Source organism: Ambystoma mexicanum, chromosome 14 (genome assembly GCF_040938575.1).
Source record: "Ambystoma mexicanum isolate Mex_15411 chromosome 14, UKY_AmexF1_1, whole genome shotgun sequence".
Lineage (NCBI taxonomy): Eukaryota > Metazoa > Chordata > Amphibia > Caudata > Ambystomatidae > Ambystoma > Ambystoma mexicanum.
The window spans coordinates 259,768,356-259,912,534 of NC_090940.1; positions in this window are offsets into that span (position 1 = coordinate 259,768,356).

The following is a 144,179-nucleotide window of genomic DNA, read 5'->3' on the forward strand; positions in this document are numbered from 1 at the left end:
GAGGGATTCAGTTACGCCCATGGTGATTTATTTCCTTTATTTCTCTATCTTTTCTATGATTCATTTCTGTTTTATCACTTGTTGCTTCTTAGCTATGAATAAAGAAGTTATTGCACCGTCTACCTGCGTTCAAAGTATTTGCTCTGCTCTGCAAATGTACTGGTGATAAATAACTGTCCATGCACTTTTGGCAAACAATACAAGGCACTAACCAAACAAGCGGTTGGCCGTGTTCTGCATTCAGGAAATTTACTCAGGACCAGGTATTCATGCATGCAGGCATTGACTACTTTCACTGCCTGGTGCCTCTCAGCTGGACAGAGTTGAACTCCATGGACTGAGGCCTTTATGTGTAAGCAAAATGACTTGGGGTGTTTAAGAGAGATGTATCTGTGCCCTGCAAAGATTGGTTCAAAATGAGTTAATGTGTCGCATAGGAAGTGGCCTGAGAGTAGACCCCCGCTCCAAACATTCGTAGAAAAATATGATTACCACTTCTCAAATTGTGCCATATAAATGTATTAGTAGTTATGTCCAACTGTTTACACGTGTTTCAGCCCTTGGCCTTTTTTCAAAACCGGACATGAGCTCAATGGTTTGTATTATGTTTCTTGCAGTGAATTAGAGGCAATATTTAGACTTTAAATAAAAAAAATAAAGGAGTTAAGTTTCCATCACAGTCACCAACTTACTTCTTACTTCCGGGATTGAACCGGAATTTAAGCAATTTTGGAAATATTGCCACAAATCAGGGAGGCCTCTGCTCTGTGGGAAAGGTATAGAGAAATGTAGAATGTGGCTCTGCTCTGTAAGAGAGTCAACATATGTATTGGATGGCTCTTGCAAGTTGGAAACGCTGCACATCTTTGATAAGTGTGATTTTGATTGTGACAAGAGTGGAATCAAAACAGGACTGGTACTAGAGACAATTGCTGTTGTCATCTGCACGTCTGCAACTAGTCAGAGCCCCGAAGTCACTACTAGAGCTGTTTCTAAACAACATGCACCAAAAACAGTGCTGCTCCACTTTCAGTGTCTGGCATGCACCAGGTAACAAGACACCATGGTCATCAGACCTGATGTCTTGGCTATGACGAGGTGCCATTTCATAGTCTTCCACAATGAAGTGAGTTTTTGTGTAGGAACAAATTGTCTAACGTGGAACTAAGAGGCTTTTCCTGCCAAGAGACAATCGCCCCATATTCACCTAAAATTCTCCCATACTGCACACTTCTGCAGGGCTGGCTTAACAATTCAATCAAAAATGCCATAAGTGCAGCTGGCAATGCCACCTCTTCGCTAGCAGTACTGTACTGTCTCATCGCCCCTTCCCAAAAGTGAAGTGTCTAGTAGACATCAAGTATCTGAGCAGATGACAGTTCTCTGTCTGTTCCTGCTTGATTTAAGATGCCTGAATCACTGAATCCCACTGCATGACCTCCCTAAACTAGGTGCTTGCACAGCTCAAAAAGCTTTCAAAGGGTGATGCACTGCCTGTTGATGCCCTCAAGTTAATGTTGCAAGTTCCACAGCAAACCATATTTAGACATTGATACAGTTTTTCCTCCATTGACGTTTTCTGTCTGCCCTACTCTCCCATAATTGACAAATTACATGAAAAGGGACCACTTTTACGTTGTACAGTGGGCCCATATGCAAAGCCAACAGGCACTCAATGTTTCCTTTAAACCCAACCATGCAAGGTTCAAAGTGGCTCCCTTCAAAGCTGTGCCGCACGCATTCCATCACCTTCCAAGACATGGTTCTCACTATGCTCAACAAGTTCAGCAGAAGCAGGTACTCCAGTGGGAAACATCACTGAGGGATGCATTGTCGTGAGTAAGCCACTCCGTAGTATCTTTTAAAGGCTGAAGCATAGATCAGAAATTAGACAGAAGTAGCTATTTAATCAACATCATAATAGTCCCATTAGAGCGTTGCTGTGAATGTTGCACTTATCTGGTCTGGCATTGCACTCCACACAAAGCCAGTTCAACATTTGAAAAAACAGAAATCCAGCCGGTGGTCACAGAAGTTTTCAGGTGGTGCAGTGGCAAAATATGACGCACATTCAATAAGTTCAGGGCATGGCTGTCCATTTTGGATAAAGCATGTGTTGTCCCAGGGAACAACTACATGCACAAAGCAGGCTGTGAGCCTTGCCAATTCATACGCGTTAATGACATTCAATCCATTGCCTTAGGGAGCAAAGCTCAAATTCAAATTACAATGTCTATGCTTCTGTGCCTCCAGCTGTTCTCCCTTCTTCCAGATGAAAACCTCCTGTGGCATCTGACCCAAAGTAATAGCTTGAGTGGTGCTGACCTGGATTCACCTGCTGTTGTTTTAATCTAGAATAATTCCTGGCTTACACAGGAAGGGAAAGTCACTTAGTGGAGTTTCATGGCTTGTGCAAATGTCCATGGTGCAATGATTTCATTCAGAACTTGTACTACTGAGGTTCCTGCCACAGTGTAGTCATAACTTTGCCATAGAATACCTGTTCCATCTGTGAGAGATAAAACAGGGTACGGGAAGTTTTCAATGGTGATCTGTTTTTCCAATAACACTCCGAAATCGAGGGTTTTCAATAAAAGAGTAGTGTAAGGGATCAGGTGCTGTCTGTCCAGTGAGCCATGACATTTGTGACCATGTTCAAATGCTTCCTCAAGTTAGATATGACAAAATGTGGGTCCCTACTTTCACTCAGCACACCGTTTTCCAGCAGTGTGTGCAAGTGGCCAGATGGATGTGCTGTTTAACATGTGGCAAGTACTGTCACACTTTTAATTTCATTTAGGCTACCAACATGGTGTACTAATCTTTGTGCAATAGTAAGGGCTGTGACAGTGGTGGTATTGTTGATGCCATGTAATGATGTATTTTTTTTCTACTCTGACAAAAAGGTTGTTTCTTTAAAGAACAGTTCACAGGTGGGGGTGAGCCTCAACCACAGCTCCTGCATCTCTGGTGTTATTTTTCTCCTCGGTATCACTGAATTCTTGCAGAAATGCATGTTCCCGACTGTATTCAGAACGATCGTAATATTTATCTTGATTGTCATCCATGTATTTGTTAACATTAATATTTGAATTATCAGTGATTATCGGCAGTGGTGAAGGAAAGATGGGTTTGTCAATATTTGCAGGTATAATACAGTCTTTATAACGAAAATGTTATGTAGACATGCACATATACTGAAACCTTTATGACAAAACAGAACGAACATGTATGTGGGATGGGGCAAAGGGTTAGATCTTGTGAGGAAACGGTTGGGGTTTGTTTTTAGGGGTGGGGAAACTGGAGTTTGGGGGGACCCCCCAAAATAAATACATAATGTGTTATGTTTTTCGTTGTAACATTTTCGGTATAAGTGCATTCTATATAGAATGTGTTGTTATAAAGACATATGAACAGATTTGCAACCTCCTTCTTCTGCATCCGGACCAGTGGATGGAACTGAAAGTGAAAGATCCCCTTTTGGTGTTGGTGAATATTCTTTAGTGTAGTGCAATACTCGTTCATGTAATTGTACTGTTGCATATATTTTAGAGCAAATTGTTATGAGGTTGACGGAGAATGTGAGTTGGATGATGCCTACAATTGACGATGTGTGATTTTGGGATACCCATTGCATGCAGATGTGGATGTGAAAAGGCAGCACATCTCCCCCTTGCTTCTGCCAGTTGGGTGCTCTATACTTGTTTAAATATGCTGCTTGCTCACTGAATGGTATCTCCACCCTCATTAAATCTCTGCTACTTTCCCCCGCAAAAATGCAGAGATGCACGATTTGTTACTCAGAAAGTTGGATCTCTTGCACCAATAGCACCTCTAAGGCCCAACGATGAAATTGAGGCTGGAGAAGAGATCATTTTCTCACAGGTAGACATTAGATCACAACTAAAAACGTCATAAAAGAGCAAGGCAACAGGGCCAGATGGGTTAATTCCCACAATATATGGGTAGGCGAGGGAATGGGGGATGCCTGTGTTTTGCCAGGTTTTTAACTCATGCAAGCATATTTCCATCCTCATGGAAAAAGGTTGTGTAGTCCTCCTAATCATAAACGAGACCTGATTGACACCATTGCTACCAGACAATTTCCCTAATTGATGTCTCTAATAGGACCTCTGCAGGCTGTTTAGCCGCCCGACTGGATGGATGGGTGTCAGAGAACTCAGTTCTCCTGGAAACACAGGTCGGATTTAGCAAAGGCTTCTCCACTATCAATCAGTGCTGTATCCTGAATTTGGTCATGGAAATATATACAAAAAGGAGGAAGAACACCCTGTTTACTGCTTTTCACGATCTGACCAAAGCGTTCGATTCCATGTTGCACGCTGTTATGGGATAAGCTCAACAGAATTGGGGTCCCCATAGGGCTGTTGTGATTAATAAAGTGTCTTTACAATGATACATTGACAGTGGTTAGATGTGATTAGAATCATGGGTATATTCAAGTCTTTTTGAGAAATAGGCGGTAAAGCAAAGATGTCCGATTGCTTAACTACTGTTCTCTGTATTTTTATGTGACCTTAACCTTCACAATGCCACAGCAGTGGAGATGGAATTAATTTTAACACCCATTATATGCTGTTGATACAGTCCTTATGTATCTGACAGCCAGAAGATGTCAGCGGTCTTTAGAGTATGCAAGCAATTATTTCCAAGCACATGATTTTAAGTTGAATTTGTCAAAAACAAAAATCCTGTTATTTGGTAGGATTAAGAAGTGTTTTTGGGCTCTTGACAACTCGACAATATAAATTGTAAATTCATTTAGCTATTTGCAACTGCTTTTTACAAATAGTGGTACATGGCGAAGCCACGTAAACACAACTGTAAATCAGACAACCGTGGGTTTTAGAGGGCTCATTGGTGGGAAACGGCTAGACAAATGCATCCAGGTGATGAAATCAAAAATGTATATGGCAGTCCTTCATGGCGCAGAGTTGTGGGGTGCGTGAACAAGAGGGCGCCTGGAAAGTTATCAATATCCTGGTTACGCAGGCTTTTGAGCCTGTCGTGCAACACCACTGGGGACACGATGCGACATGCACTGGGGTTTGTCAACATCACATGGTTTCGGAGTTCTTTTTGAAGCTTTGATTTATTACCCCCACAAATAAAAATCTTGCTACTGCATCACGGGACACACATCATACGTCAAGTAAAGATCGCAACAGTTGGTACAACAGAGGTATTAGTTTAATGAAACAGTGGAAGCTGGTCGATACGGCAGCTTTGGGTGCACTTACAAACTCACTGCACAAGCTATATCTTTAAAGATAAAAATGGCTGAGTTGGAATTGCCTGAATTTTTATGGTAAATCATGGTAGAATCATGAAGTTGTCTTCATTTAAACAGTATATGCTGCCCCGGTGTATTTACAGAGTCCAGTGCCGGTCGCTACGTTAGCTAAGATGATTGCTGCCAATATGTGATGATGGCTTGATTAAATATGTTATGACTGAGGGAATGGGGAAGTCCTGTGGTTTGGAATGTAAAGAAGAGCGTATCCATTTTTGTACGGTCCACCAATTTTTTATTAAGTTAATGAAGCAGTGTCTTCAGCCTCACTTTGTCAGGAATAACATGAGGACATGTGAGGGGGCTATGACTTTATTATGTATAACGACGATGCAAAATTTGTACTAGATGCAGGCCTTTTCATCAAGGATGCTTTTATAGAAATTTGCAAAAAAAGGAATGCGGTAATGTAACTGACAAATCTTTTAGAGAGTATGTTAAACTGAGCGATGTGCAGTGATTTTAATGTTTTGTAATAATGGTTTCCCATTGGGATGTATCTCGTTCATTTGGTTCAAGATGCCGAAACACTGAATGGTTTCTCCCACCTCCCCAAATATTTGGCACTTTTGCCTACAAAAATCATGTGAGTGTGAGTCTCACACAAGATACGCTCAGGAACTCTCCACTCCTCCTGGTCATTTTTTTAGTGTCATCCAATGGCACAGATCTAATTCTTTAACTTCTAAGAGAAATATTATGAATGGTATCTCCCACCTCCCTGAATCTCTACTGCTTTCCACTGACAACAATCATGAAAGTGTGACTTTTAATCAAGCAAACTTCAGGCACTCTCGGTTCCTTCTACAGCCCCTCACAAATGTCACCTGATGATAAGTGTCTTGTTCACTCACTTCACGAGTCAAACACTGAATGGAATCTCCCGATTCCCTGAGCCTTTGTTACATATCTCCACAAATATCAGAAGACCGTGAGCACAACCAATACATGTCTCCCTAGCACCCACTCTATTTCCTACCACATTCTGGTACTACAGCAGATTCAGACATGATCGTTTGGTTCACCCCCTCAGTACAAAAACAGACAGCATTACATTGCCTTGATGGCTTCCTCTACCGACAAAATGCACATGGAGCTGACATGCTTTGGCATTCTCCTTGGCCTACAAGCATGTACGTTGGTTCCTCACGCCCCTAGTGCTGTTCCAACCTACACAATGCATGTATGCATAACACTACCTTTTCATTCTCCTCTCCCTATAGAAAGCATATGTGCCTGCGCTGCCTTGAAATTTCCTCTGTCTGCAAAATGCAAGTGTGCCTAACATTGCCGGATGTCCTCCTCATGCAAAATGCAAGCATGCATAACAATGCCTTGGCCATTTTATCCATCTATAAAACACACACATGCCTAATACATCTTTGACTTTGTTGGCATTAACCCATGCTCACAAAATGCATGCAGGCCTCTCACTAGATCAGCCTATGCTTTACATTACAAATGACCCCTGCTGAGCTCCGTCAATGAGTTGCATGCCCACCTCAATACTCCAGATTATTCTTCCCAATCTCTTTTTTCCCATCTCCATCGCCTGTAACTTACTTAGCCCAGTATACGCAGAGTTTAAACTTGCCAGTATTACTGCCCAATTTGAGATTTACCCTATATCAAAGTATGCTAAGTTTGTTTTTCAAATTCATCAGTACCAACATAGCAATCTCCCTTGGGACGGGTCCTGAGCAAGGTAGGGATTCTCATTACATCCACCAACTGTCCTACTCAACATCCTAAGAGACTCCACACCCGCTATCCATCCACCCTCCTGATCTCTGGGCCAGAAACCCCCCAATCTGCATAACATCTTGCGGTCAACCTCATGTATTACCAGTAATAATGGAAATCATCAAGGAACATTCCATGTCCATTCTGAAACACTAACCACTGATACTTAACATTGTGTAAAGTTATGAAAACCTACTGTCTGCCTTCTCTTTTTCTCAAGATATGCTCCAACCTGAAACATGACTTGCTTCAAATCACATTATGATCCAGTAAAGGCACAAGAATGTATTTGGTTGAACAGTCTAGATGTTTCCTCATCTAAAAGCCACCTCTTACATAAATGGGATAGTTTTGATCCATGCAGAAAGATGACACTTCGACACTTCACATAAGATGTCACAGAACTACCAAAAAGACCATGGTGCTTTTTAGTTCCCACTTCCCTTGTGCTAGCTCACTGCCTGACTACTCCAATGTGTGCCAACTCAAACCAGGTGACACAACTCTATCATTCCACAAGATCCTAAGAAACTAAGCCATTGCCCACATGCTAAAGTACCATTGACCTTCAATTACCAACCTTGTTACACCATATATAACACCCCACACATAAACTATAGTTAAACTCATGGTCGCGGCCTTAAAGGTTTGTTCTCAGCAACATCATATAACAGCGTGGTCCTCTTGGCCCTGCAATCTCAGATACCCACTATTGGTATCCCTGACCATACACCTTGGACTGTCCTCTCTCCATACTAGACAATGGTATTTCAGCCTGTGACACATCACAGGCCTGGAAAGGAAGACTGGAACCCACAAAACCATCTAATCACCTGACAAATAACAACATCCGCAGTAGACTGATCAATTAAAATCAGCCATAACAATGGCAGCGACATGTTGAAAACAATCAAATATAACTGGCGGGAATGGATAGCCATCACCAAAACTGGTGGTCTTTCCCTAAATGATGTGACACGTCTGGACAGTCTAGTCCCAGCAGGCTACAAACATGTTTTAATGTTATAGCATGATTTTCTTTCATTATCAAAATGTACTTAAAACATGAACACCTAATTGACCAACACTCCCAGTGTAACCTCTAGGATCACTGTGATCATAGCCTTCAGACCCATAGGCTATAAACACCAATTCTTCTCTGAATGACTTGACTCCCTAGTTGCAAACTGAAACTCCACTAAACACATTTGTTGGGAGATCCCAACATTTAGACTGCATCCATTACCAACAAACTAGCAATCAACTTATTTGCAGCTCTGACCAAACTGGTGTGCTCTCAAGTCGTAAAGGCCTCGAAACTCTGATGTGTCTGCATAAATAATAGTTGTAGCCACCCTACCAACTACTGTTCTCCTGATCTGTGGAACTCTAAACATTCCTCCTAATCACTATCACGAATGCAACTTACCTTTACAATTCACAATGTTCTTTAGACCAGAGAGAAACATATCAAGGGAATTCATCAACTGACTTGCTTTGCAGTAAAGCACATTTGACAAGATTGATGAACCTGAATCAATTATTGAGTCATTGTTATGAATAGATCATTACCACTTTGTATTACTTTGCACTCCTTAATCCAAGAAGACCAACATCTGCCACAGAGGCCAAGAAAAAATTATCTGACCACCAACTTCCATACCAAAAGAGACATGGTTGTGGGCCTAAATGCATATGTTATGTTATGTTATGTTATGTTATGTTAAATGTTCTTATACCATGCACTGTTGCCACCTGTGTGGTTTCTTGGCAAATTTGGTGGATCTGAAAGGCAAGGAGGGAGGCGGAAGATAACAGGACTGAGTGGGAAAAAAGAGAGCTGTCATGTTCAATATTCACTTGCTAAAACCATTAATAATGAATCTCCAAATGTATGTTCTTAACGAGACCTTAATGTTATTTTACTCATACAAATGATATTCGCTGACCCTACCCCTTCTGCCCACCTTCTCCCCCATCCCCTATTCCCGTGAGCCCCACGTCGTCAAAAGATGTTTGCTAGTGTTACACCACACCAAATTAATACATATACATATATTAAAATAATGATGTCTCAAGTCTCCACTATAGCTATATGCCATTGCGTCCTATACCAACATGTTAGTACCATTATTCTACTTGAAACCATTGTGGGACATTACTTCAAACGCCACAGAGCCTCCTAATGTCTTGTGACATCATACAATGTAGTCTAAACCTGACACACTTTAAATTAGGGAACGCAAAGCTTTGGCTCTCAATATGAACTATGTTAAATTCCAGTATTCTGATGTTACTGTCATTTCTAGCACCCAAGTCAGATGGACTTGCCCGACCTACCACAATGAACTGGTGGTCTACTAGCAATAGAGCTAGGTGGATCTTCCGATACTTAGTCCAGAAATGTCTGCAAATCACCTTAGAACACTTGAAGGTATTTCTAAGTTGTAAGTATTTATGGGCTGGTGTTGGACTCTAGAACCAACCCACATATGTTGTGGGGGATTTCCGGAGTACTCACACATTTGGATTTATTTCTTCAGATCCCAAGTCTTGTGACGTCTTGTAAAGTTCCTTCTTATCCTGTTATGTTCATCTTAGGTCCTCTTAGAAAAGCATTGAATCAACATAAATCAACTACTTTTCATTCATTTCGACATGTGGACAAACACACATAGAAGAACAGATGTTAATAACGTGAGCAGGTGTGAGCCCACATACTGACAAAATACAACTGTACCTTATACACTAAGGCCATGTTATTTATCCAATTCTTGTTTTGCAATACCCACCAGAAATACATCCCAACAAAAAAGGAATTAATATACATATCAAAGAGCACCAACCAGTCCCACATACAAGTAAGGCACTATGACATAAACATGTATGTTTTGATGCTGTACATCATGACCTGTGTGGTAAGTGAAAATCAGGAGATTCTTTATTTCAATACCCCAAACCAATGCTGTGCCTACGTTTGTCCACCCTACTCTAAAGAAAATAAAGCTGTAAAAATAGGTGTTCCTCAGGATGTCCTACGAAGAAAACAAAATCTGGTGTCCAGAAAACCTACTCCAACCTGATAGCTGTCCCTACCACTGTGAATAAACAGTATATGACTTTAACAAAGGTAGAATATGGGCTGCTGTCCAAAAGGAAAGCATGGTGGCTGGTTTCCACCCCCGCCATAATGTTTTGTTATCAAAACAGAGGGGCTCCTTGCCATGTGCTATAGTTCAAACAGGAGACAAAAAATATCTTCAAATTTCCCCTACTCGGGGTGCCTGTCTGTCTTTGATTAGTTGCTTTCTCCTTTTTTTCAGGCACTTTGTCTCCATTTCTGGTTTTCTTCTGCCATTGGGAACTGCCTGGTTCCTAAATCCACATCTAGGTGTTCTCCTTGATCTCACCACAAAGGCTTTTTTAAAGTACTCTCTCCAGTGAGTTATCTCCCAGATGTTCCTCCTCCCTGGGGCCTTGAGACTCACACCCTGCCTTGGGGTCTTATTTCTCTCACCACCACGTTGGGGTCAGATTTCTCTCCCCATGCATTGGGGTCTGGTTTTTCTCATGGTTTTTCTCACCCAGCCTTGGGTGTCCAGTTTCTCTCACCCCAACTTGGGGTCTGGATTCTCAACCCTGCCTTGTGGTCTGGCTTCTGTCACCAAGCATTGGGGTCTGGTTTCTCTCATACTGTCTTGGGGTCTGGTTCTGCCTTTCCACTCTCCTCCCATTTCCCTGGAGCAACTGCATACCTTCTGTCTCCATTAAGCACTCCTCCAGGCTGGTGTTCTGGTAGGCTGATGCAGCGTTTCTCTTTGGCTTCTTCCTTGTGCGTTATATTACATTGAGCTGGAACTCCCTTCCCACTGTCCTCCAGTCGGGTTTTGGCATTGGCTTCTCATCATGCTGATTGTTCCCCTCTTAGGTGTTCTCCACTGGGACTCTTGTGTGCTAAGTTACTCCAGTGAGTATCTCGAGAGTGTGGTCAAGTGTTCTGCAGGCTTGACCGTGATTCGATCCACCATGCCTGGCATGTGCTGACTTCTCCTTGCCACACCTCTAAAGAGGTCTGTCCACCTCTGCAGCTCTGTGGGCTCCTCTACTCCTGACCCAATGCTGATTGTATCATTACCCTTCACACAACCCACGGGTGGCCCTATGATGCACCCTCTCTCTTCTGAGGTGTGGACAGTGCCTTAAAAGTTTCAGAAACCTCACCAGCCATGTGTGGAAGAAGTTGCAAGTTATTATACAGTTTAACTCACATATAACAAACAAAACTATCAGTTTCCTGAGACAAGGGAGGATAACATATATCCCTGTTTAGGAATTGTGTGTCTTCCAAGGGGGTGTCAGCCCTAGTGGGATAACACTTGTGCTGTACTCTAGGGGCTGTTAATCTTAGCAGGTTCACCGCCTTAGTCCCAAGATGGGTAGTTTCCCCTCTTGGAAAGGGGGCTAATTTCCTGGATTCTACACACCTGTGACATGTTTCTCTGCTGCAACATTCATATAAACCATTTCTTAAACAATGTTTCAACGAGATAACCGAGATGGCATGCCATTGCCTCTCTTTAGTCCATTACACAAGCCTTTAATTACCAGTCTGAGAAACCTGTGCATTTATTTGTATATCTGTATAGCCGGTCAAGTGGCACAGTGAGTAGAACACTCGCTTGGTCATCTGTGCAGAGCTTGCTAACGCAGGTTTGAATCCCGGCAGGGCCAAACACGGCCTTTCATCCTTCCGAGGTAATAATAAGCAGCGCTCAGATACCTGAGGGTTAGTAGCGCTATATAAATGCCAAATTATTATTATTTATTATTAGATGCTGCTAATGATTTACTTGACTTCACTATGCCACCTTTACTTTGACCAACCCACAGATTCAACAAAAAAAACGGATTCTGTTGAAGACATGCTACTTCGTATATAAAGTTAATTGGTTCAAACAATCCATAAATACTACACCTAGAAGATGATCTGTCCATCTGTGATCTTGAAAGCTACACCTCTAACTCACAAAATGCAAGAAAGAAAGAATCTGCAGGCAAGTCTTTTCACTCAATGGTCAGAGGAAAGGGAATAATCCTCAATTCACATTTGAATTGCCATGCCCCTGGCAAACGGATGACATGCAGAGTTCCACTGTGTATCACATTCAGACATGTACAGTGACCACTTTGCTTGGGGCATGCCCTTAGGCTATGATCCGATCACCTCAGCAAGTCCCAACATCTCCAATAGGCATGGACTGAGGCCTTCCCTAATGAACATTTTTCCTGGGGTATGGATTCCCGCAAGTTGCATTTTCAGTGCAATATTTCAAATGTATTTTTTCCTCCCATCTACAGGACAAAATGCTGGAAAGATCTACTCCAGTCCTGTATGAGAAGCTGGGATCTAGCTCCTCTTGTGATCTTCACTTAGTCTGACAATTAAGGTCAACATTGAGGTGGAGATATTTCAAGCTTGAGGACCAGTCAGTTGAACCACATAACAACATTCTAGAACTTGATTGGTTGATTATGTGGGCATATTGGGTCTCCATGAAAGGTAATTGGAGCCTAAAATGACTGCTGCTTTCCACAAATGAACTTCCAATTTATTATAACTGTTACCTTTCACAGACGGGTCCATGCACATATTTCAGCTTAATGAGTACATGAGCCACTGCACAACTTTAACCTTGGTCACATCCTAGTTACCTTAAAGAGACCCACTGTGCCCACATGGCCCACAGCATGACAGAAAGGGACCCAGTGTGGTAACTGCACATGGCTTCTGGCCCTTGTTGCAAAGTACTTTGTTGAAGGCTAGATGATGGAACTGTGGTGGCGACTTAGAGCCTCAGTAGGACTTGTGTTCTACTGAGAAATCTCCTTATCCATCCATGCCAGGTTTACTGTCCTCACTAAAAGGATGTCTATAGTACTGGTAATTGAGCAAATTGTGAGTTTCACTGGGAGGAATGCCACCTGCATCAGGCATAGAGGACTTCCTAATAAAATGCAAGAGAAACACATGTGTCTGTTTATTAAACATGGAACTATCAACTGATCTAGGCAAGCATGAGCACAACATAGATCAAATATTAGTAATAACATTTCAAACAACAACATACATAACATATAATAAAAGGAATGGGCCACACAGAACACATTTGGATCATTTGCCCACTGATCCCCTATCCTTCATTTTCAGGAATATGTGCTGGTAGCACAGCAAAGCAGTAGGTAGGAGAGCAGCATGATGGGTAAATGCAGAGGCTTTACCTGCTTTGGTTTGGGATCAGTGGGGAAGGTCTAATGCCAATGATGAGCAGTTATCACGAGCATAACTTACAGACTTCAACAGCTGGTGTCAATCAATGGCATCCCTTTAACCTAAAGGAGGATGATTGCAACAAAAAGAACATGTTAGAACAGAACAGCTGCATATGTAGATCTGATCCACACCTCATGCACGTGGTTATTAACCATAGTGCCACAGCTTTTAATACAGGAAGATGCCTGTGTGTGTTCATGAGATTTACTGAAAGGTCAAACACACAGTCATCATTGGATTTGGGGAAGAGATGCTCATACGATTTGACATTAAAATATGCCAGATAGGAGAGTATAAGACTTAATTCTTGAAATTTTGTAATATTCTTCTATCTACCACCAACACACATACCACATGTGGCAATAGAAGTATCTTAGTCTATCAACCATTCACTTGACACAATGAGACACTGCAAAACCCAGGAATTAGCATATTATAGCTTTCACACCACAGCAAGGGGGAAGGCATGGCAGTAATGACCCACCAGCTGCTTGTGCCTTGGTGAGGGCTGTGGGCCATTACCAGCCCTGTCCGCCCACCACCCACTAGGGTTCATCCGGGGTACAAATTACTTTCCTTTTACCCACTCGGATTCTGAGAGGGAAAACAAATGAAAGAAATTGCCAGCACTATAGGGAAAAGTCTCTTTTCCATTTCTATGCTGGAGGCGGAGCGAGAGTTGCAGCGGAGCAGAGCTCAAAACTCTAGTCCAGCAGGTAATTGTGGAGGGAGGGAGGCGGTGGGTCAGAGGTTTTCTTTGATTTGATGAGTTGGGGGGGTTACAGGGAGAGGTTCCCTGTTGGCGCCCCACATAAAAAAGAAAATGGCACAGCCCGGGGAAAGGCCTTGGGTGGCTGAACAGCAAGCAAAGAATGCATTTTCTAGCCCACTGTACCAGCCACCTGATTGCCCAATATCCCTTTCCTGGTTGTGAATCATTGTTTTTCCTATTGAAATCAAGAAAGCAAAGGGAAAGATTGTAATGTGAGCTGACCATCAAGTAATCAAAGTGCATTTAAGGTTTACAGCAACAATCATTTACAATCACATACTGCACAACATAACAGCCTTAGGCCATCTTTAGCAATTAAAACAATGGAAAACAGTGAATGGTTGTAATACCATTTATCAATGGTAAACCTTAGAGTTTACATGTGAAGTACTTCAATATCAACAGAACATGTTCTTAACATGTGTTTAGCAACTCAATCATGTATGGTTTGAAAATATGGTGTTCCTGTGTGATTGGGACTTTGGGTACTGGGATTCTGAGGTCAACACCATTAAGAAAGTGGTGGGCTGTACCTTAAGGCTACAGTTGACAAAAGAGGATCTGAGGTGAGAGAAAGCACTTGGTTTGCCTTATCCCCTCCAAGATTTGTAGTGAGGGTAGGTGACCATCCAATGAGACCACTGATGCTAAGGATCAAAACAACTGGCTGGGGATTAATGCTCTTGGTCCAAAAACTAAATAAATGTTTCTCCCTTCTTCACAGTAGTTTTCACAGTCATTGTCCTACAGGTCACCTCGTCATCAGCTAGTTGGAAGAGAGTGTCCCTCCTCCTCCTATAGATCCTTTCCCCTTCTCTTTCTCCTCATCTTCATCAGTCAACGCAGCAACACGATACCTGCTGCCTTAGGCATTCTGGGGAAGTGTACTTGTATCTCACTTTTTGGCCTTTATGTTGTGCTGTTGGTTGGGATTGGTGTGGCATGTGTGCTTCTTTGGTCAGATAGGTCACTTGCCCTGTTTTCTGGGTAACCTTCCCCACTTTCAAATGGAGCAAATGTTGGTGGGCAATTTTTGGAGCAAATGTGGCCTCGGTTTGTGAATCAAATGTTAGTGCATCTTTGCTCACTCTCTGTGGCCACTCCCCATTTGCACATTTAATTGGTTTATTTGCATGCTTTTCACCCACGTATTGCATATTTTGCTCCTTTTCAAACGTGGTGCATCTCTGAGATGCGCACGTCTGTGAATTAGACACATTTATTTCTGGCGCATTTGTGGTGCTTCTCATATTTGCCAACTTTTATATTGCTGAGAATATGGCCCTCAGACTTCACCTAAGGCAGATGACTTTGGAAAGTCATCTCTCCCAACAGACACCCAATGCATTCTTCCTCAGTGTTTATTGAAGTGTGAATCAAAGAAGGAATGTGAGACTTCCTTTGTTATAGGCACATGCCCACAGGATTAGACTGAAGCAAGCCTCCTTTAAGGGGTCCAATAGCTGTCCTATGAACAAGTGGTCTTTGCCTTTTGACATCATACTGAAGGTGCTTTTTGCTAAAGTAAGTGGAGGGGACAGAAAAGGAATAGAGATATAGAGAAAAACAAGATGGTGGAGTCTTCCTCCAACTATGCTGAGCTCCCCTGTGCACGCTAACTCTGTATCCCTTCCTTTTAACTTACATTGTCAATAGCATCAAAGGGCCTTTTGGCATGCAGCACCCTGCTGCGAGATGGGTACTTTTGGGATGGGTGTGCCCTTTGATTCCTGGTTCCCAGGCTTTCTTCTGCTGTTGGGTTGTGCAATTGGATACAGGTGCTACGAGACCTCACAAAGGATCAAAAGGAGTGGCCCAGCCATTCAGTCTCCTACCCTGCAATTGATAGGGCCATGCTGTCTGACCAGAATACATTCAACCTTTCACAGCTGGCCTGATCTAACCGTGCTGACACATGTATAACATCAATCTGTTGTGGCTTCTTATAGTTATGTGAATTACTATCCACCATACACAAAAGCTCAGGCATGGTATTATGTTTAAAGATTAAATTGCACCAGAAAAGTAATTCCTCGTGACTATGTGTTCTTGGAACAGAGGTGCAGACTTTAAAGGCTACCTCTTTGCTGAAGTGGCCTGACTCAAACAGCAGCTGTCAAATTGGCACCTGTGACTCCTGCACCTGCCCTGTGCCGCAGGAGTGCTGTTACTGCAGATCAGGATACCGACTCAGCAGGGCACTGGTGTAAACTATGCTTTTGGCGTGGAGCTCATGAAATGGAGATCTGGATAACAGATCACCCTTTTTAAGATGGAATGAACTGCATCATTTCAACACCCTTGCCAGATGGCAATCCTCCCCAGCAATCACAACCTTGTAATAAGTATACCTCGCATGGCTCTGTCCCCAGATGTTCATCGTTGCAACATATTTTTCAGAGAAATCCTGATGTTAGTCTAAACAACCAAATTAAAATGAACCGCGGCTTGACTACTCTAAATGGAAAGAAATAAAAACTGTACACAAAAAAACGAAAACAATATGAGCTATGTGTATGTATGCGGTGCTCACATAAGGATGTTCTATTGCAAATGCATGTCTTCGTAGATCCACAGACGTCTGACTGAATGTGAACCCCCGTGTGCTGTGCTGCATTTCAGCGACTTCAAGACTTTTAACTGCAAGAGGGTAAACAAAAAAAGAGAACTGCTGAACAGATATTTGCCAGGACAGGAAAATCTATAGAGGTTGATTGGCAGACCAGGGTGAACATGATTTATGAATGCAATCTATACTGAAGTGCAGACAGGTGCTCTGATCTAGGGCCCCATTACAGAGAAGTGTCAGTCCTACATTATCTAAATTACTCTCAGATCCATGCTCGATGACAGTGGATTAGCCAGCAGTAGCTGCCTTCATAAACTGATGAGTTTTATACCTGCAGCAGTAGTCAGGGCTCTTGCAGTAACGTAGGCCTTATTGCAATAGACAGTGATTCCGGCATTTTAATGTACCTCAGAAACGGACAGGCAAAAGGACACACAGTTAATGGAGCCTGACTCCTATTTTATCTGTCAAGTTTCGTTTTTTAAAAAATATTTATTCTGTATATTGATTCCCTATCACAACTTGTTCAGGTGGCAAATCTGACTCTATCTCATATATGTTCTATCAGCTTAATACTGCAGTTTGCACTGACCATAGATACAGACTGAGGGAAGGGTAGAGTGAAAGGATGCTTTCCCTAAAGTATTCAGCTCTTTCCTAGCAGAAGCCTAACTGAGCCCCATTGATCTTCCTTAATCACTCTGAGACGTGCTCAATAAACGCCATTCCTCGTCTTTACTTAAGTTCTGTCAGTTCTTTTAATTAGAAAACATTGTTATCGTCCAAGTGTTATTTACCAAGCCACCTGCCTGCTCTGATTTGAACACCTGTTCAACCCGGATTGATTTCACCTTTCGTCGCAGGAAACAGTGGAAACACGCTAGGCATGCACGGCTGTGCGACCATCAAGTTCACCTCAAGGTCCGTTTTTCCAGCGTGACTTAATTATTTATATATGAGGGCGGATTTCCACCAAAAAAAGAAGCAAGTTGGGCAGGAAGTGTTGCAGATATATCTTTTTTTTAGTTTCCTGCAAAGCTGTCGAGTAGTTTTAAAAGTCATTCAATGGAGAATGGTGCGTCACCGTCCAAAACACGTCGAATAGCTCCCATACTGGATTGAAGCCAGGAGTCTTTTCAGGAATGAAAAGCTAATATGTTGTTATTGGCTTGATGTGAGCGATTAAAATAAGAATCTCTTAGGAAGCTGAAAAATTAAAGTGCTCAAAATGAGATCTGGAGGGAGGAAAGGGGTAGTTTTACAATAAGATAGCGGTGGAGAGCAGGGAAGAGAACCACCTGCCTAGTTGGAACGTTTGGGGTGGGCTAGATGTCCCATTTTGTGGCAGAATGTTTTCATTTTCATCACAAGAATGACCCCGGATTCAATTGGGTTCATGAAAGAAGAAATGTCACAGCAACCTCCAAGTGAAATGGATAAAAGGAGAGAGTCCGAGAGGATGTACACAGAGTGGGACAGATGGGGGGACCTCGAAAGAGTAAGCGGTGCACATGGAGAGTGGCAGTGGAGATAGGGGAGACATTTAAACTGCGAATAAAGCATTCCCGCAGGACGGAATGATTACCACAGTAATAGAAAGCTGCATCCAGTGACCCCAGGATGTTATTGCCCGATTTTCCCAGAGAACTAAAAAGAGATGGCATAGGTATAGTGGTTTTACTGGGAGAGGGAGGGTGGCAACCTTAGTTTGGTGACCTATGGTCTGCGTCTCTGAGTGAGCTTTATCTGTGAACGGAAATGTAATCATACGCTATTTCCTGAACAATAGGAATATTGGAACTGTGCATATGTCTGTCAGGGTGTTGTTCCAATGTGGCGGAGCATAACATGAGTATCTCCATCATCAAGTCACCTCTTTATAACCATGCCACCAATAACATATGTGACATTTATTCTAACTTACAACCTTTTCCAGCCACTCCTACAAACACACATGGTGATCGGGGAGGCATATATATACCTTCTACAGCCACTTCTACAAACACACATGGTGATCGGGGAGGCATATATATACATTCTGCAGCCACTTCTACAAACACACATGGTGATCGGGGAGGCATATATATACCTTCTGCAGCCACTTCTACAAACACACATGGTGATCGGGGAGGCATATATATACCTTCTGCAGCCACTTCTACAAACACACATGGTGATCGGGGAGGCATATATATACCTTCTGCAGCCACTTCTACAAACACACATGGTGATCGGGGAGGGATATATATACCTTCTGCAGCCACTTCTAGAAACACACATGGTGATCGGGGAGGCATATATATACCTTCTGCAGCCACTTCTACAAACACACATGGTGATCGGGGAGAATCATGGAAGGGTACAAACGATCTCCCTTTGCTTGGCAGATACTTTTCAGTCCCACACTCTAGAGTATTAGTAGGTGTATATGTAACTGACAAGGGAAAACACAATCTCACACTTTCTTTCATAGTCATGGGAGTGATTGATAACTTTCTGTAATGACTATGCACCTGCTTTCTACCACTCGGTGGAAAAAGGATGATCTTATGAGAACAAATGCTGCATGCCCTGGTGGAAAACATGTATAATGTTCAGGGGGCCTTAATGACAATAAAGGAAGACAGCACTATTTATTAAAAACACCAAACTAGGAAAAAGCCATTAATATCTGTACACACACGAGTCTGAAGGCCATCATAACTGTTAACATAAACACACCTTTTCCTGGAGCCGTTGCTACTCAAGGCCAGTTTGAGCCTTTTCAAGTGCACTGATTGCAATCGCTATAATACATTAATGGAATTTGAATGTCTAGCATTTCTTCTCTCTTCGAAGACTCGTCGTATTCCTATTCTTTCCACTCTGCTCGTAATCCAATTAATGTGTTCCCACTGTAGTTATCATGCTAACCATGTTCATCATGATGTTTCATCAAACATTTTCCCATCTTTTGTCACTGCACTCTGAAATGCATGTTACTTGGGCAATTAAAGGTCTTCTTCTTTGGACCTTCACTTTTATCTCAAGCTCTGATTTCTCTTCTCGACAGACTAGTAATACCACAACTCCTGAAGCCATTTCTACTCCCCAAACTATGTTCATCCACTCCCCTCGGCCTAGAGACATCGGAGGCTTTTGGGAGGGAGATGTCTTATTCCACCCCCCTCACCACTCGTGCAGGCACAGATCTCACGTGTGCTGAGGGTGGGAGACGTCCCCCCTTCTGCCCAACTGTAATCTGTGTTCATTACTTATTAATTACAAACAAGGAACTCATGCAATTAGGCCTTACTAACGCACAAAGACCCCATTTCGGGTAACTCACAAGACACCATCTTTTACTAGGCCTGAAAATGATATCTAAAAGCATGTCTCTCGTTTGGTCTCACACTGCACACTACCACCGCACTGCTTCCGGCCAGCTTCGCACAAACCCTGATCTCACAGAAGTTTATGTCTTTTATTGTTGCAACCTTTAGTGCCGTCCCAGAAAAGATGAGCTCACTGCACTGTGTGAGACCAGAACAAACCCCTGCCGGAGAGCCCATCCGTCTCCACTAACCTGCTGGGCTTATTCCACCCCATCTCCACTCCCACATGCACGGATCTCACTTGTGCTGAGGGTGGAAGACGGCCCCTCTTCTGCCCAACTGTAATCTGTGTTCATTACTTATTAATTACTAACAAGAAAATCATGCAATTAGGCCTTACTAATGCACAAAGACCCAATTTTGGGTAACTCAAAAGATGCCATCTTTTATTAGGCCCGAAAACGATCTCTAAAAGCCTGTCTCTCCCTTGGTCCGATGCCGCACACCACCAGCCCAGGCCACCACTCCACTGCTTCCGGCCAGCTTCGCACAAACCCTGATCTCACAGAAGTTTATGTCTTTTATTGTTGCAACCTTTAGTGCCGTCCCAGAAAAGATGAGCTCACTGCACTGTGTGAGACCAGAACAAACCCCTGCCGGAGAGCCCATCCGTCTCCACTAACCTGCTGGGCTTATTCCACCCCATCTCCACTCCCACATGCACGGATCTCACTTGTGCTGAGGGTGGAAGACGGCCCCTCTTCTGCCCAACTGTAATCTGTGTTCATTACTTATTAATTACTAACAAGAAAATCATGCAATTAGGCCTTACTAATGCACAAAGACCCAATTTTGGGTAACTCAAAAGATGCCATCTTTTATTAGGCCCGAAAACGATCTCTAAAAGCCTGTCTCTCCCTTGGTCCGATGCCGCACACCACCAGCCAGGCCACCACTCCACTGCCTCCTGCCAGCTTCGCACAAACCCTGTCCTCACGGAAGGTCAGATATTTCATTGTTGCAACCTTTATTGCCATCCCAGAAAAGATGAGCTCACTGCACTGTGTGAGACCAGAACAGGCCCCGCCTGAGAGCCCATCCGTCTCCACTAACCTGCTCATGCCCCTTTCAACCCCCACCCTGTTAAGCTGTAAACTACCAGGCCCATGCCCCTCTGCCCTTTGATACAGATACACATCTGGCCCCCTGTAGTGACCTAACAAAGACACTCTCAAGAGCCCCGACCCCAGACCCACATATATTTCTTTCTAACCATAACATTTGTCTATTTGTACCATGAGGCATTAGGTAGATCAAATCCTCCAGAGTGTGCATCTGGGACGGGGATTCTAGGTTTATGGGTACCGGGGTGCAGAGGTACAATGCCTGCCTATAACTTGTATATGAACACTGAGAAGCACCCACATTCCTACCTGACTTTACAAGTGTCATTTGTCTCATGCTTTCAAATACTGTTTTGCAAGATCAGTTAGTCAGGGAAAGTGTAATTTTGACGGCCTGACCATCACCTCGCAAATATGAGCCCAGCTGACCCACGTGCTGCAGTAGTGGCATCTAAGTACCCACCAATCCCATGAGGTCAATGAGGTCAACACGTATGGATCCATACTGTGCCGATGATTTGACCCAACGGAGTTGCGGTATTGCATACTGTAATGTGATGTCATTTATGACGCTAGATACCTTTTTAATGTGCTGCCTGTGCATCTGTTGGCAGAGCGCTCTCCGGGCACAATTTATCTTATATAAACTTTGTTCTACTTGCAATCTCTCTCATGGTCTCATTCCCTACTGGGGTGTGTCCATTATTCTGATTCTGGGATATTGTGTCGGGGAGTGGGCACCTTCATTTGGTGACCATCCGCCGTCATATTCCCTGATGTTTCCGTATTGCAGCGAGATCCAGGGCTTCCCCGGAAAGGCTGACCCCCACCTATGGCTGACCAGATTAAACAAAAAATGCATGCGCAACGAGGCAGGTTTTGTGGGTCCTGGCCTTGCTAATACCCAACTGCTCGCTGGAGCCGGTGTCATGCAGCAGCCCTGGCGCTTGTGGCATTCTTGGAGGATGCACTGTGTCAACAGTCCTACAGCAGGTCCTGGAGACAGCGTTCTGGGGAAGACTACATGCGGTGTAGTTCTCTCCCAACATGGCCATAGAAGGGTTGCTATAACAACGTGCCGTAGCCACGGCTGGGCGCATAGTATCATTCTTCCTGGTAAGGTCTCCTAGCTGTTTTTTCCCACTCCTGAGTGCCTTTGCCCCCTTCATTTCCTTACACTTTCCTCCGCCACTCGTTGCTCTCTGTGGCTTCGGTTTCACACAAGTTTTCATCTCGTCTGGTACCCATCCTACTGGTACGCCCTTTTGCCTTACCTTCACCGGTTCTTCTGCTATTCTTCTCGCTGATACTACATGGAAGGAGTTCTTGTCCTTGTCCGTGTCTGTGCCTGCCTTTCCCTGGTGCCTCTGCACCCTCTTCAGCCTCTCTGCCATTTCTTTTCCTTATATCAACGTTCCATGCTATTCCTTATATCAACGTTCCATGCTATCACTTTAGTCCACTACTTTATCAGACCTTAGACCAAAACAACATGCTGCAATCAGTCTCCATTGCCTAATCTCTCTGGTATGAATCCGTTGGAGCTGCCGACTTTGGTACTCTGTATTTTCTGTAGTACCAAGGTTATCCTACAAGTCATAACAAGGACATACAACCACAGGGTTTTTTGGTGCCAAGTGCTTTTTCCCTGTTCCGGAGGCGAGCTCTCTGGGGTTCCCTTTGGTCAGGGGTTCATATCCTGCCGAGGTGGCCTTCGGAGGAGCCCGTCCTTATTTCCGTGAGAAGAAGAGCAAGTCCCCTAAACGTCAAGAAGAAAGGAACCGAAGAAGAGAGCACCAGACCAACTCATCGGACGAAAGAGGTGAGCAGGGGTCACGGGAGAGTTCACCAGTGGTGTCCAGGCGTGACAGTCGGGCATGTGCCATGACGGGGAGGCCCTCGCTTGTGGATAGCCCATGAAAGGAGGCTCTCAGAATACCATGGTCACGTGACTATTAATTACAAGGGGAAGTAAATGAGGGAAAGGGAAGTTGTGGAACAGATAAATTAAGGGGAACACGCAAAAATTGGTTTTAGTGTGACTGAATGGACTGATTGTTGAGAATGAAGCGTTCTTTTTCTTTTTTCATGACCATTAGGTTTTTATATAAAGGAGTACAGTGAGAAAATAAGAGGAGAAACAGTAACCTAGCTCCCAAAGGAGGTGGAAGGCGGCGCCACGTTGCACTGTCCCAACCAGTAAAGGAAGTAAGTGAGGAAATGGAATAAATTAGGATCCTCGTATATTTAGTAGGCTCAGGAATTCGTATTTAGTAGCTATGCTGTTCTATAATGCTGGTAGAGGCAAGCCCAGGAGGGGCAGAGGGTGATGTGAGTGTTGGGTGTGGGGAAGGGAAACTCAAGGTTGCGTTAAAAGGGGGACTAACAGCATATGGGTTTATGGTAGAGTGTTTTATGTTCTTTGTTCGATGTCGGTGAAATTGTTGGTTTGCCCTGATAAAATGTTTATTGTTTATACGTAACTGATATGAAAATGCATAACTAATGTTTTTTAAAAGTTAACAATTGAAGAATAAGGTGGATATATTAGAGGTTGAGGTGTTACAAAACACAGAAAATAGAGGAGAGGGAGAAGAACGATTTTGATAAACATGGCTTTAGATACACCACTTACACACATTTTTAAACATCTCCCCTTGTATAGTGAAAAATAAAGAAGTACCATGGCCAATAGGTAACTGAAATAAAAGGGGAGGCGTCACCTCATATCTGGCCAGAAGGAGGGTCTTTAGATAAAAGGATATTGAACCATGTAGCAACCTATTTAATGGCAAAATACAAAGGGAAGCAGCTTCAAAATAGATGAGAAGTGTTAGATTTGTGGAGGATGTTCGAGGAAACGCTGCCTACAAATAATAAAGAAAATGAAGTAGAGCCCCCAACAGTGTCAAATAATGAGATATGAGAGAAAGGCAAAGAAAAAGAAGAACCAAAGAAACTACCCACTGCTAACAAGGCCCACCGAGGGGTATTGTGACCCTATATACCTGCCAGAGATGAGTTCACCAACCAAACCTGTAACAGCACCACCTCCCCCATATGTTCCATCAAATACAAATGTTGCCCCTGTGGGCCAGACGACACAAGATCTAGAAATATTGATGACAAATACCCAGTCACAGTTATCCAGATTGAGAACAATGTGTGAAACAACACTACCACTACAGGGGGCAGGGAAGTCACTGTTACCACCCCCATTACAGAGTTCTTCCTTGCTACCAGAGGATGAATGGAAATCTGGAGACTTACTCTTTCTAATCGATAGTGCCCCAGTTTTAACAGTTTGAATAGAGCGAGAGGGAGAAGGAGCGAGTGTGGGGTATGACACAGTAGCCTCAGAAAGGGAAGAGGAATGTTGGAGCGACTTTGATGAGTCAGACGAAGGAGCTGTAGGATGGATTCAGCAAATGAAGTGGGCAACTCCACAAGTGACAGAAGTAGAGGAGGAAGGGTGGAAAAAAAAACCTCTGTAATAGACAAGGGCGAATGGCATTGGCCAAGAAGAAAGGAGTGCAGGTAAGAAGAGGAAAGGTGAGGTCAGAATTACAGATGCCGCTTATTCACAAGGGAGCAGGATGACCCCATCATGTCCCTTGGGCGCTGATGGACAAAAACAACGTATTAAAGACCCTCCCAGCACACTCCGGGGGTACGGGACATGGATATATGCCTTAGAGAAAAACACAGCGGGAGTGCCCTTAGCAATAAAGGACATCAAAAGCCTTTTGGTGCCAGTAGTAGGTGACCAGGCTGACTAAGTTTGGGTGAAGGGGGGGTTCCCAGCAGTGACCATGGGTAACAATAGACATGACAGGGCACGTTTTAGCAATGTGAGAGCACAGGTATGGGATGCACTGCAGAGGACCTTCCCTGACATCTCTGTGATGCAATGCACTATGAGGGCTGAGGAAGAGGCTCTGCAGTTCATTCTTTGGGTGCAAGAGTTGTGGCGGGTGGAGACAGGTACGGTGTGGGACCAATCTACCTCCCTGTTCCATTTCATTATCAAAAAAGGCCTCCCAAAGGAGCTAAAGAAGGCCCTTGATAACATTTCTGGGATAGACGCCAAAGGATGGCCAGAAATACAAAGCATCATAGTACACCATTGCAGGAGGATCTAAGAAAGGGAAAAAGAAATAGCACAGAGAAGATTAGCGGACAAAGCAAAACTGGTACAGAGCAAGCTAGTGAAGGTCACAGCGGTAACTGCTGCACGTCCCTCAGAATGGCAAGAAGAAAGGGAGGGACCACTAGCACTACAGGCCAGAATGTCAGCTGCTTGGGTAGAAAATGGACAAGAGCACTGGGGTAGAGAGGAACGGTACACAGGACCGCAATTGCAGGGAAGACTGGCAAGAGGACGAGGTGGGTATCGAGGACCACGGGGTGGATATGCATACAGAGGGCAAGGACCAGGGGGGGTGGCACTGGACCATGCTGGCCATGCGGGAGGTGTGGACACTTTGCCAGGGAATGTTGTATCCGGCCTGTAACAAATTATCAGAACATACAGAGGTACAACAGTGAACACCAATATGGGCACCCACACCCAGGTAGCCCGTATGGACTCCCTATGGGACTCTTCACACAGGGTGGGCAGCCCAACAATAGGCCCGCACAAGGGCACCCTGCACAAACCAGTCCAATGCAGCAACATCATATTGTACACAAACATACAAACCCATTCACCACCACAGCCAACGGAGCTCCCGCACCCTATCAAGAAATGTGTGTGCTAGGTGAAAATGTTTACTCTTGGCCAGGAACAAACACCCACCCAGACTAGGACAGCCCACAGAGAACCCTTGCATGTACAGTTATATCCACTACCTTACGTCCAGACGAGGAACCACTGGTGGGGGCAGAGATAGGAAACAAACAGTATATCTTTATGGTGGACTCAGATGCAGAGAAATCATGTTTACGTGAAGGTGATTTTCTGTTATCTGGCAAGAATCTCGAGATGCAGGGATTTTCTGGGGCAGTAATCACAGTTCCGTATACAGAAGAGCTGGATGTTAAAATAGGAGGAAAAACGGTACAAGCACCCCTAGTGTATCATGAGGACTCACCCGTGAATTTACTGCGACAAGACTTATTGAGTAGGTTGAAGATGACCATTGCATTTACAGACAGAGGGGTGGTATGCTCCACCCCGGGTAAGTGCCCCCTGCCCCTTTGCTTCTCATACAGACAATAGTAAATGAGACAGATGTCCGAGTGGTACCAACCAACGCAGACATGTTTGTCTATGGTATACAGGTGTTAGCATGGGTTCTGCCAGTGATTACACGAGAGGATTGGAGAGTGCCCTCTGATTTTGTTTTTTGCCCAGAACTAACCCCCGAAATAGTGCCCAGCACTATTTTGTCTCTTGATCTGCAAGGGGTTCAGGTTTCTGCAAAACATATAGTGGCAATTGGACTGTACAGGCATGGTTGTGAGTGGAGCACAGTATTGTGTATTGCCCCAACCATAGCACTGCATGAGTTAACTGAAATAATATTAGAAGTGTGCATGCCTTGTGACATAATGGTGCAAAACAGACAAGTGTTTAACCCATCGTCAGTGCACCACCGTCTTTCTGCAACAAAGATTTACACTTAGTGCCACCCAATTTATGGACTATTCACCCCCATGATGTAGGGTTATTGTAGGAAGTGACCACAATAAAAATAAAGATTAAACCATGAGCAGTTTTGCCCAGAGTGAGACAGTACCCCCTGTCCAAAGCATCAGAGGAGGGCATCAAAGACACTATATATGCACTATAACAACAGGGCATCATTGGACCCTCAAATTCCCCATGCAACACTGCAATTTATCTGATTAAAAAAGCAAAAGGGGGGTCGTGAAGGATGGTGCAGGACCTCTGCCTTCTTAATGATATTGTTCAAAAAGAGTCCCTCTTCTCCCGAACCCTGCATCCATCTTATGCAGTATTCCAAAACAGGCCACCCATTTCACTGTGGTGGACTTGAAAAATTCCTTTTTCTCGGTGCCCCTTGACACAGGTTCTCAATACCTGACAGCATTCACCCTGGGAGGGAAAAGATACAAGCATTGTCCACTGCCCCAGCGGTACTGTGGAAGCCCAAGCAACAGAATATTGCACAATATTGCACGAAGACCTCCGCAACATTTCTGTTCAAAGTACCATCATTCAAAACGTTGATGACCTCCTAGTGTGCAGTGAAGGAGAGGAAATATTCAGAAAAGATTCAGTAACTTTGTTAACGTTATTGGCCCACAAGGGGTATAAGGTGGATAAGAACAAACTTCAATACTGTTTTTGCAGAAGTACTGTACCTGGGCCAATTAATATCTAAAGATGGCAAGAGAATAATTCCTTACAGAGCAGCAACTGTACGAGTGACAGCCAAATGTCACACAGTGAAGAACATGCAAATATTTCTCGCCTTATGTAATTATTGCAGGGCATGGATCATAGACCATGCCGCGTACACAGAACCACTACTGCAAGCTTTATAGGAAGCACAAAAAGAAAACACAGCCATAACATGGACATCTGAAATGCATACTGCTTTCACAACGATAAAAGACCTAACATGCACAGCACCCGTTCTTGCCACTCCTGATTATGAATGCAAATTTTTCTTGTTCTCTTGTTCTCACACTTAAATGGAACACTGATGACGGCAGTATTGACACAAAAAACATCACTGGGCCATAAACCACTAGCTTATTACAGTGGTACCCTTAATTCAGTGATGCAAGGCCACTTTGCGTGAAAACAGGCTCTTGTTGCAGTGGCCTTCACAATTGAGAAGAGCTCCACGATTGTGATGGGGTGCTCAGTAACATTGTTTGTTGAACATTCTCTTTTTTCCATACTTGAGCGATCGAAATCCACACTCACCACACAGAGGGCCACTGCTTATGAGATCACCATCTCAAGCCCAAACGTTCATGTGATATGTTGCAAAACAGTGAACCCAGCCACATTCCTCACAGAGCCATGCACATTGGAAGACATGCAAACACATGATTGTGCCTCCTATGAAGGATAATGAGATGACATTCTCAAAGCAAGTGAAATTCCTTTGAGTGAAGGTGAAGTATATTTTGTAGATGGGTCAGCATCCATTTGCCCCGAGACTGGTGAAAAGCATGTTGGTGCGGCAGTAGTGATATTGGAAGAAGGGGAATATGAGGTGTTAATACAGAAGAGATTGCCAATGCATTATTCAGCTCAAACAGTTGAATTGGTAGTGTTAGCAGAAGCACTCCGTACAGCAAAAGGGTGTGAAGTGACGATATACACATATTCAGCATATGTAACAACCACAGTACATGCTAGACTCTCTAGATGGAGGAGAAGGGGGTTCAGGAGCAGTGCAATATGCAGGGCTAATAAATGAGTTAAAAGAGGCACTCGTAGAACCATCAATAGTAGTCCTGGTAAAATGCCAGCCCATACTAACAACAAAGATGAAATATAACTAGGAAATGTGACAGCGGCCGCTGCCGCCAAACACGCAGCCTACTTCCAGAAAGACTTAGCAACAGAATGTGTGATGATGGAATGCATAGGGGAACACAAGGATAGCAGCTATAATTCCCTTCCCCACAGCGCAAATATTAGAGCTGTATAAGAAAGGACCCCAAAATGAATAAGAACTATGGGCAAGAAGGGGTTGCACACAATCCCCGACAGACCTCCTCTGGAGGCAGGACATGACAGGGAAGGTAGTAATGCCTGTAGAAGTATTGCTAATAGCTTTTGCACAGCTACATTTTACAACCCATACGTCAAAACAAAACATTGCGGCAGACATCCAGGAGGATTGGTTCATCCCAAACCTACCCTGGGATTCCTCTACCCTAGCACTTGTGGCATCCTTCCTGGCACCAGGAGGCACTTCCCTCCTGGGCAGTACTTGCCAATACATTGCTCCCTCCCCCTCCCTGCATAGCACTTGCTCATGAAAAATGCCATAGATCCTAGTTGGACCACAATTGTATAAATACTGTTTTGCAATTGTTATTTTACCCCCTGCCCCCTCCCCACTTTGCCTTGTGGTGCATCAAAACACTATTTTGTTGTATAGGAGCATAAAAAATGCTAAATACATAAATACATAAAATAAAATAAAATAAAATCTCTTGGAAGAGAAAAGTTAAACTTTAAGATAGGTTTAAAAAGAAGCTGGAGTGGGAGCAGACACGCAGGAATTGAAGAGCATTTCAAAGTGTAGGCACAAGGATTGAAAAGGAACACAAGTGGGACTGGATAAAAGGGGGATATGGAACAGTCAGAAGAACTACGGAGGAAGAACATTGTGAGCATGTAGGAGAGTCTACTGAAATAAGAGTAGAGAAAATGTATAAGAAGGAACCAATCTGTTAAGACAACTAAAGGCGTTACAAAGGAAACACAACTTAATATATGCAGAAAAAGAAATCCAGTAAAGAGAGGTGAAAGTTAAAGAAATAGAGGAATGGGGAGAATTCTGAAAAAGTAGGCACAAAGCAGAATTGAATTTAGGTGAGAAAGAATGTGGTCCTGAGTTTCAAGAAGGAGAGAAGAATGAAAGCCATGAAGAGAGAATGTAAGAATAAGAAAAGTAGTCTTTAAAGCTGAGAAAGTGAGAAATTGAAGTATCTCACCGATATTGTGAAGTTGATAAGGAGGGCCATGCATTGAAAGAAATATGAAGACAAAATCAGAGACGAATTAAAGATCACACCACAGATATCTGTCAAGGACAAGAAGGAGAGAAAATCAAGATGGAAAAGAATATAAGTTGGAGGAAAGGGATGAGAAGAATGTGAATTAAGATGAAGTGTAAATGCAACCATACAGAACCTTATGGAAGAAGGTCAAACAGAGGTAGAAGAGTGGAGCTGGTCAATAAAAGAATAGAAGCAAACACAGAGCTTGAAATAATCAGCATAAACATGCCTATCGAGACCAAAATAATGAATAATATGAGGCAAGGGAATAGTACAAAGTTTAAGTAGAAGGGACACCAAAAATAACCTTGGCCAAACTCATAACATAAGGGAAACTTAGAAGAGTGAGTGCCAGCAAGAGTGTGAGGACACAGAGCAAGAATGACTAGATAGATTGGAATAAAACCAACAAAGAGCAATAGCAGAGATTCCAAGATAAGACAGAGAAAACAAAGAGGCTCAAACCCACCCTACCGTTACCAGTGCCCGATATACTGGTATTATCGGGATATTATGGGTGCCAGCAACAGTGGTAAGTTCCCATTCCATGGAGTCCAATGGGACTCCATGCAATGGGTTTTCCGCAATCACTGGCACCAGTAATACTGGTGCTGATTATTGTGGCAATTATTTACAGGTAGGGGTCTGAACCACCTGTAGGTTAGACCTGCTGGTGGATCAAAGCCCCTAACGGCAAACTTGGAGTATGCCGGTCCAATAAAAATGCCAGAGCCACTATTAGAGGTATTTTTCCTGCATTTCTTTTTCTGGACCGGCAAACACTCAAACTGAGCGCCAAATGAGGCGCACTGAGAATGTCATGAAGAAGTAGAAATTTGGTGTCATGAAGAAGAGGCATTCCGTCTATAGAGATGGATGAAAGCCAGATTAAAGAAGAGGTAGAAGAAGGTTAGAATCTAGGTAAAAAGAGAGCTGAGAGTTGCCTACATGTTCATATGTTGGGAAAGACATGGAAGAAGAGAAATAGGAAAGAAATTAGAAGGAAAGGAAAGATAAAGAGTATTATTTTTGGAAGCAGCAGAATAGTTTCATGTTTGAAAGAGAGCGGCTGAACACCAGAGGGAAGAGAGGATTAACAGCACAGGTAAATTCAGTAGAATATTAGGATACATCAAAGGAACAAGTGTGGAAGGCACATAATCTAATCTATAAGGGCAGTTGAAAGGCTAACACATTTCTATCTAAGCTGAACAGAGACTTTAAAAGAAGGAGGAGAAAGAAGGAAAGAAATAGAAAGAAGACATAGGAGCAGAATCATAGATGAAGAGGAAGTAGCTGTAGAAAAAGAGCAGCACAGATTCTACATTGTAAAAGTAAAATATACCGAAAAGTCACAAGAGGGACTGAGAGCTTGATAGGTAAATAAGGTACTAAGCAACAAAAAATGGAGCAAAGGGATGAGCATCTGCAGAAAGGGGAGGGATAAGAGATTGATATTACTATTTTTTTTAGCATGAAATAGATTATGATCATAGGAAGAGTAGAGACAAAAAAGAACGAAGCAAGTTGAATTTCTGCCTGCAACATTCAAGCACATGAAGAGGGTGGTGGTCTGATTAGAAGGAGACAGACAAAAAGAGACGTCTATGAAGGATGACGTGAAAATAAGGATTGACTATATCAGTAAATGGCAACAAAACAGCAGAGCGAAGCCTAAAATTCAGGCAAGGGCAGAAAAGTGGAGGAAGAGAATGAAAAACATCAGTGAGGAATAAAGAAGTATCAAAGTGATGGAGATCACAGGCAAACAGAGGGTCAGGGCAAGGAAGCAGTGTACAATATAGGAGGAAGCAAATAAAAGGAGACTAGAAATAATGAACAACTGCAAGAAAAAGAAAGGCAGAGATAGCAGTGACTGGAAAGGAAATAGAAAATATCATATCATCAGTTCAATTGAAGAGCAGGCATTATTCTCTGGGGAGTGAGAACATGGGTGAAAACAATCCAAACAAGAGAAGTAGGAGTGGTAAGAAGATGACTATTGAAATCCCCAAGATAGACAAATGGGTTGTCAATGGGAAGACATAGGGGCAGCAATGAGTCAATATAATCACAAAAAGAAAACAGGAGGCTAGGGGGAGGATACATAACAAGAAAAGAAAGAGGATAGGGTTTATAATAATACATGAAATTATACATAGTAGAATAATAAACAGGAAAAAGGTGGTGGGAGGGAGAAAAGTTGAAGAGGAATGATATATAATAGCTGTACATTGAAGGTGCCCACTCCCCAACACAATATCCCAAAATCAGAATACTGGACACACCCCAGTAGGGAATGAGACCAGGAGAGAGATTGCAAGTAGAACCAAGTTTATATAAGATAAATTGTGCATGCAGAGAACTCTGCTGCCCGGAGAGTGCTCTGCCAACAGATACACAGGCAGCACATTAAAAAGGCATTCAGTGTCATAAATGACATCGCATTACAGTATACAATCCTGCAACTCCATTGGGTCAAATCATCGGCGCACTATGGATCCATACGTGTTGACCTCATGGGATTGGTGGGTGCTTAGACGTCACTCCTGCAGCAGTGGGTCAGCTGGGCTCATCTTTGTGAGGTGAAGGTTAGGCCGACAAAATGACACTTTCCCTGACTAAGTGATCTTGCAAAACAGTATTTGAGAGCATGAGACAAATGACACTCGTAAAGTCAAGTAGGAATGTGGGTGCTTTTCAGAGTTCATACACAAGTTATAGGCAGGCATTGTACCCTCTGCACCCTGGTGCCCATAAACCTAGAATCCCTGTCCCAGGTGCCCACCCTGGAGGTTTTGATCTACCAAATGCCTCATGGTATGAATAGACACATGTTATGGTTAGAAAGAAATATATGTGGGTCTGGGGTCAAGGCTCTCAAGGGTGTCTTTGTTAGGTTACTACAGGGGGCCAGATGTGAACTGTATCAAAGAGCAAAGGGGCATGAGCCTGGTAGTTTACAGCTTAACAGGGTGGGGGCTGAAAGGGGCATGAGCAGGTTAGTGGAGACGGATGGGCTCTCAGGCGGGGCCTGTTCTGGTCTCACACAGTGCAGTGAGCTCATCTTTTCTGGGATGGCAATAAAGGTTGCAACAATGAAATAGCTGACCTTCCGTGAGGACAGGGTTTGTGCGAAGCTGGCAGGAGGCAATGGAGTGGTGGCCTGGGCTGGTGGTGTGCGGCATCGGACCAAGGGAGAGACAAGCTTTTAGAGATCGTTTTCGGGCCTAATAAAAGATGGCATCTTTTGAGTTACCCAAAGTTGGGTCTTTGTGCATTAGTAAGGCCTAATTGCATGATTTTCTTGTTAGTAATTAATAAGTAATGAACACAGATTACAGTTGGGCAGAAGAGGGGCCGTCTCCCACCCTCAGCACAAGTGAGATCCGTGCATGTGGGAGTGGAGATGGGGTGGAATAAGCCATCTCCCTCACAACTCTTCCCCCCTTTTGTTACTCCTCAAGTAACGGATAACCTCCTGCGGCACTTCTACATTCCTCTGCCCATTTTACCGCTTCATCCCATGCAGGTGTACCCATTATTGGCATCTAGGCGTCACACGCTTCTTAAACTTTACTCACACTGCACATACTCTTCAGGGGTACACGTCATATAAATGCACCCTCCAACCCACGCCACGTCAACCCTCACCTCCTTATAGTTCTCCAAATCTTGGGGTTGTTTGACGGTTGAGTGCCATAGAGTGATATTTATGTTTGTCAATTTCCCCTGTTTGTACATGGCCTTCCCTAGAATCATGAGCTATTTGTCTGTCACTATTTAGATTGATCACAGTCACCATCATCATTACTCTATTAGGAATTGCCTCTGCACAACATGATACTCCCAGTTGGCACACACAGAAGATCAGCAGGAGGAAGACAATCATAGGAACCAGTAGCTTAATTGCCGTCCCGAGCCACGATGGTACCCAGTCGAATGCCACGCTAAACCAGTCACTTGCTTGAACGCCACCTTCTTCCCTCATCTGCTGTCCAAGTTCATGCAATGCTGATGTCACATGCAAAAGTATTCAATTTTCAGCATCTGAAGAAGGCACGAAAGTGCAACATGCACTCCCGATATTTTGGCAAACACTGCCTTCCATAGCCGTGAACAGGTCGAGTACAACATGGTAGGGTGCACAACCGCCTGGCGGGGGCCCGCATGAGCAGCGATGCGGATCCTGCAATGGCAGTGCTGAGGGTTTGGGAGGGGGCTGGTGTAGTCTGGAAAGAGGACCTGGTAACCTGTGACATTCATGAAGGACCAGACCGCCAGTCTCAGTGAAAGTAGGGTGATTAGCAGGGAAGGAAAAGAGGGAAAAGCAGAGTTTTGAAGAGTTTCTGAAACTTAAGGAGTTTTGGTTCAAGTTTGAGAGGAGCAGAGAGGCTGTTACAAAGAGAGGCACCAGCCAAAGAGAGAGATCTGCCTCCAACCCTCTGTTTAGAGAAGTGTTTGATGTGCAGACAGTTGGAGTTAGAAGAGCAGAGGGCTCTAGCAGGACAGTATTTAGGGAGAGCAAGTTGGAGATATCATGGCCCCTGTCCCAGAAAGCCTTGTGGATGATGCACAGGGTCTTGGATTTGGACCTTGCAGCCACAGAGAGCAAGTCGAGAGATTTTCGGGCTGGAGAGATATGGTCCCTGGGTTTGAGACCAAAGATAAGTCTTGCAGCCCTGTTCTGTAATAGTTGAAGGGGGCGTATGGAGGAGATGGGGAGATTGAGGAAGAAGCTGTGCAGTAGTCCACCCCAGAGAGGACCAGAGTTCTGGATATTGAGTTTCTGAGGAAAGGTGAGGAAAGGGAGAATGTCTCTAAGAAGGTGAAGCTGGAAGTGGTCCTTCTTGGCAAGGTCCAAGATGTGAGGGGTGAAGGCGAGAGATGAGTCAAAGATGACCCCAAGGTTTTTGGCCTCACAGGATGGTGAGGGTAGAGGGCCAAGGGAGGGCAGCAAGAGGGTAAGAGGGAAACTGGGGATAGGTGTCCCGATAAAAAAATATCTCTGTCTTACTAGCATTAAGGCAGAAAACATTAGTGCACACCATGCCTGGATGGTGGTCAGACAGTCGGGGATGAGAGACGAGCAAGAAGAGTTAGTGGAGGGAAGTTTAAAGGAAAGCTGTGCATCATCAGTATAACAGTGGAAATGAGGAGAGAAGGAGGATATCAGGTGGGTCACAGGGGCAAGATAGATATTGAAGAGCCATCGTGAGAGGATAGAGCCCTGGGGGACACCGCAGGTAGAGAGTGAGATGGCGGAGGAGAAAGGGTCCGATTGCAGCTGGGAAGGGCAGTTAGTGAGGATAGAAGTTATCCAGTCCAGTGCCTGGTCCGTGATGCCAAGGGTGTCATGGAGCTGTTTTATGAGGATGGAATTGTTGACTGTGTCAAAGTCAGAGGAGAGATCAAGGAGGATGAGCACAGCAGGTGAGTTAGAGTCAATATTTGTGAGCATGTCTTCACGGCTGTTCAGGAGAGCAGTTTCTGTGCCTATGGATGCTGGGAATCCAGATTGATGGTCATGGAGTCAACCAGCAAGTTCAATATGTATGATTAAATGGGGGAGAACCAACTTCACCAGGAAGGGGGTGGTGGAAAGAGGGTGATAGCCAGGAAGGAGGGGTCAGCAGTGTTTTATGAGAGGGTGCACAAGGGAGTGCTTATGGGGTAGAGGGAAAGAGTCAGTGGTAAATAAGTGATCACAGATGCTGGCAACAGCAGGGAGTGAGAGAGAAGATGTTGTTCTTAATGGTTCTAGAAGAGCAGGGAAGCACCTGCTTGGATGAGACCTTCATAAGGTGGACATGTTTAGAGAACTCGTCAGGTGTTATGGGCAGGAGGGAGGAGAGTGGGGGAGGTGGAGGGAGAGGGGCAAGTGAGGCAGGGGGCAGGCGAGGGAGTGGAGATGGGATGGTGGAGAGTGAGGTCAGGATTTGAAAAGTTCAGCCATGTTGTTAGTGGGTCCAGAAATGCAGGCTTTGATGTAGGGCCACTTCTTGGAGCAGATAGAAAAACAATATTGACTTTGTAGCAGGCGACAGGTCATTTTGTCAGAGGATCAACCTGAGGTTTGCCACTTCCGTTCGGCAAGTCTGCACTTAGGTTTCAGAGAAGCTAGATCAGAGTCATACCAGCCGTTGCACTTGGAGGAATGCTTCAGGCAGATCCTCATGACAAGAACAAGCATGTCAAGGGTGTTGGAGATGGAGAGGTGAAGGATAGCAACGGCAGAGTGAGAAGGCGCGTCAGGTAAGGCTTGGGAGGGTGGATGAAAGTGGAGGTAAATGCAGTGACTGACACTCACTTCATCAGTCAAATGACGGCAAAGGAGGCTGGCAGTGCCTGGGGAGGCTCGGAAAGAGGGCCACAGTAATATAGAGTCTCTGGGGGAAGGTGAGGAAAGGTTGAACTCTTTTCAGAACAAAATCTGAAAGTGGAACTTCTTGGCAGTGTCTTGAGTATGAGGGCGGAAGAGGAGAGAGGAGTCAAAGATGACTCTGAGGTTTCTGGCTTCTGAAGAGGGAGAGGGGGAGGGCTCATGAAAGAAGGCCAAAGTAAAGGGAAGAAGTTGGGTGCCAGGGTCCCAATAGGGAGGATCTCTGTTTTATGGCATTGAGGCAAGATCATAGAAGTACACCAGGCCTGAATGGCTGAGAGGCAGTGAGGGATTACGGAGGGTGCTAGGGCATCTGTAGGAAGTTTGAATAAGAGTTGTGTATCATCAGCATAGCACTGGAAGTTGGGGGAGAAGGAGGTAATGAAGCATGCCAGCAGAGTAATGTCACTGTTAAAGAGCCAAGGTGAAAAAATGCAGCCATGGGGGATGCCAAAGGAGGAGAAGGAAGTAGGGGAGGAGAAGGTGCCCAGTATGACTTTGAAAGAGAGGTTATTTAGGAAGGAGGTAAGCCAGTCCAGTGCCCACTCTGAGATACCAAGGGTGTCATGGAGCCTTTTAATGAGGATGGAATGGTTCACTGCGTCACAATCAGGAGAGAGATCAAGGGGGATGAGGTCAGCCTGGGAGCTGGAATGAAGGGATGCAAGCAGTTCTTCACGGGTGTTCAGAAGAGCAATTTCCGTGCCTCTGGCTGCTGGGAATCCAGACTGATGGTCGTGAAGACCGCCAACAAGTTCAAATTCAGTGTGGGAGTTAAGTTGGGGGAGGGCCAACTTCTCAAGCAGTTTCCCTAGGAAACGGGTGATGGAGATGGGGTGATAGTTGGCTGGGCAGGACGGGTTTGCTGACATTGTTTTAAGGATGAGGCACACAAGGGAGTGCTTGAGGGAGGATGGAAAAGAACCAGTAGCAAAGGAGTGGTTACAAAGATCAGCAAGAGCAGGGGCGAGAGAGGAGATGTCCTTGATTGTTCTGGGTGAGCAAGGAGCAACCTGTTTGGAAGAGACCTTCATGGAGTTGACAACTCTGCTGACTTCTTCCGGAGACACAGAGGCGAAAGAGGAAAAGGAGGAAGGAGGAGGGTGAGTGGTCAGGGGAGGCAAGGGGAGGAAGGATGGGTTGAAAAAGTGCATGACAAGGCTGCTCAGGATGTCTTGGGTTTGGGAGGTGACTTGAGTGGCAAGTGCATTGCAAAGGACCTGGGAAGGAGTAGGGGCAGTAGATCCTGTGGAGGGGTTAACAAGTTACCTGCAGATTTTGAAGAGTTCAGCAATGTTTTTGGATGCACCAGATACTCGTGCCTGAATGTGGGCCCTTTTTTGGCATGGATAGAGAGTCTTTAATGCCTTTAGAGCAGGCGGCAGGTCAGTTTTTCAGAGGGTGAGCCTGAAGTTTGCCACTTCCGTCCTGCAGCCCTGCACTTCATTTTTGGTCTGCAAGTTCAGAGTCGTACCCAGTGTTACTCTTGGAGGCAGGTTTCAGGTGGATCCTCATGACTGGGGCAAGGATGTCAAGGGTATTGGTAATGGATAGATAGAGGTTGCTGAGAGCAGATTTAGAAGAAGAGTCTGAGTTGGGTGGTAAGGGGGAACGAATATGGAGGTGAAGGTAGCAGCTGACACTTGTTCCATCTGGCGTATATAGGTGAATAAGGCTGGCAGGGCTTTGTGAGGTGTTGTCACGGGGCCAGAGGGACCCAGGTGGGAGGAAAGAAGAGAGTGGTTAGACCAAGAGAGACAGGTGACCAGAGGAGAAGAGAGAGGAAGGTAGGAATGGAGGATGGCATCCAGTGTGTGTCTGGTAGAATGGGTTTGACCAGAAGGAAGAATAGAGAGGGATAGGGAGGAGCAAATGTCAATGAAGAGGTTGGATGCACCACATGGGAGTCCAAATGGATGTTAAAGTTACCCAGGAGTAACATGTTGGAGGTGGTAGAGCATAAGGAGGACAAACATTCAGGGCAATTAATTATTTTCTACATACACCTCTTATGGGGATGCAGACCTTCCTGTTATATCTACATTACATTATCACACAAAACAGGAACACGTCCATGGTCATTATGTTTCAGGAGTTCTTCAAAAGCTGTTGTGTTCCCTAATCCTCACTCTCACTGCAGAACACCCTATCCCTCTGTGGTGTTCGTATCCTAGATTACTATGGTGTGCCGCCTATCTAACAGGATAGCAAGAGATGTAAACTCACCCCAGCACTACAATGAGAACAGTATTTTTACTAAAAAACAATCTGGGAACCAGTCCCATGACTGAAGTGATGGTGGAGCAGTTCACGTAGGAGTATTCAGTAAATTGTATACTGCCATGTAATTTATTCACTCTTCATGAGGTGTGCTCGACTTACCTTTAAAAAGGGTTTTTACTTAAAAGAAAGGAGAAAGTGGTAACACTGTCGTCTAAGAATGTCCTTCGTGTTTGATACGTGGACTGCTTTTTTACTTTAACCTAATATTTTCTGCAATGTTTATTATTGTATTTTAACAACAGTTTACAATGAAGACAAGTAACACTAAAACCAATCCTGTGTCATTCTCAAGCATATATGTCACGTGACTCAGAGTCACGTCTCTGGTCGACCGGTTTCAATGACATATTGTTGCAGTCATCTTCTTCAGGACCAATTTCTTTATTATTTATGCAGTTAGTCATCCACCTATCAGGTACGATGGGGCACCCAGCCCAAGCTAGGGAGTGAAGTCGAAAAATGACCGGTTTTTAGCTGGGATTTTTTCAAGGGAACACATTTCTGCTATATGCACAATTGCTGATATCGATATATTGTTCAATGCCATTTTCTTTTATGCCCCTCTCCCACATATACTAGGTACACACCACATCCTGGTATCCTTTTATCCTGCCACTGGCATACAAAGGAGGACTCCACTTTTATAAGGAACAACCCAATTTTTCACATGCTTACTTGCCTTAACCCCGTTGGTCAATGACCTTGTAAGCGCCTTGTCCATACATAGCTCTCAACCTTTTTTGTCAGCAAGGCGGGTGAAAACACCCGATTTTCTTTTTGGCGGGTGAGAGGCCCATAGAAGTGAATGGGCGTATGAGGGACTTGGCGGGTGATTCATCTGCTTTCAAGGCGGGTGACACCCGCCAAAAGCGGGTGAGTTGAGAGCTATGTCCATATATGTGCACAACATTATTCAGAAATTACGTGCATCTGTCTCCGTCTGGTTGGTTAGGTGTCCAGTTCTATCCAACTGGAACTGTAGAGAATCATAACCCATCTTCATTAGTTTTCAATCAATGTATCACTTGTGTCTGTTTGGCATATATTGCCTACTAAGATGCCACTTCTATATGTGTAAGTGAGCCATTTCATGGGGTATCCCATTATGTTTTTGTGTTTTAGAGTTCCATCAAAACATATCAGGACACATTTTCCTTGTGTCCCATGTTATGTCCTAGTACGTTTTCTACAAAGCACACAAGTCCGCTCACTCCGTTGTTGTTCTTCCAAACAATGCAGAGCGGAGTGTTAATTCCCCGAAGTATTCTATTTCATGAGTGCGACCGTTCGCAAAGCCATAATTGCTCATTCTAACATTGTAAGCGATGTAGTCATGTCCGCAAAATGTGTTTGTTAATTGTCTATGTCAACGCAGAAGTTCTTACCTGACCGCATCTGTATCGGTGCAAGCTATGCAGCGAGGCTTCAAACAGGAATCTTGTGCGGCAATTCATGTCAGAGGGGTTACCATGGCAACTGACCCTTCCTTTTATATGCGACTCCACCACTCGTCCCTGTTCTTTATTTGGCCTCTGCGGCGGCCATCTTTGTCATGTTTTTGGTATTGTATTTATTAAGGTGTTTACCATGTTTTCCAGCTCGGTTTTTACAAAAAGTCATTGGACTGTGTTTCTGAAATTGATATTTTGGGAGAGACGTGTTCATTTTGATTGTTTAAACACGTAATTCTGCACTCTGAATTGGAGCTGTAATTCCAGTATATAAAGGATCGCCTGGGTGATCAAATGTTCATTGAATAAGATTGTGTTACCAAATTGACATTGCTCCTGCAAGTATAGTGTTTGGAACACAACATTGCACCATCAAACCATCTCAGTAGGATTTTAAACAATTGAGTTGCATACAATGTATTTGATTAATCAGTGGTTTTAGCTATTCTATGTCCTCCTATATTCATCGTGTTCTTGAGCTCTGACAATTACCGAGTATCCACCAGATTTGTTTTTCAGGTTTATTAATAATGGCCACCAGGCTCATCCCTACTACTTGCCCTAATGATTCTGGCAAATGGATAGAGCTGAACTGCCCACAACAATGTTTATGGTATGAGTCTAACCTGCCTTATTGTGGTTTATTTTTGAATGTTTATTTCATTAGGGCCAACTCATTCCACCGGATTTCCTCATGCAGTCCATTCTTTACAGTGTCCAAAAGGAAAATCCAGTGTTGTTCTGTTTTCAGCAATAGGTTGTAGTAGTTGCCCCCCCTCTGCTAGACAGAGCAGATTACTCAAGGGTTGTCCATTCAAATTGTTCTGCTGTGTGCTTTTACAGTTTGTAATGGGCTGCCAGGGGTGCAGTGATTATTTGTATCCTAATACAGAACTTGTGTTCGAAGAGCGTCATCTTAACCACTCTGCAGGTCATCCCCACGTATTTTAGATTACACTGACATGTAATCAGGTAGATGACTCCCTTACTGTTGCAGTTGCTAAATTTTCTTTGCTGCCAAGGGGTCTTCCATATTAGGTCGACACTCTTCCTTCTGGTTGTCTCTGCGCACATAATGCAACTTCCACATGGGGTATAGCCACTTGGTGCATTGACACCCCAAATGGTGTTAGGATGATATTTGTCGGTTGGTTCTAGTGTGTGGATCAATCTGGCGCGGATGTTTTGTCTCTGCTTTATGGCGAGAGATGACTGAGTTAATACAGTTTTGCCTGTATTTAAAATCGGCCATCATTTCTTGATTTCTCTCTTAAGATTGTTGAATAGTGGTGAGTAGCTCAGCGCTGCTGTAATATAGTCCAATGGCGTCTTCTTCCCATGTTGTTGTAGTGTGAAATCATAAGGAATTTTTCTCGCCCGTTTGCGTGTGTCCTTTACTATATTCCTTGGATAGCCTCTGTACAATAGTTGGTTTTTGACTACAGATGCCTGTGTATTGACATCCGAGGTGTTCGTGCAAGTTTGTCTATATCAAAGAAATTGCCCAAAAGGCTGATTGTCCTGCAGTGCACGTAGATGGTAGCTTGTCTAAGTAAACAAGGCATTGCGATCAGTATTCTTCTTGTAGAGTTTCGAGGTCAACATACCTTCTTGAACTGTAAGGTGGATGTCCAGGAAATGTGTCTCCTTTTTATCAAAATCTATTGTACATTTTAGATAAGGGCTGCATCCTTTAATCCATTGATGGAATTTTTCAAGATCTCCGCTGGTGCCTTCAAATATCATAAATATAGCATTGATATATCTGCACCATACTTTTATCCGATCACGAGGGGGATTTGTGGCGGGATATATGTTCTCAATTTTGAAATGCTCCAGATAGAGGTTTGCGAGCGGAAGGGCGAATGTAGCACCGATTGCCATGCCTGATATTTGCTGGTAATAGTCATTTTCACATGCAAAAAAAATTGTATTCATTCTAAATTAAAAGAGTTATTCTCGAACCAGCCAGCAACCCCTGGAAATCAAGAACTGCAGATTTTGGCGGGACAAGCAAAGTAAGATGACCTTCTTTGTTCTGCCCAGTCTGGGGAAGATTGGAAGTAAGGGTGGCAAGTTACAGAGATTTTAACCTACCCATATACTCCCCTTATGAGTCAATGGGTTTATAATAATCCTATTTCTAATATTATTGGGTTTGCCAATGTTTGCCTTTGCAAGACTGTTGGGGATAATTTTGGGCACAAGTCTAGACTGAACTCTGACTCTAAGAACCCTTCAATGGACCCCAGAAACCCTATCTGCATTTTTTCCTACATCCTAAATTCTGTGGAATTGTATCCTGAACAATAATGCACAAGGCCCCTGGCAACTTAGGGCCGGACAATTTTAGGTACGGATCATCTCTGTGGTCCTTTTGGTGTATAATACTCACCTATAAATTCCTTTGCATGAGTATTTGATTGTATTGTGCATTTATAACCAACTGAATGCATATATGTGTTGAGTTTGACAGTGTTGTGTAATAAATCTACCTGCTTGTATTCATTTTCTTATAGTGTGTTTTGGCCATAATTAAATAACTGTATTTGTATCTGTCTAAGTGCAATTTGTGACCCCCCTTGTGTCACCTTATTGTGGACCCTTTACAAGATCACTACCTCTGAAGAATGTAGCATAGACCGCCTGTCACTGCTACCTAAAGTGGTTTGGCTAAAGCTTCCCATCCCAGAGTTGTCCCTGTCACAATATAGGTTGGCCTTCTATACATCTGTCCACCAGGCTATAGTATAGAAAATCAGTCCTAACAAATTGGTGTACAGTGGTGGGAGGACCCTATCCACAAAACATCTGGGTGCTTTGTGAAAAGGATCTGCATTGGGTACCACAGTGTAGATCACTGGTGGTGTGTCCAGATTATACTTAAACAAGACAATATGTGATTGTCCTGTAGATACAAGTCACCTACTATACTGAATATCATGGAAACAATCACTTTCACCACTTTGAGTGCCTCAGAAGTGGATCAGTTGAGAAAGTGGTGTACTGAGAGAGGCTTGGCAGTCTCTGACACAAAAGCAGAGTTCATTGTAAAAATGTTGGTTTTTGAAAGAAACACAGTTGTGTCTAACTTAACAAATGGTCCTGATAGTGGAGCTGGGGCTAGAGCCAATACCAGTAATGACATTACTGTGACTCCAGTGACTGATGTTGAGGATGAGGAGGTAGAAAGTGAATCATCTGGACTTCTGGTTGAGGCCTCCTCTAATGCTGAGGCATTGCTCAATTTGAAAAGAGACACCCTCAGGTTCAAAGAGAAGGAACTTGAGTTTGCTATGGCCAAATTGGAAATTGAGAGGGTTGAGAAGCAGAAAGACAGGGATCAGGAGCTGGAGCTTGCCAAGATTCAGGCTTCACAAGGTTCTTCCAGAGGATGTGGATATGGTTCTGGGTCCTCTTCACATCCTAGGTTTCCTAAAGATCTCCTGAGTATGTATGAGGAAAAGAATGCTATAATTCACTGACTTGTGACATTTGAATATGCATTTGAGGTACAAGGAGTGAGTGGTGCTGACAGGATGCATGGTTGATCAGCAGACTGTCCCATTCTAGCTGTGGTGCCATTATGGAAATGGCAAAGGCTGATAGATTAGACTTTGTAAAATTGAAGCAATCTCTGATCCTCAAGTGTGGGAAGACTCCTGCCAAATACTTGAGGTGGTTTAGAGAATACAAAAAGAACAAATGTAGGGCTGAAGCAAGTTTACACACAGATATTACTGATACATATGGTGATCCATTCTTGTGTGAAATGTATATCACATTAGTGAAATCATAACCATATTTTTCATAGTGTACTTAGGAACAATACTATTTGATGCCACTTCCTGTTTTGTCAAGGGGTGAAAGGTTGTGTTTCATTGCTTCCTGGGATGTCACTTTGGGGCGGGGTCAAACTTCCAGTGATGTCATCAGAGTTCAAGGGTCGTGAGGTGATGGGTGAGACACTTTTTTGAAGCAAGGGGTGGGACACTTTTGTCTTGGGTGTCTGGGCCTATTTCTTGTCCCAGTCCAACCCTGGCCCCCACCCTTGGCTGTGAACACTGTGTATGTGCTTTGTGATGCATGGACGGCACTTCTCCATCCATGTATTTGAGGCCTTTGGTTTCATTTGTATTCCCTATAGTCATTCTATGGTTTGCCTATGTGTTCTAATATCTTCTTGGAGGTTAGTCACGATAGAGCCCTGTATGATCCTTAAGTGTCCCTGTAGCTCTTCATGATTAGTTGCGATAAAGAGGTTGCAAGCATGGTCCACGTATGTTGGGCTTTCTTGCATTTCTGCATTTCGCTATAGAACAGGAAAATCTGTTGACAGTATGAACATGTATCTGTCCTCTATCTATAGAAAGTGTAAGCATGTTTTTCGTGTATACGTGTGTGTGTCTGCATATACACATGCAGGGATACAAATTTGCTTTGTGACAAACAATATCATGTTGTCTTGTCACCAGTGACATCATCAAGGCTGGACTTTGTCATCAGTCGATCTTATACATCAATGAGGAACCTTTCTCCTTGAAGCACTCAACTGGATATGGTTTAAAAAGGTAATCTGAGAGAATATCTCTTTGCATATGTGGGCGCGCACTCGTTATCAAGTACTTGTTGTAAGTATGCTTGGCCGCTTAGCCGTGAAGCCACGGAGGCACCGCTGTGTTTGGTTTTACTGGTTTTACCGGTTGATATTATATATTAAGGTTTTTGTTATATTATTGGGGACCAGGTGCTCAAAGCCGGTGAGTGTGTAATTCTGCTTTGTTTGTTGCCTATGTGCTATATCCACATTCCCTAACAATCCATTGCGATTTATATGATGGCATTTGCAGCGTACAAACTTACCACAAATATGCCAACTATTGAACCGTCAATGCTGCCAATGCTACCTATCCCTGTCCCTACAATGGAAGACAATCCTTGTTCTGCTACAAATCCCCAAAACGTTTTCTCTGCATCCTCATTCGCGGCAGATGCCTGTACGGCCAGTACACAAACCAGATTTCCATTCAATGCACAAATAAATAGGGCGGCTCTGACCTCCTCGTCCCTGCTTCCCGCTTCTTCATCTCGTCGGTGCACTCCCTCCCCGCTGACTATTGGGAAAGTGCATGTTTCTTATTGTACGCCACTAGGGATTGTAAACCCCCAGCCTGTCTCAGATGTTATGATGTTAGCCTCCCTGAAAAACAGTTAGGCTCGGCGGAAGTTGGATATGCTTGTTTCGTCCATTGAATTCCCGCATTTGTATCCAGACCACTCAGTCATCTCCCTTCATGCGAGTCAGCGCAAGTCCCCCATCTCCCCGAGGGGGGCTGATGGCTCGCTTAGCTCGCAATCAATCTCTCGATTGTCTCCAATGTCCTTTCACTTTTCAACTATGCACCCCAATCCTATGCTACAGTCGTTTGCTCTCCCTGCTCCTCGTCCAAACAAACCACTCACGACCGATAGCTCCCTACATCATCTACTTATGATTCAACCAGCCCTTACAGCTATCAACACTGCTATTTATAGTTTGTGTAAACTATTTGAATCTTTAGACTCCGAATTGGCTTACCAAACAACCCAATTTGAGGAACTAACAAAATGGCTATCCTCTCAAAATTTAACAAAAAAGGATAATGGGGGCCCTGACCAGTCCATATCTGTGGTGCGTAGCCCCTCGGTTGTGTGTATAGAGGAGCAAAATGTTGTTGATCTTACTATTCAGGCACCGGTAGCTGTGGCCACACCGGCCATGGCACCATGCCCAATACCACCAATCACTGGCATTATTTGCAATCCAGACCACCTGCCTGCTGAGCTGCCTTTCACGAAACCAAGTGAAAATCAGTTGACTCTCAGTGGCACGGAACCCATTTTGGCTTCCCCGGATGACAAGAGAGCAAATGATTTACCGCGTTCAGGACAAGGTCATTTACAGCGGCTAAATTCTCGGAATTCAAAATTTACTAAAAAGATATCGCTAACTCTTATAAAAAAAACTAAGAACATGGCTGGTTTGAAGCATTCTAAAACAACACATACATGGTAATTCATAGAATTTCGCACAAAAGTGGCGCACGCAGCTGGCGCACAGTGCTCCTGTGCGAAACACTGCGCCAGCCGCGTGCGATAAAATCCATTTCATCGCACAGCGAATTCATGGATTTTAGCTTCCAAAACCAGCCATGGCGCAGAGTGGCACAGCGACCCTGCAGCAGCCCCAGTTACGCCCCCAAGAACGCCCATGCCCACGCGCAAGGAAAAGCCATCAAAATCCACAATTCATCGCAAAGCGGGGAACGTGTATTTCAGGGGTTCGCAGGAAGTTTCACACGCGATTGTCCTGAGTACGTGTATTTCAGGGGTGCGCGTGAAGTTTCACATGCGATTCCATCAGGGCACGTGTATTTCAGGGGTGCGCGGGAAATTCCACACGCAATTGTCCTGGGTGCGTGTATTTCTGGGTGCGCGTGAAGTTTCACACGCGAATCCTGCAGGGTATGTGTATTTCGGGGTGCGCGGGAAGTTTCACACGCGAATTCAGCAGGGTACGTGTATTTCAGGGGTGCGCGGGAAGTTCCACACGCGATTGTCCTGGGTAAGTGTATTCCAGGGGTGCGCATCAAGTTTCACATGCGATTCCATCAGGGCACGTGTATTTCAGGGGTGCGCGGGAAGTTCCACACGCGATTCTCCTGGGTACGTGTATTTCTGGGTGCAAGTGAAGTTTCACACGCAAATCCTGCAGGGTACGTGTATTTTGGGGTGCGCGAGAAGTTTCACATGTATATTCAGCAGGGTACGTGTATTTCAGGGGTGCGCGGGAAGTTCCACACGCGATTGTCCTGGGTACGTGGATTCCAGGGGTGCACGTGAAGTTTCACACACGATTCCATCAGGGCACATGTATTTCAGGGGTGCGCGGGAAGTTCCACACGCGATTCTCCTGGGTACGTGTATTTCGGGGTGCGCGTGAAGTTTCACACGCAAATCCTGCAAGGTACGTGTATTTCAGGGGGCGCGGGAAGTTTCACACGCGAATTCAGCAGGGTGCATGTATTTCAGGGGTGCGCGGGAAGTTCCACACGCGATTCTCCTGGGTACGTGTATTTCGGGGTGCGAGTGAAGTTTCACACGCAAATCCTGCAGGGTACGTGTATTTCGGGGTGTGCGGGAAGTCTCACACGCGATTTCAGCAGGGTAATTGTATTTCAGGCGTTCCGGGGAGTAGTACATGTGAATTGGCCGTGCAGGTCCTCCCAGGTGTTCCCTCTACACCCTCCACGGCCCCTGCAGGCAGCCCACACCACAGGGGACTACCCTGCACCCCTGCTCATGTGCCGCAGGCAGCCCATCCACCATGGGCATGCCCCCCAGCCACGCCACATGTCACCTTGCACTACTGATCAACAATGCATGTCTCCCACCCCCCCCACCCCCCAGCACTGTGGGGCACCTGCCAGCAGGCCCCCGCTCATGTCCAACTCATGTCCCCCTGCACCCCCACCCCCCAGCAGTCAGGGGCACCTTCAACCAGGCCCCCACACATGTCTCCCTTCACCCCCACCCCCCAGCAGTGCAGGGCACCCTCCACCAGGCCCCCACTCATGTCTCCCAGCACCCCCAACCCCAGCATTGTGGGGCACCTGCCAGCAGGCCCCCACTCATGTCCAACTCATGTCCCCCTGCACCCCCACCCCCCAGCAGTACAGGGCACCCTCCACCAGGCCCCCACACATGTCTCCCTTCACCCCCACCCCCCAGCAGTGCAGGGCACCCTCCACCAGGCCCCCACACATGTCTCCCAGCACCCCGACCCCCCAGCAGTGCAGGGCACCCTCCACCAGGCCCCCACACATGTCTCCCAGCTCCCCCACCCCCCAGCATCCAGGGGCACCCTCCACCAGGCCCCCACTCATGTCCAACTCATGTCCCCCTGCACCCCCACCCCCCAGCAGTCAGGGGCACCCTCCACTAGGCCTCTACTCATGTCTCCCAGCACCCCCACCCCCCAGCATCCAGGGGCACCCTCCACCAGGCCCCCACCCATGTCCTACTCTTGTCCCCCTGCACCCCCACCCCCAGCAGTCAGGGGCGCCCACAACCAGGCCACCATACATGTCTCCCTGCACCCCCACCCCCCAGCAGTGCAGGGCACCCTCCACCAGGCCCCCACTCATGTCTCCCAGCACCCCCACCCCCCAGCACTGTGGGGCACCTGCCAGCAGGCCCCCACTCATGTCCAACTCATGTCCCCCTGCACCCCCACCCCCCAGCAGTCAGGGGCACCTTCAACCAGGCCCCCACACATGTCTCCCTTCACCCCCAACCCCCAGCAGTGCAGGGCACCCTCCACCAGGCCACCACTCATGTCTCCCAGCACCCTCAACCCCAGCACTGTGGGGCACCTGCCAGCAGGCTCCCACTCATCTCCAACTCATGTCCCCCTGCACCCCCACCCCCCAGCAGTACAGGGCACCCTCCACCAGGCCCCACACATGTCTCCCTGCACCCCCACCCCCCAGCAGTGCAGGGCACCCTCCACCAGGCCCCCACACATGTCTCCCAGCACCCCCACCCCTCCGCATTGCAGGGCACCCTCCACCAGGCCCCCACACATGTCTCCCAGCACCCCCACCCCCCAGCATCCAGGGGAACCCTCCACCAGGCCTCCACTTATGTCTCCCAGCACCCCCACCCCCCAGCATCCAGGGGCACCCTCCACCAGGCCCCCACCCATGTCCTACTCATGTCCCCCTGCAACCCCACCCCCAGCAGTCAGGTGCACCCACAACCAGGCCTCCATACATGTCTCCCTGCACCCCCACCCCCCAGCAGTGCAGGGCACCCTTCACCAGGCCCCCACTCATGTCTCCCAGCACCCCCACCCCCCAGCACTGTGGGGCACCTGCCAGCAGGCCCCCACTCATGTCCAACTCATGTCCCCCTGCACCCCCACTCCCCAGCAGTCAGGGGCACCCTCCACCAGGCCTCCACTCATGTCTCCCAGCACCCCCACCCCCCAGCATCCAGGGGCACCCTCCACCAGGCCCCCACCCATGTCCTACTCATGTCCCCCTGCAACCCCACCCCCAGCAGTCAGGGGCACCCACAACCAGGCCTCCATACATGTCTCCCTGCACCCCCACCCCCCAGAAGTGCAGGGCACCCTCCACCAGGCCCCCACTCATGTCTCCCAGCACCCCCACCCCCCAGCACTGTGGGGCACCTGCCAGCAGGCCCCCACTCATGTCCAACTCATGTCCCCCTGCACCCCCACCCCCCAGCAGTGCAGGGCACCCTCCACCAGGCCCCCACACATGTCTCCCTGCACCCGCACACCCCAGCATCCAGGGCACCCTCCACCAGGCCTCCACTCATGTCTCCCAGCACCCCCACCCCCCAGCATCCAGGGGCACCCTCCACCAGGCCCCCACCCATGTCCTGCTCATGTCCCCCTGCACCCCCATCCCCAGCAGTCAGGGGCACCCTCAACCAGGCCCCCATACATGTCTCCCTGCACCCCCACCCCCCAGCAGTGCAGGGCACCCTCCACCAGGCCCCCACTCATGTTTCCCAGCACCCCCACCCCCCAGCATTGCGGGGCACCTGCCAGCAGGCCCCCACTCATGTCCCACTCATGTCCCCCTGCACCCCCACCCCCCAGCATTGCGGGGCACCTGCCAGCAGGCCCCCACTCATGTCCCCCAGCCAACACGTCACAATCTAGATCCCTGGCCCTTATGGGCAGGCTCCACATGCCAAACACCCACCCAAGTATTGCATCCACCCACTTAGAAATGCCAATTACATGATACAACCCCAATGGCAAGTATGTAAATGAACACATGTCCCTCACATACACACAATGGGTGTCAGTGAATGTCAAAACCCATATCATTATATGCATGAAACCAATAAGATGATACTACACATTGATGTTTGATGAAAAAAATGTATTAAAAGCAACATAAATGGAATCAAAAATAAACAAACGACAATGGGAATTAAAAACCAAAAGAAGCATGTCTGTAAAATAATGAAAAACCACAAATCATAATCCAAAAGAAAGGTGTCCAAAGTCACAGTTCAAAAAAGTAAATCCAATGGAAAAACAAAACCGAAAACCATTGCTCCATGGGTAAATTCCAAATAAAAAAATAAAATCCAACAGTCAACTATATACAAATAAACAATCCAGGGTCCATGATCCCAACGGAAGAAATGAAACCTATCTAATAATACTACCTAATAAAAAAACTATATACAAAAATGTGGTCCATTGTCCAAAAGGTCCAAAAAAAAATAAAAAAGCAAAGGAAACCTAACACTAACTACATAACTATTTACAAGGGCAGCGGGCTAGTCTGACGGCTCACTTGTTGTTGTCATGGGCCAGGGCATCATCGAACTCCTGTTCAATGGCTTGGAGGCGGGCATGTTTCCTGGCCCCAAGGTCTCGCAGGGATAATGCAGTGTCCAGCTCCAACTCCCTGCGAATACCCTTGAGGCACTCAGCCCGCCTCACCGCCCTCCGCATGGAGTTCTCCGCACTGACCATTGTGAGCCGTTCCTCCTCTGCCCGCTGCCGCTCCGCACCTATCTGCTCGCCCAACTGCTCCCACACGGAAGACACTCCCATTCCAGGGTTCTCCTGCCCTCCGGCCGATGCCTGCCCCCAGGATGTTGATGGCCCCGAGGCATGATGCCTCCCACGTCGAGCCTGCAGCTGCCTCCGACGCAACTGCCTGTGCCAGCACGGCGGCATCCAGGCTGATGGAATCCACCGACGCCGTCGTGCATGTGCCCTGCCCGATGATGCCGTCACATCCTCCATCTGCTGGGGTCCAGTTGCTGGTGTGTCCACCCCTGCTAGACCTCCGACTCCCGACTGTGGCAGGGATGGGATCCCCACTGAGTTGGCTGCGTTGGTCAGGGCAGGTCCACAGGGGGCCCTGGTGGCATCTGGGCCGGAAGACGGCATGGAGAACGACTGGCGCATAGCCTCCACAGAGGAGGAGAGGGTCGCCAGAGTGCCCGACACATGTACGAAACCCCCGACCATGGCCACTCCCAACTGGGCCACGTTGGCACGGTGCTCTTCGTGATGACGTGCGTGCTCCCCCCGGGAAGCACGCACCTCATCACGAATGACACCCGTGCGCAACGCAACACCAATCAGGACCTTCTCCATACGGCCAGGGGTCCCCTCATCCGCAGGTGGAGGGGAGTCAGATGACATGGACATCCCCCTACCTGCGGACGGGCCTGGGATGGGGCATCCCTGCTGGTGCATGGTGGTGCAGTCACAGTGTCAGGGACAGTGACATGCACAGGCACCTCCACGGCGACCTGTGCTGCCTCCTTCCCCTGCCCCTGGACTACACCACTTGCACCAGCAGGGATTCCCCCACCAGGCCCCATGTGCGGCTCAGTAGCGGCCTCCTCCTCCTCTATGGAAACCACCAACCTGGATGGCTCCACCCCGTCTTCCGCCGTTGCAAGCCCCTGTGAGGGCTCACCCACCCCTTCCGCTGCAGCCATGGGGGCATCCCCGCCGCTTTACTCCACAGCGCCGTCTCCACCCTCTTCTTCACTTTGCGCTGTGTAGAGGGAGACAAAGAACACAAGCATCAGGGTACTGTACAATGGTCCCCTAGACAGGAAGCAATAGCAGATGAGTGGCACTGTCAAAGATCACTTCCATCATGTCCCTCCACAACACATGGGTCATTGCAGGCAAAACACATGCAGTAACAGACATGGCGCATGCTATGGACATTAGCAAACATGTCCAAGGGACTCTTGAAACATACAATGTTGTTTTTGAACTCACATGCATCATGGGTCATGCCTATCACATGCACATACTTCACCGTACTTTCATCCATCTGGACTCGTACACCCCAGACACAGTGGATGCAAGGATAACTAGGCTGCATCAGTGATTCTGAATATTGTCACAGACATATGTCATGCATCCATGGCATTCACAAGTCACAGACACGCAGGTCAGACACACAGACATGGACACCATACATGTACATGGCATCAGCACCCATCCCTCACCCCTACCCATGTCCAGGAACAGAGACTGGCATGCTCTCATGTGTCCATTGCGCATAGGGCTCCCCATGTTGCATTTAAACACATACACCAACCTTGTGCTTCACACATTACTGGTCTCACATGCATGACCATGATGTCCCTGCACACACACACGCGTACATGGCATATGTCACACATACAGGCAAGTATCAGACAACCAGCACACTGCAACATGTCCTGTCTCACACAGCAATGCTTGGCCACTTACCGCTCGACTCTAGACGGGTCTGCCTCTCAAGGACCTGGGCATGGAGCGCTGGGCGTACGCGTTCCAGGACCCTCAGCTGGATGGTACTCATGCTGCCCCGGCCCCCCTCCACGAGGTGCCGGTCCTTCATGATGGTCCTGGACCTCAAGTCCTCCCAGCGCTTCTTGACTTGCTTGATGTTGCGGGTTGCCACCCCCTCTGCGTTGATGGCAACCACAAAGTCGTCCCAGATCCTGTCCTGTCCTTCCTTGTCGGCGCCTGATGATCCGAAGAGGGCATCATAATGCCCCAGGACAAGCTCCACCAGGACACCAACTTCCTTCTGACTGAAGCTGGTGGCCCTCTGCCCCTCTGGCTGGGGGTCGCCAGTGGTCTCGGATGGTGTTTGCCCCGACATGGCGACCCCGAGGCAGTCGTGGGTGGGCAACTGGGTCCTGGGGCTGGGCTGTGGAGCGATGGTATCCCAGTCGGGTGTCTTCTGTTCCAGCAGGGGTGGACACAGCAACTGGACCCCTGCAGATGGCTGATGTGCAGGCACCAAATGGCATGGCACGGTGGCAGCAGGCAGGCAGGCATACAGCAGCAGATGGCTCGTGGGAGGCTGCTCAGGGGTCTGGGGGGCAGTAATTCGGCCTTTTGGGCAGGAGCGTGGTCTTCCATGTGCTTACGCGTGGCCAGCTTGATACAGAGTGATTTGGCACATGAAAATTCTGCACGTCAGCGTGTAATTCGAGGAAAGGCCCTTAGCGCGTAAGCACGTCAGCACGCATACGCAATTCCATTGGACCAAAGGCCCTTAGCGCGTAAGTGCGTCTGTGACGTATCGCGCACAGGCGTTGCCCTGGCAGGGCTTGAAGATCCCACTTGGATTTCCATTGCTCTGTACGTGCTTTTCGTGGGGTGCGGTGCGTGTGTTCTGCAGGCGTTGGGGTTCACACGCTATTACTTCACAGCGGGTGGGTGTTGGCTACGCGTTCTTCTACACGCAAGGCAGACGGTGAGTGGTACCCTGCTCCCCCAGGCCCGATCGCGTGTTAAACTACCCGCAAGCCCCTGAATTACACGTACCCCGCTCCCCCAGGCCCGATCGCGTGTTAAACTTCCGCAAGCCCCTGGAATACACCTACCCCGCTCCCCGAGGCGCGATCGCGTGTTAAACTTCCCGCGAGCCCCTGAAATACACGTACCCCGCTCCCCCAGGCCCGATCGCGTGTTAAACTTCCCGCGCACCCATGAAATACACGCACACGCTATTATTCACACAGCGGGTGTCCGTGTTTGTCGCGTACCCCTTTGCACGTCATTTAGGGGTGCGTGGGAAGTTTCACACGCGAATTCAGCAGGGTATGTGTATTTCAGGGGTTTCGGGGAGTACTACACGTGAATTGGCTGTGTGGGTCCTCCCAGGTGTTCCCTCTACCCCCTCCACGGCCCCTGCAGGCCGCCCACACCACAGGGGACTATCCTGCACCCCTGCTCATGTCCCGCAGGCAGCCCATCCACCATGGGCATGCCCCCCAGCCAAGCCACATGTCACCTTGCACTACTTATCAACAATGCATGTCTCCCAGCACCCCCACCCCCCAGCACTGTGGGGCACCTGCCGGCAGGCCCCCACTCATGTCCCCCTGCACCACCCCCCCAGCATCCAGGGGCACCCTCCACCAGGCCCTCATTCATGTCTCCCAGCACCCCCACCCCCCAGCAGTGCAGGGCACCCTCCACCAGGCCCCCACTCATGTCTCCCAGCACCCCCACCCCCCAGCAGTGCAGGGCACCCTCCACCAGGCCCCCACACATGTCTCCCAGCACCCCCACCCCCAGCACTGTGGGGCACCCTCCACCAGGCCCCGACACATGTCCCCCTGCACCACCACCCCCAGCAGTGCAGGGCAGCTGCCAGCAGGCCCCCATGCATGTCCCCCCAACACCTCATGACGATCCATAATCATGGCCCCCATGCCCCCTCAATACACTGCCCACGCCACCCCAGTCCGAACACACCACCAGGTATGACATCCACCCCACAAAGAAATCACCAGCACATGATGCATCCCAAATGGCTAGTCTGCACATCAACATATATCCGTCAAACCCACACCATGACAGCATGTGAATGAAAAAACACACATTGCGACATGCATGAAACCAAACAGAGAATACCACCCATTGAAGTACCAAATGATAATGTATTAAACAGAAAAGCAAGGCAATGAAATGGAACAGAAGAAAATGGAAATAATAAATGAAATCCAGCATGTCCAATAAATGAAAAAGAAGCATGAAATCCAAATGAAACGCAATCCAAAAGCAAGTCTCCAAAGTGTCAGTCTGAGAAAATAAATCCAAGGTGCAAAAATAATAAAAAACCATTGATCCATGGAAAAACAAAAACCTACAATCCAAATCCATTGTCAAACTATGTACAAAGTGAACATCCAGGGTCCATGTGCCCAATCCTTTAAATGAAACGTATAAAATAAAATCCTACCTAATGAAGAACTATATACAAGAAGTTGGGGCATTGTCCAAGCGCCCCAAAACAAAACAAAACCGAAAGGAAACTTAACACTAAAGAACTATTTACAAGGACAGCAGGCTAGTCCGACGGCTCACTTCTGGATGTTCTGGGCTAGGGCATCATCGAACTCCTGCTCAATGTCCCAGAGGCGGTCCTCTTCCATGGCCCCGAGGTCCGCAGGGATGACGACATGTTCTCCTCCAACTCCCGCCTCAGGCCCTCCGCATGAGCCGTGACCATCGTGAGCCGTGCCTCTTCCGCCCGCTGCTGCTCCGCATCTATGTCATGGCCCAACCGCTGCCACACAGAAGACACTTCCCGTCCTGGGTCCTCCTGCCCTCTGGCCGATGCCTGCCCCTGCGATGTCGAAGGCCCCGAGCCATCATGACTCCCACCTCGTTGCTGCTGCTGCTGTGCCTGTGCCCGTGTCCTGGCTCCTGCTGCCTGCACATCTTCCACCGGCCGGGGTGCATTCGTTGATGTGGCCACCCCTGCTGGACGTCCGACTTCCGACTGTGGCAGGGATGTGTCCTCCACCAGCCTGGCCGCACCGTCAGAGGCAGCTGCACAGGGCACCCAGGTGACAAATGGGTGGAAAGATGGTACGGAGGACGACTGGCGCATAGGGTGTTCAGTTGAGGAGGGGGTCGGAACAAGCTCCAGCAAACGGAGGAATCCGGCCTGGGTGACCTGTCCCAGTAGGGTGACGCGGTCAACGAGCCATTTGAGATGACGTGCAGTCTCCTCATGAAAAGACTGCAGGTCACCTCACATGGCCCGTTGACGCAACGCCACACCAGTCAGGACAGGCTCAACCCATACCTGGATAGCCACGTCTTCATGCAGAGGAAGGCCAGTTGTTGTAAACTCATCCCCTGCCTGAAAAAGGGTCTGGATGTAGGCATCCCTGCTGGTGCAAGATGATGCAGTGACAGGATGAGGGACAGGATTGCACATAGGCACCTCCGCGGCGGCCTGTGCTGCCTCCTGTCCCTGGTCCTGCACTGCACCACTAGCACTAGTGGAATCCCCACCTCCAGACCGCGTCTCTGTCGCTTGCACGGCCTCCTCCTCCACCAAACCCCCCACCAACCTGGATGACTCTGTGCCATCTTCCCCCGTTGGGCCCTGTGGGGTCCCAGCTGCCCCTTCTGCTGCCGAGGAGTCCAACTCCCACCTCCGCCTCTTGGACCTCCCCCCGGCAGCTGCGGCCTGGGATGCGGCACCGGACTCCTCACACCCCGACGAGATCACAACCTGGGAGGGGAGCCAGGCCTTGTGTCTCCGGCTGGCGGTGCAATCCCTGCCGCTGTGCGCCACAGCACCTTCTCCGCCCTCTTCATCAATTGACGCTGCAGACAGGGAGAAATAAAACACAGACATCAGGGCACTGTACAATGGTCACATGCACACATGACAGTTGTACATGAGTGGCATTGGCAAACCTCAGACATGACATCACAATCGCCAACACACATGTCATTTCAGCTCGCACACATGAGCCATACCACAGCCATATCGCAACAGCCAGCACCATCCATAAACATACAACAGCATGAACAGGCAAAGGTGAGCCAGATATCACATGCAACACAGGGAGTGCACTACACATGCGCACACACCACCACACTTGCATGCATGTGTACACCTCTGCCAACTGTTGCAGTGTTGAGATCGGCATCCATGTCACATCTGCCAATCAGTCTTCCACATCCCGGTGTCACATGCATCCATGTTGCATCACTGTTGCCCCCTTGTCAAATACACACACATGCACATGTACACAGTGCAGATACATGTAGCTGAAACCAACATCCATGTGTGACATCACGAACATGCCTACTTACATACACATTCATTCAAACATGTGTGCCCACACATCTGCATTTGGCATGCAAGCCTACACACACAAGCACCATCCATGTCTCACACATGAGAGCCCTTGCATGTGTTAGCCTTATGGCCCTGTACACCCCCCCCCCCCCTACTTGGCCCCATTAAAACACATGTGCAACCTGCATACTACTGGCACACCACCACACGCACAGCTTACAATCAGGATGCATGTGCACTTACCGCTCGACTCCAGACGGGTCTGCCTCTCAAGGACCTGGACGTGGAGGGCTGGGGATATGCGTTCCAGGACCCTCATCTGATCTTCCGACAAGTGGCCCCGGCGCCCCTTAGCATCCGCTACATTCAAGAGGCACCTGGCCTTGTTGAGGGTCCTGGACCTGAAGTCCTCCCAGCGCTTCTTGACATGATGGAATAGTTGGACTGCCACCCCCTCCACGTTGATGGCAGTCACGATGTCCGTCAAGATCCGAGTCCGTCCTTCCTTGTCGGCGCGCAAACTTCCGAAGAGGGCATCATACTGCCCCAGGACTTGCTCCACCAGAACACCAACCTCGGTGGCAGTGAAGCTGGTGCCCCTCTGCCTCTCTGGCCGGGGGTTGCCAGTGGTGCCAGATGTTGCAGTGCCCGACATGACAACCCCAGAGGCAGGAGTGGGTGGGCAACTGGGTCCTGGGGCTGGTCTGTGGAGCGATGGAATCCCAGTCGGGAGTCTTCGGTTCCAGCAGGGGTGGTCACAGCAACAGCACCCTTGGCTGATGTGCAGGCAGCAAATGGCAGGGCATGTGGGCAGTAGGCAATCAGGCAGCAGCAGATGTCAGGTGGGAGCGTGCTCGGGGCTCTGGGGGGCAGTAATTCGGCCATCTGGGCAGGAGCGTGGTCTTCCGTGTGCTTACGCGTGGCCAGCTTGATACGGAGTGATTTGGCATGTGAAAATCCAGCACGTCTGCGTGTAATTCGAGGAAAGGGCCTTAGCGCGTAAGCGTGTCAGCACACGTACGCAAATTCATTGGCCCAAAGGCCCCCAGCGTGTAGGCGTGTCTATGACGTTACGCGCATGTGCGTTTTCCATGGCGCGTAGAAAAAATAAGCACATCAGAGTGTCATAGCGTGTAATTGGTGGAAAGGGCTTCAGCGCGTATGCGCGTCTGTGACGTGCGTGTGTGGGCATTTCCCTGTACGGGGTGCAAGTTACATGTCCAATGACTGCACGTCAGAGTGTCAGCTCTTGTAATTGGAGGATAGGGCCTTAGCGCGTACACACGGAAGTGACGCTGGACGTGTGGGCATTTTTAAAAGGTACGTGGAGAACGCCATTTCCTTGTACGTGCTTTTCGTGGAGAGCGAGTGGGTGAAATCTGTACTTCTTGTCGGTTCACACGCAATTTACTTCACGGAGTTCCAAGTTCGTACTCCCTGTTACCTCTGACAGCTTTTTCTCTTTTTGTCTTTTTCCTGGGCCTGTTTCCTCAAACAGCGTTCACTTCTTCTGTTGTCCTGTCTCCTCAGACAGCGTACAATTCTTCTTTTGGCGGGGGTGTTGCCAATGTGCACGCACGCGTCTTTTTCACGCTATTTTTCCAGGCAGACGGTGATTCGCGCACGTATTTAACATCTGTGCTTGCCCCGTGTGTCGCGGACCCCTTCAGAGGTCATTCTAGGCTGCATGTGACACGCATATGTTCATTTTTGTGTTTCTGGGTGCCACAGCGTAGTGCAGGTTTATTTTTCCACGCACGTGGTCTAGGAGGGGTTGCGTGCACAGTATCTCCCTTTTTTGGGGTGCTTGTGCGTTGCGTGACCCGTCATCTTCCCCCAGGGGTCACATACAGCCTTGCTAGAGCACTAGGGTATGAATTCCATCTAGTACCCTACCCCTTTGACCCCCAATTGCCGAGGACAATAGTTTACTGCAACTCCCATACGCACAACAACATCAGTGCCATGGCTGGGAGGCGAGCACGCGGTAAGGGTGGCAAAGGTGGCCGAGCCTCAAGAGGTGGCCGTGGTGGATACGGTAGGGGACGTGGCCGGGACTTGCAGGGTGCCCCTAGCCCCCCATGTGTGGGTGACCAGTCAGGGACACCCATGCCCCCCCCCTGGTTGAGGGTAAAGTGGCTGACATCATCCCTGCTCAGCCCTTTTTGGAGCAGCCCATTGTGGCACCAGACCAGTACAGGCTGATGCCCCAGACACGGCTACACAGTCCGGCCCACCAAGGAAGCCCAGCTTCAATCAGGCCGAACTTGATGCACTTGTGGAGTATGTGTCCGCACATGACAGCAAAATGGTGATTACTGCAGGATGCAAGACCACACCTGCACAACGTCTGGCACACTGGCAGACCATCGCGGACATCATAAGTGCCCTTGGATTCATGAGGCGCACAGCTAATGATTGCTACAAGCGCTGGAATGACCTGAAGCGCAGGGCAAAGAAAAAGCTGGCCTCAAGTCATGCCGCTACTCTAGTGACTGGAGGTGGGTCTCCAGCAGAGGACATTGAACTCACTCCACATGAGTATGTTGCTGGGACCTACGTCACGGAGGGACAGATCCAAGGCGTGGGAGACCTGCCAGATTACGAGGCATTGTCCGGTGAGTGCACATGCATGTGTGTGTCATCCATGTGCATGGTGTGTGTGTGAGGGCTTCTGATTGAGTGCCAGGTGAGGGTGTGTGTGCCTGAGTGGTTTGGGTCACCCATGTGCTTCATCCAATACATTCTGCGCACCAGGATTTGGGTATTGCAGTATCCCTTCTGGCAACAGTAGACATTTAGCCCAAACTCACGCCAGTTGCCCTTGAAGTGTCATCTTGCCACAACATTGTTGCGTATTATTCTGTGTTCATTCAGGCTGATTGTTTGCATTCCACCACTTTCACTAGGCATTTCTCAGTCCTATTGTCACATGTGTGACATGGCTATGGTACATGCCATCTGTGTGATGGCATGTGTCATGTATGTGTATTGGACATGCCAATCTCAGGCCATTGTGTGATGGGACTGCGAGCCAGCATGCAGCAAATGTGTTGGTCTTCCATCTTGGTGTCATCAATGTGTGCCATTTGCCTCCCCTTCATACGCAGTGACGGTGCATGCATGGGAGGGTTATAGTCATGTGGAACATGTGTCAATGAAGTACTGGTTCTGTTGCTTCTCAGCCCTAATTGTGTGCCATGGTGCTAATGCCTGTTCCCATTTCTTTTCTTTCATGTCTTTGCAGGGGATGTCGCACTTGATACTGCTGGGGTTGTGGAGATGATGCTGACCCAGGAGGGGTCTCAGGCCCGACCGGGCACCAGTGAGGGACGTGGTGTGGTGGTGGGTGAGAACCCACACTTGCTGCTGACCATTATCTCAAGGGGTGTCTCTGGGTGCACCTTCCCGAGCTCTATTCAGGTGTCGATTCGGATGATGAGACCTATGTGCGGTCGCAGGTAGTGTTTCTGGGAGGGATTCTGTACTGTCCAACCCACCTGCACCAGGGGTAGAACCCTCAATGGGGATGTCAGTGTTGGTAGGTCCGCCTTTGGTGGTTACGGATGCAGGGTCACACTTTGCAACATCTGATCCTGTTCCTGGGCGCCACCTGGCAGTACCGCATGGGAGCAATCCATATACGGTATGGCAAACCAACAGGCAGCATCATCTGAGATGATGGCTCAGGCCATGGATAGGGTGGCCACTTCCATTGTCCCCCAAGAAAGGCTGATGGAACAACTACAGCAGGCAACAGGCACCATTTGCCAGTCACACAGTGAGGACATGTGTTAGGCGGAAACCTGTGCAATTCCCTCTGGGACCACTGCAAAAGATTTAGGACTACAGGTGTTTGGCAGTAAACCCACTTGGTAGCAGTCTGTACCACACAGATTTACTTGGTAGCTGTGGCTGAGCAGTCAGACTTCTCTCAAGAAAAGTTAGGCAGTATGTGGAGTATACAAAATAGGGCAATTTACACAGTAGAACAAGCAAACACGGAACAGAGCTTCGGTGTAAAGATATATAGTTATTTATTTATAAAAACACATCTATGAAAAACACACTGGCACTAATACGGCAAACAACTTCAATCACAATTACTATAAGTAAATCAATCCCCCTAACAATAGTTCGACAAGTCTAGGTTCAACGGCACCACTTATTTGCAGACAGAGGTGAATGCTTTAACCTAGATGGCACTCTAGTATTTGTTAGGACGGGAGAGAAAAGGCAGGGTATGAAATCAACTCGGTACCAACATTTTTACGAACAAATGCAAGGCAAGTAAGGCAGGGTCTACTGTAGATCGCAAAGTTCAGAGGCCAGGCCCACTCGGAGAGAGGCAAGGCGAAATGTCCCAAAAAGTATCACAGTGGAAATGCACTTCGAGTCTTTGGCGCAAATTGTCACAGAAAGATTGGACCAGTTCAGAACAAAAAGTTAAGAAAGCTTGGAGGCGACCCAATGGAGAGGCGAGGATTAAGACACCTCACGCTAACCGACACAAGGGAAGCCAGGCGGACACGGTACCTTGTATGCGGAGAGACAGCTCCGCCGGGGGCAGTTGTTCCTGGTGGTGGATGCAAGTCGGGGCTTTGCCAAGAGAAGAGATGATCTCGTTGTCGAAGGAAAGTTGAAGATTGTTGCACCACCAGGGAAGAGACCAGCCACGGAGTGTTCCGTCACAAGGCACCACCTTTTGGTCGCGGTACGGGATAGTGGCTATCCGGTTGCCGGGGAGCTCAGCACGGGCAATTCAACCACTATGCCCTGGAAGCGAAGAAAAAGCAAAGGGGACTGGTTGTTCCCACCAGTCAGGGGAAGAAGACTCTCCGGCGGGGAGATCTCCTCTGTCGTCAGGAAGTGGTGAGTCGGTTCAGCAGGGCTCCACCGGAGGTGTCGTCGTTGCATGTCGGCTCAGCTTTACCCTCATCGGATTCTTAGGTCCTGTGGCGACTTCTGAAGATCCAGTCCCAAAAGCCCTGCTTTTATGGAGAAAACCCCCATTCATTCAGCCTAGCTGTCAATCAAACACGCTAAGTGGTGAGCGGGGTGGCTCACCACTTGGGCCAATCACACCAGAGTGCGACTTGAGTTGGCAAGGAAACTCAGTCCAGGGTGCCTAAACCCCCTCCCACACCCCCTGTGGTACCCAGACAGAATGGCACCACTTTGGAGGGCCTCTGTGCAGAAGCCCGCCAAAAGTGGAACAAAGGGCTCAACCTTTGGTTTAGGAGTCACAGAGACGAACACAGACGACATTATAAAAACCGAGTTCTGGCAGAAAATACCAACCGATAGATTTATTTAAGATAAATAAACCGGTGGTATGTTAGAGATTAATGAGAAAAAGTATTAACCTCCAACAATGGGAAGAATCCCATAGGGTTATATTCGGGGTCGAATATAACAAATAGTTTCCACTGCCACCAGCCAAAACTCGACGAGGGGGGACGGGCCAGTGCCCCCTTGAATAACAGACCCAGGAGTAATCGAATTACCCCTACTAGTACGTCCACAATAGGATGGTTTGTACTAGTTCTGTTAGTAAATTTAGGTCTAGTAAAGCCAATGGTGACTTTACATGCCCGGAAGACAGTAGTCAGTCCCCGGGTATGGAGTCTATGGTGTGGATCCTCTAGGACGCCCCAGTGTTACAGCATGGAGGGTGCGGTGTAACACACATATAAAAACATATGAGACCCTATGGAGTAAAAGACCCCATAGCCCATAAAACACATTAACATTCAAAGGAATTAACCACATTCATGTCCAAGAGTGGGAGAAAAGAGTCTCACTCTTGGCAGGATGGAAAAAAACAAACTCCAGAAATCCAGCAAAGCTGCTGGGGGACTCACTAGGTTAGGAAATTCAGCCTAAACAGAGAATTCTCCCTAACAACATGTTGGCGTCCAACAGGGACAGACGGGCGAAACTGGAGACTCTGCGGGAAGCCATTTCTATTGAGTCCCAGGGCCACAGGGAAGCCCTGAGGGTGGAACTCCGTCAGCTCAGGGTGACTCTTGTTGAGCTTGAGGCTTCAACTGACACGAGGACAGAACAGCAGCTGGAGCGGCTCACACATACGCTCTCAGCTGAGATGCAGGCAACTAGGGAGGAGGTCCGGGCATCCCGTGAGTTGTTGCATGGGGACCTTCGCACGATTATCCTCCAGAACCAGACCTTCCACACCCGCATGCTTGCTGTCATGGAGGAGCAGACTAGGGCTTTGCGTGGGCTGCCTCCCATAGTGCCACCACCTCCTGATGCAGCTGCAGAGGGTGAGGAGAGCGACAGCAGCGATTCTCTCACAATAGGGTAGCCGTGCAGGCCATGAGCCCATGGAGGTGTTTTTTTTTCCCAAAATCCACACAGGTGGGTTTTGGTGTGCACCCTGTCCTCGGACCTCCTGGGTGGCCTCCCCCACCCCCCTGGCCCATACATGGCCATTTTTGATTTTTGATTTTTGATTTTTTTTACAGTGTGTTGCCTTGTGTGTCTCCCGTGGGCATTCGCTGTATTGTGGCTGGGCACATGCAGGCTTGTCCTGAATTTGGGTTAGATGCTTGGGTTTGTGTGACACACACCCCTCCTGCTTCCCGTTTCCATGAGCTTGCAAAGGGTGTGCCCAAGTGACATTGACTTACACAGTGACGTTGGACTCTCATTTGATGTGTGGGCAGTCTGTAGTCAATACTGTGTATACATTCCTAGTGCATATTGTTGTTGTATTGTACACTGCATGGTGTATTGATATGTGCTTCTGCATCCATCTCATACTCCTAATTTGCAGGTCCATTCCTCATGTCTTCACAAGGCGGTCTACTTTGGAAATGGAGTCCATGTTGTAAGCAGTGCACCTACACTTTTGCGTGGCGCTAACACTGTACAGTTGCAAGTGGTCGAAGTGCTGGCATTATCAGGTAGTGAGACTACCAATTTTTTAAATCCGTACTGTCATGTTTATGGTAGGTTGGAGGTTGTGTAGGTGATTAGTATTATTGCTAAATATTTGGTAATGTGTGTTGTTGGTCCTGCATTACTGTGAGCATTTCATGTGTGGCCAGTTTCCATTAGGGACACTGTACTTTGTGACACTTGTGTCATGTTGTGGGGATTAATTTGTTTGCTCTCACATAGCATGACATGCCATGGTGTGTTGTGTGGCGGTGCCGGGGAGGGGTTGGGTGACATGGCACTGTTCTCATGTTGTATTTTGCAAGTGGGTATTCATTTTTGCTGCATAGAAGTGTGTCTTTTGATGACACTGCATTGGTGGTGTTTGTGTAGGTAGGGATGCACACATTGTGGCACTTCCAGGTGAACAATCTCAGGCTGATATGGTTCTGACAGTTGACTGTCCCTTCATTCATCATAATTGTCAGATTGAGTCATCATTGATTGTCAGATGGTGTGTGCCAGGGCTGTGTGCACTCCACAGGGATGTGATTTCTATGTGAAGTAATTAGCCACCAGCTGCGTGCGGGCTGCCAAATCCTGTGCCCTTTCCCCTCCCATGCGCAGCAGGCGTGCATGTGGTTGGGGATGTGGGAGCACCACCATGTCCACAGCCAGGCCCCGGCGTGTTGCAACATTGTGCAGGACACATGCTGCCACTATGATCCTGCACACTACTGGGGGAGCGTATAACAGCTGCCCGCCAGAACGGTCAAGGGAGCGAAAGCGTGACTTGAGCACTCCGAATGTGCGCTCCACTATGCCCTGGGTTGCAATATGGGATGTGTTGTATCTTACCTCGGGAGGCGTGATGGGGTTCTGAATTGACGTCATCATGTGGGTGCTCAGAGGGTAGGCACTGTCCCCTGGGGAGGTGGTGATGGGGATCATTAGTGGGGTAGTGACATTACTCTGTATCTGTCATGCATGCATGTGCTGTGGCATTTATACTCACCAAGCAGCCATGCATCGCCATGCCGCCCAGCTTCCATGTACCGGTTTAGGGTTGACATCCTGTAAATGAAGCTGTCGTGGGTGGACCCTGGATAGTTGGCATATACTGAGGTGATGATTCCCTTGGCATCACATACTCCCTGGACGTTGATTGAATGCCAGTGCTTGCTGTTTCTATAGATGTGCTCAGATGCCCTGGGGGGACGTAGAGCCACATGGGTGCAATCAATGGCACCTAGCACTTTGGGGAATTGTGCCATCCTGTAGAAATCCTGGCTGACAGCCTGCCTTTCTGCAGGTGTTCTGGGCAGGTATATGTGACTGCGTGGCCTGTGACACCCACCCACTATGGCACTTGTCTGCTGAAATGATCCGAGAGCCAAGAAGTGCAGTACATTGAGGACCTTCTCCAGGGGGCTGAGTGCTTGGGAGCACAGGGTGGGTGATGTGAGGTCATCCTCCCACTCACTGACCAGGTCGAGTATTATGTGAGGTGGAAACTTGTACCTCCCATAAACCTGGTCATCAGGCATACCAAAAAGGCTGGTTCTGGGTGTAAAGATTCTGGCCCTGACTATCCTCCTGCGGTATCCCACGGCCACTGCTGCTAGGAACGATATATTCATCCTGGCGTCTGAGCTTGTTTGTTGTTTGCGCACTCTTTTATGCTGCGCGGGATGTGAGCCTGCTTCATGCTGTCGTACGTGTTTCCGGATTGGACCTTTTTTTTTGGCGCGTTGTAGGCGACCGTGTAAATCTTCCCGCCCACCCCAGGAATACACGTAACACGCTCTCCCAGGCCCAGTCGCGTATTTGTATTTGTATTTGTTTATTATTTATAGCGCGCGCCAGACCCGAGGGTAACCGGGCGCGTTGTTCAAGGATACTTTAAACTTTACAGGTTACGCATGTTTACAAGTAGTGGTTATACGTCGTAGAAGTTACATAATGCAGGACAGTAAGGAGAATATACATTGTGCATAATATATACATATAACATAATATATACAGGAAATATGCAGTAGGAAGATAGAGAGTATATAACTATGTACATAGTACGTTTGTAGAACAGTGGTTATATTGGTGTAGGGCAGAACTATCGGTCATTTTCTTTGATCCAATTGATACAGTTAGATCTGAAGAGAGCGTAGGATTGGGTAGATCTCAGGCCAGGCGGGAGGGAGTTCCAAAGCTGGGCAGCTTTGACCGGGAAGCTGTTTCCTCCGGCCGTACTTAGTTTAAATGGGGGTATCACTAACTGGTTAGAGTATGCTTCTCTGGTGAGTCTAGTGGAGATTTTTCTGTTGAATCTAGCAACTAGGTATTTGGGTGCTAGATGGTTGATACTTTTGAAAGTTAGAGAAGCTGTCTTGAGTTTGATTATGTCCGCTGTGGAGAGCCAGTTGGATTGTCTTCTAGCCTCTGAAATATGCTCCCTTCTTGGAATTCCTAAGGCAGCTCTAAGAGCATTGTTCTGTAGTGTTTGAATCTTATGCAGCGTATGTTTATTGGCCCCTATATATAGTGCGTTGCAATAGTCCAATTTCGACAGCACTAATGCTCGAGCAAGGGTTAGGCAGTTGGCAGTGGATAGGTATGGTTTTGCGGCTCTAATCAGCTTGCAGGTATATGCGGTGCTGGATGCCATTGCGCTCACCTGTTTGGTTAGGGAGAGGTGGGAATCAAGGTAAAACCCTAATGTTTTTACCTCTTTTGCCACCTTGATAGTGTTACCGTCTATGACGAAGGAGGAGTATTCTTCTTTTAATCTATTGATGTTTTGTGTGTTCCCCAGTATGATGAGTTCCGTTTTGTCATCATTCAGGCATAGTCCGTGTGTGGCCATCCATGCCTGAATGATGAGATAAATCTTGTTCACCAAGGCCAAATCTTGTTCATAATCCCCTGAAAGTGGTAAGAGAATCTGAGTGTCATCCGCATAGTTAGTGTAGGTGACACCCAGATTATCCAGATCATCGAACAAGGGCTTCATGTAGATGTTGTACATAGTGGGGGAGACACAAGAACCTTGTGGGACTCCACATGTGATGGATACAGGGTCAGCAGCAGCAGAAGTAGAGAAGACTCTCATAGTTCTACCGGTTAGGAATGATTTGATCCATGCGATGGCATGTGTGGAGAAATGGGCAGCTGTTTCTAGGTGGGTGCAGAGCACATCATGATCCACCAGGTCGAAGGCTGCAGAGAGGTCCAGTAAGAGGAGTAGGGCCATCTTTCCGGAGTCTCTCAGCTCATCGACCTGAATTTTAAGATCGATGAGCGCGGTTTCAGTTCCGTGCTGAGGTCTGAAGCCTGATTGTCTTGTGCCTAAAAGGTGGTGCAGCTCCAGGTGTTTTTGGATCTGCAGGTAGGCTACCCTGTCTAGGATTTTTAACAAGAAGGGTACCGTTGTGATGGGCCTGTAGTTAGTCGGGATGGATGGGTCCAATGTTTGTTTTTTTAGGAGGGGGAGGACCCAAGATTGCTTGAGGTTATCTGGTACAGTGCCTGATGCAAAGGAGGCATTAATAAGTTTAGAAATGAATGGGGAGAGGTCTCTGGCCGCGTCTTTTATTAGTTGGGCTAGGCATAGGTCGCCTCGGCAATTGGATGGCTTGAGTGAAAGTATTATCTTTTCGGTTTCAAGTGTAGTTACTTTCGAGAAGTTAAATTTATGGTCTAGTTTAGTGCTGATTGGTGGTTTGCCTCTTAGGTTAGTTGAGGGTGGAATATTCTGTTTCTTTATCTCAATTTTTGTTTGGAGTGTGGCAATTTTGTCGTTTAGTGCTTTTTGGATGTTCGAGCACCATATTTTGTTTTTGTCACAGTTATCATGGACAGGAATAGGGTTTTCTAGTTCCTTTAGTATAAGGAATAGTTCTTTCGTTCCAGATTTGGCCTGCAGTATTCTGTTATTGAAATTCTCTCTTTTTGCTTTCTTTATTTCATTTTTGTAAATCTTGGAGGCATTGATGAGTGTAATTTTATTTGTCTCTGTTGGGGTTAGTCGCCAAGCAGATTCGCATTTACGTTTTTCAAGTCTTAGAGATTTGAGGTGAGGAGTGAACCAGGTATTTAGGTGGGCTCTGGGCTTACTCTTTCTCAGTTTCAGTGGGGCAATAGTATCTAAAGCTGTAGCCATGGAAGAGTTGAATTCGTTTACTAGTGAAGAGGTGTCCAATAAGTCAGGTAGAGAGTTTAGTCTGGGGAGGATGAGTGGTAGCAGTTTTTCTGTAGTTATAAGTTTTTTGTTTCTGGTTGGCAAGGGGGGAGCCAGAGCAGTTTCAATGGGTAGGGCCAAGTTAACATTTAGGAGGAAAGTTATCAGTGCATGATCAGTCCAGATTTGTGGAGTGATATCGACAATCGTTGTATTGCAGTTATAGTCAGCAACCCAGTCAAGTATACGGCCTTTTTCGTGTGTTGGTTGTAGGATTTTTTGGGAGAAGCCTAGTTCTGAGATGACATTAGTGACATTAGTTGCTTGCAGGTCTTTAGGGTCATTGTAGCCTAGGTTTAGGTCTCCCAGAAGGATGGCTTGGGATGAAGTTTTTAGGTTGTTTGAGAGGATCGTGGAAATGTCCTCCTCGAACGTGCCAATAGGGCCTGGTGGTCTATAGATAAGGTGAATAGTAATAGTTTGAGAGGGAGATGCGAGGAGTTTAGCCGTTAATGATTCGCAGGAATTAGTCGTTGAACTTGATTCAGTTTTTAGGGTGAGATTATTTTTAGCAATGATAGCTAGGCCACCTCCTCGAGAGTTGACTCTGTCTTCTCTAAGTATGGTGTAATTATGGGGTAAGGCAAGCATTAGGGCAGGTCCTGCAGCTTGGTGCAGCCAAGTTTCTGTTATGGCGAGGATGTCATAGTTTCCTATTTGAATGAGATCCGCAATTTCGGTAGCGTGTGCTATTAGTGACCTGGCATTAATAAGGGCGCACTTCAGTTGGATGTTCGGCTTTGCTGTGGCCTGGGTGGCATTACTTTTCTTTTTAGGTATGCTATTATTAGCATTGGGCTGCTTATTTGGGCGGTTATTGCGATGGAGGTCAATTTTTATAGGAGGAGTGTTTCGGATGTTAGTGTTACTTCTATTGCAAGAGGTATTGTGTCTAGCTAATGGTTCGTAAATTTTAGGTAGTCTTGAACGTAATTTTGCGTTTCTACTTGCAATATCACAGGGAAGGTATGTTAGCGATTGGTGGGTAATAAGTGAATGTGAAAGTTGATGGCTGGGCTCTAGGGGGGGAGTTAAGAGTCCTTCATCCACGGGCGGTATGCCCTGTAGTGTAGGCCTCGGATGGTGGTTTACTTTAGGCATTGCGGTCCAAAAGGCTGACAGGTAAATAAAAGTTAGTATCATTATGACCTTGTTTTAGGCGCGGGCAGTTGGTTTGCAAGAGTCTGGTACCTCTAGGCTAGACGGAGCAATCATATGTAGCCTAAGTGCAATCAGAGACAGGCTAAATGCAGTCAGAGACAGGCTAAGTCCTAGGCGACCATAGGGCACAACACAGTTCAAATGTAGTCTGGGGGCTACCGTAGGGCACAGCACAGTTCAAATGTGGTCTGGGGGCGACCATAGGGCACAACACAGTTCAAATGTGGTCTGGGGGCGACCATAGGGCTCAACACAGTTCAAATGTAGTCTGGGGGCTACCATAGGGCACAGCACAGTTCAAATGTGGTCTGGGGGCGACCATAGGGCACAACACAGTTCAAATGTGGTCTGGGGGCGACCATAGGGCACAGCACAGTTCAAATGTGGTCTGGGGGCGACCATAGGGCACAGCACAGTTCAAATGTGGTCTGGGGGCGACCATAGGGCTCAACACAGTTCAAATGTGGTCTGGGGGCTACCATAGGGCACAGCACAGTTCAAATGTGGTCTGGGGGCGACCATAGGGCACAACACAGTTCAAATGTGGTCTGGGGGCGACCATAGGGCACAGCACAGTTCAAATGTGGTCTGGGGGCGACCATAGGGCACAGCACAGTTCAAATGTGGTCTGGGGGCGACCATAGGGCTCAACACAGTTCAAATGTGGTCTGGGGGCGACCATAGGGCACAACACAGTTCAAATGTAGTCTGGGGGCTACCATAGGGCACAGCACAGTTCAAATGTGGTCTGGGGGCGACCATAGGGCACAACACAGTTCAAATGTGGTCTGGGGCGACCATAGGGCTCAACACAGTTCAAATGTGGTCTGGGGGCGACCATAGGGCACAACACAGTTCAAATGTGGTCTGGGGGCGACCATAGGGCACAACACAACTCATATGCAATGGGGTTGTATGTTGGCTGGAGTACATCAAAGTATTTGAGTGCGAGGCTGGATGTGGATGGCAAGAGGGTGGCAAGGTGGGTATGGAGTAAGGCAATGAGCATGAGAGTGAGACAGAGGCTGACGGGCCTTGATTGTCACAGGAGAGTACAAGGCACATGCATGTGCATGTTGCCTAGGGCCTTTATGGGGCAACTCGGAACATATGTGTGCCTTTATACCACAATGAAGCAAATTCGCGGCTGGATGACCAACACAAAAACAGAGATAAGAATAGCGCAATGTGGCCGCGCTTACCAAGTATTTGATCCCAGAAGGTTTCCTAGCCAGGTCCGCTGCTTCTGCAGTGTCATGAGCTCCTGCTCAGCCGCTGCGTTCCCCGGTGTAAGCCCATGTATTGTCCTGGGGCATCAGGGGGTCGTGAGTGCATAGTATGGGAACTCGCCACGCGCCGTAAGCGGCGAACAGGGGCAAACAGGGCCTTAGAATGGCCTTTGAATGTGGCCGGCTCTTCCGCCTGCCGGCGGATGTTGTATGCTAAGAAGCATGGTTGCTTAGCAACCAGGATGCCGAGCCTCGCTCTGGCGCCGCATCGCGCCCGACATTTTGTTTTTTCTTTTTTTTTCTTTTCGCAATCGGCGCGTTGCTGGAGCGCAACCCGGGCCGCTTCTGGGTGAGGGGTGGCCGATGGGGAGGTGAAGAGATCCTCTGGGAGGGGTGGGCAGCACAAAGGTGCTGGTGGGGGCTCGTGGGGGCCTGGCTGGACTGCGATCCTCTTCGTGCCTCGTGGCACGGTGCGGCAGCTCTGATGAGCTGATCCTGGGCTGTGGAGGGTGGGGGCTCCTGCCCACGCCACCTGGCTGATGAGGACTGAGTGCAGAGGGGCAAACAGGGCCTTAGAATGGCCTTTGAATGTGGCCGCTCTTCCGCCTGCCGGCGGATGTTGTATGCTAAGAAGCATGGTTGCGTGTAAATATTCCCGCCCACCCCAGGAATACACGTACCCCACTCTCCCAGGCCCAGTCGCGTGTGGAAGTTCACGCGAACCCCTTAATACACGTACCCTGCTGATATCGCGTGTGGAAGTTCACGCTGACCCGTAATACACGTACCCTGCTGAAATTGCGTGTAAGACTACCCGCACATCCCTGGAATACACGTACCCAGGACAATTGCACTGCTGGGGGGTGGGGGTGCTGGGAGACATGAGTGGGGGCCTGGTGGAGGGTGCCCCTGGATGCTGTGGGGTGGGGGTGCTGGGAGACATGAGCGGGGGCCTGGTGGAGGGTGCCACTGACTGCTGGGGGGTGGGGGTGCAGGGAGAAATGAGTTGGACATGAGTGGGGGCCTGGTGGAGGGTGCCCCACAGTGCTGGGGGGTGGGGGTGCAGGGCGACATGAGTTGGACATTAGTGGGTGCCTGGTGGAAGGTGCCCCTGGATGCTGGGGGGTGGGGGTGCTGGGAGACATGAGTGGGGGCCTGGTGGTGGGTGCCCTTGGATGCTGGGGGGTGGGGGTGCTGGGAGACATGAACGGGGGCCTTGTGGAGGGTGCCCCTGGATGCTGGGGGGTGGGGGTGCAGGGAGATATGAGTGGGGGCCTGGTGGAGGGTGCCCCACAGTGCTGGGGGGTGGGGGTGCTAGGAGACATGAGTGGGGGCCTGGTGGAGGGTGCCCCACAGTGCTGGGGGGTGGGGGTTCAGGGGGACATGAGTTGGACATGAGTGGGGGCCTGGTGGAGGTTGCCCCTGGATGCTGGGGGGTGGGGGTGCAGGGAGACATGAGTTGGAAGTGAGTGGGGGCCTGGTGGAGGGTGCCCCTGGATGCTGGGTGGTGGGGGTGCAGGGAGACATGAATTGGAGATGAGTGGGGGCCTGGTGGAGGGTGCCCCACAGTGCTGGGGGGTGGGGGTGCGGGGAGACATGAGTTGGACATGAGTGGGGGACTGGTGGAGGGTGCCCCTGGATGCTGGGGGGTGGGGGTGCTGGGAGACATAAGTGGGGGCCTGGTGGAGGGTGCCCCACAGTGCTGGGGGGTGGAGGTGCAGGGGGACATGAGTTGGACATGAGTGGGGGCCTGGTGGAGGTTGCCCCTGGATGCTGGGGGGTGGGGGTGCAGGGAGACATGAGTGGGGGCCTGGTAGAGGGTGCCCCACAGTGCTGGGGGGTGGGGGTGCTGGGAGAAATGAGTGGGGGCCTGGTGGAGGGTGCCCCTGACTGCTGGGTGGTCGGGTGCAGGGAGACATGAGTTGGACATGAGTGGGGGCCTGGTGGAGGTTGCCCCTGGATGCTGGGGCGTGGGGGTGCAGGGAGACATGAGTGGGGGCCTGGTGGAGGGTGCCCCACAGTGCTGGGGGGTGGGGGTGCTGGGAGACATGAGTGGGGGCCTGGTGGAGGGTGCCCCACAGTGCTGGGGGTGGGGGTGCAGGGGGACATGAGTGGGTGCCTGGTGGAGGTTGCCCCTGGATGCTGGGAGGTGGGGGTGCAGGGAGACATGAGTGGGGGCATGGTGGAGGGTGCCCCTGACTGCTGGGGGGTGGGGGTGCAGGGAGACATGAGTTGGACATGAGTGGGGGCCTGGTGGAGGGTGCCCCTGGATGCTGGGGGTTGGGGGTGCTGGGAGACATGAGTGGGGGCCTGGTGGAGGGTGCCCCTGACTGCTGGGTGGTGGGGGTGCAGGGAGACATGAGTTGGATATGAGTGCGGGCCTGGTGGAGGGTGCCGCACAGTGCTGGGGGGTGGGGGTGCAGGGAGACATGAGTTGGACATGAGTGGGGGCCTGGTGGAGGGTGCCCCTGGATGCTGGGGGGTGGGGGTGCTTGGAGACATAAGTGGGGGCCTGGTGGAAGTGCCCCTGGATGCTGGGGCGTGGGGGTGCAGGGAGAAATGAGTGGGGGCCTGGTGGAGTGTTCCCCTGACTGCTGGGGGGTGGGGGGGTGGGAGACATGAGTGGGGGCCTGGTGGAGGGTGCCCCACAGTGCTGGGGGGTGGGGGCACAGGGGGACCTGAGTTGGACATGAGTGGGGGCCTGGTGGAGGGTGCCCCTGGATGCTGGGGGGTGGGGGTGCTGGGAGACATGAGTGGGGGCCTGGTGGAGGGTGCCCCTGACTGCTGGGGGCTGGGGATGCAGGGAGAAATGAGTTGGACATGAGTGGGGGCCTGGTGGAGGGTGCCCCTGGATGCTGGGTGATGGGGGTGCTGGGAGACATGAGTGGGGGCCTGGTGGAGGGTGCCCCTGGATGCTGGGGGGTGGGGGTGCAGGGAGACATGAGTGGGGGCCTGGTGGAGGGTGCCCCACAGTGCTGGGGGGTGGGGGTGCGGGGAGACATGAGTTGGACATGAGTGGGGGACTGGTGGAGGGTGCCCCTGGATGCTGGGGGGTGGGGGTGCTGGGAGACATAAGTGGGGGCCTGGTGGAGGGTGCCCCACAGTGCTGGGGGGTGGAGGTGCAGGGGGACATGAGTTGGACATGAGTGGGGGCCTGGTGGAGGTTGCCCCTGGATGCTGGGGGTGGGGGTGCTGGGAGACATGAGTGGGGGCCTGGTGGAGGGTGCCCCTGGATGCTGTGGGGTGGGGGTGCTGGGAGACATGAGCGGGGGCCTGGTGGAGGGTGCCACTGACTGCTGGGGGGTGAGGGTGCAGGGAGACATGAGTTGGACATGAGTGGGGGCCTGGTGGAGGGTGCCCCACAGTGCTGGGGGGTGGGGGTGCAGGGCGACATGAGTTGGACATTAGTGGGGGCCTGGTGGAAGGTGCCCCTGGATACTGGGGGGTGGGGGTGCTGGGAGACATGAGTGGGGGCCTGGTGGTGGGTGCCCTTGGATGCTGGGGGGTGGGGGTGCTGGGAGACATGAACGGGGGCCTGGTGGAGGGTGCCCCTGGATGCTGGGGGGTGGGGGTGCAGGGAGATATGAGTGGGGGCCTGGTGGAGGGTGCCCCACAGTGCTGGGGGGTGGGGGTGCTAGGAGACATGAGTGGGGGCCTGGTGGAGGGTGCCCCACAGTGCTGGGGGGTGGGGGTTCAGGGGGACATGAGTTGGACATGAGTGGGGGCCTGGTGGAGGTTGCCCCTGGATGCTGGGGGGTGGGGGTGCAGGGAGACATGAGTTGGAAGTGAGTGGGGGCCTGGTGGAGGGTGCCCCTGGATGCTGGGTGGTGGGGGTGCAGGGAGACATGAATTGGAGATGAGTGGGGGCCTGGTGGAGGGTGCCCCACAGTGCTGGGGGGTGGGGGTGCGGGGAGACATGAGTTGGACATGAGTGGGGGACTGGTGGAGGGTACCCCTGGATGCTGGGGGGTGGGGGTGCTGGGAGACATAAGTGGGGGCCTGGTGGAGGGTGCCCCACAGTGCTGGGGGGTGGAGGTGCAGGGGGACATGAGTGGGGGCCTGGTGGAGGTTGCCCCTGGATGCTGGGGGGTGGGGGTGCAGGGAAACATGAGTGGGGGCCTGGTAGAGGGTGCCCCACAGTGCTGGGGGGTGGGGGTGCTGGGAGAAATGAGTGGGGGCCTGGTGGAGGGTGCCCCTGACTGCTGGGTGGTCGGGTGCAGGGAGACATGAGTTGGACATGAGTGGGGGCCTGGTGGAGGTTGCCCCTGGATGCTGGGGCATGGGGGTGCAGGGAGACATGAGTGGGGGCCTGGTGGAGGGTGCCCCACAGTGCTGGGGGGTGGGGGTGCTGGGAGACATGAGTGGGGGCCTGGTGGAGGGTGCCCCACAGTGCTGGGGGTGGGGGTGCATGGGGACATGAGTTGGACATGAGTGGGTGCCTGGTGGAGGTTGCCCCTGGATGCTGGGGGGTGGGGGTGCAGGGAGACATGAGTGGGGGCATGGTGGAGGGTGCCCCTGACTGCTGGGGGGTGGGGGTGCAGGGAGACATGAGTTGGACATGAGTGGGGGCCTGGTGGAGGGTGCCCCTGGATGCTGGGGGTTGGGGGTGCTGGGAGACATGAGTGGGGGCCTGGTGGAGGGTGCCCCTGACTGCTGGGTGGTGGGGGTGCAGGGAGACATGAGTTGGATATGAGTGCGGGCCTGGTGGAGGGTGCCGCACAGTGCTGGGGGGTGGGGGTGCAGGGAGACATGAGTTGGACATGAGTGGGGGCCTGGTGGAGGGTGCCCCTTGATGCTGGGGGGTGGGGGTGCTTGGAGACATAAGTGGGGGCCTGGTGGAGGTGCCCCTGGATGCTGGGGCGTGGGGGTGCAGGGGGAAATGAGTGGGGGCCTGGTGGAGTGTTCCCCTGACTGCTGGGGGGTGGGGGGTGGGAGACATGAGTGGGGGCCTGGTGGAGGGTGCCCCACAGTGCTGGGGGGTGGGGGCACAGGGGGACCTGAGTTGGACATGAGTGGGGGCCTGGTGGAGGGTGCCCCTGGATGCTGGGGGGTGGGGGTGCTGGGAGACATGAGTGGGGGCCTGGTGGAGGGTGCCCCTGACTGCTGGGGGCTGGGGATGCAGGGAGAAATGAGTTGGACATGAGTGGGGGCTTGGTGGAGGGTGCCCCTGGATGCTGGGTGGTGGGGGTGCTGGGAGACATGAGTGGGGGCCTGGTGGAGGTTGCCCCTGGATGCTGGGGGGTGGGGGTGCAGGGAGACATGAGTGGGGGCCTGGTGGAGGGTGCCCCACAGTGCTGGGGGGTGGGGGTGCGGGGAGACATGAGTTGGACATGAGTGGGGGACTGGTGGAGGGTGCCCCTGGATGCTGGGGGGTGGGGGTGCTGGGAGACATAAGTGGGGGCCTGGTGGAGGGTGCCCCACAGTGCTGGGGGGTGGAGGTGCAGGGGGACATGAGTTGGACATGAGTGGGGGCCTGGTGGAGGTTGCCCCTGGATGCTGGGGGTGGGGGTGCAGGGAGACATGAGTGGGGGCCTGGTAGAGGGTGCCCCACAGTGCTGGGGGGTGGGGGTGCTGGGAGACATGAGTGGGGGCCTGGTGGAGGGTGCCCCTGACTGCTGGGTGGTCGGGTGCAGGGAGACATGAGTTGGAAATGAATGGGGGCCTGGTGGAGGTTGCCCCTGGATGCTGGGGCGTGGGGGTGCAGGGAGACATGAGTGGGGGCCTGGTGGAGGGTGCCCCACAGTGCTGGGGAGTGGGGGTGCTGGGAGACATGAGTGGGGGCCTGGTCGAGGGTGCCCCACAGTGCTGGGGGTGGGGGTGCAGGGGGACATGAGTTGGACATGAGTGGGTGCCTGGTGGAGGTTGCCCCTGGATGCTGGGGGGTGGGGGTGCAGGGAGACATGAGTGGGGGCATGGTGGAGGGTGCCCCTGACTGCTGGGGGGTGGGGGTGCAGGGAGACATGAGTTGGACATGTGTGGGGGCCTGGTGGAGGGTGCCCCTGGATGCTGGGGGGTGGGGGTGGGGGAGACATGAGTGGGGGCCTGGTGGAGGGTGCCCCTGACTGCTGGGTGGTGGGGGTGCAGGGAGACATGAGTTGGATATGAGTGCGGGCCTGGTGGAGGGTGCCGCACAGTGCTGGGGGGTGGGGGTGCAGGGAGACATGAGTTGGACATGAGTGGCGGCCTGGTGGAGGGTGCCCCTGGATGCTGGGTGTGGGGGTGCTGGGAGACATAAGTGGGGGCCTGATGGAGGTGCCCCTGGATGCTGGTGGGTGGGGGGGGTGGGAGACATGAGTGGGGGCATGGTGGAGGGTGCCCCACAGTGCTGGGGGGTGGGGGCACAGGGGGACCTGAGTTGGACATGAGTGGGGGCCTGGTGGAGGGTGCCCCTGGATGCTGGGGGGTGGGGGTGCTGGGAGACATGAGTGGGGGCCTGGCAGAGGGTGCCCCTGACTGCTGGGGGCAGGGGGTGCAGGGAGAAATGAGTAGGACATGAGTGGGGGCCTGGTGGAGGGTGCCCCTGGATGCTGGGTGGTGGGGGTGCTGGGAGACATGAGTGGGGGCCTGGTGGAGGGTGCCCCTGGATGCTGGGTGGTGGGGGTGCTGGGAGACATGAGTGGGGGCCTGGTGGAGGGTGCCCCGCAGTGCTGGGGGGTGGGGGTGCAGGATGACATGAGTTGGACATGAATGGGGGCCTGGTGGAGGGTGTAGGGAGACATGAGTGGGGGCCTGGAGGAGGGTGCCCCTGACTGCTGGGGGGTGGGGGTGCTGGGAGACATGAGTTGGACATGAGTGGGGGCCTGGTGGAGGGTGCCCCTGGATGCTGGGGGGTGGGGGTGCTGGGAGACATGAGTGGGGGCCTTGTGGAAGGTGCCCCTGACTGCTGGGGGGTGGGGGTGCAGGGAGACATGAGTGGGGGCCGGGTGGAGGGTGCCCCACAGTGCTGGGGGGTGGGGGGTGTGGGAGACATGAGTGGGGGCATGGTGGAGGGTGCCCCACAGTGCTGGGGGGTGGGGGTGCTGGGAGACATGCGTTGGTGGGCAGTAGTGCAAGGTGACATGTGGGTTGGCTGGGGGGCATGGCCATGGTGGATGGGCTGCCTGCGGGACATGTGCAAGGGTGCATGGTAGTCCCCTGTGGTGTGGGCCGCCTGCAGGGGCCGTGGAGGGTGTAGAGGGAACACCTGGGAGGGCCCACACGGCCAGTTCACGTGTAGTACTCCCCGGCACCCCCGAAATACACGTAGGCTGCTGGATTCGCGTGTGTAACTTCCCGCGCACCTTGGAATACACATACCCTGCTGAAATCGCGTGTGAAACTTCACCCGCACCCCGAAATACACGTACCAAGGACAACCGCGTGTGGAACTTCCCGCGCACCCCGAAATACACGTACCCAGGCCAATTGCGTGTGGAATTTCCCGCGCACCCCGAAATACACGCACGCGCTATTTTTCACACACCGGGTGTCCGTGTTTGTCGGTAACCCCTCTGCAGCTCATTTGTCCTAGAGGGCCACAGTATGGATCATTCATCATAGCTGTATATAGGTGCTTTTTGTTAGCGCACATTTTGGCACACATTTATTTCAGGCGCAGGGACGCTACCGCCTGCTTTCTTGTGGCGGACTTGTTTGGCCCTGTGCGCGTCTTTGCCCGTGCGCTGGTTTGCCCTATTCGATTCCATGAATACGAGCTGTAGGCGAGCGTGTGGGCGTTCCGCGCACTTGCCTCCTGTACTTCTCCCGTTGCGCCCATATTTTCACGCGTTGTTCCCCATTCCGAGTGTTACGCCCGTGTTCCGCCTATTTTTGTTATGTGCGCCGCGCTATGTGCGATTTCGCTGTGGCCGTGGCGCACGCCGTTGGATGACCTGTGCGCCGGCGTGCGCCGCGCACTTTTTCAGCGCACATCCAATATTTTTCTCGCGCACGGACTTCCATGAATCGATGTGTGCTGGTTTCCCTGCGATTTTCGCACTTGCACTGCGATTCGCAAGTTTTGGCACCTCTGCGCCGGAATTTTAGGCGCACATTAATTCCATGAATCGGGCTGTTAATGCGTTTTTTAAAGCACTTGAAAAAACATCCACTAAACAGACAGTTCAAAAAACTGGGTTGGCACCAACAGCAATCAACCTGAATCGCCAATTAAGGCGATAGCTGATAAGCAGTCTGTACCTCCAACTGGCACCACTAGTCAAATTCAAGGTTCGAATAATTATTTTTCCCCACTCTCTCATTTGGTACATGTGCTTCAACATTCAAGGGATGATGTTCCGCTGGCTGACCACGTATTTGAGACTACCAAACCTGGTTCTCCTTCCATCTCTGACAAATCAGCCTTTGCTACGAACTCAAAGGGGCCCATAGGTCAATCCACTCAGGAATTAGTGAGGCCTCCACCACCTATGAGCGAACCCATTTCACACCCGAGAACAGTGTCCTTTGCTACTCAACTTAAAAATAGCCTCCCGGCAGAATTTGGTATGTCAAGTTGTTGTGGATGAGCTAAAAAAGAGAATGTATGAATATATAGCGACGAATTTGGCAAAAGTGTTTTTTAAATCCGGAGAGCCTCAAAGTGTTTCATCTGTTGCATCACGGGGTATAGCGGACACGCGCCCATGCCAACAAATAGATACATTTGCTAGAATGAATGGTACATTTCAACCAGAAGAATATTAGCCCCAAAGACCTGTAGTACTGTGGCCCTATTAAAATGGACACCTCGCAAGCCTGAGTTACCGACTATTCCCCGACATATACACCCTCAACGTGCACATTTCCACACATTCATTCTAAAATGTAGAGAGGGAAATTATCCAGCATACGATCTAAATCGGCAGTGTACTAAATATCTTTGGGGAAATTGAAGAACTGCATAACATTTCTACATCAGATATTGATCAAATTGAATTCCTATCAGATTGTTCATTCTCGATAGTCAGAGTATGGATCCCCTCAGGAGTGGTTTGGCAATTGATATGGCGTTGCAAGATGCAACTTTTTGATATGGGTTTTTTATTAGCTGAGGACCCGGAGAGTGTACCTTTAAGATCACAAATCTATAAAATGAAACCAAACATCTACCAGGGTATTAACAGAGAATCATTAAGAACTACGGGCTCGCACCATTAACCATCAATCTTTCCCACCTTATCAAATTTAACAATTGCAAGCTGGAATACACAGGCCATGTCCATCTTTATTCTTCACTCAAAGACATGCCCGAGCTATATCATATTATAGCCCTTCAGGAAACGTGGCTAATTAGCACCCCAATATGGGACAACTATGAGCTCACGTTGATCCCGGCTGTCCCTAGTGGAGGCAGACCGTATTCTGGCCTACTTGTAGCAGTACATATTAAGTCAGGGTTCTCGATCACGCCTTGGGCTTCTGTGGGTGCGTATATCCAGCTCGTAAAAATCTCAAATAATGATAAGTCTATTGCCCTGATTAACATATATCGCAATGTTATGGCGATGCAAGATGAATTTTTTTATTCTGGCTTAATCAACATCTTCCATAATATATTATCAGACTCTGCCACTACCAAAACTATCATTGTGGGGATCTGAAACGACAACCGCCAAAACCAAATAGTGTGCAAATGGATGACATTTATAAACAAATATAATTACCATATGGTTAACGGGGCAGTACTGGGTGATTTGTCTCTGCATTACACATGGCACCAAGGTCTGAGCACCAGTATTATAGATTAGAGCTACGTTGATCATAAGCTTTTTCAAAACGTTAAAAAAAAAATAACTGTAAAAGACCACTCAAACAGTAACCATAGTCTCCTGATCCTACAACTTGACTAGAACTTTTCCCAAATAGACACAAGGATGTATTATAACTCTAAACGTACTGTAAACTCTGCACAATCTAGAGTAATCTGGAATGTGAGTGCATTAGTGAAGTTTAAGAATGCAATTGATGTTCATTCTATATCCACGCTCCCAAAACAGTATTCTGATTTATTGCACCCTTTTGTAAAAACAATTATGATTCCACACCGTAATAAAATCTGTCACGCTCATGTCTTTAACTGCGAAACACAGCGAATTAGGGCTGAGTTTAGATAAATTAAAAGACAACTTCTTGGTTCTTCTTTACCGACCCTTTGGCAAGATCTAAAATCCGCCAAATGTAAATATAAAAACTGGATATGAGGGCGTAAAGCATTCTTGTTTCAACAAGATAGCGAAGCTATGGCTCACGCAATGTACAATAGAAATTCTGCAGGAATGTGGCATCTCTTAAATAATCATACATATCACCAGCAAGGAGATGCTCAAATCAATGGTGTACGTGAATGTGTTTGGATCACATACTTCTCAGCCCTGTATGCCGATCCACATTATGCAAATCTTCAATATGAGTCAGTATCTACATCAGTTTGGTAGCTTGAGTCCTCATATGACACAATCTATGCCCTCATACTGAAGAATAGCACCTCAAGAGCTGTGGGACCTGACGGGTTATCCAATCATATGTTTAAAACAAATCCTCATGAAGGGGCTCTTATCCTCGAAATTACTTTCAGAGATATACTAAACACACAACTCATACCTCCCTCCTGGAAAACCTACATCATCATTCCCGTCTTTAAAAAGGGAGACCGTTGCGTCCCATGAAACTGTCACCCAATTGAGTTGTTGGACGCACTGGGCAAAATTTTCACCAAATTGGTTTTACATGATGTAAATGCTTGGACGATGAATTGTAATTTGCGGGATCCAAATCAAACTGGGTGTGTGGCAGGTATGGGCACTAATATCAACTTATTGGCCCTCAATGCCATTAAAGCCCAATGTCACGCGCAAAGGCAACACATTCTTTTTGCGTTATAGATCTTAACGCCGCATTCGTCTCAGTTAGTCGCTTATTGCTGATGTCCAAGCTAAGAAGAGATCACTGCCCAACTACCTTGTATGATATTATACTTTCCCTACTCTCCAATAAATCCATCCGGGTTTGTATCACCATGGATGCTTTACTACTCAAAAAACATACTTACATATCGAGGTTTGAAGCAAGGCTGCTCGTTGGCCGCTGCCATCTTTAATTATTTCATACACAATGTCAGAGTACTACTGTCCAAAATTACATCCGTTTCGCCAAAATGTAATAATTACCAGATACAAATGCTAATGTACGCGACGACCTTGTTCTAATATCCAAAACCCAGATGGGGCTTCAGCGATTATTCAATGCCTTTCAGGACTACATACAGCTAAATTAACTAAAAATTAACATAACAAAGACGCAAATTGTGCAATATTCACCCAGGCGTAATGACCCGTTAGCTCATGTCTGGACCATTAATAATTCTCCACTTATGGTAGTACAACACTATAGTTATCTGGGAATGCACTGTGAAGTTAAAAGGAAGGCCCAGGGCCATATAGAGCATGTGGAGTCTAAACTATCCTCATCCATTTCCCAAGCTCGCATTATCATCTACAGATATGGCACATTTTCGATCAAGCCTGCTTTGCACTTCTGGAATAGGAAAATTGCACCATCTTTAATGTATGTATGGCTTTGAAACTATGCCTAGCGATTCATCTTTTCAATTCATAAAGTGGGGAGCCAAATTTTGGCGAACAGTATTACATCTGCCACAATGCATACCGGCGGCTTGGATTAGATACGAGCTTGGGCTGATTTCGCTCCAGGCGCACTATAAATGGCGACTGTACTCTCTTTTAAAAAAATGTTTGTTATCAAATAGGTTGAATGTTTTACTGAAAATAGTATCTCAGTATATGCTCTCGGTAAGTCACACATTTATAAACAATTTGCTCGGGCAAGCATATCAAATCCTAGCTGAAGCAGAGATATCTCTAGAGTTATTGCTAGGCAACACGGACAAAGCAAAACTGAAGATCTATCAGATAGACTGGATAAAAAGAAGAGAACTATGTTTGACCTATCATGATGGTGATGTATATCGATGTCCCCCAAAAAAGTTAGCACTCTGCCCCCATATTTGCTACACTGTCCTTCAGCTAAAGTTTGGGGTGGAATACTCCGGCTTCGTTTCAATCTATGGGCTACTTATGATATAAAAGTTAAACTTAGGCTTTTGTCACCTGAGAAGAACATCTGTCGCTTTTGTATAAATGGTGACACGCGTGAAACTTTAGCCCATATAACCACAGAGTGTTCCATGCTACAGCCCAAGAGAGAAACTTTTTTTGCTAGACACTGCAAACAATTGGGGAGCATAACACAACTAGAATGCTGGTCCATAATTATAGGTTCCTGCAATTTGCCTATTGAAATAGCAACTAACAACTTTCTAACTAATTTGAAATTGGAAGAGGGAGTCTATGATGTAGAATCAAAATTTGCACTCAATAAGTACTTAATTTTCTACCTGATTATATACATCATCTAATCATCATTATGATGAAACATTATGTTATGTCTGCTCTGAAGGGTTGTCTGCCAAAGTGAGATGCTTAGTGCCAATTTGTGATTGCCGTTTGCTTACTGATAAGCATGAATACTTGACAGAGACTGTCTAATATTAGTTGTGAAGGAACTAAACTGTAAGTTCAATATATGCTTGGTCAGTTCAGAAGTGGTTATTTTCTTTTTTTTTCTCTTTTTTCTTTTTTTTTCTCTTTCATATTGTAATTAACATACATTATGCGTGACATGTACAGTTTAGTATTCTGATTGTTTTTCTTTTTAGTTATAAATGTTCATTATGTTTCTTAACAGTTTTGTTCTATGTCGGCCAAAACATTTTAAAAAACTTATTTTAACATATTTTGTTTTATGCTTTGGTATATTTGAAAGGTTGATTTAATTCAGCTGATACAAATAATAAAAATAATTAAATTCCTTTTTTTTAAAAAAAAATATATGGGATTGTTGGATATATTTTAGGGTTATATCTATTGCTTTGTGGTATTTTTTTATTATTATGGTATTTGGTAGTATGTTATAATCCTTGGAAATATATTGTGGTACCCTGTTGGGGTATTGTTATAGTGGTGAGATTGATTTCAGAATACTGCCTAGTCATAATGTTTTACCAGGCTCACTAACAATAAACAAAATACTGAACTTGATACCTTCTGGATCGATGGCTCATGCCCTCCTGTGATACCTTATGTACAATACCACACTATGCCCTTTTGACTGAGTTTCAACAATTGTAAAACATGCATTTGAGATACTGCACATTCATTCAATCTCTCTAGATAAACAGCTCATGGTGGCAACTTTACTTTGAGATATTTCTTAAAACATCTCTGTCTCCTTATGCATGTCAAATAAAAGGCACCGAATGCGGAATACATATTATGAGACTAAGTTACTTATTGAATCTGTTTTTTATTATAAAATAGAAATATGCAAATTACACATAGAGACACTTATGCCCATATTGTACTTCACAGTGCAAGTACATTTCTTCGGGCAATAGCTTTCAGTGCTTTGTGCAAAGCCCTGCCAAATGTCATTGGCATTGAGGAGCTTGGCAGGAGGAATACACTTTAAAAGAATACAGTGAGACTTTGCGAAATATAAACCCAGTATTACATGCACATTAAAAATAGAATCCCTATTGCTGAAATGTGAAGCAAAAAGAAGATAGATACCCTGGATAACCCCCTTTCTAAAAAGCCTAAGCAGATCAATGAAGATCCTTAAGAAGACACACCAAGCTGTGCTAACATCTTTACACTTCTGAAGCAAGCTGCAAGTGATATGAGTGATGTCAAGGCAACTTTAAATGACTTGTCTGTGAAGGACAGCAGTTTGGAGACTCGCATGGTGGATGTGGAGGGCAGGACATCTGGTTTGGAAATGAAGCCTCTGGCAGTTACAGAGCATATCAGGAGCTGCAAGAGGGAATGTCTAGACTCCAACTGACAAACATGAACTTAGAAGTACAGGCTAAGAGCAACAAAATTTGAATGATTGGTATTCTTGAGAAATCTACATTAATTAATTCCTCTATCAGTAAGCCGCTTACCAGCCTGTGTACTGCTTGATGCTTCTTAATCAATGTTCCATCGTATCCACCGTATGCTGTACTAGTCTCTGTTGACCTGGAGCCTGATGCTCAATTCAATTTATATACAAATAGATTATTTTGTGCCATTCTTTTTCCTTATCAGTATAACGTTGTATATGTCGTATTATTGAGAATGATAAAATAAGTAAGAGTTAACCATCAGGGAAATTGTGTTAAAACCTTCATTCTAGAGGTTGCATGGAGCTGGTTCTACCGGCAGACTGAGTCTCTGAGCATTTCGACATACACAATTTTCTTTGTAAACAAGACCTACGGCCCAGAATTGCCAAATGACAATGAACATGAATTACATAATTGCAGAACTAGGTGATTATTATTATTGTAACCCTATTGTCGAGGTTATCACATGTTTTAACCTACTGTTGTGGTCTTGGGGTACTGCCTTTATGAGGACCTGGTATTAATTGTGCTGATTTTATCGTTGTTGTCCACTACTTGATTGATTTAGGCAGACATGATGGGATGATTTGGTGATGCTGCAGCGGCATTGTAAACCTGGATGTTTTATTTGGTCTGTGTTTGGAACTGGTCTACGTGACTAAACCTTTAGTCTACCCATGACTTTGTGCATTGATTTTTGCAAGGGGCGAATGTGTCTCTATAATTCTGTCCTTGTCTAAAGAAGCAATATTTTTAAAGTGCTGTATGGTGCAGGAAAACAAGATATTTTGCGGACTGTCTCCTTTTCCCAAGCTCATTTGGGGATTGACCTGGTATTATACAGTCCCTTGTTTTGGGAATTGAAACTGAGTTTATTTAGTAGCATTCTTCTCTGAACATTAGGTTGTTTCCTCACATTCGATTGAATGTCGTCAAACGTGTTTATTGCTGTTGTACCTCACATATTGCAATAGGTATTCCTTATTGATAGGTCAATACCTCAGCTGTTTATGGCATATGTTCCATAGATATTGATGTTTAGAGATGGGGGTGTGTTGGGGGGCACAAGTTCTTTTTACACATTGGTGTCAGCTGTTGAATAAATCTATAGGGTGGGTGTGGGGGCTGCGGTTGGTGATTTTATTTGTACTTACCTTGGTGTTACGTCCAAGCATTGTGCCATCTATTTGTAACTAGTACCAGAGTTATCTGGTTGACTCATGACCAGATGGGGTGTGGGTTCTTACCTTTCTGTTTTCCTTTTTCTGATCTTTCTTTCCTTCTCACTGTTTCATATTGATCACACTTTTCTTTCTACACTAACTAAGATTGGAAGTATGAATTCTAGATCTGTAAATCATCTTAATATTGTTTCATGGAATGTAAATGGCCTAAAGACTGTCGTTAAATGGTCAAAAATCCTATCTTTTTTTAAGACCAACACCTTGCGACATTGCTTTCCTCCAGGAGACACATCTGGACAGTAAAGAGGCTGAGAAACTTCAACGAGGATGGGTCGGCGAAACCTTTTTTTCAACCTATTCAACCAGTAAACAAGGCGTTTCAATACTTATTAAGAAAATCTACCCTTATCAATCCTCTCAAGCAAAACAGACAAAGAAGGAACAATTATTTGTGTTTTGATTAAAGTACAAGATACAATGATGCTTTTATGTGATGTGTATGCACCCAATTTGGATGATCCCCTTTCTTTCCATGAGCTTGCGCAATTGCTTCAAAGCTATAATGTTAGTGCAATTGTGTTGGCTGGTGATTTTTACCAAGTGTTGGATCCAGCATTAGACCGCTCAAATGGAGACTACTCACATGTCCCGAAGAAGAGCAGGAGATCTTTAGAATGTTTAATGAATGAATTAAATATGGCAGACATATGGCGCTTGGAGCACCCATGTGAAAGAGACTATAGCTTCCACTCATCGTGTCATGATACTTAGTCCTGTATTGACTTCTTTTTTACCTCGGGCCAAGTGACTTCAAACTGTTTTGATTCAAGTATCGGGCTCATTGCCTTGTCAGACCACGCACCTGTACCCCTACGTCTTTCCTTGCAACATACTCTGATCAAATCATCTAGATGGAGAATGAATTTGAACATTCTGCTAAACTAACAGATTAGAGATGAAATTGTGGAAGAGATTGAAGACTAATTAATAGGACTGATAATATTGCGGTTTCCATAGCCTGGGAAGCAATGAAATGTTTTGTACGTGCTGTGCTAATGTCTAAAACCAGCAAACAAAGGAAATTAACGACTAAAGAAATTCAGAAAATGTCTGCAGAGGCTAAGCGTTTAGACAATTGCTTTGCTGCAAACTGAGATGAAGGAACTTCTTTTTTTTATTTGTATTTGGTTCGATTACAAAAAAGATTGCAGAATCTTTACAAAACAGAATATAAAAAAGAAACAATAAAATATTTACATTTACAACATATAAACTTTACATCCAATGTAAAAAAGTTCAAAAATAGAGGATATCATATCAAACACTTGATATCCTCTAATTCCTAAAACTTGAGCAACTATTTTTCAATGTGTTTACACAGACTTACCAGTTCAACTATCAAGGGTTTATGCGTACCTTGCATCATGCGTACCCAAAGAAATTGCATGCAGTCTTCAAAATCAATATTCACAAATTTCGAGAGTCGATTGGTTCTCATTAATTAAAAGTGTGGTCATTCAAGAATAAGATGTTTCATAGACTCAATCGGCTCTTTGCAAGATGGAAAGCGACATTTCGTTACCTTGGGCTCACCATTATTGATCTAGTTAGCAGTTCTTTCTCTCGTATGGTATAAATTCAATCTATACCTAATATAAGCTTGTCGGGTATGGTTGCATGGAAATAAAACCACATTGTCAAATCTGGGAATGCGTTGTTTGAGGAAAGCACCATACTCTGTACATTTTATATGTTGATATACTTTCTATTGTGGTCCTCCAATCCTGTTGAAAGAGCTTCTTATTTGCAAAAGCAGGACGCTGATATACATCTTCTATAGTAATGCTTAAAGAGTTCAAGATGTATTGCATACTAAGATTATATTTCTTAAAGGAGGCACAAGTAGAAGAATTCAACATACTGTTCAGATCTACGTACAGGGAGTTTTGGGTGGAAAGTGACTCTTTACATAACCAGATAATTGGCGCCATTTCCAGCGTGTGGATAGTGCAACCAACCCAAGCTCATGACTTATCACTGCATTTGGTATGTACATTGGGAGGTGCATAGCAGATTTTATCAGTGATCCATGCGTAGAGTCCAAAATTGCAGTAATGTCGCTAAGACACATGTCCATGGAGTACAGGATGACACTTTCTATTTTTAGTGTCAGGAAATCTAACATGGGTGATAATGAAAATTTACAATATTTTAAGTAAATCATTTTTAATTGGGATAATAGAGGGCGGGACTTGTTTTTAATTTAATGCTTTAATTGAATTTTGAGCAGTCAAGTTGTAACCCAGATAGATCGCACTAGAGGTACATGGAACTTGCGTTTTCATGATCTCCCATTGATATCCTTTACTGTTTTGCTTGGTGCCAAATTTTAAAATAACAGTTGTTGCAGGGTTTGGGATGAGGTTATGTGCGACTGCAAATTCCTGAAAAAGCAACAGCTTAGTTTGCAGCCCAACCGGCGTGGGGTCAAGGATTATGATGTCGTCTGCGAACGCAATCCATTTCAGCAGTAAAGAGCCAATTTTAACAGAGAACAGATTGATATTGTCCCAGGCCTTGTCAAGGTCAGAGAGATACAGGTTAAAAAAAGTTGCTGCTAGGTTGCAGCCTTGCTTGAGACCAATGGACGTGCTAATAGGGTCAGTTGTTCTACCGTCTGCAGAGATTTGTATTTTATAGGAAGTGTTAGTATGGAGTTTGATAAACCAGTAGAGTAATACTGTAGGAATTCCCATAGATCTCATTTTGTTCCATAAAAGGTTTCGTACCACATTATCAAAAGTGGATGTCATGTCTATCATGGCCATGTATACGGATTGAGAATTCTTACCCTTTGTGCCAGCAATCAGATGGGACATGACAGCCGTGTTCAGCTAGGTACTCATACCTTTTCTAAAACCTGTTTGATGTTTCGAATAGAGGCTATTTTCTTCAATGAATGTTTCAAGGTCGTGTAAGAGAAGAATGGCGAACAGTTTTGCATCGGTATCAATCAGAGAGATTGGTCTGTAGTTCTGTGGAAGAGAAGGATCGCACTTTTTGAATATTGGAACAATATTCGCTGTAGTCCATGAGGGGGGAATTTGACCAGTATTGATAATAGAGTCAACTTTAGTTTTCAAAATCTCTTTGTAAAGGCAAGGAAGGAGGCCATCAGGGCCTGCTGATTTAGAGTAAGATATTTTTAATATTGCCCATTTAAGGTCTTCCCGTGTCCAATTCAATCGGGCGATCCTGCTATAATACAACTGTACCTTTGAGACAGACTAAAATCTCAATGGAGTGTGAAATGTCTTTGTTATATAATCACACCATGCTCGATCTGATATACAAAAGGATGTGGTCAATGGAATTCCTTTATCATCTTTTTTGATCGTACGCCATATTGTTCTTGTGTCATGCGTGGATATAGCTCTTATGAGGTCACAGTTCTCTCTATTATATTTAAGTATAAGAGCATGTTTCAAGTTCCTCTTAAATACCTTCAGAAATTGTGACCGCATAGACCGGCAATATTCTACTCCAAGACCTGATGTTTTAAGTTGTCTGAGTGCCTTAGTTTTCTCTCGTTTTAAGGTCTTACTAGTGGAATCAAACGGGTGGGGGTGGTCACTCCTTGTATACCTTTTACTAAAAATGGAAAGAGTATTGTTAATCACATGAGAATAACAATTCATCATTGAAAGTTCAATTTTGTTGTTGGAGAATCGAAATGATTGTATTTGATGTGATACATGGTTAACGAATTGTTGGCACAATCCTTGACTCCATCTAATGGAGAATTGAGGATGGTCGATCTCCACTACTGCCGGAGTTGGTAAAATTGCCAATAGTCTACATTCCCATTTCAGAATACAAATAATAGGTGCATGGTCGCTAGATAGAATACGGCTGCATTGCAAAGATGAGATAAGAGTGGACAGGGCACGAGTAACAAAAATGAAGTCAATTGTCGATGATTTGGAACCACAGGACCATGCAATTTGAGACTTCATGTGATTACTTACAACCATATCCATATCCCAATTTTCGAATAACTCTCTGAATTGCGCACCCCTTCCCCGTGATAGATATGACGGTTTTAGTGGTCCACATTCACTCAAGTCCCTACAATCACAATTGAAGTCACCACCAATGATGATTTCTAGGGGTTGATATTTGCTGGATATGTTCCCTAGGCATTCGTCCAGTTCATCAAGTATTACTTCAATCGATGATCCAGCGGGATTCCAATATAGAGAAATGATTACAATAGAAGGGGTCCTTTTTGACAAGTTGTTCGCCACAAGTACACCCAAAAGGTTTGCAGATTCCCATACACACTTTGATTGGAGGTTGACCGAATTATTGATGGCAATTACAAGGTCACCACTTGGTCGGCCTAAGAGAGGCCTCTTTGCAAACTTGCAATAAGTAGAGAACCCTGGAATGGAGAATGCGGTCAATTTCATTGTCTCATGTAATATTAGAATCATAGGTTGGTTTTCAGTCAATAATGATGCGTGCCATTCCGTGAAATTAGCGTAGCCACATGTATTCCATGAGAGAACCTTAAGAAAACTGTGTTTAGTGTGCTACGAGGGGATAGGTGAAATTTTAGATCCCAAAATAGCAGTGACCATTGGTTCAAGCCATGGAATACCTTTTGTTATGGTTACATGAGCTAGGAGTGCATACAAGTCTCCATAAACGCTACCGTTAGTTTGTTGAGCATTACTGCCACTCGTTGCTTTCGCAGCAACGACAGGGTCCATGTAGGCTAAAAAATCATTAGCTGATGATTCCAATTCAAAGGTGAATAAGTTTAATCCTTGATTTTTGAGCTCATCACAATTAAACCAAAGAAACTTCAATATAGTTTCAGAGCTCAGATAGCATACTGCTCTACAGTTGTCAGTCTGGGCTATAGACACTCGGAGAATGTCCTCAGATTTAACCATTCTTAGTTGTGGGATACGTGAAAAAAGCGACAAGATAAAAGATTGATTAATGCGCTTCCCAGCTGTAGAGGCCTTGTTACCTTCGAGGCCAACAAGATAGAGTTTGTTGACAACCTCAGGTGGGTTCTCAAAATTTTTCTCCTCATTTCGTAGAGGGGGAGTAGGTTCCGCTTTCCCCATCTGCGATGAGGATGTTAGTAACACCTTACTTTGGGTTTCAACATTCAAGTCGTTGATGTATAGGGCCTTTCTCAGGATTTCTAATATTTCGTGGTCAGATATCACAGGATTTTTTTGTTCCGTGTGAGGAGATGACAATGGTTCCTCCCTAGACATCATCGATGACACGGCAGGGAGGACCTTCATGAGTGTATCAATACTCAGCGTGCCCTCCTCCAAAGCTTTTTTCAGAAGTTCTATAGAGTCTTCATGAAAGTTTGCGAGGTCCTTAGAATTGACCTCAGGAACGACTCTACTTAAAGCTGGACCTTGTATGGAAATGCGAGTAGGAGTGGAGATAGCTTTTACCTCCTCTTTACCAGTGGTATTGTTCCTTTTCAGTGAGGTATGTTGTTCAACTTCCGCCTCATTATCAGAAAAGAACGTCTTGTCCTTGCCAGAGGTGGGTCCTGCAGATTTGGGCTTGTGTTGGTCAAATTCAGTCTCTAATAGTGCTACTTTGCCCTTACCATTTATCATATTTGAGAACTTGATGTTACTAGTCAAATTTTTTCCTACAGAATTCCCTGAGCAGCATGGGACCTCAGTGCATACCACACTGTAAGATTTTCTCAAAACCGGATGGGGGTTACTGTTGACTTTTAAGTCGTTATTGAAGGTGGGTTGTTCAAGTGTGACATCTTTCCTAGTCGTACAGCTTCTTCCTGAAATTGGAAAATAGCTGTTCAAATTCAGTTTCGAGTGTGAGAGAGCCGTCTCATTGATTGCTTTAACCTCCATTCCGGTTATACTTAGTTCAGAGTTAACCAGTGGGCTTTTGGCAGAGGTATCAGCAGGAGGGGGCTTGTTTGTTGTCATTTTCATAGGTACCCTTGCTTTATTCGGAATGGATTCAATCCTTTTGTTTTTGGGTTGTAGTTTAGATTTAATACTTGGAGTCGATATTAGTGCCTCCTGACTTTCCTTTGAGAGTTGCTGTAGGTCGATACATTCCTCACCGGAAATTACTATGACCATTTCTTGTTGGGAAAACTGAGGGGCTTCAGGTCTCAGTGATGTAGTGTTATTAGTAACAACCTTATTCGATTTTTTAACCATGGATTCCTTTCTCCTCTTAGCATTCCTTTTCATTGCCCTGAGGTGCACTTTTTTTTCCACAGCGAGACATGAAAAAGAAATTCTTTTCGGAGTTGGGGGATTCACGTTCGTTCAGCTGCTGTTCATCAAGTACCCTCACCAAAGTTGAAGGACTGTCCGGACAGTCAGCAGGAGGAACCAGCTTGATCAATTGAGAAGAAATGGTAGAATTAATTGCTTCAATTAGAGCTTTGAGTTATTTTATTTCAGACGTGCAGTTACATGTCAAGGCGGGAATAGAAATGTGTGGCGGTTGTGGAGTATGAGTGCTTAACTCGTTACCTAATTGAGTGCCTTTTTCAAGTAGCTCTGGGGCAAACTGAATAGATATACTGTTTATAGCTCGTAGGGTATCTGCAGCAATGATAAAGCCTTCTATCTTGTTCATTTTAGAACATAGATGATGCAGAGTGCCTTTTATCTCTTTCAATTCTAGATGGGTCAAGTCATGCCCCTTATCCAGTAGATCAAGTATTTTAATGACCACTGGAAAGGTACATGGATATCGCAAGTCTTTCTCATCAGAGTCATTTGGGCCATCCAAGGGGTCAATTTGGAAAGGCCTAATGGAAACGTCTGCAATATCAGAGGAATATGACATGCGCGATGGTGGTAGTTCATGCTTAATATCTTGGAAGCTGTCTCTATCAGGCTCATCTTTAAAGCCTTGATCACCAAATGATTGCGAAAGAGCCCTTTGAGACTTTTCAAGAGGGCCATAGAGAAGAGGGGTTAGTGTGCCTATGGCGCGGGACACTTGGTCATCGAGGGCAGCCATGTTTTTATGATGCGATCATGCTGATCACTGGTAGATCGGTTAGACAAGGGGGCCTCAGGGCGGGTTTCGTGTGGTTCAACTAGAGGCATAGCTAAAGAGTTATTTATGTTTCTATCACCATGGGAAAGTGTGGAACATGGAGTTGATAATGGACTCATTTCATTAGCTTGTATCATAACCACATATGGTGTCAAGTTTGGATGAGCATCAGCCTCCCCATAAGTACCTGGAGGCAATGCTTCCAAGGCAGCAGGTTCAATGTATGATGTGTGGCCATGACAAACAAGTGAGTCGATGCTAGAAGATGTAAATGGCATAGTGGTTAAGTCGTTACATTTACTCGGTAAGCCTGCAGCCATAACTGGTGTAGATAATTGTCGTAAAGATTCCAAAGATTGGTAGCACAGGTGAAATTAGTAAGTATAGGTGAATAGCTAACAATCTGGCTAACAATGGCTAACAATCCTAAGTCAGTGAGCTAAGGACGCGCTTTAGGTATACGTGTGCGCCAATAAGACAAAACTTGAAAGGCCACAATGGAGGAAAAGTGCAGAGGGCTGGTAGGACCACACACCGTACAGTTTACTGCTAGTGAGCTTATTCAAGCTTATCTTACCGGGCCACAGGTCAAGGAACTAAGTCTCCATTGAGGAAGGCAACATTTTAATTAAATAAATTAATATCTGACCAGGTAAACTACGCTTTGTTCAGGCAGAGAATAAACTATTTCGAGAATGGGGAGAAAGCAGGCAAACTCCTTGCACACAGGCTGAAGGTAGCTGAGAGTGATCGCTTTATCAATGCAATTAGAGATTCAAGTAATATCTTGAAAACAAAACAAAAAGATAAATATGCAGTTCTATGACTTCTATGAAAAACTCTACAGATCGGATCTGACTTGTGAGAATGATGTGATAGAAAACTTTTTGAATCATTAGACATCTCTCAACTGTCAAGTGGTCAAACAGAGAGTCTTGAAGGGGGAATGGAAGTTGAAGATATTCATCTGGCCATTTCCAAACTTACCGTATGCAAGTCACCAGGCACGGATGGATTGCCTTTAGAGTTTTAAAAGATCTTGCCTGATTCCGCTCTACAACTTCTTTGTGATGTTCATAACAATGCTTTTGAGACTGACTCCATGCCAGACATGATGCGGCACGCTTTGATAACGGTCTTGAAGAACAAAGATAGATCACTTACGAGATGTGAAAACTAAAGGCCAAACAGTCTAATTAATACTGACTGCAAGATTCTGGCAAAGTCTTTATCTATGAGATTGGAACCAGTGATACCTTTGTTAATCCATGGGAACCAGGTCGGCCTTGTCACTGGAAGGGCTGTGGCTGATAATATGAGACGTCTGTTGTTATCAATTCAACATGGACAAACACAACCAGTTGCCGCAGCAGTAGTCTCGCTGGACGCTGAGAAGGCGTTTGATCGTGTGGAGTGGGCCCTCCTGTTCTCATGCTTAGACAAGATGAAATTTGGCCAGGACTTATAGCGCTGGGTACGGCTATTAAACACAAATCCATGTGCAAGCATACTTACAAATGGCCTCATTTCCGATGCTTTCTGGCTTCACAGGGGTACCAGACAGGGCTGCCCGCTTTTGCCATTATTATTAATCTTATCGATGGAGCCATTGGCAATGTTACTGTGAGCTGATGACAGTTTTTGCCCGATAATTGGGAATGATCATGAAAACTTACTCTGGCTCTACCCAGATGATCCACTGGTGGCCCTGCAGGATCCAGCAAATTACCTACCTTACGTGATGCGAGATCTAACAATTTCCCTTAGTTTCTGGTTATAAGGTGAATTGGGGTAAGTCTAAAATCCTCCCAGTGAACAATATCTGCCTGCGACACACCTGCACTCAATTCCAGTTCACCTGGTGTCAGAAAGGATGAAATATCTGGGTATTTGGAATGGTCCTGAAGTGATTAAGTTGACAAAACTGAATCTTACAATGATCTTACCAAAACTTAAATCTGACGTAGATAGATGGGGACTTTTAAAACTGTCCACATGGGGGAAGGTCAGTTGTATAAAAATGAACTTAGCACCATGGGTAAATTATATTTTATCTATGCTTCCCATCAAAGTACCAGGACATATGTTTAAGGAAATTGACAGGATCATGCAAAAGTTAATCTGGGACGGAAAGCCACCAACGTGCGATGTGGAAAATGCAACTCCTCTTAAAGCAAGGGGGAATGAACTTACCTTACTTTGCTGACTATCATCAGTCATTCACATCTCGTCATCTATTATGATCACTGAAGCAGATGAGGACCAAGCACAAAATTTAGCTTGGGAGAGCAGTGCATTGTCACAGTTGGACTCAAAGGCCCCACTGACGACCAAGAAAAAATCATCTAAAGGGATTAATCCACTGACTGAGTTCTTACAGGACTGTTGGCGTGATAGTTCTAAATGCATGGGTACCGAGCCTTACTTGTTCCCTGATGCTTCCATCTGGCTCAACCCGGCTTTGAAATCACAAGGAAAAGTCCTATTTTGGCCAGGATGGTTTTTAACGGGCTAAAATACTTAAAAGATCTGATTGAAGGTGACAAATAGATATCATTTGCACAATTGAGCCATTCATTCAACATCATTGATTGCACTTATGTGGAACATAGGTGATTAAAGAGCATTATTGCTACAAGCCTGGACGTGTCTCAATTGATGGCTCAGAATGTAGCCTGGTTAGCTTTACAGACCTGCAAAAGTGTGTCTCATCCGGCTGCTACTATGTATGGAGTCTTAAAGACTTGTCGTAAAGGAGACCAAAGGTTGCCAACCATCTGGGCTGAAGAACTGGGGGAAGATATTGATCTGAATTGCTGGCAGCGATGCTGTGGTAATACATAACTACTGAGTATTGACTGGGGCCTTAGAGCCTCACAAACAAAGCTCCTTTTTAGGTCTTACTGAACACCCGTAAGGTTATTTAAAAGACTCCTTCTGGAGAACGACCTATGTTAGAAGTGTAAAAACGCGAGAGGCACCCTGTGTCACTTGATCTGGTTCTGTTCAAAGACTAAGCCATTTTGGGAGGGGTCTGCGAGAGGCTGGGTTTGATCCTGTGTTGTACAATCCCTATGGTTGCCTCTCTACTGGTTATGGGGAACGTGTCTCTGGTGGATGAATTTTCATTAAGCCACAAGATCTGGCTTCTCCGCGTTTGCATGTTTGCAAAGAAAATGATATTAAGGTCCTGAAAATCGACTGCCTCCTTTTGTATCGACGACTGGGTGGAGGAGCTGCTCACCATCTAGACCTATGAGAAAGCTATCTACAAGCAAGCAGGAGAAATTGATATGTTTTGGGACATATATGGAAACTTCCTTGATGTATATGGCTGATGTATGTGTTAAAATCTGGATAATTCTGCTTTCTGGTGACTTCATTGCCAATATTTTATGATCCACTAAATTATTTTCTGTACAAACCATGGATCTCATAACCTTGTTAATATGTGATGTTTTCATTGATTCATGCATTTGGATGTTGAAATTGCTTTTTTTTTATTTACAACCCTTTTATGACTTTCCATCTTTTTCTTCCTTCTTCTTTTCTCTTCTTTCCCTTGACTTCATTGGTTGGATTTTATTAGCTAATTTGTTATTGTTACTGTCCAATTGTATGATATACTGCATTTATGTTTTACTGTTGGGCATTTGACTGGTTGTTGTACTATTTTATTTGTTTATGTTGCAAAATAAAAATGTTAAACTGTAAAAATAAAATCCCTAATACTTCACGTAAAGTTAAGTGAACTAATTAACCTAAGCTACCTGTTATCATTCACACCACCATTCCCTCACGTATCCTCATATTTACATAGATTTGTTGGTGGTATTTCTAACTCAATTTGGCAGGGAAATCTTCCCCAGTCTTTCTGCCTGCTTCACACAGGGTCAACCAAGATAAGGGTAGCTTTGGCTTCAATCAGCTTGCCAGCACTGAACTCCATCTGCCCAGCCAGCACTCTGCTCCTCCGTCTCCCACCACCCAAAAAGGAACTTCCCCTACTCACTCTCAAAACCATTTTTAACAAAACACTTTGTCAATCTAGAAAGACACCTCCCCCATGACCACATAATCCCACTAAGAATCACACGATTTGCCCTTGTGTGTTTTATTCATTGTACTAACTGCATTGCTGTAGACAAATGAAACAATTTTCTTGTGCGCTTCCTACTTCTAAACAAAGTGATGTTTCAGCAGAGCGCAACTTCACATTTTTCAGATTACCACGCAGCGCAAATCCAGCCTACACATCTAAAGTCCATTTTCTTCACATTTTCAGAGCATCATGCCTTTCCATCAGTCTGCATTCAGCTTATTTCATTAACTAATTTGCACTAAATGTTATTATACGAATCTGGTACATGTTAACTGGGGTTGGGTTAATTAGTATATTCATTTATGTTAGTATTATATTTACAGCAGCTCAGTTCATTGAAATAACATCCTGAAGCAAAGTGCAATTTCAATCATGTGCTCTATGCATTGGCATCTATTTCATTCTGCCTGAGACTCACACTTTTGAGTTCAGTAATGAGTTTCAAAACCTGGGCCCAAGTTGCAGTTCAAACCCACGCTAAAATATGAATGCTACAATGCTGTTTAAATTCGGACCCCATACTCCTACAGGATACATTGGCACACCTAGCGATTGGCTGAACAACGAGTTACATCTTTCATTCCTGATTCTTCAGATTGAAATTCGAATAGGGGACATGAGGCCATTCCAGGGACCCCTTCTTCAGACCCACCAAATTGCAAAATCAAATCAGGTTTTCTGGATATTACACAATGAACAAATGTATGTGTAAGTGAAACTTAGAATTTTTTGTCATTCTTAAAATGTAGCTGGATTTTTGTACATGGTGGTTTGATTCAACTTGTCTTGTATATTACTTAAGTGGTAATGTAGTGATTTTGTTTGAGCCGCTAACACAGCAAATACCGATTCAGATCTTTAACAGTGGGAAGTATTATGTAAAGGTCTGATATGTTATTGCTTCCTTAATTATTAGCTATTGTCCCAGTTACCACTGATTTGTGAATTCTATAAAACAGTTAGTCCAATTGATGATTGTTGCTAAGGTAAAACTATTAATGTGTAAAGTATTTTCCCCAGACGGTTATTTGTTATGTTAACATTTCTGATGGCTTATTCTTCTTAGTTGCATCATGCTCAGGTTACAATTACTAGGTATAGGAATAGAGGCATCACCCTCTGTAGTCACTCTCTCATCCTAAACTGACATACAATGGAACCTCTGCACAGGCTGCAAACTCAGGGTCCCATCATTCATTCAGTGACATCACTTGCACAGTCCAGCGCATCCAAGCAGAATACAACATATCTCACTCCTTACAGAATATAGACAAAAAGGGAAATGGAAACCAAAGAATACGGATCAGTACAATGAGTTTTGCAACAAGGATGAAGCAAGACTGATGGTGTGGTAAATTAAAGGGCATCACTTAGAGGGAGCAGATTGACGGACGTTCAAGTTGCAAGAGACTGGTATGGCAGAGGACCATGGAAAGATGCTGACATGTGTCCGTAACAGCATGCACTGAAATGCAACATTCAGCCCTGCGCGCTCTAAAAGTAAAAGATGACTTCCTGGAGAAGATACATTGGTGATAATTGAGATATTAAGAATAACAAATGGAAATGATTTAAAACCAATATAAATCTACTTAGTTGAATGGCTAGTTTAGAATGTGGAAAAGTAGTAATCTCTGCAAGCACATGGAAAGTGATAATTGTAGCTTTTGCACTGAAAAGAAATTGGACGTTGCCCACTATTGACTGAGTAGAACAGCCCCATAGTTGCTTTTTTCACCATTGTCTTACCCAATAACAGTACAAAAATAACCTAACATGCAGGATACAAACACAATGGCCCTCATTACGACCCTTGCGGAAATCGACTGACCGGAGCGCCACAGCGTAAATAGCGTTTCCGCCATTGCACGAAGGAGCAAAGTGCGGCCCATTCCGACCCATCGGGCACGAGCACCACGGCATGGCGGAAGTGCTAAGTCCGCGATGGCGGAAAAGACCCCAAAACGGCCCACACCGCCGCCGTACGGGGCCCCAGGTGCAATACCGCCACCCCTCTTAGCGGTCACCGCAGTGTGCGCCTACCGGAAAGTACGGTGGCCCGAAATATACGGAAACGGAAGTTAAAACACGGGCCCGGAACGGGAAACATCCCGGCGTACACCTATAAATACACTAAAACCACACAACCACTAAAAACACTACCCTGAGACACACCCCACCCCGTCAACCACCCTAGCGAAACCAAGAAAAATGGGAAAAGCAGCGAAGAAAGCGTGCGACCGCAAGCGGCAGGTCCACTTCTCCCGTGAGGAACTCACCGTGCTAACAGAGACCCTCCAGGAGAATGCTGCCGTGGTCTTCTCCACGCAAATGACCAGGACGGCACTTGCAAACAAGAAGGCCATATGGGCTCTGGTGGCACAGCGGGTAAGTGCGGTGGGGACCGCACCCCGCACCCCACAGCAATGCCGCAAGCGATGGGACGACCTGCGGATACGCGTCCGCAGCATACTCTCTGCCAACCGCAACATTGCCACAGCCACCGGGGGAGGTCCTGAATCACCCATCAAGTTGACCCCCTGGGAAGAAATCTGTGCCTCCACCATCGGAATGGAGAGCATTGAGGGAGTCGGAGGGATGGAGAAAGGAGTGCAGACATCCGAAGATTCAGGTAGGTGGGCCAGATATAACAAGCCACACAGTCCATCCATGTGAAGCACCATGCGTCCACATAGTGCAACAGAAACACATGTCCAGGATAACGTCCACACACATCGGCCTGATAGCGCACGTTAAAACCCACAATAAATACATAAATAATTAAAAACCCCTAATACACGCACTACACGTGCAGCAGGCACACCCAAACTGCAGGCTGCCAAACAACTGCACCCTCACTCCACACACAAATCAAAGCACCTCCAAGGCCCCGACCCAAATCACCCTCAGGTACCACCCCAAAGCATGTGATACAATGCCATTCCAATTCCCACAGACCCATCAATAACCCTCGCCCTCCTTTACTCCACCACAGGGTCCGATCCAAACGACGAGCCACAGGACACCCCTACCAGCACACCTGCAAAGAGGGCCAAGACCAACGGCCAGAGACCCTCCACCTCAGCTGCACGCATCAAGACACGGCAGCAGCACAAATCAGGTGGTAGCACAGAGGAGGGAACATCAACAGGCACCCCAGCAGCCAGCATGGCCACAACACCACCACCACAGGTCCCCCCAATGGATGCCACAGAAGGCACTGCCTCTGGTGGCAGCAGCACCATAGGTGACACCCCATTGATGGCAGCATGCTCGGACACAGAAGACGGGGATGTCGAGGTCAGATCCATCCATGACCTGTCCCAATCCCCCTGTCTGTCCCATCCCGTACAACATGAGGATACCACGCAGGGGCAGCCACAAGACGACGACTGGCCATCCCCCCCAAGCCCTGTGGCAAGGCAACATGAGGACAACAGCCCCTCTGTGACACCCCCGCAAATGGGCATGGCCCAGCAGAGGCAACAGTCCCTCGACAAGTTAATCATCCAACAGCAGCAAATGGCCACACTCCTCAAGGACCATGCCGATGAATGTGGGGGCACCAAGGCAGACATAGAAACATCAACAGAGACACTTAGGGCAGAAATGGAGAGATGTACAGAGACGCTAAGGGCACAAATTGAGAGTAGCACCGAGAGCCTGAGAGTCCAAATGGAGAGTAGCACCGAGAGCCTGAGAGTCCAAATGGAGAGAAGCACCGAGAGCCTGAGGGGGCAACTGCATGCGACGTCCAAAGACGTATGTGCCGAACTTGCCGCAGTGCGCCGTGTGCTCACTGAGCTCTCGCAAACCCTTAGGGACATGCATGGACGTGAGCAGGCAGACACATCATCCGTTGCAAGTTCCGTCCAGGGCAGCCCCCAACGTAGATCAGGGAGGAACCTGCGCTCCACAGGCAGGGGTGCCCCTGATACCCGCAGAGGGGGCTTGCAATAGCGACAGGCCACTGACAATGAGCATCTTTGGACACTGGTGTTCGGGTGGGAGGTAGGAGGGTGGAGGGGGTGTGTTGGGCTCACTTGGGTGGCGGGTCGATAGGGTGTTCAACATGATATCACATATGCCATAAAAAGTGCACGATCACCCAATGAGATGTGTGGACATTGATCTTTGTGTACTAGGCCATCATAGGCGTACAGTCCATATTGTGCATGTCCCAGACACACGCAGTGCCACGAGTCCCGTGTCCATGTATCAGCCCCCAGGCGTGAGTGCTAGAAGCATACATCAATGAGATGCTGACGGATGTCACGGCCCTCCGGTGCCTCGCAGACTCCTTGAGGTGCTGCCACATCCCCACCCTCATCATGACCATCATCCGGTGCTTGCAGTTCAGCGTCAGGGGGCATGGGCACATTTCTACGTACGCACATGTTGTGGAGCATGACACATGCCATGACCATCTTTGCAACCTTCTCATGGCGGTACAGGAGTGCCCCGCCAGACCTGCTGAGGCAGCGGAAACGAGTCTTCAGTAGGCCGAATGCCTGTTCTATGACTACACGGGTACGTGAGTGGGCATGGTTGTAGTCCTCCTCATGCTGGTCCCGTGGGTTCCGGACTGGTGTGAGGAGCCATCTCTTCAGTGGATATCCAGCATCACCTGTATGTGGACGATAAACGTAGGATGTGGAATGCCATTGATACGTACGCACACCCCCCCCCCTTCCTGCCAGTACATTGCCAAATCACATACCCCACATCATCATGCATGCAATGAGACTCACCGAGTAGCCAGGATCTGTTCCCTGCGTGTCGCTCCATGTAGCGTGGTATGGTAGAGTTCCTCAAGACCATGGAATCATGGGTTGATCCAGGGAATCGGGCACAACAATGCGTAATGATCCTGTTGGAGTCACACACCATTTGTACATTCAGGGAATGAAATTGTTTTCGGTTGCGGTACTGGGCCTCCATGGCATGTGGGACGACCAATTCAACATGGGTGCAGTCGATGGCACCAATGCAACCCGGTATGCCGGCAAGTGCATGGAATCCCACTTTTGTGTTCGTAATTTCCTGCTCCGAGCGTGGTAGGGAGATGTAGTCGTCTGCGTGCTGCAGGAGGGCATCGAGCACTTGGAATAGTGTCCGTGAAAACAGTGGCTGTGATATGCCATGCAACTGTCCGACTGTGTGCTGGTAGGTGCCTGTGGCCAGGAAGTGGAGTACAGACACCACCTTCAGTAGGGGTGGGATTGCGGTTGGGCTATCTATCATGCTGACTAGGTCAGCCTGTGTCATGTCCACAATGGCGGCTATGGTGTCCCGGTCCAGACGGTAGAGGGTGTGGATCTGCTCATCAGTGAGGTTGAACGGATGTGCTCGGAGGCGTGGGATTGCGGGCTGCCTGCGTGGTGGTAGTGGCTGTGCTGCTGGGCCTTGCTGGCCCTGCCTTGGCCTCCTCCTCCTCCTGCGTCTCCTCCGTGCGGCTGGTTGTAGTTGTTGTTCGTCTTCTTCTTGGAGTCGGAGCACTTGCAGTGCTATCAGGTCCCCCAGGGCCAACATCGCGAGTCCTGCCGGTAGCATTTCGCTGTGGTTGTGGGAGGAGACTGGCTGTGCAATTTATGTGTTTTCAGGCTGTATGGCCTCCACCTGTGGTGATTGATTCCACCTGTGCAAACGGCTCTCCCCTTTGGCCGAGCACGTCCCGCGCACTACGCTGCAAATCGGGTAATGGTATCTTGCTATTGCAATCATGTATTTGTACCCGATGGGCGTGTAAGATTGGTTGATATGTTCATTCTGCTGTGGTCCCATTGTTTCCCATACTATCTGTGCAGTCGCGAACGGACTTGTGAAGGGTCAGTGGAACGTAGTACTCGAGTAACGGTGGGCCCTCATGCATCACTGTACCGAGTTGCAACGACGGGCGGGGCGTCCCATTTGTGGGTGAAGGCAGTTGCCATTTTCACACACAGCCGCACTCGATGGAATAATTAGTGATTTCAAACGGCCACAGATGCCTTTTCGACGTGATGTTGCAAATGAGGAATTCGAAGGGCGGCGCTTTCGGTTTCCAGCTAGCGGCGAGGAGATGCCCACAGGTCTGACTGCAAATATAACGTTCTATTGTTCTATGTCCTTGAGACAGGGCCCATGGCGAGGGAGCAATGATTGATATGAATAGTTTGGGATGCGCAATAGCTACGTGGGCGATGAGGCCGGCCATTCCCAAATACATGTTACTTCACAACACTGGATTTACGGGCTGGGGCACTGTGGATGTAGCAGGCTGCATTACGCACAGACTCAATGGACGTTTCTAATGTCATGTGAGTAATTATTCAGGCGTTTTGATCCCGGGATGAGGGAATGATGAATGGATGCATGGGCAGGTGATTTGGTGCAGAGTTTGCCATGTACAGGGCTTCTTGGGATCTATCCGCCTCCCCTACGCTATGTGATGCAGGGCTGCCATAGTGGGACCATCGTCTATCTGGCCTTGTTGAGCCCTCCCTGTCTCGACGCGCCCTCAGACACTTGTGTCCATGCACGTTAACATTCCCATCTGATGGATTCTGTTTTGGCAGACGCATGCACAGGTACACTCGTTCGTGATGGTGTTTACACCTAGGTATAGATGGTTATGAGTCGCAAGTGGCTTTGGGGTGTTGATGATCCTTTGGAGTGGGCTGGCATGCATATGGCTGTGGATTTCGTGTGCTCATTGAAGTGAGTTGTTCGAATGTAGTTCTGATGGCCATTCTGTTCTTGTTCTTTTCTTTTGGTTGACAGGTATCTCCTCCCCTTTTGCCACTGCCATCTGTATGCCACTCCTGCAGATGGATTTTACTCCCGACACCTGCTGCTTCGTGTTAATCGGTGGAGCAGCATTACGATCTTATGGGACGATCGCCAGTGGCCCACATGCCCTTACGCAGTACTGGTGGCTCGGAGCAACATTTCGGCCTTTCAGCTGGACTAGTGCCTCCCCATTGGGACGGCCCTGCGGTTGTGTGCGCTTCCTTTTTGCCTTTTCGTGCGTGATTGTGGCTCTGTGTACCATGATGGGACAGGGCGTCACACAAGTAGTGGCTGGTCTTTTCTTGCGGATGCAGCCCACAATGGTGAAATGTGTTTTGGAGTTCATGGCCTGATGGCTGTATGGGCTTGGTGATTTTGTTGTGCATTAAATTTCTATTCTGATTTGGGCCGTGTAGCGTTTTTCTTTGCAAGTGATGTGGCATGTGCCTATATGTGGGGCGATGTATTGTGAGGAGATCTGCATTGGGTTCCTGCTTCGGGGTTTAGTTGCGTGGTACTGTGCTGGGCGCGTTTGCCTACTGAGCCCGTGAGGTCAGGGATGGGGGCTGCCTATATGACAGTTTGGATGTTGTCATGCTCAGGGGCGGGGGATTGGGTTTTGTGTGACAGATGGCGGTCAGCCAGGTGGACTGGTGGAATGATGTGATTTTCGGAATGTTGCTGGTCACAGGTGCCTGTGTTTGCGTGCGTTTCGGGGGGGGGGACTGTGGTCATGTCCATTGGGATGGCTTCTGTATTCGTGCCATCTGTGCCCTGCAGCTCCCATTGGCCCCTGTTGTGTTTCTTTTGTTCGTTGGCATGCATGGGTGCTTTGTACATTTCAATGGTTGCATTGTGACTTCATTGCACCTACAGGGAGTTGTACTTTGTGGGCAGGGAGCGGTGTACAGGCACTCAGTGGGGCCGTTTATGGTTGATTCGCGATGCCGTACTTCTCGCCATGGCGGAATGGTCCATTCCGCCATGCCTGATGGCGTTAGGTACATGTCCGCTAGGGTCGGAATTGGCGTACCGTTGCACCATGGTGGTGTTTGCGGTTTGGCATGGCGCGCGCGCGCGTGCTTAGTGCAGTTAGCGTTGGCGTTCACTACGGTGTCGCTAATGGCTTCGTACTTTGCGGTGACGGGTCATAGTCGCACCGAGCGCTATTCGATGGCGGTATTGCATTTCCGCCATCGTTTTCCCCTTTCCGCCAGGGTCGTAATGAGGGCCAATAACTTTCTTGAACAAGACCAAATCAGTCATGTGTCGGCTCATGACAGTCCACAAGACTTCGAAACTATGGGGTGTACAAGAGTGAGGTAATTTCTAAAATTACATCAAAAATACAAATTGCAATTAGAAGTGCAAGTGTTAGGAATTGTGGGCATTTTGATGGAAGCATTTGTGTCAAGTCCTCCCTGTTGGTGCGCTAAGATGTATAGAGTTAGAGTACAGAAAGTATGGCACTGAGGAGGGCATTGCGGTCTCCTTTTGACATCGAACCAGTGTATATCACAATCAGCTGTTTCCCATGCTGCAGTGATGGTCTCCTCTCGACACCCTTCATATGGTAAGGCACTATCACTTATGTGAGCGGTGAAGTCCTACTGCAGATCACTTGGGACAACCAGGACAAGTGACAATTAAACAATATGCCCCGAGCGGCGGGGACATTACTGACTCAGGTAATGCCCTGGGGCCCATAGTTATTCTGGGCACTAAAAGCAGTTTTTTTGTCCCCAAACACTGCCGCGTTTCGGGACAGAAAAAAAGAAGAAAGAAAAAAACTACCAAGAAAATGGCCACCAGGAAAGAGAAAACAGAGTCAGTTTTCCCTTCCCATGGCGGCCATCCAGGGTGCAGACGTGCTGGGAACAGAAGCGTTCCCAGCACGTCAGCTCCTGAAAAAAAGAAGAAGGTAAGTGGGTTTGGTAGGGCGGAAGGGAGGGAGGGAAAAAAAAGAAAAGAAATGTACCTGAGTCCCCGGCGGGGGACGATGGAAGCCTCCTGCCGTGTGGAGACTTGGAGCAGGGATTGCCCACTCCGAGTCTCCACACGGCTGGAGGGTGCCATCGTCTCCCACTGGGGACAACGCAGGCTGAAGGTAAGTGGGGTGGGTAGGACAGGGAGGTGGGAGGGAAGGGAATACAAAAAAAAACATACTTGAGTCCCCGGCGGGGGCGAAGGCAGCTTCTCAGCCGTGGGGAGGTTCGGAGGGGGATGTTCATTCTGATTGCGCCCTCCCCAGGTCTAATGGTGATTAAGGCTCTTTCACCCAACAGCACATCTACACTGTCTAGGTTACAGGCTGACATTTGATGTTGACACTTTTATGTGGCAAAGTGAGATACACCAATGAATTAACTGATTCAGCCAATAATTGTTTGTAACCTTAGTAGAGGTGGTCTGATTTAGGGTGGATGATAATAGAGACAACTTCTATTTATATTCTATTTCAACGAGAAGATAATCGGGAAAAGAAAATGGGTTCATTAGTATGGGGCAAATTTAATTTGCTGACCTCTGAATGCCATGAAACATGTGTAATTAAACGTTTGCTGAATTTGACTGAAGTATATCAGTGAAGGCTGTTCCTAGAGTGGCACTGTCTAGAGAAGGCCAAGGGACATTTTAAAAGGAGAAAACGTGACGGACTGTTCTAAGGGGCTCTTTTAAACCCCCCGCCTTCCCACTTCAACTGATCAACAGTAGCCATAGTACTTGTTTAAGGCTAGTGCCTGCTTGGGACAGTTAAAAAAAGTCACAATTAGTTATTGCACTGTGGTGCTTGCCAACCCTCTACAAGGCAGCATGGCATGTTATCACTTTTTTTTTTTTGGTTAAACCTATCCAACTCGATATAGAAATAAATGCTGAAATTGGGAATTGGTAGTCTCCTGATACGCCTGTGAATCATGCACAGGTTTATAGAAGGAATTGGTAGTCTCCTGATACGCCTGTGAATCATGCGCAGGTTTATAGAAGGAATTGGTAGTCTCCTGATACGCCTGTGAATCATGCGCAGGTTTATAGAAGGAATTGGTAGTCTCCTGATACGCCTGTGAATCATGCGCAGGTTTATAGAAGGAATTGGTAGTCTCCTGATACTCCTGTGAATCATGCACAGGTTTATAGAAGGAATTGGTAGTCTCCTGATACTCCTGTGAATCATGCACAGGTTTATAGAAGGAATTGGTAGTCTCCTGATACTCCTGTGAATCATGCACAGGTTTATAGAAGGAATTGGTAGTCTCCTGATACTCCTGTGAATCATGCACAGGTTTATAGAAGGAATTGGTAGTCTCCTGATACGCCTGTGAATCATGCACAGGTTTATAGAAGGAATTGGTAGTCTCCTGATACGCCTGTGAATCATGCACAGGTTTATAGAAGGAATTGGTAGTCTCCTGATACGCCTGTGAATCATGCACAGGTTTATAGAAGGTTTTAAATGTCCTAAGTGACCCCCATATGCAATATTATGTTATACAATATTTAGAATTTCACCAATCGGAATGACCTATGGTCACTTGATATTCAAAGAGCGTTGTCATGTCAATAATAGCAGTTAGAGGTGCATTTATTTGGGAATAGGTACATTTTAGAGTGGTCAGCATTTCTGTGTCGATTGGGCAGATGTGTACATGTCACATTTGCCCTGAACTATGGGCAGTTTTGATGAATATTTTGGGATGGAAACCTTTCATTGGCACCAAATACACAGTTAACACATACTGCATATACAACTGAATGTACTACATGCATTGATTGAATGCAGAACGCATACTCTGATCAAATAAAAGTTCAGAAAACGCGTCCTATTTACAATAGGAATTTGGCGGAAAAAGAAGTTTCATGTTTGGATTTTCCATTAATATAGAAAAAGATACCACAAAGAGACAGCGTTTATCTGGGAAGCACACTCATTTCAGCGTATGTGTTTTTTTTTTATAGCTATGTGTTGAGTGTTTGTGGTAGGGCGATTAGGGGCTGGTAGGTGGCAGGGTGAGTTGGAGGGTGGGTTATGTGACAACGGTGGGGAAATCCCTATTTAAAAAAAAATCGAGGAAAACATTTGCGGTGAAAACACCACGTTTAAAGTTGTGGAGATATGGCGGGACCCGAAGTCTTGCGAGTTCTCCCGTAAACGAGAGTGAAAGCACACACAAGCGTGAAGCAGGAGAATCCGGAGCAGAGGGCACAGAGCATGTTCAGCTCCCGGTGCTCTTCTTAAAGACAGACAACCATTCATGTCATGGACTTGATTTATTGATATGCAGCAAGTTAGTTGTAGGGCCTGTTGCCCACAATTCATAGATAGACTTATATCTGCACTAAGAAAGCTGATGCTAGAGCCACAATAAAGCAGTTCCATCAGAAACCCTCAAGGCTCCTGTGTATGATCATACAACAAAAGTGCAAAAGGGTAAAGAGGGTACAGCGAAAACACATGGAAATCTTTTCAGTTATCTCATCCCACTACATGGCATTGCGGGTTTTCCAGCTCAAAGTCTTTCTCTGGAGAAATCTAGGGGATATTTTCTACTTCTCATTGGGAAAACTGCACCAACTTATAGCATAGGAATATTAAGGATGCTTTCTTTCACCAACTGATGAATCTCATGCAGTATTGAGGATCGTTTGCCCTTGGTGTTTGGTAATTGATAGATCTATGATCAAATGGTCCTTGAGGAAAAGATGGCCATTAAGGAGGGATCATACAGATTTAAGATTATCATTGGGAACTGCGCCTAGTGGTGCATGATACGCTCTGCAAAGAAGGAGACGCTGCAGACGAGGATTTGCAGAGCCTGAGCGCCACTTTACCATGGTACTGCAGCACTCTGGAACATTGTGCACAGAGATAATGTGACTTGGGCCAGAAGGGGACTAGAAAGGCCAGAATACTGTCAAAGTGTCCTTCTCCTCTAGCCACAGGTCATTTAGCTCATGCGAGCCACATAACGCGAGCTGAGCAGTGGGTGGGAGTAGCAGGACAGTCAAGGAGGCACAGCAAAATAGACATTCCAGGCAAACTAACAGACATTAGTGCCTGGGAATGCTAAAAGCGGATTTTCTGGGACATCCCCAATCAGGGGAGTTGCTAGGTCTGGAAAAGACCCGGAGCTAAGCTGATGTCGGAACTGTTGGGACCGGGGGCTAGCTAGTCTTTTGGCTGTAGCTCCTGAGATTCTATCCGGGGCTACAACCAAAAGATCAGGGGCTATAACCCCCTTAGCCCCCCCCCCTAGCAACGCCCCTGTCCCCAATGTTCGGACAAGTCTGCTAAAACATATTTGTCCTAATTCACAGAAGCGTTTTACAATGGCATAACGCCCATTGGGAAAAAAAAAAAACTCTTGAATAAAGGTCATTGTATCATCTATAGTCAGTATATGTCCTTTCAATCACAAGAGATGATAAAGGCAATATTAGAAGGTGCAAGTGTGCAGTGTTTGCCATGAAGAGGAGAGCAGCCAGTAGCCACGCCCCAAACCCTTCATCAGCTGTACCAGCCGTCTGCAGCGTGAAGCCCGCAGTGCAAGGGTGCAGTGTTTGCCATGAGGAGGTGAGGAGGAGAGCAGGCAGCAGCCATGCCCCCAGCCTTCATCAGCTGCTTCAGACGCCTGCAGGGTGAAACCTGCTGTGCAAGGGAACGGTGAGGATGTGCGGAGGAGAGCAGCTATCAGCCACGCGCCCCAGCCTTCATCTGCTGCTCCAGCCACCGGCAGTGTGAAGCCCATGGTGCAAGGGCCCGGTGTTCGCCGTGAGGTGGATGCCCTCAACACAGGCGATTGACGTGACAAACGCTACAACCACCAGGCGGAGAGGCATATGAATACTGTGAGTAGGTGGAATGTGGTGAATTCACTGTGACCCGATATGACTAGCAAATGCACTTTTTGCCATCACACACCAAAAGCATATAAAGTTTACCTTTTTTCTCTTCGTGTTTTGCCACTTCCCTGCTTAGCTGCCGCATATTTGAGAAATGTGTAACTTTATCATAAATTCCCCAAGATACACCTAGAGGGACATTCTTCTGCATGAAATCCAATTGCATATCTCGGGGCTCTATGGCTAAACGGAAGGCTAACTGCAACATTTCATCTGCAGAAGGGAAGAAAAAACTTCATAAGATCTTTAAGGCAATTGAGGATGTTAACAAGCTTGTAAATTAAATCAAGGATTTCTTAAATGACACTGATGGCCTCGAAGGAGGAGAACCGAGGAAGGTGGAGCACTAGCTAAGTGTGCTGTCAATTGTGCAAGTCTGGATAACATCAACCTTGAAACAAGTTATTCTGAAACAGTGCCTGTTCAATTCAGAGTGAAGCGAGGTGAGGGCGGTACTAAATCACTGCTTGATTCATTAGGCGATTCTTGTGAGGTGGATAAGAGGCCTGACACACCAGGGCAAAAATTACCTAATATCAGTGGCCAGTAGTGGGTCCCTGGGCGTGGGGGATTCGGAAGACAGCAGGGCTTTAGTAGTGCTCGAGACCCCATGTGCTACTAACACAACACTGGCCCCTGAGGGCAGAGAGCCAGCCAGCCTTTTACTCAAATCGATGTTCCAAACACAATTAACGTTTGTTGCGGCACAAGTAGAAGGCACATTGTTAAGCCTAGTGAGTCAAGTAAGCCCATGGGGCATGATACTGTCCCCCGCCTTGGTATTAATGGGACACAAATGATGGGTGATGTAGTTAACCCAGCATTGACCTTAGCAGGGGTCTGTCTTGATGGGCTGAGTCAACTCAAGATCATGGAAGATTTGGGAGAAATTAACATCTTGATTAAAACATTGACTGATAAGGTTGAAACCATGAAGACAGCAGCCTTTGGTATAGAGAGCACCCTACAGAATGGCCCATCCACCAAGCAAGTTAATGTCAGGCATTGTCAATCATGCAACTGCAAATCCAACTTACGAACAAGAACCAGCATTGCCCGTGGAGCGAACAAACCAGCTAACCTATCTACCAGTGAAATGAGGCCGGGTCACTCAAGGTACTAAAGCCTGTGGCTTACTACCAATCATATCCTGAGGACCAAACGCTCTCCTGAGTAATGTCCCCTTGGTGAATGTTCCCAAAGATGGAGAAGCAAAACCACCTACTGCGGTGTCTAGACATCCTCAACACCAATGCAGGCAGCTACAAGATCTCTGAAGAACAAGTTTGATTTGACAATCCGTTCAGTAATCAACACATTTGTGCAAGAAACCCCTGCAGGTGGAGTCCACAACCTAGATTGCCACATAACATTCTGCGTAAGAGAGAAGAAAGTCAAAGACCTGGCCTGCTGATGGTCAAAGGCATTCACATCACAAAAAGCTGTAGGGTCTACATGCATAATGTCCAGAAGTTAGCAAAAGGCCAATTTGAAAATAACAACTCGCTTATTAACAAAGTTATTTACTGGATCGATCAGGAAAGCTAGGGGTTGTAACTCACTAATCAGAGAGTATATTCTTTCATGTACTAGAGTCCAAGTACCACATATCAATACAGACTATATTAAATTAACACTGAGGTCTGAATTTCTAGCAGATGGGCTATTGTCTATTGAAGCACATACATATCCAACAAGAGGCACACACATTACACTGTGATTGACTATTCCCAGCAGTTTAGCCAATGGGAGTGCTTTGAGACAGTACAGAGATGTACATAGTAAGGATCAAGTTGATTCCGGACTGGAATAAGTGTACTGACTCAGCCAATTGCAAGATTCATAAACATTCACAGTCCCTAATGACATCAAAGTGATCTCATGGAACATTGTGGGAGTAGCTAAGCAGGGCTGATTCTGGCTGGAGAAAGTTAATCTCTACATCTGACATAATATGTTTGCAGGAGACAAGGGCGTTAGAACCCATAGAGTTACAAAGGTTTCCTGCTTACACAATGACAGCAACACAGGGGGCAAGAGGTTTTCCCAGTGGGGGCATGCAGATCTGGGTAAATTCATTGTTGAATTGGAAAGCACACCAACTACCCAGGGATTTGCCAGACCTGCAATCTTTAAGCCTTGTAACGACGAAAGGCTCCAGAGTAGACCTATTCAACATCTATAACCGGAATACGGGAGGCTCCCCATGGAGCTCTTTGCTTAAGGTGCAAGAACTCATAGAGAAAAAGGACAGAGAGTCCAGCTCTAACACAGTCACTCTAGCAGCTGGTGACCTAAACCTTCAATTTGAGCCTTTAAGACTTACCAAGGACGTGTGGCAGGATCAAGATGATGCGTGGGGTATCCCACCCATAGTGGCGGATTATCTAAGGAAATCTCAGCCCCTCACTGTTTAAACAGCACGCCTCTTGAAAGTTTCCAACCTTAGGCCTTGTAATATGCTGCGGACCAACCCTCCAAGCCCACCTTCTATGGCCACAATAACTCGAGTCGGATCAATTATGTAATGAAAGGAGCCACGGAGGACTGGGAGTTCATCAAGTCATTTGAGGTCTTAGAACGCTGTAAGAGCGATCATAGACCAATTATGTGTGTCATTTCATCAGCACTTGGTGAACATGCCAGGGTAGATGCTAGTTATAAATTAACAGCAATTAACATCGGTGGGCACTCGAGAAGGGTGGTCAAGCGGGCAGAGGTGATAAACAGGGAGAAACTGCCAGGCATCTATTATTGCATTACCGGGCATATAGCTGCCCTCTGTGACTAAACAAGGGGAACACATGATGTTTGCAAAATTATGCTGAAATGACCACAGCTTTGCACTCAGCATTTACAAACCAGGTTTTAAGGTTAAGAAACATGCTCAGTCAGGCCAGGGGTGGTATGACGTGGAGTGCCGATCTAGTAAGGTGGATGTTTTGATGTGTCTTACAGAGAGACCAACTGTCGATGTAACTAATCGAAAGGCTCTGAGATTAAAGTATAAATACAAGATTGTGTAAAAAATAATCATTCTATCAAGAAAGATGGGAGTCCTTGCAGGAGGCGTATGTCTCCCAATGAGCACTACGTCCTGAAATGTAACATTGCTCTGGATATTTGGTGGGCCCATTTTTCAAATCTGTATAAAGCTCGGGAAGTGATCCAATTAATTTGGGTGCACAGAAAGCAGACTCGTTTATGTACACATTTTGCAGTGAGCATTAATGAGGTAGTTAAGGCCATTACTTTCTTGGGGGGTGAAAAAGCACCATGACACGATTGGATACCTCTTGACTTCTTCAAACCTGAGCCAGTAATATGGGGCCCTGTTTTGGCAAGAGTTTTTAATGCAGTGATAGAGATAGGTTTTGTCCCAGCCACCTGGCGAGAGGCTGCAATTGTGCTCATATTGAAGAAGAGCCGGAAATATTTATCAGAATATTACTGCCCCATTTCTTTGTTAGATGGGACAGGGAAATTGCTAAGACTATTTTGGGCCACCTATAAGAGTGGGTGGACTCAACTGAAGTAATGTACTCCCTCCAGGTGGGTTTTCAAGAGGGGTGGATACTAGGAGCGGTGTTTGAGACTCATCCTACTTGTAAAAAAATAACAAAAAGCTGTATGCTAGCTTTGCTGATTTGAAAACAGCTTTTGACTCTGTACCTCATAACAATCTATGGCAAGTTTTGCATGGTTGTAACATCCACGCTAGCCAGCTGTCAATTATCCAGTTACTATATTCAGACAATAGTGCCTCTGTAAACTGGGCGATGAGTGGAGAAAATACTGAGAGGTTAAAGGTCCATCGCAGGGTCAGGTAAGGCTGCGTACTGGCCCCACTCCTCTTTTGTATTTATATTAATAGTTTAATAGAGGTGTTGGAGGCCAGTGGTATGGATCCACCCAGGATTGGTGACCTTCGATTTCCAACTCTTTTCTTCGCAAAATACGTGGTATTGCTGTTTACATCCTCAATGGGTATTAGGCATAACACGTAAGTATTCATGAAGAAACATGGTGACCTATGTCTGGAGATGTACAAAGGAAAAACGAAAACCTTAGTTTTCAGACACAAATCAGCTAAACCTGTAAAGGTATATCTAGAGATAGATGGAGTCATGCTGAAGCAGGTCACTACCTACAATTATCTGGGCTCTGTTTTGCTAAGAGCGACTCTTGAGTTGATCATGTTTCCAAAGCCACCATGACCTTGACTAAATATAGCGGGGATATTAGGAAATTACATTCATTGCATGGTAAGGGCACTCTGACCCCCATTTTTGAATTATATAGGTCAAAGGCCATACCCGTAGTATTGTACGGCACAGAGATTTGGGGTTTTGTAAAGGGAGCAGCCTTAGGAGTGGTTCAAAATAGATTTTTGAAATCAATAAGGGTGCAACCAAACAGTGCCCTGTATGTCATATTGCACTTAGAATTTGGTGTGTTCCCTATTGAGTATATAATAGCTGCTAAACCCTTGCATTTCTGGGTAAGCATTTGGACAGCAGCTGGGCTACAAATGTTTAAAAACGATTGATACATTTTTTTGTCATTGAAAGGTAGCCAGCCGGTCAACCCCATGGCTGAGGCACATTAAATTCTGGTGTAGAACTCTGGCCTCGACCAGTATTGGGACCAGACCTCAAGCATGAATCCTGTTTGTAAGGAAGCGATCGAATTGGCCTGCAGAACTTACCACAGAAGAGCCATGGTGGAAGCTTGCACAACGCTCTCCTGTGGTCAGCAGTATCCCTAGATCAAGGATTTCATTGGTTTTGAATATTAGACTTCATTACACTGAGCCTTGCTCGTTCGTTATTATATGACCTGAGAGCAGGGATACTCCGAGTGGTCCACTTTATGATAAATTGGATCAATCAAAATCACGCTGAATGCCTGGCCTGTGGGGCTTCTAACAAGACTGTTCTCCACTTCATGCTGTTCTGCCCCAGATACCGGGACCTTAGAGCCAAGTACCTCATGCCAAGTTTATATTAAAAGGTGTTTGGAGGATGATCAAGGCACTATTAGAGAGTTGCGATATTAACACCTTATATTTCATAGCTAAATACATCTATAGGGAATGGCTGCGAAGGATGAACATGTTGCATAGTACGAAGGATTTTAGTCAATAAGTCTTTTATAATCAGGTCCTTTTACAATGTATGTTTTTAGCTTGTGGCAAGATAATATTTATTGATTTATAATCAATTGTAATATACTTTGGGTTTCATATTTGGATTTATGTGTCATTTTAATTGTATACAATACAAATTATTTTTATTATTATTATTATTATTATTATTATTATTATTATTATTATTATTATTATTATTATTTTTAATATTATGGCATTTATTGAGCGCGGACCTAGCTTCGGGAAGCAACAGAGCTCTTTACAGTGTATACACCAATATACAACTGTTATGGTTCAATACCGAAATAAAGTTATTATGCAATACAATATCAGATGAGGCAGCAGGTACGAATATATTTACCTAATAAAGCCTTCACTGAGACCGTTGTTGGTTGAATACCACGTTACACGTCTAGCATATGAACTATACTATTGAGGATAATCTTATAAATGTTATTCAGAATCTGTAAACAAGCTTTTTGTGCTTATGAGACGAACCTCTCGGTAATCATATTTAGGATCAAGTTACTCAAATTCATGTGTGCACAATGTAGAGACATACATGCCATCATAGGTGAGAACAGACAGTTTCGGCATATAGTAGCATGGCTTTGATTCATTGGAGATGGCGTTTGATTTGTCCTGAGGGGACGGGCAACTGCACAAGGTGTTTCATTAATACATGTGTTGCCTACATCCCAACATTATAGTCACTCTAACCATACCAGATCAACTTCCACATTGTTTGAACTGACTGTTGTATTTATAGGTACACATTTCAATTTTACATTTTTCAGAAAATCGAATGGACATCCTCATACATTGAAATATGCCAACTTTCACTGAAGATAACTATTTAGAAATGTACATTATGACCAATATCTGACAGTGGAGACAATTGCAAGTAAGGAACATACTGTTCCAAAGAAAGCTAGCACATACTCTTTTGGCCCAAGCCCGGTTTAGTGCATATCAAAAGTCCTGTATAAATCTATGAGAAATACGGTAGATTAAATGTTAGTGATCAATAACCCTGCAAATACTGACAGGGTAATTCATAGAATTTCGCACAAAAGTGGCGCACGCGGCTGGCGCACAGTGTCCCCGTGCGATACACTGCAACAGCCGCGTGTGATAAAATCCATTTCATCGCACAGCGTATTCATGGATTTTAGCCTCCAAAACCAGCCGTGGCGCAGAGTGGCTCAGCGACCCTGCAGCAGCGCCAGTTACGCCCCCAAGTACGCCCTCGCGCAAGGAAAATCCATCAAAATCCCCAATTCATCGCAAATGTCTGCGCTAACCCTGGACCAGTTTACAGGGCTGCCAAACAGCAAACGCCAAGCGGGGAACGTGTATTTCAGGGGTTCGCGGGAAGTTTCACACGCAATCCCAACAGGGTACTGTTAGGCGGAAACCTGTGCAGTTCCCTCTGGGACCACTGCAAAAGATTTAGGACTACAGGTGTTTGGCAGTAAACCCACTTGGTAGAAGTCTGTACCACACAGATTCACTTGATAGCTGTGGCTGAGCAGTCAGACTTCCCTCAAGAAGAGTTAGGCAGTATGTGGAGTATACAAAATAGGGCAATTTATACAGTAGAACAAGCAAACACGGAACAAGGCTTCGGTGTAAAGATATATAGTTATTTATTTATAAGGACACATCTACAAAAAAACACACTGGCACTATTATGTCAAACAACTTCAATCACAATTACTATAAGAAAAAAAATCAATCCCCCTAACAATAGTTCGACAAGTCTAGGTTCAATGGCACCACTTATTTGCAGACAGAGGTGAATGCTTTAACCTAGATGGCACTCTAGTATTCAATAGGATGGGAGAGAAAAGGCAGGGTATGAAATCACTCAGTACCAACACTTTTACAAACAAATGCAAGGCAAGTAAGGCAGGGTCTACTGTAGATCGCAACGTTCAGAGGCCAGGCTCACTCGGAGAGAGGCAAGGCGATATGTCCCGAAAAGTATCTCAGTGGAAATGCGCTTCGAATCTTTGTCGCAAATTGTTATAGAAAGATTGGACCAGTTCAGAACAGAAAGTTAAGAAAGCTTGGAGGTGACCCAATGGAGAGGCGAGGATTGAGACACCTCACTCTATCCAGCAAAAAAGGGAAGCCAGGCGGACACGGTATCTTGTTTGTGGAGAGACAGCTCCGGCGAAGGCAGTTGTTCCTGGTGGTGGATGCACGTCAGGTCTTTGCCAAGAGAAGAGAGGATCTCGTCGTCAAAGGAAAGTTGAAGATCGTTGCACCACCAGGGAAGAGACCAGCCGCGGAGTGCTCCGTCACAAGGCACCACCTTTTGGTCGCGGTACAGGGGTAGTGGCTATCCGGTTGCCGGGGTGCTCTGCACGGGCAATTCGACCACTACGTCCTGGAGCGAAGAAAAAGCAAAAGGGGACTGGTTGTTCCCACCAGTCAGGGGAAGAGACTCTCCGGCGGGGAGATCTCCTCTGTCGTCGGGAAGTGGTGAGTCGGTCAGCAGGGCTCCACCGGAGGTGTCGTCGTTGCAGGTCGGCTCAGCTTTACCCTCGTCGGATTCTTAGGTCCTGTGGCGACTTCTGAAGATCCAGTCCCAAAAGCCCTGCTTTTATGCAGAAAACCCCCATTCATTCAGCCTAGCTGTCAATCAAAACACGCTAAGTGGTGAGCGGGGTGGCTCACCACTTGGGCCAATCACACCAGAGTGCGACTTGAGTTGGCAAGGCAACTCAGTCCAGGGTGCCTAAACCCCCTCCCACACCCCCTGTGGTACCCAGACAGAATGGCACCACTTTGGAGGGCCTCTGTGTAGAGGCCCGCCAAAAGTGGACCAAAGGGCTCAACCTTTGGTTTAGGAGTCACAGAGACGAACACAGACGCCATTTTACAAACCGAGTTCTGGCAGAAAATACCAACCGATAGATTTATTTAAGATAAATAAACCGGTGGTATGATAGAGATTAACGAGAAAAAGTATTAACCTCCAACAATGGGAAGAATCCCATAGGGTCATATTCGGGGTCGGATATAACAAGTAGTTTCCACTGCCACCAGCCAAAACTCAACGAGGGGGGACGGGACAGTGCCCCCCCGATTAACAGACCCAGGAGTAATCGAATTACCCTTACTAGTACGTCCACAATAGGATGGTTTGTACTAGTTCTCTTAGTAAATTTAGGTCTAGTAAAGCCAATGGTGACTTTACATGTCCGGGGAGACAGTAGTCAGTCCCCGGGTATGGAGTCTAGGGTGGAGGTCCGCTAGGACACCCCAGTGTTACGGCACGGAGGGTGCGTTGTAACACACATAGAAAAACATATGAGACCCTATGGAGTAAAAGACCCCATAGACCATAGAACACATTGACATTCAAAGGAATTACACACATTCATGTCCAAGAGTGGGAGAAAAAGAGTCTCACTCTTGGCAGGATGGAAAAAAACAAACTCCAGAAATCCAGCAAAGCTGCTGGGGAACTCACTAGGTTAGGAAATTCGGCCTAAACAGAGAATTCTCCCTAACACTCGCCCCCTCCAGACTAAGGGACAGGAGGATTTAATCCACTCCTGGATGAATCTCATACCTCTAGTCGATGACATACATCCTAGGGAGACCATCACCATTTTGGTGGTGACACCCTGACCTGTGCTCAATGGTGAAATCAAACCCTTGCAGGCAGATCGCCCATCTCAGTAGTTTTGGGTTTTCCCCTTTCATTTGCATTAACCATCTCAAGGGTTGGTGGTCAGTCTGAATGACAAAAGTAGAACCATACAAGTATGGCCTAAACTTCTTCAGAGCCCACACGATAGCAAAGCACTCTCTTTCGATTGTTACCCACCTTGTTTCAGGATCCTTCAGCTTGCGGCTGATGAAGCAAACGGGGTGCTCCCTACCTTTCCCATCCAGTTGACTGAGTACGGCACCTATTCCTACATTTGAAGCATCTGTCTGCAAAATGAAAGTTTGGCGGTGATCCGGAGCTCTGAGTACTGGGGCTTGGCAAAGAGTCTTTTTCAGGTTTTCAAAAGCCTGACTGCACTCCTCGTTCCATCTAACCTTTTTAGGAAATTTGGGCGAGGAGATGACATTCAGTGGAGAAGCTATGGTCCCATAGTTCTTGATGAAATTCCTGTAATACCCAGTGAGGCCTAGGAAGGCTCTCACCTGGGTCTGAGTAGTAGGTGTTGTCCAATTTTGCACAGCTTCAATCTTACTGAGCAAAGGCCTTATTTCTCCACCTCCTACCTCATGTCCAAGGTAGACTACCTTACTCTGTCCAATTTGGCATTTACTCGCCTTTATGGTCAGATTGGCTCGTCCAAGAGCCTGCAAAACATCTCTCAGGTGGGTTACATGCTCTTCCCAGGAATTGCTGAACACTGCAATGTCATCCAAGTATGCCATGCAGAAGTCCTCCATCCCATTCAGAACTTGGTTTACCATCCGTTGAAATGTAGCAGGTGCATTCTTCAATCCGAAAGGCATTACCTTAAACTGATATAAGCCAACGGGGGTAGAAAATGCAGTTTTCTCCTTGGCATGGTCTGTCAGGGCTATTTGCCAATAGCCTGACGTCAAGTCAAATGTGCTGAGGAACTTGGCTGCGCCAAGTTTATCCACCAACTCATCTGTTCTTGGCAAAGGGTGGGCATCAGTCTTGGTGACTGCATTAAGAGCTCTATAATCCACGCAGAATCTAAGTTCTTTAGATCCAGCCTTTGGTACTAACACAACTGGGCTAGACCATGAACTAGTAGAGGGCTCTATTACCCCGAGATCAAGCATCTTGCTGACCTCACCTTTGATGTGGGTTCGTACGTTTTCTGACATTCGGTATCCTCTGCTTTTGACTGGCAGACAGTAACCAGTGAGTATGTCCTGCTGGCCCCAAGGGGTCAAGTCTGGTGAAAGTGAGAACAGAGAAGCAAACTGATTCAAAATAGATTTGCACTCTTCTTGTTGCTCAGGTGTCAGATTTGAAGAGAGATTGACTCCTTCAATTTTTTCGTCTAAAGGTAAGCCTCTGAGGAGATCCGGAAGAGCTTCACTCTCTTCTTCTTCCTCTGATGATGCTAGAAGCAACGCTCCTACATCAGGTCTTGAGACATACGCTTTGAGTCGGTTGGTGTGGAAGACTGTCGGAGCCTCCTTGGGATTACCCAAGTCCACCAGATAGTTGACCTCTCCGAGTTTACCCACAACTCTGAAGGGTCCCATCCATTTGTCTTACAAGGCCCTCTGCATTGTTGGGATCATAACGAGAACGAGCTGGTCTTGAGCGAACTCAACCATGTTAGCCTTTTGATCGTGCCAGTGCTTGACCAATGCTTGTCCAGCTTTCAAGTTATCGCTTGCTTCTGTCAACGTGTGCGACATTCTCCTCCGGAAATCTATCACGTAGTCAGTCACTCTGACTGGCTTGGGGGAAGGAGCACTCTCCAACCCCTCCTTAATCAGGGCCAATGGACCTCTGACGGGATGACCATAGAGAAGCTCGAAGGGAGAATAACCTACTCCCTCCTGAGGGACTTCTCTATAAGCAAAGAGAAGGCATGGCAGTAGAAGGTACCACTTACGCTTAAGGGGTTCCTCTAAAGCACCTATCATGCTCTTCATGGTTCGGTTGAACCGTTCTACCAACCCATTGGTTTGTGGGTGGTTAGCCGTTGAGAACTTGTAAGTAACTCCACAGGTATTCCACATGGCTTTCATGTAGTGGGACATAAAGTTTGACCCCCTGTCAGAGATTACTTCCTTAGGAAACCCGACCCTGGTAAAAATACCAAGGAGGGCCTTAGCCACAGCCAGAGCTGTAACAGTCCTCATATGAATTGCCTCAGGATACCTAGTAGCATGGTCTACTACAACAAGTATAAACCTGTTGCCTGAGGAGGTTGGAGGATCAAGGGGACCAACAATGTCAATCCCTACTCTCACAAATGGGACTCCCACAACTGGGAGAGGCACTAAAGGTGCCACATTCTTGGAGCCAACCTTACCAGAGGTCTGGCAGGTGTGGCAGCTCCTGCAGTGTTTTTCAACTTCGGCCCCCATCTTTGGCCAATAGAAGTAGAGAGAGAGCCTTTCCTTAGTCTTCTTGAAACTCAAGTGACCAGCCAAAGGAATCTCGTGAGCTAACTGCAAGAACTGTGGTCTGTTCTCTTGGGGTACTACATGTCGTTTGTAGTCACCAGGTGCAGACTTGGTAGGTTCACTGTAGAAGAGGCCATCTGCCCAGTGCAACCTGTATTTCCCAGGCTCTTGCCCTTCAGTCTGAGCTTCTGCCTGGTGGCGAAGACCTTCCAGAGTTGGACATTCTCTCTGTCCCTTACTGAAGTCTGCCCTGCTGGGTCCACCTTCTGCCAGTAAAGACTGCAGCTCAGGATGCTCAACAGGATCCAGATCTCCAATGAGTTCCTGGCCTTCCATTAGCTCTTCTTCAGAGTCTAATTCTACCACACAGGGTTGTACCTCCCTCTCAGCCTCAGCTGGAGGTGGAGTTACGGGTGTAACTTTGGACAACCGCGGAGAAATCCTTGTTGGCTGCACTGAAGTGCCGGCTGCTGGTTTCGGGGTAGAAGTCTTAGGTTTCCCTTTCGCTTCTGATTTCTTCGGGACAGCGGCCGACAATTCCAGTGGAGCAGGAGTGATTTCTTTCTTCCTCATCTCCTGGAGAGTACCGCGCATGGTCCTCTCTCTTGCAGGTCTGGTTAGCTCCTGTAACCGTTTACTAGGAGGTCTGGGGGTGTGTGATACAACTCCGAGTGTTTTCAAATCGTTACCCAACAGAACGCGTCCTGGTACCTCACTCTGTATACTGACAGGGATCACACAGTCATGTCGTTACACTGGATGAGAACTGGTAATTGGGGAAGCATCTGCACAGGCCCTCCAGCTAACTTGGTGAGGCGTTTGGGTGCCTTAGCAACTTCCTCAGCCTGAAAAAACGATTTATCCACCACAGTTATGCTGGCCCCAGTGTCCCTAATGGCAGCAGTCTCCTGACCATTCACCTGGACACTGTCCTTATAATACTCTTTAGTATTATCGAGGATAGAATTATAGACGTCTAAATTCTGTTGTTGCCACAACCCCAGAGATACTAAAGAAACGCTGGCTGAGACTCCAATGGGTTCATCAGCTAGCAGTAGAAAGTTTCCACTTGCCATTTGGACTTCCTCCTCTGGAGCGAAGGCTAAGGAGACAAGCTGTACCCCTGAAGGTTTACCCTTACACCTGGGATCTCCTTTCACGTGGTCAGTCGAGCCACAAACAAAGCATTTACCGAAAGCTTTCTGGAATGGTGGCTTGTTCTGTCCTCCTTCCGGTTTGGTACCAGAAGACACACTATTCTGCTGCGGTTTTCCTTGTGGCTTACCCTTCTGGTTTTGTTTGGGGCCCTCTTTGGAATTTGAGCTATTCGAATTCTCTTTTGAGTCTTTCTTAGGCTGTTTTCATCCTTTTTCTGAGTTGCCCCAGAATCCTTATGAGTAGCCCTGTTGGCAACCCACAAGTCAGCAGCCTTAGCTAGCTTCCCGGAATCCAATTCCTTCGAATCAGCCAAGTGCTGTCTGAGCTCAGTAGAACAGGCATCATAAATAGACTCCAACATAAAAAGATTCTTCATACCCGCATAAGTGTTCACTTTGTAATCCTTAATCCATCCCTCTAAGTTTTTCAACCCTTCACTCACCCAGGTAGCCCAAGGGGTACCATCATGCTTTTTGAGGGTTATAAACCCCTTAAGATACTGGGAAGGGGTCTTCCCAAATCTAGCTATCAAAGCTAGTTTCACACTTTCGTACTCTTTCCTATCCTCCTCCCCCAACTCCATTACCACATCAGTTGCAACAGGGGGGAGCCTAGAGAACAACCAGGTAAGCAACTCGTTACCTGTGATGTTCTGGAGCCCATGATTGTACTCAAACAAACTCAGCCAATCCAATCCATCAAACTTCGGTTCATACATACCAATTAATTCCTTCGGCATCTGGGGTCTTTTGGGACTGGAGCTTCTAGAAGAGCCAGAGACAGAAGCAGTTTCGACAGACAACTTTTTCATTTCTTTCATTTCTAACTCATGCTTGAGCTCCATTTCTCAGAGCCTAAGAATTTGTTGCATTTCTTGGGGTTTCTGTTCAGTTTGAGCAGTAATCCTTCTGAATTCCAAGTCTATTTTCATTTTTTCTAGTTCAAGGACTTGAGGACTTAGTGTGGGACCTAATATAGGCCCTGTAGGTACAGCTGGTAAGGCATACAGAGGAGCAGGGGAGACAGTTTTGTTAGCCTCTCCTTCCTCTTCAGCCTCTTCATCACTGTCATCCGAACTATGATTTAGATCAACACCATTACTGTTATCTACATTCGCTGGAGAAGTTGGTTCCTCTGAACCAGTACCCAGACTTTGGTTTTCTAGCAATCTCGCTATCAGTTCTACTTTCTTGCCTCTTACAGAAAGATTCTCTTGTCTACAGAGGGCTCGTAAACTCTCAGTATTTTTACGTGACAAGGATTCTTGACTGTAAACTTCCGTAGTAGACATGTTTTTGAAAGTTGCTTTTTAGTGCTAAGCTTTGTGGTTAGTTATCCTAAAGTGTTGAAAAGCACTCTAAACTGTATACTCGATACAAATCCCACCGCTGTACACCAGTGTTAGGCGGAAACCTGTGCAGTTCCTTCTGGGACCACTGCAAAAGATTTAGGACTACAGGTGTTTGGCAGTAAACCCACTTGGCAGCAATCTGTACCACACAGATTCACTTGGTAGCTGTGGCTGAGCAGTCAGACTTCCCTCAAGAAGAGTTAGGCAGTATGTGGAGTATACAAAATAGGGCAATTTACACAGTAGAACAAGCAAACACGGAACAAGGCTTCGGTGTAAAGATATATAGTTTTTTATTTATAAGGACACATCTACGAAAAACACACTGGCACTATTATGGCAAACAAATTCAATCACAATTACTATAAGAAAAAAAAATCAATCCCCCTAATAATAGTTCAACAAGTCTAGGTTCAACGGCACCACTTATTTGCAGACAGAGGTGAATGCTTTAACCTAGATGGCACTCTAGTATTCGATAGGATGGGAGAGAAAAGGCAGGGTATGAAATCACTCGGTACCAACACTTTTACGAACAAATGCAAGGCAAGTAAGGCAGGGTCTACTGTAGATCGCAAAGTTCAGAGGCCAGGCCCACTCGGAGAGAGGCAAGGCGATATGTCCCAAAAAGTATCTCACTGGAAATGCGCTTCGAGTCTTTGTCGCAAATTGTTATAGAAAGATTGGACCAGTTCAGAACAGAAAGTTAAGAAAGCTTGGGGGCGACCCAATGGAGAGGTGAGGATTGAGACACCTCACTCTATCCGGCAAAAAAGGGAAGCCAGGCGGACACGGTACCTTGTTTGTGGAGAGACAGCTCCGGCGGGGGCAGTTGTTCCTGGTGGTGGATGCACGTCGGGTCTTTGCCAAGAGAAGAGAGGATCTCGTCGTCGAAGGAAAGTTGAAGATCGTTGCACCACCAGGGAAGAGACCAGCCGCGGAGTGCTCCGTCACAAGGCACCACCTTTTGGTCGCGGTACAGGGGTAGTGGCTATCCGGTTGCCGGGGTGCTCTGCACAGGCAATTCGACCACTACATCCTGGAACGAAGAAAAAGCAAAAGGGGACTGGTTGTTCCCACCATCAGGGGAAGAGACTCCCCGACGGGGAGATCTCCTCTGTCATTGGGAAGTGGTGAGTCGGTTCAGCAGGGCTCCACCGGAGCTGTCGTCGTTGCAGGTCGGCTCAGCTTTACCCTCGTCGGATTCTTAGGTCCTGTGGCGACTTCTGAAGATCCAGTCCCAAAAGCCCTGCTTTTATGCAGAAAACCCCCATTCATTCAGCCTAGCTGTCAATCAAAACACGCTAAGTGGTGAGCGGGGTGGCTCACCACTTGGGTCAATCACACCAGGGGGCGACTTGAGTTGGCAAGGCAACTCAGTCCAGGGTGCCTAAACCCCCTCCCACACCCCCTGTGGTACCCAGACAGAGTGTCACCACTTTGGAGGGCCTCTGTGTAGAGGCCTGCCAAAAGTGGAACAAAGGGCTCAACCTTTGGTTTAGGAGTCACAGAGACGAACACAGATGCCATTTTACAAACTGAGTTCTGGCAGAAATTTATGATAAATAAACCGGTGGTATGTTAGAGATTAACGAGAAAAAGTATTAACCTCCAACAATGGGAAGAATCCCATAGCCTCATATTCGGGGTCGGATATAACAAGTAGTTTCCACTGCCACCAGCCAAAACTCGACGAGGGGGGACGGGACAGTGCCCCCTCGAATAACAGACCCAGGAGTAATCGAATTACCCCTACTAATACGTCCACAATAGGATGGTTTGTACTAGTTCTGTTAGTAAATTTAGGTCTAGTAAAGCCAATGGTGACTTTACATGCCCGGGGAGACAGTAGTCAGTCCCCGGGTATGGAGGCTAGGGTGGAGGTCCGCTAGGACGCCCCAGTGTTACGGCACGGAGGGTGCGTTGTAACACACATAGAAAAACATATGAGACCCTATGGAGTAAAAGACCCCATAGCCCACAAAACACATTGACATTCAAAGGAATTACACACATTCATGTCCAAGAGTGGGAGAAAAAGAGTCTCACTCTTGGCAGGATGGAAAAAAACAAACTCCAGAAATCCAGCAAAGCCGCTGGGGGACTTACTAGGTTAGGAAATTCGGCCTAAACAGAGAATTCTCCCTAACAGGTACGTGTATTTCAGGGGTGCGCGTGAAGTTTCACGCGCGATTCCAGCAGGGTACGTGTATCTCAAGGTGCACGGGAATTTCCATATGCAAATTCAGCAGGGTATGTGTATTTCAGGTGTGCGCGGGAAGTTCCACACGCGATTGGCCTGGGTACGTGTATTTCGGGGCGCGCGTGAATTTTCACACGCGATTCCAGCAGGGTACGTGTATCTCAAGGTGTGCGGGAATTTCCATATGCAAATTCAGCAGGGTACGTGTATTTCAGGGGTGCGCGGGAAGTTCCACACGCGATTGGCCTGGGTACGTGTATTTTGGGGAGCGCGGGAAGTTTCACACGCGAATTCAGCAGGGTACATGTATTTCAGGGGTGCGCGGGAAGTTCCACACGCGATTGCCCTGGGTACGTGTATTTCGGGGTGCGCATGAAGTTTCACATGCAAATCCTGCAGGGTACGTGTATTTCGGGGTGCGCGGGAAGTTTCACACACAAATTCAGCAGAGTACGTGTATTTCAGGGGTGCACGGGAAGTTCCAGAAGCGATTGCCCTGGGTACGTGTATTTTGGGGTGCGCGTGAAGTTTCACACGCGAATCCTGCAGGGTACGTGTATTTTGGGGTGCGCATCAAGTTTCACACGCGAATCTTGCATGGTACATGTATTTCGGGGTGCACGGGAAGTTTCACACGCAAATTCAGCAGGGTATGTGTATTTCAGGGGTGCGCGGGAAGTTCCACACGCGATTGCCCTGGGTACGTGTATTTCGGGGTGCGCGTGAAGTTTCATACACGAATCCTGCAGGGTACGTGTATTTCGGGGTGCGCGGGAAGTTCCACACGCGATTGTCCTGGGTACCTGTATTTCAGGGGTGCGTGTGAAGTTTCACACGCGATTCCAGCAGGGTAAGTGTATTTCAGGGGTTCCGGGGAGTACTACACGTGAATTGGCCGTGTGGGTCCTCTCAGGTGTTCTCTCTACACCCTCCACGGCCCCTGCAGGCGGCCCGCACCACAGGGGACTAGCCAAGCCACATGTCACCTTGCACTACTGATCAACAACGCATGTCTCCCAGCACCCCCAACCGCCAGCACTGTGGGGCACCTGCCAGCAGGCCCCCACTAATGTCCAACTCATGTCTCCCAGCACCCCCACCTCCCAGCAGTCAGGGGCACCCTCCACCAGGCCCCCACTCATGTCTCCCAGCACCCCCACCCCCCAGCATCCAGGGGCACCCTCCACCAGGCCCCCACTCATGTCTCCCAGCACCCCCACCTCCCAGCAGTGCAGGACACCTGCCAGCAGGCCCCCACTAATGTCCAACTCATGTCCCCCTGCATCACCCCCCCCAGCATCCAGGGGCACCCTCCACCAGGCCCCCACTCATGTCCAACTCATGTCCCCCTGCATCCCCACCCCCAGCATCCAGGGGCACCCTCCACCAGGCCCCCACTCATGTCCAACTCATGTCCCCCTGCACCACCACCCCCCAGCATCCAGGGGCACCCTCCACCAGGCCCCCACTCATGTCCAACTCATGTCTCCCAGCACCCCCACCCCCCAGCAGTCAGGGGCACCCTCCACCAGGCCCCCACTCATGTCTCCCAGCACTCCCACCCCCCAGCAGTGCAGCGGCACCCTTCACCAGGCCCCCACTCATGTCTCCCAGCACCCCCATCCCCCAGCAGTGCAGGGGTACCCTCCACCAGGCCTCCACTCATGCCCAACTCAAGTCCCCCTGCACCACCACCCCCCAGCATCCAGGGGCACCCTCCACCAGGCCCCCACTCATGTCCAACTTATGTCCCCCTGCATCACCACCCCCCAGCATCCATGGGCACCCTCCACCAGGCCCCCACTCATGTCCAACTCATGTCCCCCTGCACCACCACCCCCAGCATCTAGGGGCACCCTCCACCAGGCCCCCACTCATGTCCAACTCATGTCCCCCTGCATCCCCACCCCCCAGCAGTCAGGGGCACCCTCCACCAGGCCCCCACTCATGTCTCCCAGCACCCCCACCACCCAGCAGTGCAGGGCACCTGCCAGCAGGCCCCCACTCATGTCCAACTCATGTCTTCCAGCACCCCCACACCCCAGCAGTCAGGGGCACCCTCCACCAGGCCCCCACTCATGTCTCCCAGCACCCCCACCCCCCAGCAGTGCACTCATGTCTCCCAGCACCCCCACCCCCCAGCAGTGCAGGGCGCCTGCCAGCAGGCCCCCACTCATGTCCCCCTGCACCACCACCCCCCAGCATCCAGGGGCTCCCTCCACCAGGCCCCCACTCATGTCCAACTCATGTCTTCCAGCACCCCCACGCCCCAGCAGTCAGGGGCACCCTCCACCAGGCCCCAGCTCATGTCTCCCAGCACCCCCACCCCCCAGCAGTGCAGGGGAACCCACCACCAGGCACCCACTCATGTCTCCCAGCACCCCCACCCCCAGCAGTGCAGGGCACCTGCCAGCAGGCCCCCACTCATGTCCAACTCATGTCCCCCTGCACCACCCCCCCAGCATCCAGGGGCACCCTCCACCAGGCCCCCACTCATGTCCAACTCATGCCCCCCTGCATCTCCACCCCCCAGCATCCAGGGGCACCCTCCACCAGGCCCCCACTCATGTCCAACTCATGTCCCCCTGCACCACCACCCCCCAGCATCCAGGGGCACCCTCCACCAGGCCCCCACTCATGTCCAACTCATGTCCCCCTGCACCACCACCCCCCATAATCCAGGGGCACCCTCCACCAGGCCCCCACTCATGTCCAACTCATGTCCCCCTGCATCCCCACCCCCCAGCAGTCAGGGGCACCCTCCACCAGGCCCCCACTCATGTCTCCCAGTACCCCCACCCCCCAGCAGTGCAGGGCGCCTGCCAGCAGGCCCCCACTCATGTCCCCCTGCACCACCACCCCCCAGCATCCAGGGGCACCCTCCACCAGGCCCCCAATCATGTCCAACACATGTCCACCCTGCATTCCCACCACCCCAGCAGTCAGGGGCACCCTCCACCAGGCCCCCACTCATGTCTCCCAGCACCCCCACACCGCCCGCAGTGCAGGGCACCTGCCAGCAGGCCCCCACTCATGTCTCCCAGCACCCCCACCCCCCAGCAGTGCAGGGCACCTGCCAGCAGGCCCCCATACATGTCCCCCCAACACCTCATGACGATCCATAATCATGGCCCCCATGCTCCCTCAATACACTGCCTACGCCACCCCAGTCGGAACACACCACCAGGTATGACATCCACCCCACAAAGAAATCATCAGCACATGATTCATCCCAAATGGCTAGTCTGCACATCAACATATAACTGTCAAACCCACACAATGACAGCATGTGAATGATAAAACACACATTGTGACATGCATGACACCAAAGAGAGAATACCACACATTGAAGTACCAAATGATAATGTATTAAACAGAAAAGCAAGGCAATGAAATGGAACAGAAGAAAATGGAAATAATAAATGAAATCCAGCATGTCCAATAAATGAAAAAAGATGCATGAAATCCAAATGAAAAGCAATCCAAAAGCCTCCAAAGTGTCAGTCTGAGAAAATAAATCCAAGGGGCAAAAATAATAAAAAACCATTGATCCATGGGGAAAAAAAATCAACAATCCAAATCCATTGTCAAACTATGTACAAAGTGAACATCCAGGGTCCATGTTCCCAATCCTTTAAATGAAACCTATAAAACAAAATCCTACCTAATGAAGAACTATATACAAGAAGTTGGGGCATTGTCCAAGCGCCCCAAAACAAAACAAAACCGAAAGGAAACTTAACACTAAAGAACCATTTACAAGGGCAGTGGGCTAGTCCGACGGCTCACTTCTGGGTGTTCCGGGCCAGGGCATCTTTGAACTCCTGCTCAATGTCCCGGAGGCTGTCCTCTTCCATGGCCCCGAGGGTCCGCAGGGATGACGACATGTTCTCCTCCAACTCCCTGCGGATTGCCTTGAGGCACTCGGCCCGCCTCAGGGCCCTCCGCATGGAGTTCTCCGCCCTGACCATCGTGAGCCGTGCCTCTTCCACCCGCTGCCGCTCCGCATCTATGGCATGGCCCAACCGCTGCCACACGGAAGACACTTCCCGTCCTGGGTCCTCCTGCCCTCCGGCCGATGACTGCCCCTCCGATGTCGAAGGCCCCGAGCCATCATGGCTCCCACCTCGTTGCTGCTGCTGCTGTGCCTGTGCCCGTGCCCTGGCTCCTGCTGCCTGCACATCCTCCACCGGCCGGGGTGCAGTCGTTGATGTGGCCACCCCTGCTGGACGTCCGAATCCCGACTGTGGCAGGGATGTGTCCTCCACAAGCCTGGGCGCACCGTCAGAGGCAGCTCCACAGGGCACCCAGGTGACAAATGGGTGGAAAGATGGCACGGAGGACGACTGGCGCATAGGGTGTTCAGTTGAGGAGGGGGTCGGAACAAGCTCCAGCAAACGGAGGAATCCGGCCTGGGTGACCTGTCCCAGTATGCCGACGCGGTCAACGTGCCATTCGAGATGATGTGCAGTCTCCTCATGAAAAGACTGCAGGTCACCTTGCATGGCCCGTTGACGCAACGCCACACCAGTCAGAACAGGCTCAACCCGTACCTGGATAGCCACGTCCGCAGGCAGAGGAACAGAGGAAGGCCAGTTGTTGTAAGCTCATCCCCTGCCTGAAAACGGGTCTGGACATAGTCATTCCTGCTGGTGCAAGATGATGAAGTAACAGGATCAGGGACAGGATTGCACACAGGCACCTACGCGGCGGCCTGTGCTGGCTCCTGTCCCTGGTCCTGCACTGCACCACTAGCACCAGTGGAATCCCCACCTCCAGACCCCGTCTCTGTCGTTTGCACGGCCTCCTCCTCCACCAAACATCCCACCAACCTGGATGACTCCGTGCCATCTTCCCCCGTTGGGCCCTGTGGGGTCCCAGCTGCCCCTTCTTCTGCCGAGGAGTCCAACTCCGACCTCCGCCTCTTGGACCTCCCCCCGACAGCTGCGGCCTGGTACGCGGCACCGGACTCCTCACACCCCGACGAGATGACAACCTGGGAGGGGAGCCGGGCCTTGCGTCTCCGGCTGGCGGTGCGATCCCTGCCGCTGTGCTCCACAGCACCTTCTCCGCCCTCTTCATCAGTTGACACTGCAGACAGGGAGAAATAAAACACAGGCATCAGGGCACTGTACAATGGACACATACACACATGACAGTTGTACATGAGTGGCATTGGCAAACCTCAGACATGGCATCACAATAGCCAACACACATGTCATTTCAACTCGCACAAATGAGCCATACCACAGCCATATCGCAACAGCCAGCCCCATCCATACACATACAACAGCATGAGCAGGCAAAGGTGAGCCAGACATCACATGCAACACAGGGAGTGTACTACACATGCACACACACCACCACACTTGCATGCATGTGTACACCTCTGCCAACTGTCGCAGTGTTGAGATCGGCATCCATGTCACATCTGCCAATCAGTCTTCCACATCCCGTTGTCACATGCATCCATGTTGCATCACTGTTGCACCCTTGTCAAATACACACACATGCACATGTACACAGTGCAGATACATGCAGCTGAAACCAACATCCATGTGTGACATCACGAACATGCCAACTTGCATACACATTCATTCAAACATGTGTGCCCACACATCTGCATTTGGCATGCAAGCCTACACACACAAGCACCATCAATGTCTCACACATGAGAGCCCTCGCATGTGTTAGCCTCACGGCCCTCTACACCCCCCCCATACTTGGCCCCATAAAAACACATGTGCAACCTGCACACCACTGGCACACCACCACACGCACAGCTTACAATCAGGATGCATGTACACTTACTGCTCGACTCTAGACGGGTCTGCCTCTCAAGGACCTGGAGCACTGGGGATATGCGTTCCAGGACCCTCATCTGATCTTCCGACAAGTGGCCCCGGCGCCCCTTAGCATCCGCTGCCTTCAAGAGGCGCCGGGCCTTGTTGAGGGTCCTGGACCTGAAGTCCTCCCAGCGCTTCTTGACATGATGGAATAGTCGGACTGCCACCCCCTCCGCGTTGATGGCAGTCACGATGTCCGTCCAGATCCGAGTCCATCCTTCCTTGTCGGCATGCAAACTTCCGAAGAGGGCATCATACTGCCCCAGGACTTGCTCCACCAGGACACCAACTTCGGTGGCAGCGAAGCTGGTGCCCCTCTGCCTCTCTGGCTGGGGGTTGCCAGTGGTGCCAGATGTTGCAGTGCCCGACATGACAACCCCAGAGGCAGGAGTGGGTGGGCAACTGGGTCCTGGGGCTGGTCTGTGGAGCGATGGAATCCCAGTCGGGAGTCTTTGGTTCCAGCAGGGGTGGTCACAGCAACAGCACCCCTGGCTGATGTGCAGGCAGCAAATGGCAGGGCACGTGGGCAGCAGGCAGTCAGGCAGCAGCAGATGGCAGGTGGGAGCGTGCTCGGGGCTCTGGGGGCAGTAATTCAGCCTTCTGGGCAGGAGCATGGCCCTCCGTGTGCTTACGCGTGGCCAGCTTGATACGGAGTGATTTGGCACGTGAAAATCCAGCACGTCTGCGTGTAATTTGAGGAAAGGTCCTTAGCGCGTAAGCGTGTCAGCACACGTACGCGAATTCATTAGCCCAAAGGCCCCCAGCGTGTAGGCGCATCTATGACGTTACGCGCATGTGCGTTTTCCATTGCGCGTAGAAAAAATAAGCACGTCAGAGTGTCAACGCATGTAATTGGTGGAAAGGGCCTCAGCGCGTATGTGTGTCTGTGACGTGCGTGCACGGTCGTTTCCCTGTACATGGGTGCATGTTACACGTCCAATGACTGCACGTCAGATTGTCAGCTCATGTAATTGGAGGATAGGGCCTTAGCGCGTACACGCGGAAGTGACGCTGGATGTGTGGGCATGTTTAAAAGGTACGTGTAGAACGCCATTTCCTTGTACGTGCTTTTCGTGGAGAGCGAGTGGGTGAAATATGTACTTCTTGTCGGTTCACACGCGATTTACTACACGGCGTTCCAAGTTCGTACTCCCTGTTACCTCTGACAGCTTTTTGTCTTTTTGTCTTTTTCCTGGGCCTGTTTCCTCAAACAGCGTTCACTTCTTCTGTTGTCCTGTCTCCTCAGACAGCGTACAATTCTTCTTTTGGCGGGGGTGTTGCCAACGCGCACACGCAAGTCTTTTTCCCGCTATTTTTCCAGGCAGACGGTGAGTCGCGCACGTATTTAACATCTGTGCTTACCCCGTGTGTAGCGTACCCCTTCAGAGGTCATTCTAGGCTGGTTTGACACGCATACGTTCATTTTTGTGTTTCTGGGTGCCGCAGCGTAGTGCAGGTTTATTTTTCCATGCACGTGGTCTAGGAGGGGTTGCGTGCACATTATCTCCCTTTTTTGGGGTGCCTGTGCGTTGCGTGACCCGTCATCTTCCCCCAGGGGTCACATACAGCCTTGCTAGAGCACTAGGGTACGAATTCCATCTAGTACCCTACCCCTTTGACCCCCAATTGCCCAGGACAATAGTTTACAGCAACTCCCATACGCACGAAAACATCGGTGCCATGGTTGGGAGGCGAGCACGCGGTAAGGGTGGCAAAGGTGGCCAAGCCTCAAGAGGTGGGCGTGGTGGATACGATAGGGGACGTGGCTGGGACTTGCAGGGTGCCCCTAGCCCCCCATGTGTGGATGACCAGTCAGAAACACCCATGCCCCCCCCCTGGTTGAGGGTAACGTGGCTGACACCATCCCTGCTCAGCCCTTGTTGGACCAGCCCATTGTGGCACCAGACCTGGCACAGGGTGACTCCATGGCTGACTTCCAGGTCAGCAGGTCTAGGCCACGTGTAGCGGTGAACGTTGGTGTCACCAGGCCACATGCATCAGGGGCAGCTATGTCATCTGCTGCCCCGAGTAGGCAGGGTGGGGAGGCTGCATGGGCAGCTGCAGCTCCATCCACCCCAGCTCTGAGTCTCCCAGCCAGGACAGTGTCAGTCCCAGTCCATCCTGCTGACGTTCCCCCTGACTACATCAGACTTCAGCTAATGCCTGCACCAAGTCCCATGGTGAGTGTTCATTCCCACACTCCTAGTCAACAGTCCACCGGGGCCCCTGCCCCTAGTGTCCACAGTGGCTTAGGACACTCAGGATCCCCACCACCTTCCAAGCGGAAGAGGAAGAGTGCTCGTCCAGTACAGGCTGATGCCCAAGACACGGCTACACAGTCCGGCCCGCCAAGGAAGCCCAGCTTCAATCAGGCCGAACTTGATGCACTTGTGGAGTATGTGTCCGCACATGACCACGAAATGGTGATTACTGCAGGATGCAAGACCACACATGCACAATGTCTGGCACACTGGCAGACCATCGCGGACATCATAAGTGCCCTTGGATTCGTGAGGCGCACAGCTAATGATTGCTACAAGCGCTGGAATGACCTGAAGCGCAGGGCAAAGAAAAAGCTGGCCTCAAGTCATTCGGGCTACTCTAGTGACTGGAGGTGGGTCTCCAGCAGAGGACATTGAACTCACACCACATGAGTATGTTGCTGGGACCTACGTCACGGAGGGACAGATCCAAGGCGTGGGAGACCTGCCAGATTACGAGGCATTGTCCGGTGAGTGCACATGCATGTGTGTGTCATCCATGTGCATGGTGTGTGTGTGAGGGCTTCTGATTGAGTGCCAGGTGAGGGTGTGTGTGCCTGAGTGGTTTGGGTCACCCATGTGCTTCATCCAATACATTCTGCGCACCAGGATTTGGATATTGCAGTATCCCTTCTGGCAACAGTAGATATTTAGCCCAACATCACGCCAGTTGCCCTTGAAGTGTCATCTTGCCACAACATTGTTGCGTATTATTCTGTGTTCATTCAGGCTGATTGTTTGCATTCCACCACTTTCACTAGGCATTTCTCAGTCCTATTGTCACATGTGTGACATGGCTATGGTACATGCCATCTGTGTGATGGCATGTGTCATGTATGTGTATTGGACATGCCAATCACAGGCCAATGTGTGATGGCACTGCTAGCCAGCATGCAGCAAATGTGTTGGTCTTCCATCTCGGTGTCATCAATGTGTGCCATTTGCCTCCCCTTCATACGCAGTGACGGTGCATGCATGGGAGGGTTATAGTCATGTGGGACATGTGTCAATGAAGTACTGGTTCTGTTGCTTCTCAGCCCTAATTGTGTGCCATGGTGCTAATGCCTGTTCCCATTTCTTTTCTTTCATGTCTTTGCAGGGGATGACGCACTTGATACTGCTGGGGTTGTGGAGATGGTGCAGACCCAGGAGGGGTCTCAGGCCCGACCGGGCACCAGTGAGGGACGTGGTGTGGTGGTGGGTGAGAACCCACACTTGCTGCAGACCATCCTCTCAAGGGGTGTCTCTGGGTGCACCTCCCCCGAGCTCTATTCAGGTGTCGATTCGGATGATGAGACCTATGTGCCATCACAGGTAAGTGTTTCTGGGAGGGATTCTGTACTGTCCAACACACCTGCACCAGGTGTAGTACCCTCAATGGGGATGTCAGTGTTGGTAGGTCCGCCTTTGGTGGTTACGGATGCAGGGTCACACTCCGCAACATCTGATCCTGTTCCTGGGCCAGCAGATCAGAGGGGGAATGCAGTCCTGCAGCCTCAGGCAGTGCCGGCACAGCAAGGCGCAGTTCGCCTTGCCCCAGACAGATGTGGTGCCCGCCGACGCCGTGGCCGTACGCCACCTGGAAATACCGCATGGGAGCAATCCATATACCGTATGGCAAACCAACAGGCAGCATCATCTGAGATGATGGCTCAGGCCATGGATAGGGTGGCCACTTCCATTGTCCCCCAAGAAAGGCTGATGGAACAACTACAGCAGGCAACAGACTCCATTTGCCAGTCACACAGGGAAGACATGTTGGCGTCCAACAGGGACAGGCGGGCGGCACTGGGGACTCTGCGGGAAGCCATTTCTATTGAGTCCCAGGGCCACAGGGAAGCCCTGAGGATGGAACTCCGTCAGCTCAGGGTGACTCTTGTTGAGCTTGAGGCTTCAACTGACACGAGGACATAACAGCAGCTGGAGCGGCTCACACGTACGCTCTCAGCTGAGATGCAGGCAACTCGGGAGGAGGTCCGGGCATCCCGTGAGTTGTTGCATGGGGACCTCCGCACGATTATCCTCCAGAACCAGACCTTCCACCAGACTAGGGCTTTGCGTGGGCTGCCTCCCATAGTACCACCACCTCCTGATGCAGCTGCAGAGGGTGCGGAGAGCGACAGCAGCGATTCTCTCACAATAGGGTAGCCGTGCAGGCCATGAGCCCATGGAGTTGTTTTTTTTTCCCAAAATCCACACAGGTGGGTTTTGGTGTGCACCCTGTCCTCGGACCTCCTGGGTGGCCTCCCCCACCCTCCCTGGCCTATACATGGCCATTTTTGATTTTTGATTTTTGATTTTTGATTTTTGATTTTTGATTTTTGATTTTTTTTACAGTGTGTTGCCTTGTGTGGCTTCCGTGGGCATACGCTTTATTGTGGCTGGGCACATGCAGGCTTGTCCTGAATTTGGGTTAGATGCTTCGGTTTGTGTGATACACACCCCTCCTGCTTCCCGTTTCCATGGGTTTGCAAAGGGTGTGCCCAAGTGACATTGACTTACACAGTGACGTTGGACTCCCATTTGCTGTGTGGGCAGTCTGTAGTCAATACTGTGTATACATTCCTAATGCATATTGTTGTTGTATTGTACACTGCATGGTGTATTGATATGTGCCTCTGCATCCATCTCATCCTCCTAATTTGCAGGTCCATTCCTCATGTCTTCACAAGGCGGTCTACTTTGGAAATGGAGTCCATGTTATAAGCAGTGCACCTACACTTTTGCTTGGCGCTAACACTGTACAGTTGGAAGTGGTCGAAGTGCTGCCATTATCAGGTAGTGAGACTACCAATTTTTTAAATCCGTACTGTCATGTTTATGGTAGGTTTGAGGTTGTGTAGGTGATTTGTATTATTGCTAAATATTTGGTAATGTGTGTTGTTGGTCCTGCATTACTGTGAGCATTTCATGTGTGGCCAGTTTCCATTAGGGACACTGTACTTTGTGACACTTGTGTCATGTTGTGGGGATTACTTTTTTTGCTCTCACGTAGCATGACATGCCATGGTGTGTTGTGTGGCGGTGCCGGGGAGGGGTTGGGTGACATGGCACTGTTCTCATGTTGTATTTTGCAAGTGGGTATTCATTTTTGCTGCATAGAAGTGTGTCTTTTGATGACACTGCATTGGTGGTGTTTGTGTAGATAGGGATGCACACATTGTGACACTTCCAGGTGAACAATCTCAGGCTGCTATGGTTCTGACAGTTGACTTTCCCTTTATTCATCATCATTGTCAGATTGAGTCATCATTGATTGTCAGATGGTATGTGCCAGGGCTGTGTGCACTCCACAGGGGTGTGATTTCTATGTGAAGTAATTAGCCACCAGGTGTGTACGGGCTGCCTCACCCCATGCCCTTTCCCCCCCATGCGCAGCAGGCGTGCATGTGGTTGGGGATGTGGGGGAACCACCATATCCACAGCCAGGCCCCGGCGTGTTGCAACATTGTGCAGGACACATGCTGCCACTATGATCCTGAACACTACTGGGGGAGCGTATAACAGCTGCCCTGCCAGAACGGTCAAGGGAGCGAAAGCGTGACTTGAGCACTCCGAATGTGCGCTCCACTATGCCCCGGGTTGCAATATGGGCTGTGTTGTATCTTACCTCGGGAGGCGTGATGGGGTTCCGAATTGGGGTCATCATGTGGGTGCTCAGAGGGTAGGCACTGTCCCCTGGGGAGGTGGTGATGGGTATCATTAGTGGGGTAGTGACATTACTCTGTATCTGACATGCATGCGTGTGCAGTGGCTTTTATACTCACCAAGCAGCCATGCATCGCCATGCCGCCCAGCTTCCATGTCCCGGTTTAGGGTTGACATCCTGTAAATGAAGCTGTCGTGGGTGGACCCTGGATAGTTGGCATATACTGAGGTGATGATTCCCTTGGCATCACATACTACCTGGACATTGATGGAATGCCAGTGCTTGCGGTTTCTATAGATTTGCTCAGATGCCCTGGGGGGACATAGAGCCACATGAGTGCAATCAATGGCACCTAGCACTTTGGGGAATTGTGCCACCCCGTATAAATATTGGATGACAGCCTGCCTTTCTGCAGGTGTTCTGGGCAGGTATATGTGCCTGCAGACTGATGGGCGTGCAGTGATGATGGCCAACACCTGGTGTAGGCACTGTGACTGCGTGGCCTGTGACACCCCCCCCACAATGGCACTTGTCCGCTGAAATGATCCGGTAGCCAAGAAGTGCAGTACATTGAGGACCTTCTCCAGGGGGCTGAGTGCTTGGGAGTACAGGGTGGGTGATGTGAGGTCATCCTCCTACTCACTGACCAGGTCGAGTATTATGTGAGGTGGAAACCTGTACCTCCCAAACACCTGGTCATCAGGCATACCAAAAAGGCTGGTTCTGGGTGTAAAGATTCTGGCCCTGACTATCCTCCTCCTCCTCCTGCGGTATCCCACGGCCACTGCTGCTAGGAACGGTATATTCATCCTGGGGTCTGAGCTTGTTTGTTGTTTGCGCACACTTTTATGCTGCGCGGGTCGACGTACGCCTGATTCCTGCGAGTCGACGTGCGCCTGCTTGATGCTGGCGTACGTGTTTCTGGAATTGGACCGTCTTTTTTGGCGCGTTGTAGGAGACCGTGTAAATCTTCCCGCCTACCCCAGGAATACACATAACACGCTATCCCAGGCCCAGTCGCGTGTAAATCTTCCCGCCTACCCCAGGAATACACGTACCCCACTCTCCCAGGCCCAGTCGCGTGCGGAAGTTCACGCGAACCCCGTAATACAGGTACCCTGCTGATATCGCATGTGGAAGTTCACGCGAACCCGTAATACACGTACCCTGCTGAAATCGCGTGTAAAACTACCCGCGCACCCCTGAAATACACGTACCCAGGCCAATCGCACTGCTGGGGGGTGGGGGTGCTGGGAGACATGTGTGGGGGCCTGGTGGAGGGTGCCCCCGGATGCTGGGGGGTTGTGGTGCAGGGAGACATGAGTGGGGGCCTGGTGGAGGGTGCCCCTGGCTGCTCGGGGGTGGGGGTGCTGGGAGACATGAGTTGGACATGAGTGGGAGCCTGCTGGCAGGTGCCCCACAGTGCTGGGGGTGGGGGTGCAGGGGGACATGAGTTGGACATGAGTGGGGGCCTCCTGGCAGGTGCCCCTGGATGCTGGGGGGTGGGGGTGCAAGGGGACATGAGTGGGGGCCTGGTGGAGGGTGTCCCTGGATGCTGGGGGGTGGTGGTGCAGGGGGACATGAGTGGGGGCCTGGTGGAGGGTGCCCCTGACTGCTGGGGGGTGGGGGTGCTGGGAGACATGAGTTGGACATGAGTGGGGGCCTGCTGGCAGGTGCCCCACAGTGCTGGGGGATGGGGGTGCAGGGGGACATGAGTTGGACATGAGTGGGGGCCTGCTGGCAGGTGCCCCTGGATGCTGGGGGGTGGGGGTGCAGGGGGACATGAGTGGGGGTCTGGTGGAGGGTGCCCCTGAATGCTGGGGGGTGGTGGTGCAGGGAGACATGAGTGAGGGCCTAGTGGAGGGTGCCCCTGACTGCTGGGGGTGGGGGTGCTGGGAGACATGAGTTGGACATGAGTGGGGGACTGCTGGCAGGTGCCCCACAGTGCTGGGGGGTAGGGGTGCAGGGGGACATGAGTTGGACATGAGTGGGGGACTGCTGGCAGGTGCCCCTGGATTCTGGGGGGTGGGGGTGCAGGGGGACATGAGTGGGGGCCTGGTGGAGGGTGCCCCTGACTGCTGGGGGGTGGGGGTGCAGGGAGACATGAGTTGGACATGAGTGGGGGCCTGGTGGAGGGTGCCCCTGGATGCTGGGGGTGGGGGTGCTGGGAGACATGCGTTGGTGGGCAGTAGTGCAAGGTGACATGTGGGTTGGCTGGGGGGCATGGCCATGGTGCATGGGCTGCCTGCGGGACATGTGCAGGGGTGCAGGGTAGTCCCCTGTGGTGTGGGCTGCCTGCAGGGGCCGTGGAGGGTGTAGAGGGAACACCTGGGAGGACCCACACGGCCAATTCACGTGTAGTACTCCCCGGCACCCCCGAAATACACGTAGGCTGCTGGATTCGCGTGTGGAAATTCCGGCGCACCCGAAGTACACGTACCCTGCTGAAATCGCGTGTGGAACTTCACGCGCACTCGAAGTACACGTGTCCTGCTGAAAACGCGTGTGGAACTTCACGCGCACTCGAAGTACACGTACCCTGCTGAAATAGCGTGTGGAACTTCACGTGCACCCCGAAATACACATACCCTGCAAATTCGCATGTGAAACTTCCGGCGCACCTTGGAATACATGTACCCTGCTGAAATCAAGTGTGAAACTTCACGCACACCCCGAAATACACGTATCAAGGATAATCGCGTGTGGAACTTCCCGTGCAGCCCTAAATACACGCACACGCTTTTTTTCACACAGCCGTTTTCCGTGTTTGTCGCGTACCCCTTTGCACCTCATTTGTCCTAGAGGGCCACAGTATGGATCATTCATCATAGCTGTATATAGGTGCTTTTTGTTAGCGCACATTTTGGCGCACATTTATTTCAGGCGCAGGGACGCTACTGCCTGCTTTCTTGTGGCGGACTTGTTTGGCCCTGTGTGCGTCTTTGCCCGTGCGCTGGTTTGCCCTATTCGATTCCATGAATACGAGTTGTAGGCGAGCATGTGGGCGTTCCGCGCACTTGCCTCCTGTACTTCCCCCGTGACGCCCATATTTTCATGCGTGTTCCCCATTCCGAGTGTTCCGCCCCGTGTTCCGCCTACTTTTGTTATGTGCGCCGCTCTATGTGCGATTTAGCTGTGGCCGTGGCGCATGCCGTTGGATGACCTGTGCGCCGGCGTGCGCCGCTCACTTTTTCAGCGCACATCCAATATTTTTCTCTCGCACAGACTTCCATGAATCGATGTGCGCCGGTTTCCCTGCGATTTTCGCACTTGCACTGTGATTCGCACGTTTTGGCACCTCTGCGCCGGAATTTTCGGCGCACATTAATTCCATGAATCGGCCAGTGAGTGCAGTATGTATTTGATAATCTGCAGGATGCATAGAGCTGTTCTAACTGTATACTAACTGTATACTAAAATTGAGCTAAAATATGTCTTTCCACATCATTCAGCCTTTGTTTATAGAAGAGCATGCACCTTTGGAAACAAATTACTCAAGGTTCATATGAATGGGAAACATTCACAACTGGCATTAGTATGCCAAATATTAATAGAAACACTCGTGGCACACAATTCAAAGTTTTCCAATGTTATTAATTCTCGTACAATATTTCAACCACACAGAAAGGAAACATGCAAGTGAAATGTAACTTTACAAGTAGCAAACATTATGTAATATATCTGTTATGGTTTCACTGAATTGTCTACATAGGAGAAGCAAGACCATGAAAATGACAGTGAAGTAACATGAGACTCAATGGTCCTGATTTACAAAGCATTTTAAATGGGATTTTACCATTGGAAAATACTTTTGAAAATCTTGCTCAATAAGTCACCCAGATACTAGTCTTTTCAGCATATATAGTCCTAGTAGTGTAAAGGAAGACACTTCTAACCAATGGATGCATTCTCGAAAGATCATTTTGTTAGCTTGAACAAACGACTATACTGATGGTTATATTTTGCCACTTTCTATGAGGATCTCTACCAGTTATTAAAGATTACAGAATAAGAACACAATGCCTAAAAAATAACATTTACTCTTTGTATATATTTTGCTAGCATCTGAAGATTTTAGTGTGTTTTTCATTTTGAATACCATGTCCAGACGTGATTTAATATCAGGCATCAACATTCAAAACACCTTGTCGGTTTTAGGGTTGTGGGTGAATTTCAAATCACTTATGTTTCACTGTGTACTGGATCAGGATGAAAGCTGCAAAGATCTTGAGAATATTTTGATAAAAGTTAAATGATTAAAATATACTTGTATAAATGAAGGGGGTTAAAGAGGAGTGTGGAATTTTGATGCATACATTTTTGTTTAGGTTGATCACAATTGAAATACACACATTAAGAAGAATAGTTCAAGTCAATAATTCCTGAGTACAATAACAAATATGAAAGCAACCTAAAATATGTCAAAGCAGTTTCTCTGCTATTCATTTATTGCAACCACCTAACAATAAGAAGTGAGAGGAATTAACAATGTTCACAATGATATAGACAAAAGTAATTATAGGAAAAGATTTTATGAGAGTATTGTACTAATAGGATGGACCATAGAACGTGACATCTGGAATAGATTGGCAGATGTCTGCTAATTTTTTTGGAGTAGAGGCCTCAGTTCACATAGCCATGTGCCCCCTTCCCTGTTTTTTGGATTCCTTTGATGGCCTTCATCTGTGGATGTGAATGAGTGAGTGAGGGACTGTGAATGGCTGCACGTACCTGAGTCTCCTTTGTTTGTTTTAGAATCTGAGGACAGACCAATCCCTCAAGTGGCTGAATCTCCATCTTGAATGTTGCTTTTACCAATTGTGGGGATGTTGCCATTCGATGCTGTCCAGAGCATTCCTTTGTTTTGGCAACATTTCTCTGTGAGCTGTGGGCTCACTCTGCAGAGAATCATGTGGTAAGTCAGAATCAGGAAACAAACAAGGAGGCATGATTCTAACAAGGTTTCATTTTTTCGTTTTAAATAAAGAAGGTCTAGCCTGCTGTTCTGACTTGAGTGTCGTGTAGACCGATGAGACCTCCGTCCCCAAGTGACGCACAGGGGAACAATATAGAAACCCGCTGTGCGACCCTTGAGGCCACAGGTGAGAGATGTCTTCCCAGATCCACGGAGCCTCTGGAACACCGATGCTGCTGTCAAGAAGGAATGAGGTTAAGCACCAGGCAATCACAATACAGGCAGGTAAACAAAAGAATCTAAAGTGTCTTACCTATCTGGTGTAAGGGAGACCCAGGAAACCTAGTAGGGAGGTTCGAGGCTCAACAAGATACAGCGGTCCCTGGAGTGGTAGAACCGCAGGTAAGCGTGGATCCAGGTGGGCCACCTGTAAGATAGGGCTTGACTTGGGCGTAGAAGTACAGCAAGGTATTCAGGGATGATCCAAAGACAAGTCGATGTGCAGTCCAAATATCCGGCAACAGGTCAACAGTTCCAGGCAAAGGTACAAAGGGTGTCCAAGAGAGTCCAAGATAGAGTTCCGTGGTCGAGGTAGCAAGGAGCAGGTATAAACGCCAAACAGGGTCCGAAGCCAGCTGAGAAGCAATGATCGTCCTGCCTCTCAGATCTTTATACTGTGTGCCCCTGGGTCATGTGACGTCTCTGGGCCATGTGACGTCCACCAAGATCACGTGAGGAACGCCACACTGTATCACGTGACCGACGTGATGACGTAACGCCGTCCTTTCTGCGATACATCCTCCAAGGCAGTTGCCAATGCAGGAAAGGTTGTAAACGAGCCCGTACACCAAAGGAGGTACGGTGTTTTCGGTTCTGTGGGTTCACCGAATCCCTTGAGCCTCGAAGCTGGGGTGGAGATGTTTGGGGGATGTGAGCAGTGTTCTGATGTGGGGAGGCCTGATGTGCTGAGGATCGCCTAACATAGTCCCTCCCCAACGGCCCACGACCCCGTGGGCAGGATGGATGTTCTAAATGGAAACGGGCCACCAAGCGAGGGGCGTTCAAGTCAGAGGCGGAAACCCATGAACGTTCCTCCGGGCCGTAACCCTTCCAATCCACCAGATACTGGATCCCTCCCCTAAACCACCTGGAGCCCAAAATGGCCGATACCTCGAAAACATCAGGAGAGGACAAGGACACCGGTGCAACAGGGGTACGAAGACGGACAGAGTCAGGACAAGGCTTGAGGAGGGAGACGTGAAACACAGGATGGATGCGCCAAGAGCTGGGAAGCACTAGACGGAAAGCTACCGGATTAACAACCTTAGAGATCACATAAGGGCCGACAAAGCGAGGTAGCAACTTCCGACAACCCACTAGGCGAAGATGACGGGAAGACAACCAGACCCTGGAACCCACCACCAGAGGGGGAGCAGCCCGACGTTTGCCATCCACACGGGCCTTCATAGCAGCCTTTGCTTCAGTGAGATGAACCACTGTACTAGCGTGCAAGGCAGAAAGATCCCTAAGACATGTCGTGGCCGCAGGGTTCGCAGAATCCGAAGCATCAGGGACCGGCAAGACCTTGGGATGTTGGCCATAGAGGGCGTAAAAAGGAGAATAACCAGTGGCTGAATGAGCCGCATTATTATATGCGAACTCCGCAAGCCGTAAAGCGGCCAACCAAGAGGTCTGATGTTGCAATATAAGGCAACGAAGGTATTGTTCCATAGATTGATTCGTCCTTTCGGTCTGTCCATCGGTCTCAGGATGATAGGCCGAAGAATACCTGGTATCAATGCCCAATAGCTTCGTCAGGGATCTCCAAAACCGAGAGGTGAACTGTGACCCTCGATCAGATATAATGACCGAAGGAAGGCCGAATAGCATGAACACATGTTCAAAAAACAAATCCGCCAATATAGGAGCCGAAGGGATACCTTTGCAGGGAACAAAACGGGCCATTTTAGTGAACGTGTCCACCACCACCCAGATGGAGTCGAAGCCCTTCGATTTGGGGAGATCCGTAACGAAATCCATCGTCAACGTATGCCAGGGCCTGGGAGGTACCGGAAGCAGAAGCAACAACCCAATTGGTCGACCCCTTTGATGTTTAGCCTGAGCACATACTGCGCATGATCTAACATAACATTCTACATCGCGCTTCATAGAAGGCCACCAACACCAACGCTTGAGAAGATCTAAAGTGCGCTCTTGTCCGGGGTGAGCGTTAAAGGGAGCGTCATGAGACCACTCAAGGGCCAGATTACGTGTGTCAGGTGTAGGAAGGAACAGGCGTTCATGTACGAACGGTAATCCATCGGAAAACACTGGGTCCCATTC